This window comes from Podarcis bocagei (genome assembly GCF_964188305.1).
Source record: "Podarcis bocagei genome assembly, chromosome: 16".
NCBI lineage: Eukaryota > Metazoa > Chordata > Lepidosauria > Squamata > Lacertidae > Podarcis > Podarcis bocagei.
Genome location: NC_138142.1, coordinates 38,555,719 through 38,699,897, shown reverse-complemented (window position 1 = coordinate 38,699,897; position 144,179 = coordinate 38,555,719). Strand labels below are relative to the sequence as shown.

Sequence of the window (144,179 nt, the reverse complement as noted above, 5' to 3'; positions counted from 1 at the left end):
TTCTGTAGGATGCAAACTCTCACTTAAAATTAAGTTTCTTTTTTAAATGATATTTAAAAAGTTTGCTGCTTTTGTTCATTGCTGACATCTAACAAGAATGGAATCAGTTGGGAGATTTCCTATTTCTCTTGCAGAAATCCATTAAGGGATTTCATTAATTTAATTGTATCTCAATTTGCTTTTGTCCTCAATTTAGATATACCAACCCTATATTTTAACTCTGTTCATGTTGAAAATGGTGAGCTTTGGGTCTTGTAATTGGTTTTTGATGCACCTGTGGCCAACTGATAAAGTGTGTTGTTGTTCACGATACCACATTGATTGTGAATTGATAACCATTGATAGAACGTAAGATGGTTGGTAGAAAGTGAGAAAAGACTTGAGACTTTTGCATCATTACATCGCAGGGAGAAGAACATCAGTGAGGGTGTTGGGGTTCCCTCCCTGGCACTTTTCATGTGAAAACCTACTTTTTGTGGCTGAATCAGAGCAAATGGCAATCTGCAGAAAACCCAAATTCCCATTTGTTCCGATTCAGCATTAAAATAGTGGGCTTTCCTGGGAAAGGTGGGAGGGGGCAAAACAAAGGTTTTTGGACACAGACAAGGAAAGCGTGGAATGGTACCTTGAAAGCGCAGAGCAAAAATTAAGTGTGGGATGAGTCCTCCAACTTTACCCTCCCATTTTGAGAACTGTTCATTCCTATTTTCTTGTTTTTCTTACAAAAGTGTCTCCGGTACAAAGTCCTTCTGAATGAAAGTGAATTTCTGAACTTCTCCATGTAGTTTCTGAATGGTGAAATGTCCAGTGTGTGTTTCAGCCCTACTCAGAGAAGACCTATTTAAATAAATGTCCTTAAGTTAGCTGTGGTCATTTATTTTCGTGGGTCTATTCTGAGCAAAGCCACTGTTGGATTCCTACAACCCATTCTGTGCATGTGTGGAATTCTCAGCCACTGAAAATCCACCCTTAGTTTGTTGTGATGGATGAGGGAACCAGGGGGCTAAGACCCAGAGACCAAACTAGGAAGGGGCCAAGCCTATTGCTTCTGCTAAGAATGGTAAAAATGACCATCAGAAGCTGAGAAAAGTGTGGAATGAAGAAGTAACGAGTGAGAATAGGTATAAAAACCCCCCACAAGCAAATCTGGATGAATTCAAGATGATTGTGCATTGTTGTATAACCAACTGCAAACAAAGCAGACTGGACACAAAATCTTTATTGGTTTTTTAAAATGGTAAATTACAACATTAAACTGCAGATGCACGTTTTGAGCACATTTGAAACACAATTTAAAGCACACGACTTCCCCCAAATAATACAGGAAACTTTGATTTCCCCCTCACAGTGCTACAACTCTCAGCACCCTTAGTGAACTATAGTTCCCAGGATTCCTTGAAGGAAGCTATGTGCTCTGAATGTGTTTATGGTGTGGATCTGCCCTAGATGAGCAGTGGGTCCAAAACTGCACCCCAAATCACCCACCCTAGCAAAAATGGGGAGGCCACATCACCATATATTCTCCAGAAAAGGACTCAGATTCTCCTACGGTTCAGGAGAAGATTGAAAAAGAATTTACAAAATGGTCAGCAAACTTCCTTTCTGAGACTACTTCAGATGAGCCATAGTTAAATGCATCAAATTGGTAGGACCTTTGCTTGGTAGCAAAGGAGATCTACAATGGTGGGGAATTTGACCATAGAAGGCAACTTCCCATGACCAAACAACCCCTGTGTGAATTTTGGGCACATCCATTTTGTTAACAGTATTGAGTAGTCTCATTATAACAGGAGGGGGGTTGGAAAAATGAAAGCACCAAACATCACATCCGACAAGATTGTTCAGGATCCTGGTAGGATACAGCTGATCACCAAAAACATACATTTAAATTATACTATGATGCTGGTGATGCTGTGGTCTAAGCCACCGAGCCTCTTGGGCTTGCCAATCAGAAGGTTGGTGGTTTGAATCCCCACGACGGGGTGAGCTCCCGTTGCTCTCTCCCAGCTCCTGCCAACCTAGCAGTTCGAAAGCATGCCAGTGCAAGTAGATAAATAGGTACTGCTGCGGCGGGAAGGTAAATGGCATTTCCGTGTGCTCAGGTTTCCGTGATGGGTGTCCCATTGTGCCAGAAGCAGTATAGTCTTCCTGGCCACATGACCCAGAAAGCTGTCTGTGGACACATGCCGGCTCCCGCGGCCTGAAAGCGAGATGAGCGCCACAACCCCATAGTCGCCTTTGACTGGACTTAACCGTCCAGGGGTCTTTATCTTTACCTTTTATTTATTTTACTACCAATAGAACAGAATTTTAAAAATTATTATAGCAATATGTTTTGGTTTCCACTTTCATCAATTGCTCTAAAAAAAAAATAGGTGGCAGTTATAGAGCACTGAGGATGGGGTGAAGAATCTGTAGCCAGATATTGCGGAACTACAACTCCCATCAGCCCCAGCCAGCATGACGAGTGGCCAGGATTATGGGAGTTGTGGTCTGACAATATCTGGAAGCCACTGGCTCCCCACCCTTGCCCTAAATTATAAATGCCACCAGTAGAGTGGTTATGTTGGTTGGGGAAAAATATTGCTAGCAATTTACTGTGCATTCCACTTCACTAGGGGGTATACCTTATACTTACTTAATGATAAAACGCTCGTCTTTGAGTATGCCAACAATACCATGGTAGTCTGAGTATGCCTTGCAAACCAGTCCTGCAAAGCTACTGAAACATGACTGCTCGTGACACATCAAAGGTTTCAAATATGTAGCCTGCCCACTAGAAAAAGATTGCTACTGCAGGTGAAGAAAGATGCAGAAGAAAGGTGAAGCTTGCTTGTTTTTTGCAAGCTTGAGCTGGAATGCGAAGCATGTTTTAATGAAAAGAATGGGGGGGAACCCTGCTAAACTCTCCCTTTCAGTTTCACAATAACTTGGGGACCTGAAAAATGTGGCAAAAAAACCTAATTGTTCTTCTTTGGCCTTTCTTCAAAATGAAAAGGTTTGTATTGCCATTGTGTTGCCCATATGATCCCTGATTGGCTGGACTGTGTGTAAGTCAATAAGAATCTCCATTCCATTTCTTTAAAATATAAACAAATGCCAAAGATGGAGCAGTAAGAGGAACGAAAAAAAGCAAATTGTGTTGGGTATGTGTGGGGGTCTTGGAGAGTATTTGCAGCACCCTGGGAAAACCATGCAAGAAATGGTTATCCAGCAAAAAAAACAGAGAGCTTGCCCCTAATATATGCAATGCCTTTTTTTATTCCATTTCAGCTTCACCTCCACTCCGTAAAACATGGGCTGTAATGATTGCTGTGCTGTGCCCTGCTGTGGCCAGTCCTGCTGTGGCCAGTCCTGCTGCTCCCCCTGCTGTTGCCAGACCTGTTGCTCCCCCTGCTGTTGCGTCCCTTGCTGCTCTCAATCCTGCTGCACCCCTTGCTGCAGTCAGTCCTGCTGTGGCCAGTCCTGCTGTGGCAGTTCCAAGGGCTGCGGTCAGTCTTGCTGTGGCAGTTCCAAGGGCTGTGGCCAGTCCTGCTGTGGCAGTTCCAAGGGCTGCGGTCAGTCTTGCTGTGGCAGTTCCAAGGGCTGCGGTCAGTCTTGCTGTGGCAGTTCCAAGGGCTGCTGTCAGTCCTCCTGTGGCAGTTCCAAGGGCTGCGGCCAGTCCTGTTGTAGCATCCCTTGCTGCCAAACCTGCTGCGCCCCCTGCTGTCCTCCATGCTGCAGTACCAAAGGATGTTGCTCCAAGAAATGCTAAGGAATAAGGAATGCAGTCTCAACAGAAGCTGCCAGGTGGAATTTACATCTTTGACAGAGTCGCCCTGCTGAATTAAGCACCTAAAGCTTTGAACCTCCCCCCTTCTCTCTCTCTATATCTCTCCTTCTTCCCCTCCCTTTAATCTTTTCTGTGAAAGGGGGAGCCTTTTTAAGGTCAGACGCGGTGTTCCCATTTTCTTCTTGGTGCCTGGCGTCCTTTCAATCATAGTTCAATAAACTTATATGATGACTTGATATTCTTGTAGCCTGTCATTTGTGAGTCTCTCTCCTTTCTCCCCCACCCCGCCCCAATGGTTTCCTAAGAATATTCTCATTCCTATTATTCTTGCAATAAATTTATTAATCATCTTCTAAACCACTGACACAGGGCGATTTACACGTAAGGTGATTAGAAATGCAAAACAACAAGCGTATTTAAAAAGAAGACCATACAAAGTCATGGCGGAGACCCATTTATCCAGCTGGGAGAACCTGTTGGAACAAAAGCATCTTTAACCGTTTCCAGGAAGTACAGGAAAGGGGTGCCTGTTGTGTCTTGCCAGGAATGCTGTTCTACAGAAGCCACTCTCAAAGCCCTGCTCCAGGTTACTGCTGAGAGGGCTTTTGAGGTGTTTGCAACTTGCAGGAAAGACTCTCCCACATATCACAGCGATCTACTGGGTGTATAATGGGAAAGGCTGTCTCTCAAGTTACCTGGTCTTGAGCTGTATAGGAACATAAGAAATACTTTGATGGATTAGGCCAATAGTCTACCCAGTCCAGCATCCTGTTCTCACAGTGGCCAACTAGGGGAAATATGCAAGCAGAACTTATGCTCAAGAGAACTCTCCCCTCCTGATACTTCCAGCTACTGGTTTTCAGAACCATGTTGCTTCTGACAGTGAAGGTAGTTTCAGCTAGGGGTGTGGGGAAGATCACCTAAGCCATGGGTAGGCAAACTAAGGCCCGGGGGCCGGATCCGGCCCAATCACCTTCTAAATCCGGCCCGCAGATGGTCTGGGAATCAGCATATTTTTGCGTGAGTAGAATGTGTTATTTTATTTAAAATGCATCTCTGGGTTATTTGTGGGGCAAAGGAATTCATTCATTCCCCCCCACACACAAAATACAGTGGTACCTCGGGTTACATACGCTTCAGGTTTCATACGCTTCAGGTTACAGACTCCGCTAACCCAGAAATAGTACCTCGGGTTAAGAACTTTGCTTCAGGATGAGAACAGAAATCATGCTCCGGCGGTGCGGCGGCAGCTGGATGCCCCATTAGCTAAAGTGGTGCTTCAGGTTAAGAACAGTTTCAGGTTAAGAACGGACCCCTGGAACGAATTAAGTACTTAACCCGAGGTACCACTGTATAGTATGCCCCCCCCACAAGGTCTGAGAGACAGTGGACCAGCCCCCTGCTGAAAAGGTTTGCTGACCCTGACCTAAGCCCTTATATTCCAGCTTGATCATTGAGATTGCCATTCCATAAGGTGATGGGCCTCATTTGACAACAAGAAGAAATCCAAGCCTTTAGTTTTATCCACCAGTTCCTGTGTGATGCACTACCATAGATATTCAGCAGGTGCCTTCTGTGCCAACTTTAAACACAAGCTGAAAACTTTACTATTGCGTGGATAGGCAGAGTCTCCCCAACCCCCAGGTGACCTCCGAGCAGAATAAAGACTCAAGACAACATGCTATGGGATTAAAATTGGCCACAACTTTATTAAATTTCAGATATAGGGAGACCTTGGCTCAGGCCGTGAGCGTTTATCCTTCCCAGTTGCCAGCTGGCGATCAGGGAGACATCAGGGTTATCCAGAATGTGTGGGGATTGGGCTGGGTCTGGAGAACATATGTTCAAGCAGAGAGCCCACCCCCCCCCCGTTTCACCGCCATTGGAGGGGAGAGCAATGACAACCTCTTGGCCTATGGCCAATGCCTCCCCTCAAGACCCCTTTAACAGGGAACCCTGGGATGACCGCCGCAAGGGGGGTATGGGTTACTGCTCCCTCCCCCCATTTAAGAAGATAGATTAAAGGATTCCGCCCAAGGCCTGAAAACCACCAAAGTTGTGACGTTTTGCTACGGGAAAGGCAAAACCTGCCAATGCAGGAAAATTCCTTTCCGGCCTTTCAACAGCGACCCTGACGTAGCAGCGCCTGCGTACCTGTGGAGAAGAGGTTAACCTGCAGGAGAAGTCTTAACTGAGGGAGGAGAGGGTGGGAGAAGCTCTGGAGCCAACTGATGCTTTGCAGGTAAGATTCACCTTCTGTTGTGTGGGCAGGGTGGTCCCTCCCCTTACCTGGCCGATCCCCTGGCAACGCCTCCCCAGGCAGGATTGGGCGATTGGCTAAGGTAGGCGGAGACCTCCAGGTATCCAGCCCGGGGAGGATGAAGCCAGCCTGAATGACCAGGAGCCGCACTGGGATCCGGGGTGTGTGTGTGTGTGTGCAACCACGCAAAAGGCACCCCCCATTTGATGTGGGGAGCGGTCATTACACCAGGCAATTTAGGAAACATCCTTCCACAATGGTTCATGGGTGTCAGTTTTTAATCTTTATGCGGTTTTTATGGCAGTGTTTTATGTTTCATTGCTATAGAAAGCTTTGATATATATTTTTATGACATAGTGGTATATAAATATATCTTAAAACTAAATATGGAGAGGCCTGGGGGTTGCATCTGGCCTCCAAGCCTGAAGTTCCCCACTCTTGGACTAAGCAACAAAGGTTTGGCTGTCAAACCTGAACCTTCCCTTTCAAACAGTTGCACAGTCTGAGCAAACATATTAAATGTTTTGCGATGCTATGGTGTTCCTCCTTGTTAGGTTGATAATGAGGTTGTTGACATCGCTCAAATTTCCTGGAACACCAAACCCTGATGCTTATCTTCTCAACTGTATATCTCTAGTCTTCTTTAAATCTAAACAATAATGAGCCCTTTCTCTCCACCCTTCTCCAAAAAAGTATTAAAGGGGAAGAAGTAGTATTGGAAATTTCTGCAAAAAGATAAAATTCACTGGACTATATGGAATTGGCGGAAATGACTGGCAGAATCCGAGACCAGGGAGAAGAGTCGGTGGAAGAAGATTGGAGGAAATTTAAAATTTATTTACAGAAATATTGTAAAATTTTTGAATGTTGATGACGTTGAAATGAATTCAAGGGGTTCTAGCAACAAGGTAAAATGTAAGATGGGATTGATAATAGATAAACTAAATTGATTATGAATTTGCTGAACCAATTTTAAAAAAGGGATAAAAAAGGGAGGCGTGAGGAAGTCAGGAAAATAAGTTAACTAAAGAGGAGTTTAAAAAGAGGGAGGTTTTTTTTCCTTTTTTATGTGTTTTTCATTTTTCTCCTTTTTTGTGTTTAATGTTTGTATTTTTGTATTTTGACTTTGTATTTTTCTGTTTTTGTACTTTTTTCTTCTGTTTTGTATTCTTTTTGAACTTCTTTACTGAGAAAATTTAATAAAATATTAATAAAAAAAGAAAGATAAAATTCACCCCCCCCCCAATTCGTAATTAAATAACCAACTGGGTTTCCCCCTCCTGTCCTTCTGTGATAACCTAAGTCTGATGCCTGTGGTGGCTACTTCATTCTCACTTTGCCTCCAAAGCCTCACCTTCACTCGCCACTCCCTACCACCCACCACCCGATGCCAGCCCTGTGTACAGTCTAGACACCGATATGTGGCAATGAATCCATCAGGGCAAATGGGGCACTGCCTCACCAACCTTTCTCAGCCCTCAGCAACTCTGAAAATATTTTTGTTGCCTTACCATCACACAGAGCGTGACACTTCCTGTCATTCCCTCTGGCTCCTCCCACTCCTGGTGGCCTCTCTGTCCTACCTGTCCCAATGGGCAGCACCAGGTGCCACTGGCTTTCTGCTATGCCTCCCATCAGAAGAGAACGCCCGAGCTGTGCCACTGCTATGACTCTGTCTGGGACCAGGAGTCGGATTCCTCTTGATCAGGTTGCTGTGAAATCCGCTCCACTTCCCAGCCGTGTACCGTGTGGTCCCCCACTCCCCACCGGGGGCAGGGGGACTTTGTCCCCCATTGCCTGGGGGATCCCGGCCACGTCAGAGCCCGACCAGCCAATCCGCTGGCCGGGGGGGGGGGCGTGGCCGCTTAAAGTGAGGAGCGAGCCAGAGGACTTCCTCTTTGGCTCGCTTCCTCAATCACCTGCCCTCCCTCCCTATTTTGCAGGTTAGGCAATGGCCTTGCTATGGACTTCGGTTGGTCAACTTGGTTGTCCGAGGGGCCTGGTAGGAATTTTTCCACTTGGCAAATTGGCACTGGCCACTTGGTTTTCACCTACCTCATAGCAATCGTCACAACTATGTTAGGGTTGCGGTTAGGCATTGTTTGATCTTGTGTGGGGGAGGGGAGGTGTGGCCATCACCTGCCCCTCCATGCTTAAGGGTATTCCGGTAAAGGAATCAGGGGGTGTTGATCTTGTCCAAAGCCTGGTTGAGGGCTAGAGCCTTGACACGACCCCAATGGGAACACCAAGGGGAGCTTGAGTTGGGCTTCCCCCACCAGTGGTTTACCCTTACCTGACTTCCTGCACAGGCGCAGGAGTCAGATATAGTCGGGTCCAACCAATGCCTAAGCCAATACCGCTCACATTCTATAATTCAATAAAGTTTGCCCAATAACATAAACCTAATATCTGTGTCCTTGTGTGAATTATTTCCAACAAGGGGGTGGCTGCGGGGTCTTGACCCGCAAGCCAGTGTTCCCTGCAAGCCCAGCTCAAGAATGTGGCACTAACATGGTGATTCTGAGGACTCCATTTCAGAAGACCCTGGAAGATCTGGACCACCCTCAATCTGTCGCAGTAGGAGGCTTTGCCCCTTTAAGTAGAGCAGAATGCCACACCATGTGTGGTGGTGCTCACAATTCATCTGTACCTAATGAGCAAGGGCTCAGTTTCAGCTTATTCTTCAGTGGAACGACTTCAGAACTCTGTGTTTCCCTTTGCACAAGCTTGCATCCAGGCTGACCTTTATCCTGCCTTGCCTTGTGTCCAGCCTGAACGCCACCTTGTTTTGCAACCTGTTTGCCACACTGCAAAGTAGTACACTCTCATCCCTCTCGGCTAGAAGTGCAATGGATCTGGAGGCTGGTGAGTTGCGTTTTAACAACTTCTCTAGAGCAGGGGTCAGCAAACTTACCGTGCCTCAGCCAGTGTCTCCAGCGCCGATCACATGGCGGGCCGGAGGGTGGGGGAGCGTGTGCCCATACGCGTGCGCACATGCGTGCACACACGCTATTTCCACTGCATTTCTGGGTTGGAGGAGCACTGGAAATAGCTTGTGCGCATGTGCACGGGCCTCCTTCGACCCGAATGTGCACCGGAAATAATGCCTGCACATGTGCAAATAACGGCTGTGCATGCGCAAATAACACTTTGCATGCGCACAAGCTATTTCCGGTGCTCCTCCAACCCGGAAGTGGGCAGCCATGGGCAGCGCAATGCCTGTAAGAGTGGGCTGTGGCAGTGGGCAGTGGGGGTCACTGCGGGCCAGATAAACAAGTCCCTTGGGCCTTCTCTGACACACAGGCCTTAGTTTGGGGACCCCTGCTCTAGAGCATAAAAATGTGTGCTTGGAGATGGAATTCCATTTGTCAGGATAAGAGAAGTAGCCACCCATCCACCCAATTCTACCTGCAGAAGCTGACAAATGTCAGGTGGGATGTCTGCCCACCTCACACACCTTCACCCTCTGTTGTCTGAGGCAGCTTCCTCACTGCCTAATGGCAGGGACAGTCCTGACAAAGCCAAAGGAAACTTCCAGAAGGCCTATGGCCAAGCCCAAGAGACTATGTGTATTGTAGCATCTAGGAACTCTGATGGAAACAAGAGATTCAGGGGAAATAAAACAGAAGACAAGTGGAACATACATAATTTCAGAAGTTTTATTGTTGCTGCATTAGGAGATTGAAACACTGAGTATGTCTGTAGCCAGCTTAATGCCGATCAGATGTGGCTGGATCTGGTGCACACCAGAAGTTGTTGCTCTCATTAGTCCCATCCAGCATGGTTAAAGGATGATGGGTGTTGTAGTCCAACACGAACTGTATGGTGCCATTTTGGCTATGCTATGAGCCTCTGCTGGTTTTATACTATGAGGTTCTATGGATAATGTTGGGAAGTGGAGTTTGTTGAGGTTGCTGAGGTTTCTCTGGTGAAGAAAGCTAGGGCCCTCTTGCAAAAGAACTACAGTTTCCTATGGAATGACAGTTTTAGCCTTTAAGTGTAGAATACATGCAAAGAAAGGAATCACTAAAGAACTGTAAGTCAGGCTAACAACGACACCAAGAAAAACAATGACCTGCAATTATATAACACGAGAAGGGAAGAACATAATGCAATTAGAGTGTGGAGGCGGGGAAAAGGCTTCAGGCATCTAATGTGGTACAGCAGATAATCCAGAAAGTAGTCAAACTGGGACTGCAAATTATGCCCTTCTCCTCTCAGCTGCTGAGACTGAGACATACAGGACTGCTGATGGAGTTCCTTTAGCATTTCTTCACTGGTGGGCAACACTGCTGGATGGGGAGCTGAGCCCTAGGAGCGCAGCAGGAAGAATAGGAATACCGGGTGACCCAACAGCATTGGTTGGGTCTGCTGACATAATAGACCAGTCTTGGACTGGGCCTCCGGCAACAGCAGCAACCACGACCTCTGCAGCAGCGACAACAGCTCATCTTTAGAGAGGAGAAGGGTAAACCTGGAAAGAAAGATTGGGAAGGAGAGTTACAGAGAGTTGAATTAGGCCAAGCAGGGTGCTATTAGGTAAAGCTTGTCCCAAGAGATAAGAAAAGTTTGTTCCTGTTTCAAAGCAACTACCCTTTCTTCTTCCAAGTTACATGGAACCAGGCAGAGGGCCTTCTCGGTAGTGGCACCCACCCTGTGGAACGCCCTCCCACCAGATGTCAAAGAGAAGAACAACTACCAGACTTATAGAAGACATCTGAAGGCATCCCTGTTTATGGAAGCTTTTAATGTTTAACAGATCACTGTATTTTAATACTTTGTTGGAAGCTGCCCAGAGTGGCTGGGGAAACCCGGCCAAATGGGTGAGGTATAAATAATAAAAAATATAATAATAATAATAATAATAATAATAATAATAATAATAATAATAATAATTATTATTATTCCAAGAGCCAGTGGGGTGGAGTGGGTAGAGTGTTGGACTAAGACCTAGGAGACTACTGTTCTTGTCCCCACTCAGTCATGAAGCTGGTCTAGACACTGTATCAGTGTGGATAAAATGGGGAGAGGGAAAACCATGTATGTCAACTTGGGCTACTTGGACGAAAGGTGAGATATGAATGTAATAAAAATAAAATCCCAGGGTTATACCCAACTCAGTCCACTGAAACAAATGGACCCAAGTTAGACATGTCTGTAACTCTGGATGAGTCTACTATGAGTAGCAAAAGCATTGGCTACAGCCCCTATATTCCAATGCTCTCAGGGATGGTGGGAATCTAATAGTACCTGGAGGGACACAGGTTCCCCATACTTGACCTATTCTTTCAACAAGATAATTTTTGGCCCTGGTATGGGACAAAATGGAACTGAGACAGAGCTGAGGGACAGCCTCTCTCTCCACAACAAATAGTGAACACTGAAAAATCACTTGCTTTCCCAGAGAAGACAACATGAATTTAAGAATTTGCAAAAAGAACTGACAATGAAGGAATGTATGAAGGAATGAAGGGATGGCCAAATTCCATCAAACATATATTTTCCCTGCATCAAAAGAGATCAGCAAAATCAGCTTACCTTGGCCAACTTTGGAAGTGCTCAAGAAGTTCTAACAAATGAGTGAAGAGCCTGTGGACCAGGGACCTTTTATATGGCACAGCAAACACTTCCTAGAGGAAGTGAAGTAGCTCCAAAAAGCCACTAATTCTTGATGAAAGGCTCATATCCTCTCTGGTTTGCCACCTTCCAGTTTAAGATACTTGGCTTGATCAATATATCTCATTAAATATCTCTCATTAATTAAAAATGTGGGTGATTAATGCTATCCCGGTTTAATACACTGATGATTTTGACATCGAAGTGGAACACACTTAGAGAAGTATGTAAGAATGATGCAGTATAACATCAGGTGAGTTGCTCAATGGTGCCCATCAACTGAAGTCTCTTGCGGATGACGCAGTGCTTGGAATAAACAACGTAGTTGAGTTCACTGAATTAGTTCACAAAACCTGTGGACTACAGTGGTACCTTGGTTTGCAACTGTTTTGGATTACAACCACATCAAACCCTGAAGTGTGTGTCCCGTTTTTGGGATTACAATCTATTCCCCCCCCCAGAGGGTTGGAGGAGCACCAGAAATAGCTTGTGTGCATGTCCACGGGCCTCCTCTGACCCGAATGTGCACTGGAAATAACACTTGCGCATGTGAAAATAATGCTTATGCATATGCACAAGCAATTTCCAGTGCTTCTCCGATCCAGAAGTGTGCAGCCATGCAGTGCAGGACGGGTAAGAGCGGGTGGAGGCAGCGGGTGGCGGGGGTTGCCGCGGGCCAGATAAAGTAGTCCCTCGGACCTTGTCCGGCCCACGGGCCTTCAGTTTGGGGACCCCTGGTCCATTCCATGCACATATGCATTCATTCAAATCGGATGAACACTTGGAAAAGGCTGGGGCCACGTATGAGATGCAGCAGTGATTCATGTGGAATCTGAGCAACCTATCTTCTGCCTCATCATTTGGAGCATCATGAAATGCCATCTCACCTTCTGAAGGCTGGTAGTAGGCGTGATGAGATGGACATATTGCAAAACGAGTGCATGATCTGACCATTGGGAAATGCCATCTTAAAGAATAACAGCAATTAGGATGCAAGGGAGAGCAGAATCCATATTAGAACTCCTTCCCGGTGACGTGGCAATGGCAACTGAACTAGCTGGTGAAAAATAAAGGGAGAAAAATTAATGGAGGTGCAAACATCTATCAATATCTATTAGTGAGATCTGAAAGGAACTGCCAAGTTCAAAGGCAGTATAAGAACATTAGAAGAGCCAAAATATGCAGGGATTTATGATATGTAAAAAGAACTAAGGAAAGAGAAGATGGGAAGTCATTGATATCTTAAGGATGTAAAAATGAGTACAGTGGTACCTCGGTTTAAGAACAGCCCTGTTTACAAACTATTTGGTATATGAACTCTGCAAAACCAGAAGAAGTGTTCCGGTTACCAAACTTTACCTCGGTCTACGAATGGAAGCTGAACGGTGGAACGACACTGGTGGTGGGAGGCCTCATTAGGGAAAGTGCGCCTCAGTTTAAGAACGGCTTTGGTTTAAGAACGGACTTCCAGAACAAATCGAGTTCGTAAACTGAGGTACCACTGTACTTTAAATTGTAAAACAGATTATCAAGAATGCATAAAAATTTGGCAAATGCTTGTTGGAGATGTGGAGGAAATAACGGTGACACGATCCACATGTGGTGGACGTGTGAAAGGATTAAGATTTTTTTGGGGGGGGGATATACGATGAATTTAAAAAGTTGATGAGGATAACTTTTACTAAAAAACAGGAGGCATTTCTATTAAGTATTTTAGATAAAGAGATTCCAAAAAATCTAAGAGAGGTATTCTTGTATGCAACCGCAGCGGCTCGAATACTTGTGGCCAAGGGATGGAAAGATCACGAGGCTTCAAAAATAACAGATAGGCAAATCAAATTACAGGATTTGGTGGAGACGGCTCAATTGACTAGCAAACTCAGAAGGAACTGAAAGCAAAAATTTGTGGGAAAATGGGATGGTTATAGTAGATATGTTAAAAAATACAATAATAGCTTTGACTCCGTGCTAGCATTTGAGTGATAAAGGAACTAAAAGGAGGTGGACAACAATTAAGGATTTATTATGTTTTCAGAATATATTGGAAAATTTATATAGAAAGGTTTATTGTTTTGTGTACATTCGATTGTAAGATAAAACATATGCGAAGGGACTTGACAGGAAGTCAAAGTTGAAGAAAAGATTTTGTAAGATAAAAGGGGAAAATATTTACTTTCATTATTATCATTTTGTGTGTGTGTGTCTGTGTGTGTCTGTACATATGTGTGTTTTTGTATGGGATGTTTGGGAGGAAATAAGACGGTAAATAACAAATAACAAACTAAATATTGATGTAGGTAATTTTTATTTCTCAATTATATTTAGTGCTAGTATGGTTGTAATGTTTTTTGTAACATAAAATCATTCAATAAAAATTATTTTTTAAAAAAATTGTAAAACAGAAAATTTAATAAAAACTATCAAAAGACATTAGAATAGCCCTGTCTTCAGTAAAGTGTCGACCTCAGATTGTGCTGATAAGCAGGGATGTGATCCTCAAACGCTGTTGGACTCCAACTCCCATCTTTCTTGGATATTGAAGAAGAAGAAGAAGAAGAAGAAGAAGAAGAAGAAGAAGAAGAAGAAGAAGAGAAGAGTTTGGATTGATATCCCGCTTTATCACTACCTGAAGGAGTCTCAAAGCGGCTAACAATCTCCTTTCCCTTCCTCCCCCACAACAAACACCCTGTGAGGTGAGTGGGGCTGAAAGACTTCAAAGAAGTGTGACTGGCCCAAGGTCACCCAGCAGCTGCATGTGGAGGAGCAGGGAATCGAACCCGGTTCCCCAGATTACGAGACTACCGCTCTTAACCACTACACCACACTGGCTCTCGACATTTGACATATTGGTCATGTTGGCTGGATCTGCAGGGAATTGGAGTCCAACAACATCTGTCCACAGGTTCCCCACATAAGAAGAGGCTGTTGGATCAGAACAATGACCCATCTAGTCCAGCCTCCTGTTCTCACAGTGGCCAATCCAGATGCCCCAATAGGAAGCTCACAAGCAGGATTTTAGCAGAAGTGACTCTCCCCTCCTGTAATTTCCAGCAACTGGCACTTAGAAGCACTGCTGCCTTCTGTGGGAGCACAGCATAGCTATCATGCCTAGAAGTCATCAGTAGCCTTATCCTCCACATTTCTTTCAAATCCTCTGTTAAAGCCACCCAAGTTGGTGGCCATCACTGTATCCTGTGGGAACGAGTTCCATAGTTTAACTATGTGTGGTTGGAAGAAATGCTTGAATCTCTCGTAAGTCATCCGACATTCATTACTGAATGTCCACGAGTTCTAGTATGATGAAAGAGGTAGGAAAACTTTATTGGCTTTCTTTGCGCAATGCATGGTTTTATAAACTGGATGGACTTTGATTACACGAAGCCAAGCCTGATTTAATTAATTGCTCATCTACGCAAATACTGTCATCAGTACTATCTCAAACACTCTGGCTGAGATCCAATGATGTGCTTGTGATGCAATATCTAATGCTTACAACATCCAACACCTATGACCAGAAAAACACTCCAAGTGATATTGCGGCAGATAAATATAGTATTTATGCAGCATGATTTCGGATTGTAGCAATAAGATGTGGCCTTTCAGCCAGTGTTTTCATTGTTCTGGCTAAAACCTTCGCACCTTGAGCCTTAACCTGGTGAAAAAACAACTCTTTTTCTGACTACCTTTGAAATGTTTGAAACATGCAATAAATGCCACCGCCATTTGTCATGTGTAGGGGACCTGTGGTCCTCCAGATGTTGCTGGACTCTAATTCCCATCATTACCAGTCGTTTTGCTTTTTCTGGGGGGTTTATGTATATTTTCAGGGGGTTTTCCCAACCTGTGGAGCAGATTTGAGGATGGTGCAGGTCACACACAGGGGTAGAGAGGTAGAAGTTTCATTGCCCAAATTGAAGTAATTATGCGTACGCAATTATTTAGTTGAATACTGGTGCTTGCTCCTAACCTACTTAAAACAGTTATAGCCGGGCCACTTTAGTCCACGTGTTTGTAACCTCAAAGCTGGTCTACTACTCTATGTGGGGCAGCCCTTTTGGCCTGATTTGGAAGCTTAAACTGGTGCAGAATGTGCTGGCCTGATGCCTGATGGGAGCATGTGGCTGATGGAGGCATCTGACTAACATGTGATACCATTGCTAAAGCATATTCACTGGCTGCCCGTCTACCAGTGAGCCAGGTTCAAGGTCCTCACATTAAAATACAAAGTCCTGAACACCTGGGGTATATGGAGTGTTAGGGAAGGGTGCATACCTTTGGTCCCCCACCCTGTACTTAGCTCTCACCTGTGGCTCCTAGAAACTCTTTAGCATGTGACAGCAACCCAGGCATGGCTTTGACTGGCCGGCTCAACCAGGTGAGAGTAGCCATTAAGTCTCAAACCCTCAGTGAGTTAGGGGCTTCCCCTGCATGTGAAGACAGGCTCCAGCAGATTGAGCAGATGAGACAAATAGTGGGTCCAAGGGTCAAGAAGTTGGTTTCTGCATGTGTTGTAGAAAGAAGTGGGGGCAGATGGATCTCATCAACCTGGGAAGGTAGCTTATGTAGGAGAAGGAAAACTCTGATCCTGATCCTCTACTGCTTTCTGGGATATCTTTTGCAGAAGAAAAGGCTAAAAAGTAAACCCTACACAAATCCAGAGTGAGTCCGTAAGAGGCTGGATGGCATTCTCTACAGCTCCTTCTGGGAAGTCCTGAAGCCAAGCTGATGCCAAACATATGGATAGACTCTGGTGACATGAAACCAAGCCTAATTTCAGTAATTGCTCGTGTAGGCAACTAGTGTCATCAGTACTACCTCAAACACTCTGCCTGAGATCCAATGACGGGTTTGTGATGCAATATCTCATGCTTATCACATCTAACACCCATGCTCAGAAGGTGAGCTGGTATATGATGACCTGAAAAGCACTCCAAGTGATACTGCAGCGGATAAATATATTATTTACGCAACATGACTTTGGAAGTTATGTGTGAAATCTAGGAACCCGTGACTTTATATGTGAAAAGAATTGGATTGTAGCAATAAGATGGGGCCTTTCAGCCAGCCTTTTCATTGTTCTGGCTAAAACCTTCACTCCTTGAGCCTTAACCTGGTGAACAAACAACTCTTTTCCTGACTACCTTTGAAATGTTTGAAACAGGCAATAAATCCCACCCACCCCCATTTGTCATGTGTAGGGGACCTGTGGTCCTCCAGATATTGCTGGACTCTAACTCCCATCACTACTAGTCATTTTGTTTTGCTTTTGCAGAAGAAAAGGCTAAAGAGTAAACCCTACGCAAATCCAGAGTCCATAAGAGGTTGGATGGAAATCTCTACAGCTCCTTCTGGGAACTCCTGAAGCTAAGCTGATGCCAAACACATTGATGTGCTTTGGACCACATCAGCGAGGCTAGTTGTCTGGGCAGCTCTGGATATCCACACAAACTGCCCAGGCTTGCACCCCAGAGAGGTCACATCAGTGCTGCTAAAATAGTGGTTTGACTTCAGCCCAAGAGCCACACTCCACTGTTTTCAAGACAGATGAATGCCAACAAGAACAGCTGAGCTGCCTTAGGGACCACCTGAACCCTTATATCTCGGCTCAGTCACTGAATTCATCTGCAGGAGCACTGTTGGTCATTTCCTGAGTTGGCGAGACTCGGATGACAACAAAGAGGAGAACCACTGAAACTGAATAAATGACAATATCTCTTTAACCAGATCTTTGATTGATTAACCGTCTATGGCTTTTAAAATGTGTGTGTGTCGGGTGTGTGTGTTATCACTTTGCTTTGCTTTTGGCTTTGTTTTATTGTGTTTTTTTGCGTTTTCAAATTGTGTTTTTATGTTGTGAACACCCTTGTGATCTTTGAATGAAGGGCAGTATACAAATTTAATAAATGATGGTGGTGGTGAATGGATGGATGGATGGTGATTACAAGGAAGACAGACCAGATCAACAGAACAAGGCATTGCCATGAATTCAGATTTATTCATTCATATCCCAGACACCATGGGGAAAATGAAAGCATCATCCATTTCAAGAAAAAGACTCTTTCATCTGGATTTTTGAGACTGATTGAAGAGAAGAATTCCAGTTTTCTGAAGGTTGCAGGAATGAAGCTAGAAGCATCAACCTCAATGAGGTTAACTCAGGAAGGCAACAAGCAGGCATTAAATATATATATTTTTTGACATTGATCTCAATGTCTCAGGTTTTGAGCTGGCAAACAGCAAGCTGGCATTCGCTTCTGGGTATTAGGATTGCTATCAATCTTCAGATCCAGAGCCCAGGTAACAATTTCTAAAGTGCTCAGAACTTGTACTGCTGGCAAGTATAGCGAGACTGGTTGCAATAGCCACGGCTAGAGCAACAACATGGGGAGCAGCCGCATCTGGAACAGCAGCTGCGCCTGTGGCAGCAGCAGGGGGAGCAGCCACATCTGGAACAGCAGCTACGCCTGTGGCAGCAGCAGGGGGAGCAGCCACATCTGGAACAGCAGCTATGCCTGTGGCAGCAGCAGGGAGAACAGCCACATCTGGAACAGACTTGACGGCTTTGGCAGCAGCAGGGAGAGCAGCCACATCTGGAACAGCAGCTACGCCTGTGGCAGCAGCAGGGAGAGCAGCCACATCTGGAACAGACTTGACGGCTTTGGCAGCAGCAGGGGGAGCAGCCACATTTAGAACAGCGAGAACTCTGGCCTCCACAACAGGACATTTTGAAGTAATGAAGCTAAAAGAAACAAATAAGGCTTTGGTGTAATCAAACCACGGTATGTTCAATATACACTGTTCAATGTGCGTCTTGGAAGTCATGATTTTCCTAAAGTGCTTTTCTGTTCAGCGTTATTTATGTCTATATTATATTTTAGCTTCTTCAGATGAATGTCAAATTGGAATGTATAATTCATTCTTATTCCGTATCCTCAAATCTCACCACTTAAGATTTTAATATGCAATCAAAATCCATCATTTGAATGTGATTCCCTCCCCACTCCCTTTGAATCTGAAATCTGGGCAACTTAACACTTTCAGTCTGTTCCATATTATTTAAGCAGCCTTCAGATATGTCCACTTGCTTTCAGATGCATTTAAATAATGTTGCACACCAACCATCTAATGTCTTGAGGCATGCAATGCCCTTTCCCATTATTTACCAACATGAATAAATAAATACGCAGTGCATGTGAGCTCAGTAACTTTTTCTCATAAAATGTAAGATTGTTTGTCAACTGTCGTCTATAGAAACCATCTCTAGAAAGGAGGGTCACAGAGGTGGCCCTCGTGTCTTTCTCTACATGCTGCCCATCCTTCTCTCCTCTCCCCGCTTTTCAGCTCTAGATCGCTCTAGGTGGACCCAATTGCATATGGAGCAATCCAAGGATGCTTTGATCCAATCTGGACAAGTCCAGTATCAACTTTAATCTGCTCATTTAAGCTCAAAATCTGACTAGGTCCAGAACAAAGCCCTCAGAACGATCCCATGGATTTCACACTTCCTTGAGTTTGTCTATCCAGTATTAGGTCAATATTCAGAAATTATCTGAACAGTCTCAGAAGATTTAAATGGTTGCCACTGGAAATGTATGGTTCTCGACCACAGCAAAGAGCACATCAAAAATCAAGCAGTAAAGCAGACAGCCTGATGGATCTGATCCTTCAAGTATTATTAGTGGATCCATCCAATAACAGAAATTTCAGGACTGGGGTTCTGGAAGACATCTTATGCTACCTAAATTATCAGCTTCCCAGCAGTTGAATTGAACTTACCTTGCCCAGCAGTCAGAACTTGTCTGCTCAATGGAGATTCAAGTCAACGAGTGAAGAGCTCAGAGACAGATGTTCCTTTTGTAGAGCTCCAAGAGCCCTGCCTCCTTGAAAATGAAGCACCACCAATGAATGGACTCATGCTTCATTGCTACTCAAAGCACATGTCTATGTGTTGCATCCACCAACCACATATTCGTTGAGTTTATCCACATCTTCCACTATGACAGCATTTCCCCAAGGTCTGTAATTAGGCAGCATTTGATGCTTATCACACTATAATCCTCACATCGCACACACTCTGCAGAGGTAACTTCAGAAGTGTGGTTTCTTGAATACCAACACTGGCAAGAATGGAATGGACCTTCTCATTGGATCCATCCCCATGACTCAACAGCGCAGGATTGCTCAGTAGTTTGTTATTCCACCAGAGCTTCATTGCTTAGACTCAGAAATTCATTTTAACCTATTTGCTGCGGTTAGCTACATGTGTCCATTCTGAAAGGTCAAAAGGGAAAGATGAGATCAACATCTCAAAGACGTCAGGGTATTTTTTCCTCCTCTGTTGTGAGCCATCCCCTCACCCCCCGAAATGATACCATAAGAACATAAACAGAGTCTACTGGATCAACTCAATGGCTCATCTAGTCCACTATCCTGTTCTCAAAGTGGTCAACCAGATGTTCATGGGAAACGTGGAAGCAGGATTCAATCACAATAATACTCTCCGCTCCTGTGGGCTCCAGCAACAGAATTTTGTGTTTCTCACTGTCTCATTAGCGGACCTGTGTCATGTTCCGCATCATACAAGAAAAAGCCAACCATTAACAAAAGACTCATTTCTTTATCTGCCTTCACAATTCTACCTGGCATTTTTAATCGCTTCTCTCTGGGTAAGGATGGAGAGCATGTCAATGTTGGCTTTGCTGTGTTGGTTATATGTCCAATGCTTTGGTTACATGAGTACGCATAGGATTGTAGCCAGTTAAGTTATATAGAGTATAGACCTATGCAAATCAAAGAATCTAAGTCCAGCGCTGAATTTAGTGCTGTGCTGGTGATTTAGTGCTGTGGCGGTCCACAAAGATAGAAGATAAGTGTCAGGGACTGGGCAGAGGAGGAATGGTGGAAACCCCCTCCCTAGCCTGACCATTCCAGTGAAGAGGAAGATTTTACAACAGAGGTGTGAGGGAGGTCATAGCTCATAGGCAGATAAGGCAAAAAGTTGGGGAATAATGAGAGAGGAGGAGGAAGAAGAAGAAGAGGAAGCACCAAGGAATAACACCTGACAGACACAGTGTCCTTAGAAAGCATTCCAGACCCCGCTCTTCCAGAACCCAGCAAGCCTTGAAAGTAGGAGAGCAGAGAGCTCAAAGACAGAGGGCTCTCATCAGCACCAGTAGAAGAAGTGATGAAGATGATGAATGAGGAAGTGGGAAGACGGGGGTAGGGCGGGAGAATCACTTTGGACAACACCATAATTCAAGAGGCTGGGTTCTAAAGCCTCTCTCTCTCTCTCTCTCTCTCTCTCTCGCTCTCTCTCTCTCGCTCTCTCTCTGTGTGTGTAATACTGAATAAAAAGCAGGTGGTGAGAACATTCATTGTCTTTGTACATTCCTCGGCAACCAGCCATGAAAGCTGCTGACAGCAGCCTGACAGTAGGTTGCTCAGATTGCACATGAATCAGTCCTGCATTTCACACATGGCCCCAGCCTTTTCCAAATTTTCATTCAACATGAATGAATACATTAATGTGTATTGTGTGGACAAGGGAAGTCCTTCTGGCTGGAGCTGTGGGGAACTGAAGCCCAACAATAGCTGTCCACAGGTTCTCCCCATCAGAAGAGGCTACTGGAGCAGGACAATGGCTCATCCAGTCCAGCTTCCTGTTCTCACAATAACCAACCAAATCTCCCAATTGGTAGCTCACCATCAGGATTTGAACACCTGGGTGACTCAACCCTCCTGTCGTGTTCAGAACCTGGCATTCAGAAGCACTGTTGCCTTGAATTGTGGAGGCACGGCAATGCCATCATGGCTACTGGCCAATCCTCTCTTAAAGCCACCCAAGTTGGTGGCCATCATTGCCTCCTGTGCGAAGGAATTCCATAGTTTAACTATGTGTGGTTTGAAGAAATGCTTGTATCTGTCCTGAATCTTCCAACTTTCAGCCTTATTGGATGTCCACAAGTAGTAGAATTATGAGAGTAGGAGAAAATCATTTCCCCTATTGGCTTTCTCCATGCAATGTATAATTTTATAAAAAAAAATTCCTTCCAGTAGCACCTTAAAGACCAACTTAGTTCTTGGTATGAGCTTTCGTGTGCATGCACACTTCTTCAGATACACTGAAACAGAAGTTGCCAGATCCTTCTATATAGTGAGAAGGTGGGGAGGGGTATTACTCAGAAGGCTGGTGGGAATGGGAGATTGGCAGATAGCTGAGATGAGCCTGTTGACGACTCTTAATGACTGTAATAGGTCTTACAGGAAAAGGCAAGGGGTGAGAAGGTGAGAAATGGCTTAGTCATGTATAATGAGATAAGAATCCAATGTCTTTGTTCAGACCAGGTCTCTCCATGGTTTTAAGTTTGGTAATGAGTTGCAATTCAGCAGCTTCTCTTTCCAGTCTATTTCTGAAATTCCTTTGTAGTAAAACAGCTACTTTGAGATCTTGTATAGAATGTCCTGGGAGATTGAAGTGTTCTCCTACTGGTTTCTCTGTTTTGTGATTCTTGATGTCAGATTTATGTCCGTTTATTCTTTGGCGTAAGGTTTGGCCTGTTTGTCCAATATAGAGAGCTGAAGGACACTGTTGGCATTTGATGGCATACACAATGTTAGACGATGAGCAATTAAATAGTCCCGAGATGGTATGTGTGATGTTGTTGGGGCCAGTAATGGTGTTGTCCAGGAGTATGTGGCAGCAAAGTTGGCATCTGGGTTTGTTGCAGGCTCTGGTGCCAGTGTCCGTGTTAAGTCTGGTTGTAGTATTATTGTGGGTTAGGAGTTGTTTAAGATTTTTTTATTTTGACTATGGCAGACCAACACGGCTACCTATCTGTATAATTTTATAAACTTGTAATGCCATGTCACCTCTATCGCAGCTTTCCTCTACACTAAACTGTCCCAAATGTTGTGTATCTCTGAGAAGAAGGATGGGCAAACAAGAAGAAAGGGTGTGTGTCTTTCATGTTCTGCTTATTTGCACCTTGCTGTCCTCTATTGAAAACAGAACTCTGTACCGGATGGACACTGGTTAGATGAAGCCAAGCCTGATCTTAGTAATTGCTCTTCTACGCAAGTACTGTCATCAGTACTACCTCAAAGCCTCTGGCTAAGATCCAATGATGTGCTTGTGATGCAAGACCTCATGGTTATCACACCTAACACCCATGCTCAGAAGAAGAGCTGGAAGTTATGTGTGAAATCTAGGAACTCATGACTTTATATGTGAAAAGAATTGGATTGTAACAATATGATGTAGCCTTTCAGCAAGCGTTTTCATTGTTCTGGTTAAAACCTTCACTCCTGGAGCCTTAGCAGCATAGTAAGCAAGCAATTCTTTTTCTGACTACCTTTGAAATGTTTGAAATATGTAGAAGACGCCCCCCACCCCCTGTTTATCATGCTTAGGTGACCTGTGGTCCTCTAGGTGTTGCTGGACTCTCCCATCATTATCAGTCATTTTGCTTTTTCTGGTGGTTTATGTATATTTCAGGGGTTTTCCCCAACCTGTGGAGCCGATTTGAGGATGGTGTGGGTCACACACAGGGGTGGTTAGGGGGAAAGTTTCATTGCCCAAGTGGAAGTCATTATACTTATGCAATTATTTAGTTGAATACTGCCATTTGTTCCCAACTAACCGAAAGCATGACCACATGTGTATAACCTCAAGGCTGGAAAACAGCAATGTGCTGTATGTGGTGCTGTCCTTTTGGCCTGGGTTGGAAACTTCAACTGGTGCAGAATGTGCCAGCTACATTGCCGATGGAGGCATCTGGCTGATGGAGGCATCTCGTAATACCATTGTTACAGCATATTCACTGACTGCCCATCTACCAAAGCATATTCACTGGCTGCCCTGAGGCAAGTTCAAGGTCCTTGTGTTACTTTACAAAGTCCTGTACAGCTGAGGTCCAGAGACCACCTGAACCCTGGTATCTCAGCTCAGTCACCAAGATCATCTGTAGGAAGAGCATTGCTGCTCTTTTCCTGAGTTGGTAAGACATACTTGACAACAGGAAACCAAACCTTTAGTGCTATCTGTCCAGTTCAGCAGGAACCTTCTGTTTCAACTTTTATACACCTCCTGAAGTCTTCTCTATTCTGTCAGGCTGAGGCTGGCACTTAGGAATACATCTTTCCTCAAGAGTTTGCTGATCTCTCAGTTTGACTTTTTATATGGCTTTTTTGTATGGTATTATGTACATTTGTGAACTGCTGTGATTTCTTTTATGAATAGTGGTGTATATACATAACTTTATAAAACTATAAAGTTATTAATACGTAAGTGTTTTATCTTGGTTCAGAAGTGTTTGTCACAGTTTCTTCTCTGCAAGGAGGAAAGTTGTGTGGCCTCCCTTTATTCCGGTTCTCTCTCCCTCCTCCTCCTTTGTTGAGAAGTTTTGCCATAGCCAAAGCATTGGAATGGAACTGGCTGATGAGTGCAAATAATTGATTGGCCAGATTATGGGGGAATTTAGAAAAAATTTCTCCCATTTTCTTTCCAAGCTGAAATATCAGAATATGAGTATGGGGTTTTTTTGTTTTTTTTTAAGTTTTCTGTTTAATGTTCTTATTGGAGTTTTGCCCCAACTTACGCTGGAATGGCAGAGTTGCATTAGCAGGGACCTATGCACACAGAAGGGCATCAGAGCTGTGTTTTATTAATTGCCCAGGTTGGAATGCAGCCATTGGGGTGGAGAAGGTTTCTCCACCCATTCATAAAACAACCCTGACATCCAATGTCATCCCATTTCACAGGTCCAGCAAGACCTTTGTATCGTATTTAACCAAGGCCACATTCAAACCATATTTTTCAAGTACTGTGATACATCTTTAGCAATCATAGGTTCCCCCGAGAATTCTGGGAGTTGTCGTCTCTTAAGGGTGCTGGGAGTTGTCATGGGACAGCCTATTCCCCTCCAGGAGCTACAATTCCTTGAGTTCCCCAGGAAAAAGAATCGTTAAGCTTCCCTGGGATTTGAAGCTCTGCGAGGGGAACAGAGGTCTCTTGACATCTCTCAGCACCCATAACAAGTGACAGCTTTCAGGTTTCTTTGAGGGAAGCAATGACTATCAAAATAGCACCAGAGTGTTTCAGACATATTGCATGAATATGATCTAAGTTGTTCCCCAAAGGCACCCACTGAAATTTAACAAATGACAATATCTGTTTAGGGAAGTTTTTAATGTTTAATAGGTTATTGTATTTTAGTGTTTTGTTGGAAGCTGCCCAGAGTGGATGGGGAAACCCAACCAGATGGGCGGGGTGTATATAATAAATGATGATGATGATGATCTCTTTAACCAGGCGTTTGGCTGATTAACATTCTATGTAATTTTAAATGTGTTTGTCAGAGGCAAGTATCAGTTTCTTTTGCTTTTGTCTTTGTTTTATTGTGTATTTTGTGTTTCATTTTGTGTTTTTATGTTGTGAATTGGATGAACGGCAGTATACAAATCTATTAATTGATGATGGTGATGATGATGAATAGGTGGTGATTTCATGGGAAACAGACCAGACCAACAGTACAAGGAGCAATGTTGTTCATTTCCTGAGTTGGCAAAACTCAGTTGACAACATAGAGGAGACCCACTGAAATTTAAAAAATGATAATATCTCTTTTACCAGATGTTTCGTTGATTAACATTCTATGGCCTTTTAAATCTCTCTCTCTCTCTCTCTCTCTCTCTCTCTCTCTCTCTCTCTCTCTGTGTGTGTGTGTGTGTGTTATCACATTGTTTTACTCTTCTTTGCTTTATTATGTATTTTGTGTTTTCAGTTTGTGTTTTTATGTTGTGAACTACCTTGTGATCTTTGAATGAAGGGCAGTATACAAATTTAATAAATGGTGGTGGTGGTGAATGGATGGATGGATGGTGATTACAAGGAAGACAGACCAGATCAACAGAACAAGGCATTGCCATGAATTCAGATTTATTCATTCATATCCCAGACACCATGGGGAAAATGAAAGCATCATCCATTTCAAGAAAAAAGACTCTTTCATCTGGATTTTTGAGACTGATTGAAGAGAAGAATTCCGGTTTCCTGAAGGTTGCGGGAATGAAGCTAGAAGCATCAACCTCAATGAGGTTAACTCAGGAAGCCAACAAGCAGGCATTAAATACATATTTTTTGACATTGATCTCAATGTCTCAGGTTTTGAGCTGGCAAACAGCAAGCTGGCATTTGCTTCTGGGTGTTAGGATTGCTATAAATCTTCAGATCTAGAGCCCAGGTAACAATTTCTAAAGTGCTCAGTACTTGTACTGCTGGCAAGTATAGCGAGATTGGTTGCAATAGCCACGGCTAGAGCAACAACATGGGGAGCAGCCACATCTGGAACAGCAGCTACGCCCGTGGCAGCAGCAGGGAGAGCAGCCACATCTGGAACAGACTTGACGGCTTTGGCAGCAGCAGGGAGAGCGACCACATCTGGAACAGCAGCTACGCCTGTGGCAGCAGCAGGGAGAACAGCCACATCTGGAACAGCAGCTACGCTTGTGGCAGCAGCAGGGAGAACAGCCACATCTGGAACAGACTTGACGGCTTTGGCAGCAGCAGGGAGAGCAGCCACACTTAGAACAGCGGGAACTCTGGCCTCCGCAACAGGACATTTTGAGGTAGTGAAGCTGAAAGAAACAAATAAGGCTTTGGTGTAATCAAACCACAGTATGTTCAATATGCATTTTTCAATGTGCATCTTGGAAGTCATGATTTTCCTAAAGTGCTTTTCTGTTCAGCGTTATTTATGTCTATATTATATTTTAGCTTCTTCAGATGAATGTCAAATTGGAATGTATAATTCATTCTTATTCCGTATCCTCAAATCTCACCGCTTAAGATTTTAATATGCAATCAAAATCCATCACTTGAATGTGATTCCCTCCCCACTCCCTTTGAATCTGAAATCTGGGCAACTTAACACTTTCAGTCTGTTCCATATTATTTAAGCAGCCTTCAGATATGTCCACTTGCTTTCAGATGCATTTAAATAATGTTGCACACCAACCATCTAATGTCTAGAGGCATGCAATGCCCTTTCCCATTATTTACCAAAATGAATAAATAAATAAGCAGTGCATGTGAGCTCAGTAACTTTTTCTCATAAAATGTAAGATTGTTTGTCAACTGTCGTCTATAGAAACCATCTCTAGAAAGGAGGGTCACAGAGGTGGCCCTCGTGTCTTTCTCTACATGCTGCCCATCCTTCTCTCCTTTCCTCGCTTTTCAGCTCTAGATTGCTCTGGGTGGACCCAATTGCATATGGAGCAATCCAAGGATACTTCAACCCAATTAGGACAAGTCCAGTATCAACTTTAATCTGTTCATTTAAGCCCAAAATCTGACTAGGTCCAGAACAAAGCCCTCAGAACGATCCCATGGATTTCACACTTCCTTGAGTTTGTCTATCCAGTATTAGGTCAATATTCAGAAATTATCTGAACATTCTCAGAAGATTTAAATGGTTGCCACTGGAAATGTATGGTTCTCGACCACAGCAAAGAGCACATCAAAAATCAAGCAGTAAAGCAGACAGCCTGATGGATCTGATCCTTCAAGTATTATTAGTGGATCCATCCAATAACACAAATTTCAGGACTGGGGTTCTGGAAGACATCTTATGCTACCTAAATTATCAGCTTCCCAGCAGTTGAATTGAACTTACCTTGCCCAGCAGTCAGAACTTGTCTGCTCAATGGAGATTCAAGTCAACGAGTGAAGAGCTCAGAGACAGATGTTCCTTTTGTAGAGCTCCAAGAGCCCTGCCTCCTTGAAAATGAAGCACCACCAATGAATGGACTCATGCTTCATTGCTACTCAAAGCACATGTCTATGTGTTGCATCCACCAACCACATATTCGTTGAGTTTATCCACATCTTCCACTATGACAGCATTTCCCCAAGGTCTGTAATTAGGCAGCATTTGATGCTTATCACACTATAATCCTCACATCGCACACACTCTGCGGAGGTAACTTCAGAAGTGTGGTTTCTTGAATACCAACACTGGCAAGAATGGAATGGACCTTCTCATTGGATCCATCGCCATGACTCAACAGCGCAGGATTGCTCAGTAGTTTGTTATTCCGCCTGAGCTTCATTGCTTAGACTCATAAATTCATTTTAATCTATTTGCTGCGGTTAGCTAGATGTGTCCATTCTGAAAGGTCAAAAGACAAAGATGAGATCAACATCTCAAAGACGACAGGGTATTTTTTCCTCCTCTGTTGTGAGCCATCCCCTCACCCCCCAAATGATACCATAAGAACATAAACAGAGTCTACTGGATCAACTCAATGGCTCATCTAGTCCACTATCCTGTTCTCAAAGTGGTCAACCAGATGTCCATGGGAAACGTGGAAGCAGGATTCAATCACAATAATACTCTCCGCTCCTGTGGGCTCCAGCAACAGAATTTTGTGTTTCTCACTGTCTCATTAGCGGACCTGTGTCATGTTTCGCATCATACAAGAAAAAGCCAACCATTAACAAAAGACTTGTTTCTTTATCTGCCTTCACAATTCTACCTGGCATTTTTAATCGCTTCTCTCTGGGTAAGGATGGAGAGCATGTCAATGTTGGCTTTGCTGTATAGGTTATATGTCCAATGCTTTGGTTACATGAGTACGCATAGCATTGTAGCCAATTAAGTTATATAGAGTATAGACCTATGCAAATCAAAGAATCTAAGTCCAGCACTGAATTTAGTGCTGTGCTGGTGATTTAGTGCTGTGGCGGCCCACAAAGATAGAAGATACGTGTCAGGGACTGGGCAGAGGAGGACCGGTGGAGACCCCCTCCCCAACATGACCGTTCCAGAGAAGAGGAAGATTTTACAACAGAGGTGTGAGGGAGGTCATAGCTCATAGGCAGATGAGGCGAAAAGTTGGGGAATAATGAGAGAGGAGGAGGAAGAAGAAGTAGACAAAGCACCAAGGAATGACACCTGACAGACACAGTGTCCTTAGAAAGCATTCCAGACCCCGCTCTTCCAGAACCCAGCAAGCCTTGAAAGTAGGAGAGCAGAGAGCTCAAAGACAGAGGGCTCTCATCAGCACCAGTAGAAGAAGTGATGAAGATGATGAATGAGGAAGTGGGAAGACGGGGGTAGGGCGGGAGAATCACTTCGGACAACACCATAATTCAAGAGGCTGGGTTCTAAAGCCTCTCTCTCTCTCTCTCTCTCTCTCTCTCTCTCTCTCTCTCTCTCTCTCTCTCTCTCTGTAATACTGAATAAAAAGCAGGTGGTGAGAACATTCATTGTCTTTGTACATTCCTCGGCAACCAGCCATGAAAGCTGCTGACAGCAGCCTGACAGTAGGTTGCTCAGATTGCACATGAATCAGTCCTGAATTTCACACACAGCCCTGAGCCTTTTCCAAATTTTCACTCAACTTGAATGAATACATTAATGCAAGGAGTGGACAAGAGAAGTCATTCCGGCTGGACTTGTGGGGAATTGAAGCCCAACAGTAGCTGTCCACAGGTTCTCCCCATCAGAAGAGGCTACTGAAGCAGGACAATGGCTCATCCAGTCCAACATTCTGTTCTCACACTAACCAACCAGATCTCCCAACTGGTAGCTCACCATCAGGATTTGAACACCTGAGTGACTCTCCCCTCCTGTCATGTCAAGAATCTGGCATTCAGAAGCACTGTTGCCTTGAATTGTGGAGGCACGGCAACGCCATCATGGCTACTGGCCAATCCTCTCTTAAAGCCACCCAAGTTGGTGGCCATCACTGACACCTGTGCGAATGAATTCCATAGTTTAACTATGTGTGGTTTGAAGAAATGCTTGTATCTGTCCTGAATCTTCCAACATTCAGCCTTATTGGATGTCCACAAGTAGTAGAATTAGGAGAGTAGGAGAAAATGATTTTCCCTATTGGCTTTCTCCATGCAATGTATAATTTTATAAACTTGTAATGCCATGTCACCTCTATCGCAGCTTTCCTCTGCACTAAACTGTCCCAAATGTTGTGTATATCTGAGAAAGAGGAGGATGGGCAAACAAGAAGAAAGGGTGTGTGTCTTTCATGTTCTGCTTATTTGCACCTTGTTGTCCTTTATTGAAAACAGAACTCTGTACCAGATGGACTTTGGTTAGATGAAGCCAAGCCTGATTTTAGTAATTGCTCTTCTACGCAAGTACTGTCATCAGTACTACCTCAAAGCCTCTGGCTAAGATCCAATGATGTGCTTGTGATGCAAGACCTCATGGTTATCACACCTAACACCCATGCTCAGAAGATGAGCTGGAAGTTATGTGTGAAATCTAGGAACTCATGACTTTATATGTGAAAAGAATTGGATTGTAACAATATGATGTAGCCTTTCAGCAAGCGTTTTCATTGTTCTGGTTAAAACCTTCACTCCTGGAGCCTTAGCAGCATAGTAAGCAAGCAATTCTTTTTCTGACTACCTTTGAAATGTTTGAAATATGTAGAAGACGTCCCCCACCCCCTGTCTGTCATGCTTAGTGGACCTGTGGTCCTCTAGGTTTTGCTGGACTCTCCCATCATTATCAGTAATTTTGCTTTTTCTGGGAGTTTATGTATATTTCAGGGGTTTTCCCCAACCTGTGGAGCCGATTTGAGGATGGTGTGGGTCAGACACAGGGGTGGTTAGGGGAAAATTTCATTGCCCAAGTGGAAGTCATTATAATTATGCAATTATTTAGTTGAATACTGCCATGTGTTCCCAACTAACCGAAAACATGACCACATGTGTATAACCTCAAGGCTGGAAAACAGCAATGTGCTGTATGTGGTGCTGTCCTTTTGGCCTGGGTTGGAAACTTCAACTGGTGCAGAATGTGCCAGCTACATTGCTGATGGAGGCATCTGGCTGATGGAGGCATCTCGTAATACCATTGTTAAAGCATATTCACTGGCTGCCCATCTATCCCTGGGGCAAGTTCAAGGTCCTTGTGTTACTTTACAAAGCATGAACAGCTGAGGTCCAGAGACCACCTGAACCCTGGTATCTCAGCTCAGTCACCAAGATCATCTGTAGGAAGAGCATTGTTGCTCATTTCCTGAGTTGGCAAGACTTACTTGACAACAGGAAACCAAACCTTTAGTGTTATCTGCCCAGTTCAGCAGGAACCTTCTGTTTTAACTTATAAACACCTCCTGAAGCCTTCTCTATTCTGTCAGGCTGAGGCTGGCACTTAGGAATACATCTTTCCTCAAGAGTTTGCTGATCTCTCAGTTTGACTTTCTATATGGTTTTTTTGTATGGTATTATGTACATTTGTGAACTGCTGTGGTTTCTTTTATGAATAGTGGTGTATATACATAACTTTATAAAAATATAAAGTTATTAATACGCAACTGTTTTATCTTGGTTCAGAAGTGTTTGTGACAGTTGCTTCTCTACAAGGAGGAAAGTTGTGTGGCCTCCCTTTACTCCAGTTCTCTCTCCCTCCTCCTCCTTTGTTGAGAAGTTTTGCCATAGCCAAAGCATTGGAATGGAATAGGCTGATGAGTACAAAGAACTGATTGTCCAGAGTATGGGGGGATTTAGAAAAATATCTCCCATTGTCTCTCCGTTGAAATATCAGAATATGAGTATGAGGGGGATGTGATTATTATTTTTTTAAAAAAAGTTTTCTGTTTAATGTTTTTATTGGAGTTTTGCCCCAACTTCCACTGGAATGGCAGAGTTGCATTAGCAGGGACCTATGTACACAGAAGGGCACCAGAGCTGTGTTTTATTAATTGCCCAGGCTGGAATGCAGCCATTGGGCTGGAGAAGGCTTCTCCACCGATTCATAAACCAACCCTGACATCCAGTGTCATCCCATTTCACAGTCATGGCAAGATCTTCGTATCGTATTCAACCAAGGCCACATTCAAACCATATTTTTCAAGTACTGTTATACATCTTTAGCAGTCATGGGTTCCCCCGAGAATTCTGGGAGCTGTCGTCGCTTAAGGGATCTGGGAGTTGTCATGGGACAGCCTATTCCCCTCCAGGAGCTACAATTCCTTGAGTTCCCCAGGAAAATGAATTGTTAAGCTTCCCTGGGAATTGAAGCTCTGAGAGTGGAACAGAGGTCTCTTGACATCTCTCAGCACCCATAACAAGTGGCAGCTCCCAGGTTTCTTTGAGGGAAGCAATGACTATCAAAATAGCACCAGAGTGTTTCAGACATATTGCATGAATATGGTCAAAGTTGTTCCCCAAAGGCACCCACTGAAATTTAACAAATGACAATATCTGTTTAGAGAAGTTTTTAATGTTTAATAGGTTATTGTATTTTAGTGTTTTGTTGGAAGCTGCCCAGAGTGGATGGGGAAACCCAACCAGATGGGCAGGGTGTATATAATAAATGATGATGATGATGATGATGATCTCTTTAACCAGGCGTTTGGCTGATTAACATTCGATGTCCTTTTAAATGTGTTTGTCAGAGGCAAGTATCAGTTTCTTTTGCTTTTGTCTTTGTTTTATTGTTTATTTTGTGCTTCATTTTGTGTTTTTATGTTGTGAATTGGATGAACGGCAGTATACAAATTTATTAATTGATGATGATGATGATGATGATGATGATGATGAATAGGTGGTGATTTCATGGGAAACAGACCAGAGCAACAGTACAAGGAGCATTGCTGGTTATTTCCTGAGTTGGTGAGACTCAGTTGACAACAAAGAGGAGACCCACTGAAATTTAAAAAATGATAATATCTCTTTAACCAGATGTTTGGTTGATTAAAATTCTATGGCCTTTTAAATCTCTCTCTCTCTCTCTCTCTCTCTCTCTCTCTCTCTCTCTCTCTCTCTCTCTGAGTGTGTGTGTGTTATCACATTGTTTTACTCTTCTTTGTTTTATTAAGTATTTTGTGTTTTCAGTTTGTGTTTTTATGTTGTGAAGTACCCTTTGATCTTTGAATGAAGCGCAATATACAAATTTAATAAATGACGATGGTGGTGAATGGATGGATGGATGGTGATTACAAGGAAGACAGACCAGATCAACAGCACAAGGCATTACCACGAATTCAGATTTATTCATTCATATCCCAGACACCATGGAGAAAATGAAAGCACCATTCATTTCAAGAAAAAGACTCTTTCATCTGGATTTTTCAGACTGATTGAAGAGAAGAATTCCAGTTTCCTGAAGGTTGCAGGAATGAAGCTAGAAGCATCAACCTCAATGAGGTTAACTCAGGAAGCCAACAAGCAGGCATTGAATACATATTTTTTGACATTGATCTCAATGTCTCAGGTTTTGAGCTGGCAAACAGCAAGCTGGCATTCGCTTCTGGGTATTAGGATTGCTATAAAGCTTCAGATCCAGAGCCCAGGTAACAATTTCTAAAGTCCTCAGAACTTGTACTGCTGGCAAGTATAGCGAGACTGGTTGCAATAGCCACGGCTAGAGCAACAACATGGGGAGCAGCCACATCTGGAACAGCAGCTACGCCCGTGGCAGCAGCAGGGAGAGCAGCCACATCTGGAACAGGCTTGACGGCTTTGGCAGCAGCAGGGAGAGCGGCCACATCTGGAACAGCAGCCGCGCTTGTGGCAGCAGCAGGGAGAACAGCCACATCTGGAACAGACTTGACGGCTTTGGCAGCAGCAGGGAGAGCAGCCACATCTAGAACAGCAGCTGCGCTTGTGGCAGCAGCAGGGAGAACAGCCACATCTGGAACAGACTTGACGGCTTTGGCAGCAGCAGGGGGAGCAGCCACACTTAGAACAGCGGGAACTCTGGCCTCCACAACAGGACATTTTGAGGGAGTGAAGCTGAAAGAAACAAAAAGGATTTATTGTAATCAAACCTTGATATGTTCTCATCCATGCATTGTTCAGTATGTGTACAACTTGGTAGTCATGATTTACCTAGAGTGCTTCTCTGTTCAGGATCCTTTCATTATGGTTCACCCTTATTTTTATTATTTTATAATTGTTCATTCTATTATTCAATAATTTATAATTAAATTAATTATGTCCGTATAATATTTTAGCTTTTTCAACTGAAGGTAGAAATGGAATACATAATTCATCTTTATTGAACATTCCCAAAGTTTATCACTTGAGTTTTTAATATGCAATCAAAATCAATAGTTTGAATGTGATTCCCTCCCCACTCCCTCTGAATTTGAAACCCAAGCAACTTAACACTTTCAATGTGTTCCATATTATTTAAGTAGCCTTCAGATATGGATAGTTGCTGTCAAATCCATTCAGATAATATTGCATACCAACCATCATATGTTTTCAGGCTTGAAATACCCTTTTCATCAGTTAACTAACTAACTAACTAACTAACTAACTAACTAACTAACTAAGCCACACCATTATATGTGAGCTCTGTAACTTTTTCTCATAAAATATAAGATTGTTTGCCAACTATCATCTATAGAAAGCATCTGGCCTATCCAGTATTAGGTCAATATTCAGAAACTATCTGAACAGTCTCAGAAGATTTAAATAGTTACCATCAGAAATGTATGGTTCTCAATCACAGCAAAGAACATTCCCAGCTGAAGGAATAACCCATATTCTATCAGTAAAGTAGACAACCTAATGAATCTGATCCCTCAAGTATTTCTGGTAGATCCACCCAATAGCAAAAATTTCAGAACTGGGGTTCTGGAAGACATTATATGCTACTCAAATTATCAGTCTCCCAGCAATTGACTTGAACTTACCTTGTACAGCAGTCAGAACTTGTCAGCTCAATGGAGAGTCAAGTAAACGAGTAAAGAGCTCAGAGACAGAGGATCCTTTTATAGAGCTCCAAGAGCCCTGCCTCCTTGAAAATGAAGCACCACCAATGAATGGACTCATGCTTCATTGCTACTCAAAGCACATGTCTATGTGTTGCATGCACTATCTCCCAATCACATATTCGTAGAGTTTATTCACATCTTCCACGATGACAGCAATTTCCCAAGGTCTGTAATTAGGCAGCGTTTGAAGCTTATCACGCTATAATCCTCACATCGCACACACTCTGTTGAGGTTACTTCAAAAGGGTGAATAGCAACACTGGCAAGAATGGAATGGACCTTCTCATTGGATCCATGTGGCTGAACATCCCCATGACACAACAGCGCAGGATTGCTCAGTACTTTGTTATTCCATCTGAGTTTCATTGCTTGAGCTCATAAATTCCTTTTAATCTAGGTGCTGTGATTCGCAATACGTGTTCAGGTTTGTAAGTCAAAAGGCGAAGGTGAGATCAACATCTCAAAGACGTCAGGGTATTTTTTCACTCCTCTTCTGTGCCCTCCTCCCTGATGGGATGCTTCCAAGGGAGTGGGGGCATTTGGCAGTCCCCCAGCTCGCTCCAGCCCACCGGCTGGTTGCCAGGCAATCTCCAGTCCTTGGATCAGCATGTAACTGCGACTCGAGCTTCAGAAGCCTTCAGAAGCTGAGCGTGCAAGCCAGCAGAGCAAAAAACTCTTCGCAACAGAAGGGCAGATAGAGGCTGTGTAAAGCATATTTACAAGCAGTTTATTCAGCATCAGGACAAAGGAAAAACATGTCTTCTCCCTTTCGTGTCCAAGAGCAAGCAGCATAAGCAAAAGCTATACACAAACGGAAGTTCCCAGCAAGCTGTGCTGGAGTGTAAACAGGCATCTGACACACAACAGCCTGTTCCTCTTAAGGTGGAATGGAATATCGTAACACCCCAACCCCCAAATAATATCATAAAAATGTAAGAAGAATACACTGGATCAACTCAATGGCTCATCTAGCCCACCATGCTGTTCTCACAGTAGTCAACCAGATCTGCCCATGGGAAACGTGCAAGCAGGATTTAAGCACAATAATACCCTCCAATCCTGTGATTTCCAGCAGCAGAATTTTGTGTTTCTCGCTGTACCATCAGAGGGCCTGTGTCACGTTCTGCATCATACAAGAAAATGTCAGCTGCTACCAAAAGACTCATGTCCTCATCTGCTTTCAGAAATCTATGTGGCATTTTTAATCTCTCCCCTCTGGGTAAGCATGGAGAGCATGTAGATCCACCCAACAAAACAAATTTCAGGACATTTAATGCAACAGAATTTTGTTTTTTCCTGCTGTCTCATCTCTTCCCTCTGGATAAGAGCGAAGAGTATGTTCAATGTAGGTTTAAGAAGCTACTGTAGGGGTTATGTTCCTGAACCTTTGGTTACGTGATGAACACACAGGATTGTAGACAACTAAGTTATATAGAGAGCAGAACTGTGGAAATCAAAGAATCTAAGTCCAGTGCTGAATCTAGTGCTGTCTAGGTGGCTCCTCTGCATTGTTGTGAAAAGAAGAAATATTTAGAAGCGGGCGCCAGATTTTGTCCTTGCTCATGGTGCCACATAAAGCAACTACTCTAACCAGATCAACAAGAGATCAAATTTTGGAGTTCTGAATTAGTGGGCAGTATCCAATGTTACTCCCACTTCGAGCAGACATGCTGAAATTAATCAATATTGCTAATTTAAGTCAATTCATTTCAATGGGTTTACTCTGAGTGAGCCTTTGTCAGCAGCAGTCCACTGGGTTATAGTCTGTGTAAGTCCTACTCAGAGTATTCCCGTTGAAATTAATAGACATGAATAACTTAGAACGATTAAAGTCAATGGGTCTAATCTGAAAAAGACTACTTTTGGACAGCCAATGTCTGTCACCCAAATGTTTTGCAATGCCACTACCGAACTTCAGGAGGAGGGGGGGTTGCGGGCTCACGACCCCGCCCATACTCACTCCCGCGAGGCTGGCGCCAGCCTCGCGGGAAGCAGGGATTCCCTTAATTTGCATCCCCTGCAGCGCCAGCCAATCGGCTGGCAGCAGGGGCAGGCCTTCCAGAGGCCACTTAAGGTCGGGGCAGCCCTTGGCTTGCCCCTTTTCGGCTGGTCGCCGCAAGGGGCCTGGTAGGAGTTTTTCCATTTGGCTAATTGGCTGGTTTTCGGAGCCACTTGGTTTTTTCGCCTACCTCGTAGCAAATCGTCACAACTCCCTCGGTTTTGGCGGTAGGCATTGGCCGGGGTATTGTCATGCAAATGAGGTTGGGGGGGAGGAACGCCATCACCTCCCCCAATGCTTGAAGGGTAGTTCGTTAAAGGACTCCGAGGGGCGACGCCTCGTCCGAAACCTACGGAGGCTAGGGCCTAAAGCGCGCCCCCGAGCGGTAACCCCTCGGGGAGCGCCTAGGGATATGCATCTTGGGTGGCTCCCCCTGTTGGTGTTTAACCCTTCCTGGTTAGACCGGATAGTCGGTTAGGGGCCAATGCCTAAAGCCAATACCCTTCTTACCTGTAATCAATAAAGTTGTGGCCATTTTCGCCCATTAACCTAAATCTTTGTGTCCAGTGTCTTTATTTATTCCACCTGTGCGGGGGGGGGGGGAATAGCCACGCAATGCACCCTGCTTGGTATCTACTGAAACTTTCCCTTCCTTCCACCCAGTTGCATCTGTTTCTCCCTGACCACTTCATAAAAATGTATATGACCAACTCTTTGATTATGTGGTGGTGAACACATAACCCAGGCACTACCACAGACTTGAATGGGCAATGCTTTAGTTATTTGAGCAACACATCTAAGAACCTATTCCAGAGTTATATTGCCAGCCCATAAACCAAATTCCACCGAAGGATTATGAGGTGAACACATTGGTTACATGGCCAACACTTGATTCTCAGCCTACAGTACAGTTGAATGACAAATACCTGGGGTATGTTGGTCAGCTACAGCACGATAATGAGTCATGGCCATAACTGGGATCATGGAGTGCTGTAGAACAGATTCTTCACTGGAAAGCTCAAAACTGAAGCTTATAGCTACTGAGGAAGTTGGTAAGAAAGGGTGGTAAGGACAAGAAGGCCTGGGATGAAGGGGAAATAGAAGGCTTTTGTTAAAAAAACAGAAGCTTTTTTACTGGGTATAGTGTGTAAAGAGATACCGAGACAAGATAAAAAAATTGTTCTTATATGCAACAACTGCAGCAAGAATTTTGTTAGCCCCAAAATGGAAAGTACAAACAAAAGAAGAGTGGCAGATGAAATTATGGACTTTATAGAATTGGCAAAACTGACGGGAAGAATCCAGAACCAGCAAGATCGAACATTCCAAAAAGACTGGAATAAATTGATATTATATTTGAAAGACAACTGTAAGCAGTTAACATCACTAGCAGGGTTATCTGAAGATTTGTAAGATGAAATTGTTACTTATTCAGGTGGAGTAATTTAATGATATAACAAGAATATGAGAGGAAGTGAAATGCAAGGATGCAAAATATAATTTTGTAAACCATTAGGTGGGAGGGAGGGAAGTTGGCAGGCTGAGTTGAGCCAAAGAGTTATAAGAAGAGGATATAATGTTACGTAATGTGATTATATGTAAAACTAATAATATATTTTTTAAAAAGTAATAGAAGGCAGGTGTGGTGGAACAGTCTCTGTTGGCAAACCAAGGGACAGTTGGTGGTGGAAACCACCCAGTAAGCTGCAAAGATGGCTGGAGAGACTGCTGGAACAGCAAACTGGTGCTTTCAAACAAGGTTTCAGAATAGCAAGGAGGGAGTTGGGCAAAGCTCCATTGTACAAGATTTTTTGTTAACATATATTGTGCTCATCTCTGTTATTTCTTCTTGTAATTTTTTTTTATTTTTAAAAACAACAACAACAACTGTCCCTTTCCAACCCTGTTCCAAATACTCCGAATACTTTCCTATCTCATTACCCAATAATCCATGGGTAGGCAGACTTAGGCCCGGGGCCCGTATCCAGCCCAATCGCCTTCTAAATCCAGCCCACAGATGGTCCAGGAATCAGCGTGTTTTTACATGAGTAGAATGTGTTCTTTTATTGAAAATGCATCTCTGGGTTATTTGTGGGGCATAGGAATTCGTTCATTTTTTCCCTTCAAAATATAGACCGCCCCCCACCCATGAGGTCTGAGGGACAGTGGACTGGACCCCTGCTGGAAAAGTTTGCTGACCCCTGCAATAGCCCCAGTATTGTGGATTGAGCTGTTGCGCAACCTGCCTTCATTTTTGCTCCCTTATCCAACCCTGATATCAGGCAAATCCAGCACTACAAATCTTCCAATGGATGGTGTGTGATGATACCTTTACACACCCACACACGGATGTATATTTTATGTTGTAAAGACCTTAGGGGTGTATTAATATCTAGAATATTTACCATAAACTGGGGAAACCCGTATTCAAAGATCACCTTGATTTCTCTACCACAGATAAAATGAGGAATCCTGTACATTATCATGAGATAGTTAGATGAATAAAGGGTAAAATAAAGTAATAATCATCAAACTGAGAGGCGCATTGAGTATGCAGGATTGGAACTTCCTGCATCTGGACTCCTGCTAAATGCATGATCTTCTAGCAACCGCGAGGGAATGTTGCACTGAATGTAGAAAACTCTCAGATCAGGAAGATGGCTTTAAAACCAGACGATAAGAAGAGCTGGTTGGGTTAGGCCAATGATCAACAACACAAGACACTGCCAGGAATTCAGAATTTTATTAGTGGACATAAGGAAGAGCTAGAGAGAGAAAATACACCCAATACACCGAAAGGAAAACGGAGAACCCCATATATATTTCATGAACATATCAAGGCACTTTTAGAGGTTTTCAACATGTTCTGAAGAGAAGAATCTTAAATTTCATGAAGGAGGCAGGGACAAAGGTTGAGGGATCTCACTCAATAGGAAGGTAACCAGCATGTCTTTAAGTATTATGTTTATGATGACGTTCATCCCTATATTCTGAGTGTTGAGCTAGCAACCAGAATGCTGGGTTTTCCTGCCAAGATCTGGGCTGACATGTTGTTGTTGTTGTTGTTGTTGTTGTTGTTGTTGTTGTTGTTGTTGTTGTTGTTGTTGTTGTTGTTGTTTAAACCCAGGGCCCCGTTAGCAGTTTCTAAAGAGTTCAGCACTTGTACTGGTAAGTAGAGCAGCAGGTCTGGCGGCAGCAGCAGGGGACACAGCAACTCTGGTTGCAACAGCAGCAGGGGGAACAGCCACACTGATTGCAGCAGCAGCAGGGGCTGCGATGACAACGGGAACAGCAGCACGGAGAGCAGTAGGACTGGTTGCAGCAGCGGGGGCAGCAGCAGCGGGACTGGGAAGAGCAACAGCAGGGGGAGCAGCCACACCTGGAGCAGCAGGTCAACTTGCGACAACAGCAGGGAGAGCAGCCACATCTAGAACAGCAAGACTGGGAACAGCAGCATGGAGAGCAGCCACACTTGGAACAGCAGGAGGACTTTTGACAACAGCAGGGGGAGCAGCCACACTTTGAACAGCATTTAGGCTTGTGGCAGCAGCAAGGGGAACAGCCACACTTGGAACAGCAGGAGGACTTTTGGCAGCAACAGGGGGAGCAGCCACACTTGGAACAGCAGGAGGACTTTTGGCAGCAGCAGGGGGAGCAGCCACACTTGGAACAGCAGGAGGACTTTTGGCAGCAGCAGGGGGAGCAGCCACACTTGGAACAGCAGGAGGACTTTTGACAACAGCAGGGGGAGCAGCCACACTTGGAACAGCATTTAGCCTTGTGGCAGCAGCAGGGGGAACAGCCACATTTGGAACAGCATTTAGCCTTGTGGCAGCAGCAGGGGGAACAGCCACATTTGGAACAGCTCTGACCCTGTGAACAGCAGCAAGGGGAGCAGCCACACTTGGAACAGCATTGAGACTTGTTTTGACAACAGGCCATTTTGATGGAGTGGAGCTGGAAAAAAAAGTGAAGAGTTGGTTTCAGTAATCAAACCATGCAGTCCTCACATCCATACATGCATAGAGAAACACACAATACATTTTTCTCTTCTTGTTATGCCTCCAGTATGTTCCAAATTCCTGGCAATTATCAGTTACAGGAACCATACTTGACTGTCTCCATGGTAATTTCAGCCATGGCCTGAGAGCCCAAAGCATATCAACATGGTAAGACAGAACTCAGTAGATTATAGAAACTTGAAGTCTATTAGTCTGGGATGCCAACCATAGATATCCAGCATTAGGTGACCATTTTGCCAAAAAAGCTAAATGAAATAATATCTGAAGAACAATTGACAATAAGGAACAAAATTCTGAAAAGGGATTTCCCCCCCCCCCTTTGCAAATTAATTCCTTCTACTGCAAAAAAAATATCTCTCTAAGGAATGAAGTGGAATATAGCAGTAAAGAAGAGAACCTGATGGATCTTGTCCTGCAGGTAGTTCCCGTAAATCTACCCAATAACTCTAATTATGTATATGGTTTCTGTAAGAGGTTTAATGCTATCTAAATAACCAGCAATTAAATTCGAACTTACCTTGTACTGCAGTCGGAACTTGGAAGCACAATGGAGATTCAAGCGAATGAGTGAAGAGCTTGGGGATGGAAGACCTTTTTATACAGGACTAAGCACCCAGCCCCTAGGAAATGAGGCACCGCCAATGAATGGAGACGTTCTTCATTACTACCCAAAGCACATGTCTATGTGCTGCGCTTTCCATCTCCCAATCCCATGTTCGTTGTGTTGGTTCACATCTTCTACTTCAAGAGACTTTTCCCAAGGTCTATAATTAGAGGCATTTGAGGCTCATCACATTGTAAACCTCATGTCAAGCACACACCAGAGGGCACCTGAGAAGGACGGCTTCATGAATTCAAATGCTCGAAAGAAGGGAATGGACCGTTTCGTTGGACCCATGCAGCTGAACGTCACCATTGTGACTCAACAGCGCATGATTGCTCGCTAGTTGGTTACACCATCTGAGCTCTCTAGCTAGAGGTCATTCCTTTTAATCTAAGTGTTCCAATTAGCAGTGTGTGTACGTTTTTATAAGTCAATAGGAAAAGATGAGATCAACACCTCAAAGACTTCAGGGCACCTTTCTTCCTCTTTTTGAGTTTTTCCTTTGGAATCTCACATTCCTCCAGCATCCGTAGGCTTGGGAAGATGTTCACAGGTTCACTGTATCATCAGAGCACCTGTGTGTGATGTTCTCACTCCACCTGAGGTCAAGTCAGCTGTCACCAAAAAGAGCTTGTCACCTGCTTTTTTATGTGCAGTGGTACCTCGGGTTACAGACGCTTCAGGCTACAGACGCTTCAGGTTACAGATTCTGCTAATCCAGAAATAGTACCTTGGGTTAAGAATTTTGCTTCAGGATGAGAACAGAAATCATGCGCTGGTGGTGCAGTGGCAGTGGGAGGCCCCATTAGCTAAAGTGGTACCTCAACTTAAGAACAGTTTCAGGTTAAGAACGGACCTCCGGAATGAATTAAGTTCTGAACCTGAGGGACCACTGTATTTATATACAAAGGACGGTTTTAAGGCAATGGATGTTGAATACTTCAGTGATTCCCCCCCCACACACACCAAATAGATAAAATCCTCTGCTAACAACTGGAAAATGTATCACCTACTATGTGTGAATGATTTGGAGAAGAAGAAAAAAACCCCTCTGGTTATAGCAGTAATGATTACATTTACCTATTACAAAATAATACATAGAAAGCAATGTATTGTAATAGGTTCATAAAAAATGGGTCTTTTCATTACATTTTGTAACACTGTGCTTAAGTATAATGTCCAGTGTTATGAAGCTTTCAGTCTTTTGTAATCTGCCCAAATATTACTTTTTTTGGATCTAATTAGCCTGTGTGTTGAGAAGGTTAGACTAGGACCAGGGAGTCGAGGGTTCAAATCCCTATTTGGCCATGATGCTTTCTTGGTTACCTTGTGCTAGTCACTGCCTCTCAGCCTAGCCTACCTCATAAGGCTGTTGTGGGGATTAGTTAATGAGCGTGGGATATAAATGCAATAAAATAAATAAACAAATAATGAACATAATAATAATAATAATAATAATAATAATAATAATAATAATAATAATAAATCAGATACATTTAAACAGTTTTAAATACAAATAAACAACATTAAGTCAATATATTTTTAAAAATAAAGTGTATGTGTGTGTGTGTGTGTGTGTGTGTATATATATATATATATATATATATATATATATATATATATTAAAGATACATGTGAGATTTGAAGTACTCATTATCTTTTCAGGCTAATATTAGGGACTGAGCTCAATGGATATTTTGCATTTCCTTCTTTTGTAATTTTCACATACTCATTTTTTCAGTGTGTACTCTATTAGCTGCCTGACTCAACCTAAACTTGCTCACTGCAAACTTTAAGCTCTTCGGATTCGTGGTGCAGGTTTCCTGTTGAGAACTGGTTTCGCAACTAGTAGCAGAACTAAAGTTCTGCTTCTGTAAATCATTGGGAAACATGTTCAGGGATGGTATTGTGCCCCCCCCCCAGGGTCTTGTAGCATCAGTGTTCTCAGAAAAATAAATATTTTTATTTCTTTATTTTGAGTTCATTCTTTCATAAAACGTATATACCATTTGATTTTAAAGAACCCTTGCCACCTCATCTTGCACTTTCAAAAGCAATCAGACCTTCCTGCAATTTGTTTTCTCCTTTGCAAAATGTCCGGCTCCTTTTACACGTGCCACTCATTTTTGTGGTCTTTGGACAGTTTTGATTCACTCATCCATTTTTGCAGTCGATGGTGCTTGTGTTTGTTCCATCTTCTTTAAATCAGGTTGGGAGATTTTCTTTTTTTAAAAAAATAATATTTATTAGTTTTTTCAACAAATTAAACACAACACTACAAAACACCAAAAAAGAAAAAAAAACATACAATACAATACAAAGAAAAAAGAAACAAAAACAAAACAAAACAAAACAAAAACCATTTAAAACACAATCCAGTTTCAACATCTTATCTTTCTTTCCCTTACAGTGGTGCCTCGCAAGACGAAAATAATCTGTTCCGCGAGTCTCTTCGTCTAGCGGTTTTTTCGTCTTGCGAAGCAACCCTATTAGCGGCTTAGTGGATTAGCGCTATTAGCGGTTTAGCGGCTATTAAAGGCTTAGCGGCTTAGCGACTAAAAGGCTATTAGCAGCTTAGCGGCTTAGAAAAAGGGGGGGAGCAAAAAAAATGGCAAGACTCGCAAGACTTTTTCGTCTTGCGAAGCAAGCCCATAGGGAAATTCGTCTAGCGAAGCAACGCAAAAACGGAAAACCCTTTCGTCTAGCGGGTTTTTCGTCTTGCGAGGCATTCGTCTTGCGGGGCACCAGTGTATTTCCTCGACCTCCTCACACCTCCCCTTTTGTATTCCACTTCTGTTAATTGTTTCAGCAATTCCTTTACATCTTCCTCCGTTTTCTATCCTATAATTGTCTTAACACATTCTAACCATATTTTTCTCTTTAAAGCTCTATTAATCTATTTATACTTAATTCCTTGTAACATTTCTACTAAAGCCATATAGTTTCATTCCAACATTTTTCTAACATTCATTAATTTTACAGTATTTCTATAAATAGTCTTTAAACTTTTTCCAGTCTTCTTCCACCGACTCTTCCCCCTGGTCTCGGATTCTGCCAGTCATTTCCGCCAATTCCATGTAGTCCATCAACTTCATCTGCCATTCTTCCCTGGTGGGTAAATCTTGTGTCTTCCAATATTTCGCGATGAGTATTCTTGCTGCTGTTGTTGCATACATAAAAAAAGTTCTATCTTTCTTTAGCACCAATTGGCCGACCATGCCCAGGAGAAAGGCCTCTGGTTTCTTAAGGAATGTTATTTAAATACCTTTTTCATTTCATTATATATCATCTCCCAGAATGTCTTAATCCTTGGGCACGTCCACCAAAGGTGAAAGAATGTACCTTCAATCTCATTACATTTCCAACATTTATTATCGGGCAAATGATAGATTTTTTCAAGCTTAACTGGTGTCATGTACCACCTGTAAATCATTTTCATTAAATTTTCTCTTAGGGCATTACATGCCGTAAATTTCATACCTGTGGTCCATAACCATTCCCGGTCAGCCATCATTATGTTATGTCCAACATCTTGTGCCCATTTAATCATAGCTGATTTCACCGTTTCATCCTGAGTGTTCCATTTCACCAGCAAGTTATACATTCTCGACAAATTCTTGGTTTTTGGATCTAACAATTCTGTTTCCAATTTTGATTTTTCCACCTGGAAACCAACTTTTTTGTCCAATTTGTATGCCTCCATTATTTGACAATAATGGAGCCAATCTCGCACTTTGTTTTTCAACTTTTCAAAGCTCTGCAATTTTATTCTCTCTCCATCTTGTTCCAGAATTTCCCAATATTTCGGTCATTTGGCCTCCATTCCCTTCTGCAGATCTTCTTCGTATTTAGTCAAAAACTTTACATTATCTTCTACTGATCTTATTTTTATTTTCCTTCCTTTGAAACTGAAAGATAGGCCTTGGGGGAACTCCCACCTGAAGATGATTTTATTCCTTCTCAGCAGAGCAACAATATCTCCGTAGTTGGGTCTAAGATCCAAAAGATATTTTGGAACGTCTTAAAAAAATTCCACTCTTGACTGATGTATTTCTAGATTCTTCTGGTAGTGCCAACCCAAAATTTTGTCTCTCTCTTCTTTGGTCTGGAGGGAAATCAAACAGTCTCTTGTTCTATTCTTCTCTTTCTTCCCTCCTCTTCCAAGTCTAAATGCCCTCACAATTCTAAACTCTTCTTGACCCAAGTCCAATTCCCAAAAATCAGCAAATTCCTGTGTAAGAAAATCTATCAAGTTATCCTTCTCCAATTCCGGTATGGCTCTAATCCTCAAATTTGTCTGTTTTTCTTTAAGTTCAATCATAGCAAGCGTCACCTTGTGTTTGTCAAGTTGCCTCTGTAGGGTTGGAACTATCTCTTTCTCCAATTGAGTTACTTTGCATTCAGCTGCAGGTGCCTTCTCCCTGGCTTCCTCCGCAGTCTGCCGTGTCAAAGTAGATTCCTGTATCAATTTCTGGATGGATTCTGTATTGGTGTTCACCTTTTGTCCCAAGTTATTTATACTTTCTGTATTTAAAACAATTTTATTAGTTGCAGTATCCACTTTCTTATTAAGCTGTTCCAGTGAATTATTTATCTTACTTAATGCAACTGCTAGAGCCTCTTCTGTCGACATTCCTTTTGATTTTAAATGTACTGATGCAGAAACAGCAGCCGCAGAAGAGGCAGAGGGGCCTGATGTTGAAGCTCTCCTGGGTTGCTGCCAAGTCTTGCCGGATCTCAATGTTCCCCCAGCTGCTGGCTGTTCTGTTTTTCCCTTTTCATTTGCCATAACACTTAACAAATTCAAGGTCATTCTCAAAGTCTCACGATTTCTTATCTTGTGACTGGAAATTCCCCTAGCCCAGCTCTTATAAAACAACCAATTTTAAAGACTTCCACTAGGGGAAAACAGTTTCTATTTGTAATAGTCAATTAGTATCCTCTTTCAAACACAAATCCGGAGTTAGTTTCAATTTTTCTTTTTTTTAATATTTTTTTTATTAATTTTTCACAATTTATATAAACACAAACAATACACAAAACATACATACAAACACATAAACAAACATGTATAATTTCAAATCCTTTTTTCTTAAACCTTACTTCCCCGACTTCCCCATACCTCCCCTTTCTGCATCCCAATTTCCAAAGTTTGGAAATTTGGAAATTTTGTTTCAATTTTTCAGTTACTTTTACTCCTTTTTAGTAACAGCCGGAGACAATAGAAACAATGTATTTCTCTTATATTGCTAGCTGTCAAAGAACGTTCTAAGCGCTGTCAATGAACATTCCAAAACGTGGCACTCATCTCGCTTTACTGGCCGAGGGAGCCGGCGTTTGTCCGCAGACAGTTTTTCCGGGTCATTTCATTATATATCATCTTCCAGAAAGCTTTTATTACCTTACAGTACAAGTCCATCACATATGATAAAAGGTACCTTCTTTTTCTTTACATTTCCAGCAGATATTTGTACTTGCCCTATACATTTTTGCTAACTTAAAGTTAAAGGTAAAGGGCCCTTGACAGTTAAGTCCAGTCATGAATGACTCTGGGGTTGCAGCACTCATCTCGTTTACTGGCCGAGGGAGCTAGCGTTTGTCTGCAGACAGTTTTTCCAGCTCATGTCACCAGCATGACTAAGCCACTTCTGGCGAACCAGAGCAGTGCACGAAAATGCTGTTTACCACCAGGTTAATGCGCTAGATTGATGAGATAGAAAGGACTGACAAAACCCAGGACCAGGAGGAAGAGACGCTGGATGAAGATTGGAAGGGGGAAAAATTATTAGGATTGCCCTATAAAATTGATGAATGTTAGAAAACTGTTGGAATGAAATTATTTGGCTTTAGCAAAAATGTTAAAAGAATTATGTAAGAACATCTTATGGCTATGAGAAATTGGTATAAATAAGATCTAAGTTTTAAGTTTTAGGGTCTTTTATAGTAAGATAAGGTTAAAATAGATTAAGGTAATGTAATGACAGAATATTATGAAAAACGGAAAGGATTTGCTGTGACTATTAACAATTAGGATACAAAAAAAGGGAGGAGTGAGGAGGTCAAAGAAAGAAGGTAATGACAGATAAGGATTTGAGAATATTGGATTTGTTTTAAATTTTTTGTGGCTTATTTTTGCCTTTTGATTGTGTTGTGTTACGTGTTTTGTTTTTATCTTTTGATTTTGATTTCTATCAATTTGTATTGTTTGATTGTGGATTGTTTCTCTTTTGTTTTTTCTCTTTCTTTTTCTTCTCTGTTTTTTCTGTAATTCTAAAACTCTTAATAAATATCATTTTTTTAAAAAAAGGAAATGCTGTTTACCTTCTCACCGGAGCGCTACCTATTTATCTACTTGCACTTTGACGTGCTTTTGAACTGCTAGGTTGGCAGGAGCAGGGACCGAACAACGGGAGCTCACTCCGTCACGGGGATTCGAACCGCCAACCTTCCGATCGGCAAGCCAAAAGCTCAGTGGTTTTCACCACAGTGCCACCCACGTCCCAGAGTTAGGCAGAGACAATCACACACCAAACACCAAGAGGATAATAAGAGCACCATTTATTCCATGAAAAAGTCAGGACTGCTTCACTGAAAATTTAGAATAAGTTTTGAAAAGAATTAATCAACAGTTTCACAAAGGAGGAAGAGACACTGAACTCAGCAATGAGGCATTGAACTCAGCGAGATAAGCCTGGGAAGAAAACCAGGCGGTTTAAAGATATATATTCCTGACTTTCCGGGTGTTGAGCTGGCAAGCAGCCAGTGGAATGTTGCTTCCGGGTGCTGGGCTTCCAAGTTGGTTTTTACATCCGCAGTGCCATTAGCAATTTCTAAGGAGCTCAGCATTTGGTCTGGAAAAAAATTGTGACCAGAAGAGCAACAGGAGTTGGAGCCACAGCAGCAAAGAGAGCAGCAACCCTGGTTGCAACAGCAGCAAGGGGAACAACCACACTGGTTCCAGCAGCATGGGGTGCAATGAGAAGAGGAGCAACAGTTGCTCCGTCTGAAGTTCATTACTTGTGCTCATTCATTCTAATGCAGTGATGGAAAAACTTGGCCCTCTAGCTGTTTTGGGACTATAACTCCCATCATCGCTAGCTAATAGGACCAGTAGTCAGGGATGATGATGATGGGAATTCTAGTCCCAAAACAGCTGGAGGGCCAAGGTTGGCCATCACTGTTCTAATGCATGTGCTGCAATTAGAATAAGTGTACATATTTTTTATAAGTCAATAGAAAAAGATGGGGTCAACATCTCAACAACTTCAGGGAATTTTTTCCCTACTCTATTTTGAGACCCCCATTGCAAAAAAAATGATACCTTAAGAAAATAAGAAGAGTCTTCTGGATCTGGCCAATAGTTCATCTAATTTGCCATCCTGATCTCACAGTAGTCAGCCAAATGCCCATTGGATAATTGCAAGCAGGATTCAAACACAATAGCACCCTCCCTCCCTGTGGTTTCCAGCAACAGAAATGCATGTTTCCCGCATAATGTCCCAGCACAATATAAAGCAAAGCCAACTGTTACCCAAAGGCTCATACCTTCAGAATTCTAGGCATTATCCACAATGTAAGAGAAAGAAAATTCCAGAGACACCAACAAGCTTAACTCTAGTTTAAGCTCAGATTAAATCTTTGAATACCCAAACAACCTATAGGACTTTTATCACACATCTTTTTCCTGATTTCCCCCCTGTAGCCAATGCCTAGTAGGCTACTCTGTGTGTTATGAAGCAACTAATGTGTTTTAATTGTTGCTAGCCACCCTGGGACCTTAGGGGGAAGGGAAGCAAATAAATTGTACCGCTTCTACTATCACTACCAATGTATGAGCCTGAGGAAACCAGATCAACAAAAGATTAAAGTGATTTTGGAGTTCTGAATTAATGGGCCGTAGCCAATGTCACTCTCACTTAGAGCAGACCCATTGAAATGAATCAATATTACTCAGCGGCGTAGCGTGAGTTGTAAGCACCCGGGGCAACGCAAGTAATTTGCGCCCCCTAACCCGGGGCAAGGCAAGTAATTTGCGCCCCCCGCTGCCGCCCAAACGACGCCGCTTGCCCGGAGGAGGAGGGGGGCAGAGAGGCGAGGAAAATTCAACGGCCCAGCAGCTGCAGCAGCAGCGGCGGAGGCGGGGCTGTGAAGAGGGGCTGCCTGGCGGGTCCTCCGCGGCGAGGGCTGAGAGCCGCTGCCTGCCGGGCGCCTTCAGCCCGGATGCGCGCACAGCTCGTCGGTTCCGCGAGACATGCGGCTCCGCTACAGCCTGCGCCCGAGGCTCTTCGGCGACTCCGGAGGCAGCGAGCGCGCCCCCCCAGATGTTGCGCCCGGTGCGGCTGGCACCCCTGGCACCCCCACGCTACGCCACTGATATTACTAACTTTTCAGTGGGTTTACTCTGAGTGGGCCTTCATCAGCAGCAATTCACTGGTTTATACTCAGTGTCAGTCCTACTCAGAGAAGGCCCATAGTACTTAATACACATGAATACACATGGATAACTTAGGCCCATTAAAGCAATGGCTCTAATCTAAAGAATATTATTATTGGACAGCCAATGACTGTCACCCAAATTTTCTGCAATGCGCCCTGCTTGGTGTCCACTGAAGCATTTCCATTCTTCCATCCAGTTGCAACCGTTTCTCCCTGACCACTTCATTAAAGAGTATACTACCAACTCTTTGGTTATATGGTGGTGAAGACATAGTCTAACACTTTAGTTATGTGAGCAACACATCAAAGGACCGATTCGAGAGCTACAATGTCAACACATAACCCAGATGCCATTGAAGGATTTTAAGGTCAACACCTTGATTACATATGCAGCACATGATCCTGAGCCTACAGTAGAGTTGTGTAACAAATATCTGGAGTACGTTGGCCAACTAGAGCATCAGAATGAGCCATGGCAGTAACTGGGATCATTGAGACCAGTTCATTCACTATAAAGCTCAAAAGTGAAGGTTTGCAGCTACTGAGGAAGATGGTGACAAGGGCTGGAGAACATCAGAAGACCCAACAGTGAAGGGGCAACATTGCCATCAGTAGCATTGATGGCCTTAGCCTCCATGAACAAGCCTCATGTTCTTTTGGATAGGCACATAGAAAGTTGCCGTATACAGAATCAATCCATTGGTTTTGGAGCTGGAACATTCTCTGGTCCACTTGAACATGATGGGTTTTGAACCTGGGACCTTGTGCATATAAAGCAGACACTCTACCCTCCAGCTGAGCTAAAGATTTTCAGCCAACAATGCAAGACACTGCCAGGAATTCAGAATTTAATCAGTGGACATTAGGAAGAGCTACAGAGAGAAAAACACACCCAATACACCAAAAGGAAAACATAGAACACCATATACATTGCATGAACAAATCAAGGCCTTTTTAGGGGCTTTGAAGAGAAGAATTTCATGAAGGAGGCAGGGACAAAGTTTGAGGCATCTCGCTCAACAGGAAGGCAACCAGCATGCATTTAAATATTGCTTTGTGTTGATGTTGATTCCAATATTCTGAGTATTGAGCTTCTAAGCAGAAACCCGTATTCTGTTTCCAGGATCTGGGCTGACTTTCTAGTTTTTGCATTGAAGGCCCCATTAGCAGTCTCTAAAAGAGTTCAGCACTTGTACTGGTAAGTAGAGCAGCAGGTCTGGCCACAGCAGCAGGGGACACAGCAACTCTGGTTGCAACAGCAGCAGGGGGAACAGCCACACTGATTGCAGCAGCAGCAGGGGCTGCGACGACAACGGGAACAGCAGCACGGAGAGCAGTAGGACTGGTTGCAGCAGCGGGGGCAGCAGCAGCGGGACTGGGAACAGCAACAGCAGGGGGAGCAGCCACACCTGGAGCAGCAGGTCAACTTGCGACAACAGCAGGGAGAGCAGCCACATCTAGAACAGCAAGACTGGGAACAGCAGCAAGGGGAGCAGCCACACTTGGAACAGCAGGAGGACTTTTGACAACAGCAGGGGGAACAGCCACACTTGGAACAGCAGGAGGACTTTTGGCAGCAGCAGGGGGAACAGCCACACTTGGAACAGCAGGAGGACTTTTGGCAGCAGCAGGGAGAGCAGCCACACTTGGAACAGCAGGAGGACTTTTGACAACAGCAGGGGGAACAACCACACTTGGAACAGCATTTAGCCTTGTGGCAGCAGCAGGGGGAACAGCCGCACTTGGAACAGCAGGAGGACTTTTGACAACAGCAAGGGGAACAGCCACACTTGGAACAGCATTTAGCCTTGTGGCAGCAGCAAGGGGAACAGCCACACTTGGAACAGCAGGAGGACTTTTGACAACAGCAGGGGGAACAACCACACTTGGAACAGCATTTAGCCTTGTGGCAGCAGCAAGGGGAACAGCCACATTTGGAACAGCTCTGACCCTGTGAACAGCAGCAAGGGGAGCAACCACACTTGGAACAGCATTGAGACTTGTTTTGACAACAGGCCATTTTGATGGAGCGGAGCTGGAAAAAAGTGAAGAGTCTGTTTCAGTAATCAAACCATGCAGTACTCACATCCATACATGCATCGAGAAACACACAATGCATTTTTTCTTCTTCTTCTTATGCCTTCAGTATATTCCAATTCGCTGTCAATTATCAGAAACTATACTTGAGAAACCCCTTGTTATTTCAGCCATGGCCTGGGAGCCTGACACATATCAACATGGTAAGGCTGTTACTCAAAAGATTATTTAAAAAACCTTGAAGGCTAATATTCTGGAGTGCCAATGAGAGCCATACAGAATTAGGTGAAGGTTCAGCCAAAAAAATCTCACAGACTATTCACACTATCTGGAGAACATTTAAGAATAAGGAATGGAATTCTGACTGAAAATGGATTTGTTTGCAAATTCATTCCTTCTACTGAAAAAAAAAATCTCTGTACGGAATGAAGTGGAATAAAGTAGTAAAGAAGAGAACCTGATGGATCTTGTCCTGCAGGTAGTTCCCGTAAATCTACCCAATAACTCTAATTATGTATATGGTTTCTGTAAGAGGTTTAATGCTATCTAAATAACCAGCAATTAAATTCGAACTTACCTTGTACTGCAGTCGGAACTTGGAAGCACAATGGAGATTCAAGCGAATGAGTGAAGAGCTTGGGGATGGAAGATCTTTTTATACAGGACTAAGCACCCAGCCCCTAGGAAATGAGGCACCGCCAATGAATGGAGACGTTCTTCATTGCTACTCAAAGCACATGTCTATGTGCTGTGCTTTCCATTTCCAAATTCCATGTTGGTTGTGTTGGTTCACATCTTCCACCTCAAGAGACTTTTCCCAAGGTCTATAATTAGAGGCATTTGAGGCTCATCACATTGTAAACCTCATGTCATGCACACACCAGAGGGCACCTGAGAAGGACGGCTTCATGAATTCAAATGCTCGAAAGAAGGGAATGGACCGTTTCATTGGATCCATGCAGCTGAACGTCACCATTGTGACTCAACAGCGCATGATTGCTCCCTAGTTTGTTATAGCATTCGAGCTCTCTTGCTAGAGGTCATTCCTTTTAATCTAAGTGTTCCAATTAGCAATATGTGTACACTTTTATAAGTCAATAGGAAAAGATGAGATCAACACCTCAAAGACTTCAGGGCACCTTTCTTCCTCTTTTTGAGTTTTTCCTTTGGAATCTCACATTCCTCCAGCATCCGTAGGCTTGGGAAGATGTTCACAGGTTCACTGTATCATCAGAGCACCTGTGTGTGATGTTCTCGCTCCACCTGAGGTCAAGTCAGCTGTCACCAAAAGGAACATGTCACCTGCCTTTTTTGTATTTATATATATAAAGGACAATTTTTTTAAAGGACAATGGACACTGAGTTAAATCTGCCCCCCCCATGTATAAAATCATCTGCCAAAAAGTGGAAAAATGTTACCTACTATATGTGAATGATTTGAGAAAAGATCTGGTCTATAGAAGCAGTTATTAAATTAACTTACTATGAAATGATATATATAAAACAGTCTGAGAGGTTCATGGAAAATAGGTCTTTTTGTGTTAGGTTTTGTAATAATCAGTTTAACTATAGTGCTCAAGAACCCTGTTTAGGGAAGTTTTTAATGCCTGATGTTTTATTGTGTTTTTAATATTCTGTTGGGATGCACCCAGAGTGGCTGGGGAAACCCAGGCAGATGGGTGGGGTATAAATAATAAATTATTACTATCATATTATAACATTATGCTGCTTGCAACCTATTGTATTATTATGGGCATCTGTCCAAATATGAGTTTATTTACCTTCTTTGATCTAATTAGCCAGCATGGTGTAGTGGTTAGAGTGCCAAGACTAGAACCTGGGAGACTAGGATTCAAATCTCCACTTGGCCATGTGGGACAAGGCCAACTGTGACTTTAAGGAAGAATGGGAGCTCTTTACAAATTATCTAAAAAGACAACAAAATGAACTGGACTCCTTGGCAGGTTTTGAATAAACATACACAAATTTATTGGTTGATAACATGATAGATAGATAAGGTCAGGATATGTATAACTTTATGTATAACCAGTGTGGTGTAGTGGTTAAGAGTGGTAGTCTCGTAATCTGGGGAACCGGGTTCGCGTCTCCGCTCCTCCACCTGCAGCTGCTGGGTGACCTTGGGCCAGTCACACTTCTCTGAAGTCTCTCAGCCCCACTCACCTCACAGAGTGTTTGTTGTGGGGGAGGAAGGGAAAGGAGATTGTGAGCCGCTTTGAGACTCCTTAAAAGGGAGTGAAAGGCGGGATATCAAATCCAAACTCTTCTTCTTCTTCTTATAACATGCAGAGAATAATATGTGTAGAGAAATCAGAGAGAGGAGCTGAGGGAAGTTCCTGGTGGGAGGGGGGAGGGAGGGATGGAAGAGGAGTAGGAAAAAAGGGGGGATAATGTACAGTGGTACCTTGGGTTGCATATGCTTCAGGTTAAACACTCCGCTAACCCAGAAAGAGTGCTTCAGATTAAGAACTTTGTTCAGGATGAGAACAGAAATTGTGCAGCTGTGGCACGGCAGCAGCGGGAGGCCCCATTAGCTAAAGTGGTGCTTCAGGTTAAGAACAGTTTCAGGTTAAGAACGGACCTCCGGAACGAATTAAGTACTTAACCCGAGGTACCACTGTATGTGATATACGGTTTGATAATTTGTTATGTTGAAATTGCTTAATAAAAATATATATATATTTAAAAAATAATAAATCTCCACTTGGCCCTTCGACCAGTCACTGCCTCTCAGCCTAACAAATCTTATAGAACTGTTGTGGAGGGGGCTTGAGGAATTCTCTTCCTCCCCCAATGGCAACAAGAAGCAGGCATGAAACAAGAAATTCTTACTATGATTTATTCAGATGTTATGGTGAAAGACAAAGAAATACGGTCATTCCTCAATGGTGGTGTTGCTCGCACTGAGCTCCTCCCCCTTTCCCCTCAAGAACAACACCTTTTTCTATGGTCAGAAGATTGGAAAACTATTGCCTAACAGAAGGTAGATCAGTTGGGTGTCATTTTAGAGTGAATATTTTGTTTTATGTACAACCCATTGGAGAGGCAGGATGACCTATGGGGACACTAAGAGTGAAGTGGATGGTGGTGGTGGGGGACTGGAAAGGTAAATAACTATCAGATTTTGAAAAGTTAGTCCCTGGATCAAGTTCATCAATTCTGTTGAATTGCACAGTTATCTGAAATCCAAATAAAACTATTTAGTTTATTTAACTAAATAGTTTTAATTTGATTTCAAATAAATGTGCAATTAATTGTTAATGTTTTGAGTTTTATTGTGTTATCATCCCATTTCATGGGTTGAACAAACTGATTTTCTCAATAATGCTTTTGACTGGATAGTGTGGGGGACAATGAAAATGAGTTCATGAAACCAAGGAGGTGGTGGCCCCCAGAACTTTGAGATTGAATGCTTAGTATTTTCTCCACAGTAACCACTAGCAGTTCTCCAAGGTTTCAGACATAGATTTTTTTTCTCTGTCCTACCTGGACATGCCAGGGACCTTCTGTATGCTGAGCAGGGGCTCTTCCATTGAGCAATGAGCCTTTCCCCCCAGGAAAAGCTTTGTGAAGTACAGAATGAATCAACAACACCATGCACAGCCATGATTCCAGAATTTAATTGTAGGAGTTTTTACAGAGTTAGAAAGAGACAATCACACCCCAAACACCAGGGAGAAAATAAATGCACCATATATTTCATGAAAACGTCAAGTCTCCATCACTTAGAAGACGTACTGAAGAGAATTAATCTTCAGTTTCACAAAGGAGGGAGAAACATTGAACTCAGCATCGAGACACTCAGGGAGATGAGCCTAAGAAGGCAACCAGGTGGTTAAAAATATATATAATCCTGATACTATGAGTGTTGAGTTGGCAAGCAGCCAGTGGAATTTTGCTTCTAGGTTCTGGGCTAGCAGGCTGGTTTTTACATCTGCAGTGCCATTATCAATTTCTGAAGAGCTCAGCACTTGTTCTGGAAAGAATTGCATCCAGAAGAGCAGCAGGAGTTGGAGCCACAGCAACAAGGAGAGCAGCAACCCTGGTTGCAACAGCAGCAAGGGGAACAGCAGCATGGTCTGCACTGACAACAGGAGCAACAGCAGGGCTTGCAGCAGCACTGGTTGCAGCAGCAGGGGGAGGAGCAGCAGCAGGACTGGGAACAGCAACAGGGGGAGCAGCCACACTTGGAACAGCATTGAGACTTTTGACAACAGCAGGGGGAGCAGCCACACTTGGAACAGCATTGAGACTTTTGACAACAGCAGGGGGAGCAGCCACACTTGGAACAGCATTGAGACTTTTGACAACAGCAGGGGGAGCAGCCACACTTGGAACAGCAGGAGGACTTTTGACAACAGCAGGGGGAGCAGCCACACTTGGAACAGCAGGAAGACTTTTGACAACAGCAGGGGGAGCAGCCACACTTAGAACAGCAGAAGGACTTTTGACAACAACAGGGGGAGCAGTCACACTTGGAACAGCAGGAAGACTTTTGACAACAGCAGGGGGAGCAGCCACACTTGGAACAGCAGGAGGACTTTTGACAACAGCAGGGGGAACAGCCACACTTGGAACAGCATTGAGACTTTTGACAACAGCAGGGGGAACAGCCACACTTGGAACAGCAGGAAGACTTTTGACAACAGCAGGGGGAACAACCACAGCTCTGAGTCTGGGAGCAGCAGCAAGGACAGCAGCCACACTTGGAACAGCAGGTTGACTTCTTTTGACAACAGGCCATTTTGATGGAGTGCTGCTGAAAGAAGCAAAACATTTATTTCTGTAACTGAACCAGCTGATATTCACACGTATGTCATTGTTAATAAGCATGCATTTTTGTCATCTAAATGCTTGGGTGCCAGCTTGTGTTGGGTCCCCTCAGTATAATCTAAATCCTTGCCAACCATCAGGTACAGAAACCATCAACCATCAAAACTTATTTGAAATTCCCTTGTTGCTTATTTCACCTATGTTTTGCTAGCTGTTCATTGCAAGAGTGTTCAACAACGCCCTAAAGTATGGTGTTCTGAGGGGTCAGTACTCACCAATACAAAGGGGGCAGAAAAAAGTGACATGAAAGTATATGAGTTATATCCTAAGTTAGTCTTCTTCAGAGTAGACCCCCTTAGGCCCATTCATTTCAAAGGGTCTAAATAAACTTTAGTTGAATACCACCCTATAAAAGCTTGTAATATAATGTTCCACAACAGGAATAGTAAGATAGAAGTTGTGGTCCAACCACATCTAAAGGGCTACAGGTTCCCCATCCCTCTCCTAGAATGTTGACAAGAGCTGTCCAACATCAGTTGAATATTTAGCAAAGAAGAAGAATATTCACGTAATATCTGGAGAACATTCTGCCATAAAAATGTAGGAAGAGTCAGGTAGATCAGACTAATGGCCCATCTCATCCAGCATCCTATTCTCACAATGGCCAACCAGATGTCTGTGGGAAACCCATCAACAGGACATGTACACAAGAGCACTCTCCACCCTTGGGGGTTTCAGCAACTGGCCTTCAGAAGCATTACTAACTTCGACTGTGGAGGAAGAGCACACACACTATAGCTAGTAGCTGCCCATAGACTTCTCAGACATGAAATGGCCCAGTTCTCTTTGAAAGCCATCCAAGTTGGTGGCCAACATGGCCTCTAAGTAAGGATTCAAAGAAGGGAGCGGGTTGCAAATTAGTTCGTGCTCTTGCAAAGAGTGTCCTTGAAAGAATCAAAGCAGAATCAAGCAGCAAAGAGAAGAGAACCTGATGGATCTCATTCTGCAAGTAGTTTCAGCAGATCCACCCAGTAACTTCATTAGTAGGAACTTCAGTGCCTTCCTGGAATAACTATCACACTAATTTTGCTATTGCCCAGCAATTAGATCCAACTTACCTTGTTCAGCAGTTGTAACTTGTAAGCAGAGGTAATATGCAATTGAATGAATGGAGAGCTCAGGGATGGAGGATCTTTTTATACAGATCTGTGCACCATACCCCTAGGAAATGAGATGTGGCCAATGAACGGACACATTCTTCATAGCCCACCGAAGAACATATCCCAGTGCTGCGCCATTCATCTCCCAATCCCGTGCTCTTTGAGTTTATTCACATCATTCATTACAAGAATTTTCCTATGGTATATAATTAGAGGCATTTGATGCTCATCACACTGTGCTCCTTACATCATACACATGCACACCAGAGGGCACTTAGAGCGGATGGTTTGGTGAATATGAGCATGGCGTGAATGGAGCGGAACGTCTCATGTGGTTGAACATCATAATCATCACTCAAAAGCGCATGACTGTTCACTCTTTGGTTGGCTGGAGGTCATTCTTTTTAACATAATCACTGCAAAGAGCAAAAGCACATGCATGCCCCTATACCACAATGTGAAAGGTGAGGTCAACAGTTCAGAGTTCTTACAACAAGTACTACTACTAGCTAGTTTTTTGGGGGGGCGGGGGTTCCTCTCCACTAAATAACCTAAGAATGCCATGTTCCTCCAGCAAAAAATGGTGCCTCTGAAGTTGTTCTCATCGCTCAACCATAGGCCTGCCACCTAAATCCACCACTATCTAGGACAAGAGTGCAGAGCTTGTGGCCCTCCAAATATTCCTGGACTCCAGCTCCAACCACTCATGACAATCAGGCCTGCTTGTTGGAGTTGATGGGAGTCGGAGTTCAGCAACATCTTGAGGGTCACAGGTTTCACATCCCAGTCAATAATGCAGAAGTTGTGCTTTTTTCTTTTTCTTTTTTTGGTAAATTGTCCCCACTTATGGCAATTCCTCTCAAGGGGGACTCAGCTTGACCCCTTCCTCCTCTCCTTTTGAAGACTGGTTAGGAAGCTGCCTTGTAGTAAGTCAGACACATTGGTCCATCTGAGTACTGACTACATTGACTGGCAATGGCTCTCCAAGGTTTCAAGTAGGGAGTCTCTCCCAGCCCTATCTACAGATGCCATTGGGGACTGAACAGGGGATGTATGGTGTGCAAGGCAGATGTTCTACCGTGGCAAATATGACCACTTCTGCAACCTCATCCGTACCTATTTTGGCTACTTTGGAACTGGCCCTGTAGCTGATTTTCCTTACCCCAATGCAACAAAATCAAACTTTTACAAATGGGAATGAAATGCATATTTCTAATTTTGCAGCATTTTTTGGGAGACAGGCCAGTGGCACATACTAGACTGGTACATCACTACTAGTGATTTCCTATCTTGAACCAATCCCCTTATGTCTCCTATTAAAAAAACAAAACTCTTTAATTGGCCTTACATAAGCAATCCACCTTTATAGATTAGCTAAAACAAGTTGTGTTCACAGAGAATGCTATTTTGAACATTAATCCTATTAGTGTGCTCAAATGTGAGCCAAACACATTCTTGTATAACTTGTATAACTTAGGTTTTTGATAAGCTGTTTGTGTAACTTGCGTCCAGAAACTCCCTTTCAAAATATAAATGGTTTTATTAGATGTTTTCTTAAATCATTTTGCTTCGATGACAGTAAGCTATGTTTAATCAGAGGGTTGTTCTGATATCAACCTCTTTTATATTCTTTTCTGTAATGCTTGATTAAGTTCAACTAAGTAAAATAAATGAATTTGTTATGTGCCTGAAGAACAATATCTGAACACTAAATTTTCTGTCTGCTAATATGCCAGGTGGCTAGTGTTTCCCATCAATGTGGTGGTTGTTACAGAGGGAACTAACTTCACTGCAAAATTTGGTGTCTGCTACACAGAGATTTCCCTCTGAACAGAACTAAATTGTCACAGATGATGACCAATGTGTAAGGCTGAGTCTTTAGATCATAGTTCTGTTTTTAATAATGTATTGAAACCCTCTCAGCAGAATTTGTGTTGTAAATGCTTATATTAAAAGGGAAATGTACAAGGCCCAGAAATGGCTTAGAATATTATTGACAATTCATGGAATTGTATTCAACATTAAGTTTCTGTGCGCTGCTCTGCTTTTACTAGAAGCAGCTTAGTCATGCTGGCCACATGACCCAGAAAAACTGTATGCGGACAAACGCTGGCTCCCTCAGCCAGTAAAGTGAAATGAGTGCCGCAACCCCAGAGTCGTTGATGACTAGACTTAACTGTCAGGGGCCCTTTACCATTACCTTTAAGTTAGCAAAAATGTATAGGGCAAGTACAAATATCTGCTGGAAATGGAAACAAAAAGAAGGTACCTTTTATCATATGTGGTGGACTTGTATTGTAAGGTAATAAAAGCTTTCTGGGAGATGATATATAATGAAATGGAAAAAAAATGTTTAAAATAACCTTTGTTAAAAACCCCCAGAAACTTTCCTATTAGGAATTATAGGCACAGACATTCCAAAGGAGCAGAAAGGACTGTTTATGTATGGAACAGCCACCCAGATGTTTTTAGCCCAGAGATGGAAAGAAGACAAGGTCCTACCAGAGAGGAATGGCAAACCAAGCTGATGGACTATGCCAAAATGGCAAAACTGACTGGAAAACTCAGAAACCAAGAGGACAAAAACTTTATAAAAGAATGGGAAAAAATATAAATTATTTAGGAGACAACTGTAAGCAGATGGAAACAATGGCAGGATTTTGATTTCACTTGTAGTTTAACAAATGGTGGTGGGGGATGAGTGTTCAGACCCCTGGGCTCTCACTTGTGGGGTGCCTCAGGGTTCTGTCCTCTCCCCCATGCTTTTCAACATTTACATGCGGCCGCTGGGAGAGATCATCAGGAGGTTTGGGCTGGGTGTTCATCAGTATGCGGATGATACCCTGCTCTACCTCTCTTTTAAATCAGAACTAGTGAAGGCGGTGAAGGTCCTGTGTGAGTGTCTGGACGCGGTTGGAGGATGGATGGCGGCTAACAGATTGAGGTTGAATCCTGACAAGACAGAAGTACTGTTTTTGGGGGACAGGAGGCGGGCAGGTGTGGAGGATTCCCTGGTCCTGAATGGGGTAACTGTGCCCCTGAAGGACCAGGTGCGCAGCCTGGGAGTCATTTTGGACTCACAGCTGTCCATGGAGGCACAGGTCAAATCTGTGTCCAGGGCAGCTGTTTACCAGCTCCATCTGGTACGTAGGCTGAGACCCTATCTGCCTGCGGACTGTCTCGCCAGAGTGGTGCATGCTCTGGTTATCTCCCGCTTGGACTACTGCAATGCGCTCTACGTGGGGCTACCTTTGAAGGTGATGCGGAAACTACAACTAATCCAGAATGCAGCAGCTAGACTGGTGACTGGGAACGGCCACTGAGACCATATAACACCCATCTTGAAAGACCTACATTGGCTCCCAGTACATTTCCGAGCACAATTCAAAGTGTTGGTGCTGACCTTTAAAGCCCTAAACGGCCTCGGTCCAGTATACCTGAAGGAGCGTCTCCACCTCCATCGTTCTACCCGGACACTGAGGTCCAGCACCGAGGGCCTTCTGGCGGTTCCCTCACTGCGAGAAGCCAAGTTACAGGGAACCAGGCAGAGGGCCTTCTCGGTAGTGGTGTCCTCCCTGTGGAACACCCTCCCACCAGATGTCAAAGAGAACAACAACTACCAGACTTTTAGAAGACATCTGAAGGCAGCCCTGTTTAGGGAAGCTTTTAATGTTTGATGTATCATAGTATTTTAATATTCTTTTGGAAGCCGCCCAGAGTGGCTGGGGAAACCCAGCCAGATGGGCGGGGTATAAATTATTATTATTATTATTATTATTATTATTATTATTATTATTATTATTATTGAAATCAGCCCTGAGTGCTCACTGGAAGGACAGATCCTGAAGCTGAGGCTCCAAGACTTTGGCCACCTCATGAGAAGAGAAGACTCCCTGGAGAAGACCCTGATGTTGGGAAAGATTGAAGGCACAAGGAGAAAGGGACGACAGAGGAAGAGATGGTTGGACAATGTTCTCGAAGCTACCAGCATGAGTTTGACCAAACTGCGGGAGGCAATGGAAGACAGGAGTGCCTGGCGTGCTCTGGTCCATGGGGTCATGAAGAGTCAGACACGACTAAATGACTAAACAAACAACAAAATGTTTAAAATGGGACCCCATGGAGGGGGTGGGGGTAAGTCGTGAGATTCGGAGGAATCTCTGTGTATGGACTTATATTTGGATTTTTGTAACTTTGTATTTGAAAAATCAAATAAAAATGATTTTTTTAAAAAAAACAAAAAACATTGACTTGACTAATGTTGGTCCATTAATGTCAATGAGTCTGCTATGAGTAGAACATAGTTTGATACCACTCATGGTTTTGCTCCAGACACACTCAAGTGATTCTTATATCACACACATACTGTACCAGAGGGCACTTGGTTTTCTGAATATGAACGTTAGGGAGAATGGAACTGAACTTCTCATGTGATTGAACATCATAATTGTGAGTTAGGAGGTCTAATTATATGAAGTGGTGGGAAGATGGCCTCTGGTCTGAGAAACCAATTTGTCTGTGCATATTGCCAACGGCCAGAAGCCTCTGGGTGCTGGTAACAGCCTCTCTAGCCAACAATTCCCATTGACTTTCTTTTCTCGCAGACCTAAATCACAGACTCAGTCATCCCACACGGGTGTACCCCAGTGTGCTTATTTGAAGATTAATCCTCTAACAACCTTCTGATGAAGTCTGTCATTAGCTGAAGGTAGCCTTACAAATCCACAGTCTGAGGACATCTTCCAAATGAGGGGTGTGAACTGAGTCAAAAAACCCACGTGCCGTATGGCTCTTATTTCCCGTTCTATAGTGGTGCCTCACTTCCTATGAGAAGGGTTCGAGGAGCTGTATAAAAGACGCCTGGCTCTCCAGAGGTCTCCATTCACTTCGTTGGATTCAATCTTCCTTCCTCCTTCCATCACTTTGACAAGGTAAGATCGTGTTCCAGTAGAGTAAGCTGGGACAACAGCGGCAAAATTGTGGGATAGCTTTTGGGCTCTGTTTCCAACTGGATTCTTGCTTTAATAATTGAGTGGGTCACTGTACTTAAGAAGGCTTTTCCATTTTAAAACAGAAAATGTTTGATGCCTTTTATATATATATTCTAGAGATAAACAATTGTTTCTCTACTAAGTTTTTTTCATTTCAGTATTTTGGTGCATGGGTATATTTGAATTCTTCCAAAACAATTTCACTGGATTTTTTTGAGGGTGGGTTGGGATATCTCCAGTAGCCTCTTTCAGCATATATATATATATATTATTTTCTGTACAATGTACCAGAAGTAGCATCCTTCTTGGTGGTTTTGCGGGAAAATGTTGATGATCCTTTGTGGACATCTCCAGGCTTTCAGAAGAGCTAAGGTCTTGGGCTATTGCTTCAACTAAACAGTATTTGCACTGAACTAAGTTTGGGCTATGCTTCGACTAAAGTTTTGCAATGCATGTCTTAAGTTATTTTGCAGAGTAGCTGAGGTCTTGCAAAGAGCTGTGCTCTGAGTAACAGGCATAATAAAAATAATAACTTCATTATTTATACCCCACCCATCTGGCTGGGTTCTCCAGCCACTCTGGGCAGCTTACAGAATATAATAAATAATAATAAAGCATGTTGCAAAATTTGCCCATTCCACATTTGTAAGAACTTAATCCTTTCGTGTGGCAGCCGCTACAGTTTGGAGCTCCCTGCCTACTGATATCAGGCGGACACTCTTTGCAACATCTGCTAAAAACATTTTTGTTAGGCAAGCCTACCCTGGTTGGTTAGACAGCTGATGCGAGTTTTAATCTGTTTTTATTCTATTGCTATTTTAACTTTTTGGAAAGCCTTATTGCTTGCATTCTTCTTAATGATAATTTTATTGTTTTATCTTTTTTTGCAAACTGCTTTGAGGCGTGTGTGTGTGTGTGTTAACAATCTAGCCATGTATGCAAACTTTTCGAAATCACTTGCTGCATTATATTAATGAACATGGAGTGAATGTTATATTTGATAAGCTGCCAAATCCTGTTCTTCATAGATTCTATCTTCTGAGTTGCCAGTATAGGAAATATTGGTGAGAAACCTTAGGTATAACTTTATTTATATACAGTATATGGACACGGCACTCATTCAGACAAGCGATTTGGCTTTTACCAATGTCAGACACAAATAAAGCAGTATCAGATACTTTGGAGTGGTCCCACAAGATGTTTCTCTCTTTCCTATAGCTTTATCTCTACTCTGAAAGAATGAGCTGTTCTAACTGCTGTGGCCAAAGTAGCTCCTCCTCCTGCGGCTGTTCCCAGGGCTGCTGCACCCCCTGTTGCTGCAACCAGGGCTCTTGCAGCCAGGGCTGCGGCTGCTCCTGCTGCAACCAGTCTTGCTGTTCCAGGGGCTGCTGCTGCCCCTGCCAGTGCCAGCAGTGCTGCTGTCCCTCCTGCTGCTGTCCCAAGTGCTGCTCCTCTTGCTGTAACCAGTGTGGCTGTTCCAACTGTGGCTGCTCCTCCTGCGGCAGCCAGTGTGGTGGCTCCTCCTGCTGCTGCCAGAAGCCTTGCTGCTGTTCCAAGTGTGGCTGTAGCCCCTGCTGCTGTCAAAAGCCTTGCTGCTGTTCCAAGTGTGGCTGTTCCCCTTGTTGCTGCCAGAAGCCTTCCTGCTGTTCCAAGTGTGGCTGTTCCCCCTGTTGCTGCCAGAAGCCTTCCTGCTGTTCCAAGTGTGGCTGTTCCCCTTGCTGCTGTCAGAAGCCTTCTTGCTGTTCCAAGTGTGGCTGTAGCCCCTGCTGCTGCCAGAAGCCTTCTTGCTGTTCCAAGTGTGGTTGTAGCCCCTGCTGCTGCCAGAAGCCTTCCTGCTGCTCCAAGTGCGGCTGTTCCCCCTGTTGCTGCCAGAAGCCTTCCTGCTGTTCCAAGTGTGGCTGTTCCCCTTGTTGCTGCCAGAAGCCTTCTTGCTGTTCCAAGTGTGGCTGTTCCCCCTGCTGCTGCCAGAAGCCTTCTTGCTGTTCCAAGTGTGGCTGTTCCCCTTGCTGCTGCCAGAAGCCTTCTTGCTGTTCCAAGTGTGGCTGTTCCCCTTGCTGCTGTCAGAAGCCTTCTTGCTGTTCAAAGTGTGGTTGTAGCCCCTGCTGCTGCCAGAAGCCTTCTTGCTGTTCCAAGTGTGGCTGTTCCCCTTGCTGCTGCCAGAAGCCTTCCTGCTGTTCCAAGTGTGGTTGTAGCCCCTGCTGCTGCCAGAAACCTTCCTGCTGCTCCAAGTGTGGCTGTTCCCCTTGCTGCTGCCAGAAGCCTTCTTGCTGTTCCAAGTGTGGCTGTTCCCCCTGCTGCTGTTCCAAGAGCAGCTGCTCCGTACCCTGTTGCCAGCAGGTTTGCTGCAAGCCCTGCTGCCCCCCCTGTTGCAGCACCAAATCTCCCTGCTGTTCCAAGTGTGGCTGCTCTCCCTGCTGTTGCTCAAAAGGCTCTTCTCAGCAATCAAAGTCCTGCTAAAAGCTGAAGAGCAGATCAGTTTCCTCCATGCCATCTGCCTGCCAATCAACTCTATGTGACCTCACCAGCCCTACCAAAGCTGATTCCAAGTCCTCTTGATTAACCGCTTGCTTTCACAGCAACTCCTTCAATGCTTCATGATTTGCACCTCATTCGATCCTTAACATCAAAACTTTGGTTTTAAAAAATCTAATAGTTTGTATTTGTCCTCTTTTAAAGCTGAAACGATCCTTGCACAGCCTCTTGGGTGTGCAGGATGGTTTTTGCTTCAGATAATTGGCCAGTCTTCTGTTGTCCCTTTCCTTGATTGTCAACACAGGAGTCAATAAAATCTTGAAATCAAAGATGTTACTAAAGTCTTGGTGTGCTTTTTCTCCATTCATCATTGAACACTCAATTATCAACATTCTCCTATGTTCTATGGAAGCAGTGGGGAGCCCTTTTCAGCTCAGCTCAAGGGTCATATTGCCTTTGGGGTTTTCTTCTGGGGACCGCATTCTAGTGGGTGGCAGCACCAGAGGCCAATGGACGTGGTGCAAGGAAGGTGAATTTTACCTGTGTGCCATAGACTATTTTCTATGCACATTCACACACACCCTCTATATTCTCCACCTGGTGAATTAAGAGGCATGATCAGAGTTCAGAGGCATGGTAGAGCCGGGGGGGGGGGCGGGGACTGGGTGCCAAACAAGGCCAGGGTTGAGGACATTAGTTTAATGGCAAACGCATCAGTCGCTTCTTGATAGCCGCAGCCGCAAAGTGAGTTGGGGTGAGTCTTCAGGGCTGAATAGAGAGGGCCATATTCAACCCTGAGATTCCCATTCCCAATAAGTGCTTGGAGAATTTCACTTCACATAGAAAGGAGGAGGAGGAGGAAAGAGAGGGAAGAGGGTGGACACTTTTATATTCAACCTCACACACTGCAAGCAAGCAACCGCCAACAGATTATTCCCTAAGATCATGTGGCCATTAACAGGGGAGAAAATTGTAGTCCCATCCATCATTTAGCCCAAGGTCAGTGTGTGTGTGTGTGTGTGTGTGTGTGTGTGTGTGTGTGTGATGGAGAACAATCTGAAGTATTTTGCCTAAAGACCTTCTCATTCCACCAAAAAGTAGGAAACAATTTCTGCAGAAAATAAGCTCTTTGCACCAAAAATAATTGCTGGACAGTTGAAAGCCACACACATTTTTCTTCTTTTTCTTCAAGACACTACTACTAACCACAATGGCTTTGCTCAGCCTCCACAGCTGGAAACAGCTGGAAGCTACAGGAGGGGAGAGGGCTCTTGTGGTCAGGTCTTGTTTTTGGGCTTCCCACTTGTATCTGGTTGGCCACTGTGACAACAGGATGCTGGGCTGGATGAATCATTGGCCTCATCCAGAAGCCAAGCTCTCCTTATGTTCTTATGATTGTGTCTTAGAGGAATCATCAAATGCCAAGGTTTTGTTTTACAAAGGCACTAAACCTAGATTCCCGGCATCGCTGGCAGAGACACTCACCTTCAAACCATTACTGCTATTGTTGATCCTGCCCTGCCGGTGGAGTTTTCTGCCCTCTGGCTCCCGACATTTCTAATGTCTATTTCTGTAAACCACCAGGTCCTTCAAGTTTCCTGGGAATGGCCTTAGGATGGGAGGCTGCTTGATGAGAGACCTACCGTAATGGCAGTGATTAGGGAGATTCCATGGGATTCCATGAGATTCCTCATCAACAGTCATATTTGGCAAAAGGGTGTAGCTCTGTGGCAGATCACCTGCTTTTCATGCAGTAGGTCCCTGGCAACTCCGATTAAAGAGTCTAATGTCATGTCACGTTGCCGGCACTGGGATAGACCTAATTCTAAGACTCTGGAGAGCTTCTCCCAAACAGTATGGGTGCTACTGAATTAAATGGGCCAGTGTGAGACAAGAACATAAGAAAAGCCTGCTGGATCAGGCCAATGGCATCCTGTTCTCACAGTGGCCAACCAGATACCTAGGAGAAATACATCTGTGGTTTCCAGCAAGTGGTATTCAGAAGAATTGCAGCCTCTAACTGTGGAAGCAGAACACACCCATCATGGTTGTTGTTGTTGTTCAGTCGTTAGGCGTGTCTGACTCTTCGTGACCTCCTGGACCAGAGCATGCCAGGCACTCCTGTCTTCCATTGCCTCCCACAGTTTGGTCAAACTCATGCTGGTAGCTTCGACAACACTGTCCAACCATCTCGTCCTCTGTCGTCCCCTTCTCCTTGTGCCCTCCATCTTTCCCAACATCAGGGTCTTTTCCAGGGAGTCTTCTCTTCTCATGAGGTAGCCAAAGTATTGGAGCTTCAGCTTCACGATCTGTCCTTCCAGTGAGCACTCAGGGCTGATTTCCTTAAGAATGGAGAGGTTTGATCTTCTTGCAGTCCATGGGACTCTCAAGAGTCTCCTCCAGCACCATAATTCAAAATTCTTCATGGAGCACTGCCTTGCCATGGCGAAGGGGCTTGAATAACTCAGAGAAGCTATGAACTATGCTGAGCAGGGTACCCAAGATGAACAGGTCATAGTGGAGAGTTTTGACCAAACGTGATCCACCTGGAGGAGGAACCGGCAAGCCACTCCAGTATCCCTGCCAAGAAAACTCCATGGACAAAGACAACAGGCCATCATGGTTAGTAGCTGTCAATAGCCCTCTCCTCTCCTAATCTTAAAAAAAATGCCTGCTTCTTGGGAGAAAAGCGATGACAAACCTAGACAGCATCTTAAAAAGCAGAGACATCACCTTGCCAACAAAGGTCTATATAGTTAAAGCTATGGTTTTCCCAGTAGTGATGTCTGGAAGTGAGAGCTGGACTATAAAGAAGGCTGATCGCCGAAGAATTGATGCTTTTGAATTATAGTTGGGCTCCCTCTTTGCTATCCTTCTACCAGCAGGCTATCCTTCTACCTTCCTGTCCAAACAGGCCTTTGAAGTGCAGAAGATGTTAATCACTTGGCATGCTGTCAGGGCAAACTATTTTAATTGGTGGTTCTAGATGTGTTCTTATATATTTTGACTATCATTTTTAACTAGCTTGCTTTTATGACTTTGTACTTTATAATGATGTTTTAAAATGATGTTGGAAGCTGCCATAGGGGCCCAGGTCTAGGCTTGTCATACGTCCAGAAAATTTGGGACATATATGGAAATAAGATGTCTAAAATTGTGACCGGGGGGGGGGGGATTTTTTGAATTTTAACAGGATGTTGAGTGAGTCCTCCTTGGCTTCTTCCTCCCTGCCCAGCAGCTCTCAGTTCTGCTCCCCCATGTACATGCCCTCTCCAAGTACACTGGTACCTTGGTTCTCCAACACCTTGGTATTCAAACAACTTGGAACCCAAACATTGCAAACCCAGAAGTAAGTGTTCCGGTTTGCGAACTTTTATGGAAGCCAAACGTGCTCCGTTTTGAGTGTTACACTTCCGATTTAAGTGTTGTGCTTCCGATTTGAGTGTTATGCTTCCGATTTGAGTGCCACACTTCCGTTTTGAGTGTTACGCTGAGGTCTGTCTGTTTTTACTATTTATTTTGTGGTTTTGTTTTTGCGGCTTCCTTGTTTTGTTTTTGTGACTGTGTGCAACCCAGTTCAGCTACTGATTGACTGACTGTGTGACTGCAGTACATTGTTTATTGCTTTCATTTTATGGATCAATGGTCTCATTAGATAGTAAAATTCATGTTAAATTGCTGTTTTAGGGGTTGTTTTTAAAAGTCTGGAAAGGATTAATCCATTTTGCATTACTTTCTATGGGAAAGCGCACCTTGGTTTTGGAACACTGGTTTTGGAATGGACTTCCAGAATGGATTAAGTCTGAAAACTAAGTTACCACTGTATTCTGAATATGCTGGCGTGCCTTCCACCCCACTTCTAGCCCTTCCCTTGGGGGGGGGTGAGGTGTCCCCAGTTTTCCTTCATACAATTTTGGCTCAACAACTTTGGGGTTGTTGTTGTTATTTAAAGTTCAACAATTTCAGTAGATTCCATAGCTAGCTAGAGTGGTATCTCGGTTTACAGACGCTTCAGGTTACAGACACTTCAGGTTACAGACTCCGCTAACCCAGAAATAGTACCTCGGGTTAAGAACTTTGCTTCAGGATGAGAACAGAAATCATGTGGGGGCAGCAGGAGGCCCCATTAGCTAAAGTGGTGCTTCAAGTTAAGAACAGTTTCAGGTTAAAAACGGACCTCCAGAACGAATTAAGTTCTTAACCCGAGGTACCACTGTAGAAAGATAGATAGATGTTAGATATAGATAGATAGATAGATAGATAGATAGATAGATGATAGATAGATAGATGATAGATAGATATAGATAGATATAGATAGATAGATAGATAGATAGATAGATAGATAGATAGATAAATAATTTATTACGGTCAAAGTCCAGCTCGCATGACACAATAAAAACAGCGTTCAGAAAGATAAAATATATAATCAGAGCAGATTGCAGCAATAGCTCATGAGTTAAAATTGAGATATATACATACACCCGTGCAACTGAGATTTGGGCCACCATAAAAATTGACCCTGAGGCACCCCAAAGGGCAACTTCAGCATTTCCCTAGTAAGCTATTTTATTCTAGAGGATGATCTGTGCCTACGAATCTGTGCACAGAATCTGGCTACCAGCCAGGTTGTCTGGTGATCTTTGCCTAAGAGGAGAGAATTAAGTTTAGACTTGTCTGAAAGATCGGCGAGCCTCTTCAGCAAAGGATCGATCTGGATGCGAGGAAATAGAGATATGTTGCTGGAGCGGCTATGTATCTCCCGTTTACTATGATTTTATAATTGGGGATGCCTTGTACAGTCCTGTTGTCTCTCTATGTCCATGATTCAGTGGTTTCCTTAAAAAAAGCTCACTCAACATCTTTGAGGATGTCAGGAATTTAATTTTTTTAAAACATGGCAAGCCTACCCAGGTATTTTCAGCAACTCCTAATAAAATATTTGGGAGGGAGGGCCCCATGTTGAGAACAATCAGATGTGGAGGGGACCAATCACAGAACCAAGCATAGCCCAGCTTTGATGGCTGGCAACTCCTGCTACTGTGGAGACGCAGGAGGGGGAAGCAGCCCTGGGCCAGTGGCAGCAGCAGCAGGAAGAGGCTGAATGCCAGAGAGGAGGAGCTGCCAACCATTGAAGCCACACTGCCACCACATTCGACTCTACCCCCTGGCTACTCCCGGCACCATGTGCATGTCATGTGTGCATCATTGGGCCCCCCAATCTTCTGCTCAAGTTTGTACCTCTGGAAGCTGCCTGGAACCCTAATGTGGGAGGGAGGGAGGGAAGGAAGGAAGGAAGGAAGGAAGGAAGGAAGGAAGGAAGGAAGGAAGGAAGGAGATGACTCAAGCATGGTAGAGATAAGTAGTCCTGGAGTTCTAAACTGGATTTAAGACAGCCTAAGGGTGGCGCTGTGGGTTAAACCACCAGCGCCCAGGACTTGCCGATCAGAAGGTTGGCGGATCCTCGCGACGGGGTGAGCTCCCGTTGCTCGGTCCCTGCTCCTGCCAACCTAGCAGTTCGAAAGCACGTCAAAGTGCAAGTAGATAAATAGGTACCACTCCAGTGGGAAGATAAACAGCGTTTCTGTGTGCTGCTGTGGTTCACCAGAAGCAGCTTAGTCATGTTGGCCACATGACCCGGAAGCTGTACGCCGGCTCCCTTGGCCAATAAAGTGAGAAGAGTGCCGCAACCCCAGAGTCGGTCATGAATGGACCTAATGGTCAGGGTTCCCTTTACCTTTACTATTAAATGGTGATTATTAGACTACATAACTAGCGGTTAAATTTCTGAAGGTGAAGTATTTTCCTAATTTGTTCATCTGAGAAGTGGAAACCCTTTTGGATTTAAAATGTAATTGTGGAAAGGACAGCTTCAGGATCAAGGACACCAACACAGTGGATTGCTGCAGAAAAGTCTATTTTTTATTGCATTCTACATATACAATAAAAGCAAGTTAAGAGGAGTTTCAGAAGTTGGGATCTGGGGATTTGTTCCCCTCTACCAAGAAAGCATTTGAAAACAGTGCGATAGACTCAAAATGTGATCCTCTCAAATTCATCTCCCCCACCTCCTCTCAGAAGGATTCCAGCAGTTAAAGCAATAGGACAACTTGCGGTAAGATTACGGTAATCAGGTAGAGAGAGAGTTGGACATTTTGCTGAGCAGTATGTTGGAAGGGAAAACAAAAGAGCAGGCCTTGAATTGAGTGTTATTGGCAGCAATGGTGATTCTGCTGGGTGGATGCTCCTTTAGCAATTGCAGGTGAAGTGGGGGGACGGGCACACTCCCCTTAGCAGCATTTCTTGCTTGGGACACAACACTGCTGAATTTGAGCACAGCAGCCATGGGACTTGGGAGCACAGCAGGACTGCATGGATTGCATGGGTGAACGGCAAGAACAGCAGCAGGAGTGCATGGACTGGACACCGCTGTATGGCACGCAGCAGTAGACTACTCTGGTTCCTCCATGCCCATGGCAACCGCAAGAGTCAGAATGGCCACAGCAGCCCATCTTTGTGGAGTGGAAGCAAAGCTGGGGAAAAGAGGAAGAAGAATGGGGCATGTCAGTGAGCGGCAACAGCATCCACGTGAAATTAGAAGTGCACTGAGAATACAACTAGGGCTCTCCTGAATGAGACAGAATGTCAGAACATAGGAAGCTGTCTTAAATGGAGACAGCTCTCCAGTGTTTAAAACAGATGTCTTTCCCAGCCTCACCTGGAGATGTCGAGAATCAAACCTAAGACCTTCTGTGTGCAAAGCAGATGCTATCCTACTGAGCTATGGTCCTTGTCATATGAATAAAGTAAAATGCCTGCTATATACAGTGGTACCTCGGGTTACAGACACTTCAGGTTACAGATACTTCATGTTACAGACTCCCAGAAATAGTACCTCAGGTTAAGAACTTTGCTTCAGGATGAGAACAGAAATCGCACAGCAGCAGCACGTCGGCAGTGGGAGGCCCCATTAGCTAAAATGGTGCTTCAGGTTAAGAACAGTTTCAGGTTAAGGAAGGACCTCCAGAATGAATTAAGTTCTTAAGCCGAGTTACCACTGTAGTTGCATAGTTACTTATCTCCTTGACATCTGATGGGAGTGCATTCCCACTACCAAGAAGGCCCTCTACCTTGTTTCTTGTACCTTCACTTATTGCACTGAGGGAACTGCCAGAAGGCCCTTGGATCTGGACTTCAGTGTCTGAGCTGGACGATGGAGGTAGAGACGCTCCTTCAGGTATACAAGGCCAAGGCCATTGAGGGCTTTAAAGCTCAGCACCAGCACTTTGAATTGTGCTCGGAAATGTACTGGGAGCAAATGTAGATCCTTCAGGACTGGTGTTATATGGTCCTGGTGGCTGCTCCCAGCCTAGCTGCTGCATTCTGGATTAGTTGTAATTTCCGAGTCACCTTCAAAGTTAGCTAGCTCAGTACTAGTAGCGTCGCTCCAGGGTTTCAGGTTGGTGGTATCTCCCAGCCTTACCTGGACATGCTGGGGATTGAAGCTTTGTAAATCACGTACACTATCGCTGAGAAAGGTCAATCTACTCCAGGAGGCTGCTTGCTGTGTAGGGCAATTAGCTGCCTCTAAGGAGATAAGGAAAAACCTTCTGGATAAGGCCATTGAGTCCACAGAGAGGGCTTTTCAAAATGGCCAACCCAATTAATTATCCAAAGGGCAAGCCCAGAAGTCAATGAAATACAACTTAGGTTTCTTAGCTTTCTAGGGTGAGAAGGGGACCTTCAATCTCATCGATTCTGTCCCAAATCCCTCCGCAGTGCAGGATCTGTTCAACCAGGATGTGATGGCAGCATCCCTCATGATTCTAGCACCACCTCTGCTTAAATCTCTCCAGTAAAGGAGAAAATAATATTATAAGAAAATACTCCTGCTAGACCAGGCCAAGGCCTCATCCAGTCCAGCATCCTGTTCTCACAGCAACCAACTAAATGCCTCTGAGAGAGTCCACTCACCTTGTTCACAGGTGGGAGATGGTGATTCTGGTGAATCCAAGTGTATGACTAGAGATCGCTGGGACAAGGGGAGCTTTATATATGCTGCCCGGAACCCTTATCTCCTAGGAAGTGTGAGGCTCCACCCAAGCATCACAAACTCTTCATGAACCATGAGGGCACATGTCACATTGCCGTCACCACACCGTCTTCTGGTTTATGCTTCTTGTCTTTAATAGACATGAATTGTCTATTAAAAAATGATTGTAATCGCTGGCTTAATGACAACCTAATACACAGGCCAGCCCCAGAAAAGAGTTTATTGGAGTGTGTGGAATTTAATGGCGGGAAATCATGGGTCTTGCCTGGGGCGTTATGGAAGCTGGTTCAATCCTTCCTAGTCGAATTCCAATAAGTGTCTACCAGTGCCTCAAAGTTTCCATTGCTTGGTGCTTTAGGATTTATGTAACCTAAGTTTCCAGATCTCTCTGATGCATTTGTCCAGGGTAGCAAATATCAATTTGGTATAACTGTACAATTAAAAATCAAAGTAATAAAAAAACACATTTTTTTAAAAAAATCTAAAACATTTGAAAACATTCAGAATATCTAAAACCAAACCAAACCAAACCAAACCAAACCAAACCAAACCAAACCAAACCAAACCAAACCAAACCCATACCCTCATTGTTTCACAGTCGTCACCACTGGCACCTGTCAGCCACTCAATGGTTATGGCTACATCAGAAAGTTCTGACCAACATCTTGAGTTGAAGCACCTGTTTGGCCACTAAAAAGGTAAAGGTAAAGGGCCCCTGACAGTTAAGTCTAGTCGCGAACGACTCTGGGGAACAGAATTCTGAATCAAGGCTTCTTTGGTATTATCCAGCAGTACTCTCCTTATGCCATTCATGAATATGAGGACCAATGCAGTTGTAATATAGAGTGGAACCTCGATTTTCAAACTTAATCCATTCCAGAAGACTGTTTGACTTCCGAAACATTCAAAAACTGAAGCCTGCATTTCCGGAAGCATTTGTGTCTGGAAAACTCAGTACAGAAGCCATGTAGCATGTTCAGCTTCCGAAAAGCATTCAAAAACTGAAGCAATTAGATCCGGGTTCTTGAGTTCGAAAGACGAAACATTCGACTTCCGAGATGCTCAAAAACCGAGGTACCATTGTAGTTGGATATGTTGTTAATTTTGTTGAAGGAAGTGATGGGCTTAGAAACCTACTCTTAGTCCATTGCTTCCTTCACCCAATAACATGAACTAGCAATGTAGTCTCTTTCTGTGCTAAGGACATCCATAACTTTGCCATTATAGCAGTAGAATCTTAAGAGATGGCCAGAGCACTGTCTGGTCCTGTTTTGTTGGATGAATTCCAGTTGGTGTAGTTTGAGGATGTGGAAAAGGCACTTGGATCAGTTCAAGGAACTACCTGCACTCTGGGCCCTTGCCCTTCTTGGCTGATAAAACCTAGCAGGTTGTAAACAGCTGTCTGGGCCAGGAAGGTGGGCCATGCCTCTTTAACTGATTGAAAGAGGCAATGATAAGACTGCTCCTTAAGAAACCACCCCTAGATTCTGAGATCCTAAGAAACTACTGGTCACTTGCCAGCCTACCTTTTGGGGACAAGGTTCTTAAGTGGGTGGTCACTGACCAGATCCAGGCACTCTTGGAGGAGACTGATTTTCTAGATCCATTTCAGTCAGGGTTTTGGGTTGGTTTTCCCATACAAACTACCCTGGGGATAGGGGTAATATGTCCCTGTTAACCCCCTTTGACTTCTCAGCAGCTATTGATACCATTGACCATAGTATCCTCCTGGAGAGGCTATCCAAGTTGGAGGTGAGTGGCACCACTTTGCAGTGGTTCCAGTCATACTGGGATGGTTGTCTTCAATAGGTGATGCTTGGGGAAGAGTTATTCAGCACCATGGGGCCTTCATTGGGGGTTCCCCTCAAAGGTTCAAATCAGTTGCCCTGTGTTGTATATATATATATATATAGTCATCCAGAGGTTTTCTAGTGTGTTGTCAGCTGTATGCTGAACTCTGGGAATTATAGTTCTGAAAGGGGAATCAGGGACCTACGAACAACTCTCAGCCACCTTAGCAAAGTGCAGTTTCCTAAGATTATAGTTAACAAACTATAGTTCTGATCCACTTTCATTTCCCTTGTCTTTCAAGTTGTCTCAGATGGTATCAGGCATCTGCCAGCAACTCCCACAGCTGGTTGTCCAAGAATTTACAAAGACAAGGAAATGTTTCTTACCACCTGCTTTTTGTTCAGTATTTACAGAGAGAGGCTTTGGAACCCAGCCTCTTGGATAATGGCGTTGTCCTGAGTGAATCTGCCCCACCCCCGCCATCTCTCCCACATCCTCATTTGTCATCTCTACGAGTGCTGATAAGTGCCATCTGCCTTTGAGCTATTTGCTCTTCTATTTTCAAGGCTCACCAGGTTCTGGGGGGGGGGTCTGGAATGCTTTCTATGTGTCCATCAGCTGTCATCCTCCTGGTGCTTCTTTTTCCTTCTCCTTCTCTCCCATTATTTCCCAAGTTTCCCCCTCATCTGCCTCTGAGCTGTGATCTCCCTCAAACCCCTGTTGTGATTCTGAACTGTCTTCCTCTTCTCTGGAAAAATCAGGCTGGGAAGACAGTTTCCACCATTCCACCTCTGCCCTGTCCCTAACATCCAGTAGGGTCCTTTTTGTTTTGTGCTTCTCTTAAAACCATTGTGTCTTTTGATGGTGTTATCATTATGGTTCATAACCAAACTAAGACTGGGGAGTGTCAAACCTTGTTTCGTACTGTTTGAGCACAGACTAATCTCTCAGACTAATCTTATCTCTCAGACTCATCTACCTCAGATGATTGTTAGGAGAAAGGTGGGAGGCATTCCCGCTACCTTGAGGTCCTTAGAAGACTGGTGAATCATAAATTAAATAAGAAAAAATAGGGCTCTTCTATATTGGTCTAATCCAGCACTTAGGTGTGGCCCCAACCCCATGTGATCTGTAGCAGATCCAACCTGATTTGACAGCCCTTGATCTCTGTAAGTAGGCCTGATCCAATCTGGGTGAATCAGGATCACCTCAACTTGCTCTGGCTGAATCCCTGGTTGATCCAAATTGACCACAGACCTAATAAATATACACCAACCACATGTTTATTGATCATATCAATTGCATCCCAGACATGAACCCCGGAAGTCTTGTCATAGAATCATCTTCTGGTGTTATGGCTCTCTGACTCAGCTTTCAGGGAAGAAAGAATTAGTTTTGCCCTGTAGATGATTAAAAACTATGCGTGGAAAATAATAACGATGTCATTCTGACCCTATCCCCAAAGGCAGTTTAGAGGCCTGTTGTTAAAAGAAGATTGCTAGGTTGTTGTGACCTCAGGTGATTTGCTGACTAGGTTCAAGATGAATTATGATACCTGGGACCAACCTGCCTTGTATTTTCCTGCCACATTCCCCAACCATTCCACAGTAAAGATAGCACAACTTAATCCACACCATTTGTGTGAGTCATAGAAGTTGGGAGGACCAGCTGAACCATCTAGTTCAACCTACTTTCTTAAGGAATGTCTATAAAACACAAGAAGATGCTTTTGGCTGAGTCAAAGCATTGACCGACCTTACCTGGGCATTGTCTACTCAGGTAGCATAGCACCTTTTCAAGGTCTCAGTCATAGGGAGGACATTCATTTCCTTCTGGAAAGAAGCCGAAGTCCCAGCAAAGGAAGAATGGTTACAAATAACTTATGGAATATGCAGAAATGGCGAAACTTACCAGAAGAATAAGAAATCAAGATAACAAATTTTTCATGTAAGAATGGAAATGGTTTATTGAACATTTACAGATAAATTGTAAACAGATTAAAACATTGGTGGGATTATAGTACTAACCTGCAGTTTCATGAGTATATATTTAAAGGAGATAAACAAATGAGGAAATTAAGTTAATTTGGATAGGTAGAAGATATTAAAAATAAATTTAAGGAACTGTAGAAAGAGGGGGAAGGAAGTCAATTTTTGAAATGTCAAAATGGTTGTAAAATTAGTGAAATGTATAAACTTGAAAAGTATAAATATTATTATTATAAAGGAGGACATGATTACCTGTATGACACAAATATGGTGCCTTTTGGTTTCATGATGAAAGGAAGATGAGATATGAACGGTCCTTTTTGTGGGAGGGGGAAATACGGTTGATATCTATCTAATGTTAGCCCAACTAACAGTAGATCCACAGAAACCAATGGAACTCAGTTAACCATGGTCATTCATTTCAAAGGGTTCTACTCTGAGTAGGACATAGCTGGATACAACTTAAATGTCACAAAAAGGGGGTAAAACAAGTGGGAATTTCAAAAATCTTGAAATCCAGGGAGAAATGGTCTTGCTTTGTTTTCTGCACAATCACAAGACAGAAACATCACAAGACTAGACACACATCAGAGGTTGGCAGCCATGCTCACTCTGCTAGACATCCTTCTTACCTCTTTGCCATTCCCCCCACACCTGACCAACCCCACCACCCTTTACACACCACCCACCCCTCACTTTTCTCCCCACAGCTTACCCCAATCACCTCCCACTCCAAGTCCCACTCCTTTTTAAAAGAGGGGCAGGTACTTCACTGAGATGCTTGCTAAACCACTGTGTGAAGGCCCTCCCCTTTAGAAGAGACTAGGGCATGACAACAATACACCCCCCCCACCAATATTACCCCCCCATACACTTCAACTATCTTAACAAAACACTTCAATGTTTCTCGGATACTTCATGTAAGAAGGAATTCTTAAGTTTGCTTTGGGTTGATTTTTTTATAGCTCCCCTTTTCGCAACAGAAGCAGACAGAGGCTAGATTGGGATTCGGATAGATTTCTGAGTAATCTGATCACCAAGGATTTATAACTGCCAGCTGCTTAACCTGTTGAATTGTCTCTTTAAATCTGAAGGTTCATTATTGTTCCACAAGATGTGTATTTCTTTAAAGGCCAGAGCAAATAAAGTGACCTAGTTTTACAGCTGTGAAGCAGTATAGCAGGTGCTGTTAAGTTGTGGTAATTAAGCTGTTGGGTATAGTATATAAAGAACAGCATGAAGCTCTCTCAGTACCCTGGTGAATGGGTTACACTTACTGTAATTTAGTGTAAAAGGAGTTTGTGTTTGTTTTCGTTATTAAAACCTAGCAAAAGTTATTTTGCGTTTTTTGAATATGTGGTCTCCCCAGCACGCCTTCTGCAGCACAACTAATCAGCAAATAGCCAACATAACCATGTGCCCCCAGTCCCTATAAATTATACTGCAGAAAGGGGGGGGGGAGTAGGGGTGTGTAGAAGTAACCACCAGCAAGTTTCCCCCTGGAAGAGCTGTGAACTCAGTTCAGCTTTGATACTCAAAATTCCCAGGCTCAGGATCCTGTGTGTGTGTGTGACCTGACTCAAAGTCTGCCCATTCCCACTGGCGGAGGAAGAGGAGTGCGGGGGGAGCACACCGCCCCCGGCAGCACAATCCTGGTGGGGTGCCATCATGACTGCCCCCCCACGCTGGGCATCATACCCCTTCAGGCGGCATGCCTCACCCCCAGGACACACACACCACCCCTAGGATGCACGCCAGCCCCACCTCTGTCTGCTCTCCGCGCCCCAGTGTCGAAGCATGAAGGTCCACCACTGCCCATTCGTGCTTAATATTTGGAGTAGCAAACATGATGTCCTCCAGGAGCTGCTACACTTCCTAACCTTTGGCCATGTAGACTGGCACTGATGAGAGTTTGAATCCAGCGGCATCTACAGAGGACTGCACTGGACTCCAGTGCTTTAGATATCTCATGTAGGAAGGGGTGTTAAATTTCATAGTGCAATTTGCCTTGGTACATGAATGAAGATAGAGAACGCAGCCGGCTCCAAAGAAAAGATCGCTAGGGAGACTGAATCCCAAAAGGTATTACTTGCCCTTATGTCGATTTGAAGATTGAAAAACCAAAATATAAACCCAAAGAAATCAAGGGTGATCTCCAGGAGAGCAGAGAGGCGGTGTATTCCCTTTGCTCCTCAGAAGCTATTAGAGGAGATAGTCTTACTGTTCAATTAGAGGAGGAAGCAAAAAGCTTTAGGCCTTTAATTTTGCAAGATGAGCATGGGAAGGGCAGGCAGCAGGTGTTCAACTCTCTTTGAAGGACATTAACTCAGTTTAGGCTGCACAGCTGTAATTCTGTCCTGAGTTTCTCTTACCACTCCTTCATTCCACAGCAATTCAGTTTCATCACCCACCAGCAAGTGGATTGGATACAATTTGGCGAAACTACAGAATAGGATGCAAAAGGTTAAGCAGCAGCAGGATTAAGAAAGGCTGGAAGGAGGTGGGAAAGGAAGTCAGGTCTGGTTGTGATGGAATGGCAACGAGGAAGGAGAAGAGAAGACTTAAGAGGCTACAGGAGAGGCAGGTCTGGTGGTATCAATGTCTTCAACACCAACACACTAAGGGACAAGTACCTCTGGTCAATTATTGTATGGAAACTAAGGTGTGTGAAATGTTCATTACTGCAAAAAAGAGAGAGAAGAAAAGCTGCAAAACCCCCAAGAGGTCCAACTTCTATGAGTTTAGAACTTTATTGGAGAACTGCATAAGAATGGGCCCTAGACACCAAGGTAAATATGGGAACACCATTTACGCAAGCTTCACATATTTTGTCGAATGAAAGAAGAGGAAAATCTTTCAATAGCGTGACGCAGGGAAGTTGAAAGCTTTGCACTGCAAGATTAGGCACATCTACTCAGAAATAACTCCCACTGAGCTTAATGGGGATTGCACCCAGGTAAGTAAGCTGAGGGCTGCTGCTTTAGGTAGCTAATTCACAGTGGAAAGAGATTATGCAAAGAAAACATTGTGGCCATGAAATCAGTGCTGCTGCTGGAGATGTTCTTCTGTCTTCTTAAAAGTTCTAGGCTTGCTTGAACTTCCAGAGTTTTTTTAGCAGCATTTCTTGGAGCAAGGGTTCCTGCAGCATTTGGTCTGCGAGCAGCTGGGGAAGTGGTAAGACTTGGCACAGCCACAAGAGGGAGCACAACAGCGGGAGACGCAGTAACCCCAATACTGGCCACTGCAAAGGGGAGCGGCAGGGGGCAGAGCAGCTCATAACTGCAAGAAAAGGTGAATCAAAAGCAACCGAGGACAAGATCAATTTGAATGCTTTTAGAATTTTATTGGAGGCCTCCAAAAGGACCCTACACCCCAAGACAAACATGGGCACCATCTACCCAATATTTACTTTATATTTCATTTGTTAAGAGGTAAAAGGAAAGAAGGGAATGACCCAACACTGGAGTGAAAGAGGGAGGTTCAAAAGCTTTGCATTGCAAGATTATCATATTCACAGTGGTACCTCGGGTTACAGACGCTTCAGGTTACAGACACTTCAGGTTACAGACTCTGCTAACCCAGAAATAGTACGCCAGGTTAAGAACTTTGCTTCAGGATGAGAACAGAAACTGCGCAGCGACAACGGGAGGCTCCATTAGCTAAAGTGGTACCTCAGGTTAAGAACAGTTTCAGGTTAGGAACGGACCTCCAGAACGGATTAAGTTCTTCACCTGAGGTACCACTGTACTTGTAAGTAACTCCAGTTGAGCTGAATTGCTCTTAACCTGGATTAAGCGTGTAGTTTAGGTAGTTAATGTCCCTGATGGGGACATTGGATGGGCAGAGAAAACTTGTGGCCACAAGAGCATCGCAGCTGGCGGTGGAGATGTCGTTCCGGTTTCCATAACGTTCTGACCTAGACTTGCTTGTAATTCCGGGATTTCCTTAGCAGCATTTCTTGACTTGAGCGCAGCAGGGGGTGCAGCAAGACTTGGAGCAGCAGCAGGGGGCGCAGCAGCAGGCAGGCTTGGAGCAGCAGCAGGGGGCGCAGCAGCAGGCAGGCTTGCAGCAGCAGCAAGGGGCGCAGCAACAGCAGGGGGCGCAGCAGGGGGTGCAGCAGGGGGTGCAGCAGGAGTTGCTGCCACCGGATGGGACACAGCAAATGATGGTTCCTGAATTAGATGAAGAGCCACAGCAATCACAGCCCATCTTGGTTGGAGAGAAGGCAAGCACTGGAAAAAAAAGAAATAGTGGTGTGTGGTTTTTTGAGGATAGGTGACATGTGGTTCAGTCCCTTCTCTTCTTCTTTGTTCTTTGGCGATCCCTCGTAGCCGTGTAAGATTGTCTTCCATAAGCACGGTTTTCACAATGAGTCCGTAAGCGACTGTGGAGGCCAATTCTGGATCCACACGTCCTTCCACAATGGGGACATTGGTTCCCGGGCGGGAGTATACAAATAGGGATGGACAAAAGTGCTTATTTTGAATTTTTGCTTTCTCGTTTACCCCATTTTAATATGCTGTTAACTGCATTTCTACATCAGCTTACCCCCCCCCCCGGCTTTAAAATATAACCTACTTTAAAAAATATGGGACGCGGGTGGCGCTGTGGGTTAAAGCACAGAGCCTAGGACTTGCCAATCAGAAGGTTGGTGGTTTGAATCCCCATGACGGGGTGAGCTCCCGTTGCTCAGTCCCTGCTCCTGCCAACCTAGCAGTTTGAAAGCACGTCAAAGTGCAAGTAGATAAATAGGTACCACTCCGGTGGGAAGGTAAACGACGTTTCCATGCACTGCTCTGGTTTGCCAGAAGCGGCTTAGTCATGCTGGCCACATGACCCGGAAGCTGTATGCTGGCTCCCTCAGCCAATAAAGCGAGATGAGCGCCGCAACCCCAGAGTCGGTCACGACTGGACCTAATGGTCAGGGGTCCCTTTACCTTTACCTTACTTTAAAAATGTTTTTGTTTATTTTTCTCCTAATATACCTTTTTGGTTGTTTGCAACCCCCCCCCAACCCTACACTAAACACCCCATATAATGCATTTTTCATGATATTAGCATTTTAATGTGCATTTCCCATGATATTTCATACAAGTTTGCCCAACACAGAGATACAATATATGCTCTGAGATGTAAAAAGTGGAGCTATGTCATTTCTGACAGCAGGCTGATGTTTTGGATAGACATTGGGTTGCCTCCAACAAAATTATGCTCCACTGAAATTGATGGGCCTAAGTTAGTCGTGACATTTATTTTCAAGGGGTCAACTAACTTGGATCCATTTATCTCAGTAGATCTACTCTAAGTAGCATTTAGTTGCCGACCAGCCATTGTATATCTTCCATTTAGAACTAATCACAGCTCGTGCACCTAAGACACTTAAGAAGCTCCAATTTCAATTTTTTCTTGGCCATGAAGTCTATAAGTGGATGTAGAAAAAGCATAATATCTCAACCTCAATCCCTTATCCCCAACCTGCAAAACAACCTAGGGCTGTTAATGGGTGGCTAACCTGAAGGCAGGGAAGTTTTTGATGTTTGATGTTTTATCATGTTTTTAATATTCTGTTGGGAGCCGCCCAGAGTGGCTGAGGAAACTCAGCCAGATGGGCAGGGTATAAATCATCATCATCATCATCATCATTATTATTATTATTATTATTATGGTTCGCCATATGCTGTTGGGACTCAGCCATCATGGCCAATAGTCAGGGATGAGAGCTTTAGTCCAGCGACAACTGAATGGTCAAAGCTTAGCCACTCAGGGATTACAACAGGTGTGGGTACCTTTTGGCCTTTCAGATGCTGCTGAACTACAATTCCCATAATTGACTATTCCCGGTCATTGACTATGCAGGCTGGGACTGATGGGCGTTGTAGTTCAGCAACTGCTGGAAGGCCAAAAGTTCCCTATATTTGACGTGACACTTTTAATGGGAGACGTCAGGTATTGAACCTGGGACTTTCAACATGCAAAGCAATGCCCTCTACCTTTAAGTTAATGGTCCCTCCTGTAAGATTGATAGTTTGGTTGCAAGAAGAGTCCATAGACCAGATGTGGAGAACCTTCAGCCCTCCATCAGCTCCAGCAAGCATGGGCAATGGCCAGGGCTGGAATTTGTAGTTCAGCAACATCCATCAGGCCATTCCTGCCATAGACTCTACCAAAGGAAATTCCCCCCTCCGTAATGAACAATTCGTGAAATTCTCCTTACCTTCTTAAACAGAGAGACGTCGAGTGGAACAGAAGCCAATGGATCAAATGAATGAGGAGCCAATGTCCTGAGACCTTTTATACAGCTCCTTGCAACCTCCCCCTTAGGAAGTGAGGCACCATGGAGGAACAGCAAGTTCTCCAATAACCACCTGCGGACATGCCCTCTTTCGGTTTGATTCAATTCACATTCCTCATTACAAATTGTTTTATGGCGGTGTCTTCTTCCGTGGATCCCTTGCCACCGTCACAGGGTCAATCCCAGGCTAGAACTCATGCAGAAGTTTAATTTTAAAATAAGTATCATTGTAGGGTTTCCTTAAGCCATTGAGTGCCTTTGTCACCGTCATCCTATAGCTAAAGAGCATAATTATTACCCAAGGAGCCACTTGGGTATTATTATTTATTATTAAGTAACCATAGAGGGGACCTTTATTGCTAGAAGTCGATGTTGTCCTTTTGTGGCATGTAATTAGCAATAACGTGGTTATTTTGCAGAGACTGGGTAGGAGAAGCTCTTTTCACATGCAATCCCCGGTTTGGTATATTCTGGATTTGGCCCTCCTGACTTCAGTCTTATTAAGGAGGATTTAAGAAAATAAGAACAGGCCAATGGCCCATCTAATCCCTTGTCCTGTTCTCACAGTGGCCATTCAGATCCTTGTGGGAAACCCACATACAGAGCCCAAGCCCAAGAGGACCCTCCTGGTGTTCAGAAGAATTACTGACCATTGAGGCAGAGCACAACCATAGAAACTAGTAGCCATCATTAGCCTCATTCTTCCTGAATTTGTACAATCCTCTTTTACAGACATCCAAGCTGATGGCCATTGCTGCCTTTTGTTAGAGCAAGTTCAATACAGCCATACCTCATGTTATGTCTGCTTCATGTTACGTTCTTTCAGGTTACGTCCTGTGGTGACCCAGAAGTACCGGAAAGGGTTACTTCCAGGTTTCACTGCTCGCGCATGCGCAGAAGCTCAAAATGACGTCATGTGCATGTGCAGAAGCAGTGAGTTGCAACCTCCGCGTGTGCAGACGTGCCGCTGCAGGTTGCGCTCTTTTCATGTTTTGAGTGGGCCTCTGGAACGGATCCCATTTGCAACCAGGGGTGTGTGAAAAAACTGCTTTCTTTGTTTCTGTCCTGAATAATAATTTCTTCAAAACAATTCTGGTATTGGACTTGAAAAAGGGTAAAAGACTATTGGGAAATGATCCCATAATGAATTGGGGGGGAAATGTTTGAAAGTACTTCCCCCCCAAAAAAAAAAACCAGAGTCCTTTCCGTTGGGGATAATTCAGACTGAAATTTCCAGGTGTCAGAAAAGGTTATTTATATACACCACAACTGCAGCCCTTGTTTGGTTAGCCCAAAAATGGAAAACGAGTGAGGTCCCAACCAAACAAGAGTGGCAACAGAATATGTGCAGCTTGCAGACTTCACATATAGAATAAGAGAACAAGAAGAACATACATTCAGAGAAGATTGGAAAATGTTTATTGAATACAGCGGTACCTCAGGTTAAGTACTTAATTTGTTCTGGAGGTCTGTTCTTAACCTGAAACTGTTCTTAACCTGAAGCACCACTTTAGCTAATCCCGCCGCGCCACCAGAGCACAATTTCTGTTCTCATCCTGAAGCAAAGTTCTTAACCCGAGGTACTATTTCTGGGTTAGTGGAGTCTGTAACCTGAAGCGTATGTAGCCTGAAGTGTATGTAACCTGAGGTACCACTGTATAGAGGAAATAACTGTACGGCTGAAAACTCTGACAGCATTGAGATAAATTCAGCAGTGTAAATGAAGTTATGATGTGGATGTAATAATGGAATACTGAATGGTATAGTTTTTGTAAAATATGCAGGGATTTATGATATGTAAAATGAATCTTTACCTCACAACAGTGAACACGATGAACCAATTGATTGACTCTATGGAGGGCAGCTTCCTATGTGAACCTATTCAGAAGAACATCAGACAGGTTCAGGCCACCAACAAACCCTGATGGCTGTGTTCACGCACCTCTTTCACAGGCATTGAGGGAGTTACATTCCAGGGATCATGCCCAAAGCCAAAATCACATTGGATTTCTATTGCTCGATACTGGATTTAATTCAAATCACATTGTTCATTATGAAGTCTTTGAGGATGATGAAAGAGATCAGCATCCCCGCAGCAATGTAACCCATGCAGAAGATGCATTCTAAACTGTGGAAAGGTTGGAGTTCTTCAACCAATAAGAGCAACAGAAGCCCTATGTAATTATTATCCGAGTTGCTTGGATAATACCTTGCCCATCCTCTATCACCAGAGGACAGTATTTCCCCCCTTCATGCATATAATTAGCAATGCATCTGCCATGCATATTGTCCTGCATTTTTAATATGTTCAGCACATAATTATGGGAGTCTACATAGGATGTTGTTGTTGCTGCTGCTGCTGCTTTGCTTTTATTTGTTTATTCCATTTCAATCCCACTTTGCCCTCAAGGAGATCAAGGCGGGGTACGTGGTTCTCATCTTCCTCATTTTATCCCCACAACTAGCAGAAACCTTTGTGCGGGATTCCACTAGAGCAATGTTGGCCAAACTTGGTCTTCCAGCTGTTTTTGGACTACAACTTCCATCATCCCTAGCTAACAGGACCAGTGGTCAGGGATGATGGGAATTGTAGTCTCAAAACAGTTGGAGACCCAAGTTTGGCCAACACCGCACTAGAGGAACTCATTAGTTGAATTCGTCTCACTGTCATTATGTTAGGCCACCCAATTAATTACAATGCAAAGGAAATACAATCCAAGTGTAGGAGACATGTAACCAATTACATATCATTTGTGGGCTGAAAGCAAAACCTGCTTTCTATCTTCAGGTGTTGGTAGCGGTCGTGGCATGATATCGGGTCACCATATGGGGTCAAGGGCAAAAGGGAATAAATCTAAATCAAATAAGTGTTGGAAATGAAAATAAAAAGGAGGTTCTTTTTATCATATGTGGTGGTCTTGCAGTAAGGTTAATGCTTACTGGGAAATTATATACAGTGCTTCCTCGGGTTACAAATGCTTCGAGTTACAAACACTTTGGGTTACAGACTCCCCTCACCTGGAAGTAGTACCTCGGTTTGAGAACTTTGCCCCAGGATGAGAACGGAAATCGTGCGCCTGAAAACCCAGCTCACCCACTGAGATAATAGGCAGGAGAGATCCTGGTTGTTTCCTGAGTTGGCAAAACTCCTTTGATAATAAGAAACCAAGCCCTTAGCAACTTCTGTTTAAGCTTTTAAACACCCACTGAAAACTTTTCCATAATAGCTAGCTGACTTTGGATTTTATTTTTTTAATACGTGATTACATGCTTTTGTGTACAGTTGTAAACCACTCTGATTCTCCCCCCCCCCCATGAACAGCAGTATCTAAATATTTTTAAATAAATAAATAAAACCCATAATCGTTCACCTGGATTGGTGGGGCTGTTTTGTTCTGCATTCAAAGCAGGTACTCGACCTGTTGGACTGGCTGCAACATTTCCAAACAAAGCAAGAGGAAAATCCTTCAAGATTTTGTATTATGGTTTTGGGATTTTCTTATCTCCTGTTTGGTAGATTTATTGCTTTATTGTTCAGCGCCCAGCCACGCTTCCCCTGGGAGCCTCTGTAGCTTGTTTACGCAGTGTGGCTTTCGAGCGGTCGTAAAGCAATTGGCAGAATTACACAGCGGTGTGTGTCGAAAGAGCAGTAAAAAAGTCCCACACGTTTCTTCTGTCCTAATATCCCTTTATTTGCTCAAAAGTAGCATATTTATAATCAATAACAGCCATCAGATTCAAGCTGCATCTTCTCCCTCTGTTAGCAGCGACGCAACAAACTGCTTTCGCTTTCCACTCAGCTCACAGCATTCCAAGCTGCTTTCGTCATGTCCTGGCGTACTTCCCTTGTACGCGCCTCCTCTCAGGCTTGAGGCACAGAAGGTTACCGTAACCCTTCACTACACCCAACATCTCCCATACACATAGTTTGCACTGGGTCAACAGTGGAGTTACTCAAAGAGATGGAACAGAACTAGGGAAACCCAGTTTCGAAAACAGCCATGCCTCCTCCATGCAAAGCATGGAGTAGAATGTGAGAATATGAAAGGCGATCTACCAATTAGTAGAGGAGGCAGGTGCAAAAGCTTGAGGGAAGCAACTTGGAACACTGAACAAAACGAGACAAGCAGAAGGGCAAGTCTAGGTGGTGGTGGTTTCAGGTCCCCTACTTGCCCTCAAAGCTTCCCTTGAGGTTCTTCAGCAGCAGCTCTGCCTAGGATAGCAGCAACCAGAACTGCAGCTACAAGAAGAAGAAGAAGAGGAAGAGTTTGGATTTGATATCCCGCCTTTCACTCCCTTTAAGGAGTCTCAAAGCGGCTAACATTCTCCTTTCCCTTCCTCCCCCACAACAAACACTCTGTGAGGTGAGTGGGGCTGAGAGACTTCAAAGAAGTGTGACTGGCCCAAGGTCACCCAGCAGCTGCATGTGGAGTAGCGGAGACACGAACCCGGTTCCCCAGATTACAAGACTACTGCTCTTAACCACTACACCACACTGGCTAGAAGTACTGGGAGTAGCCAGAACTACTGGGACCACAGCAAGGGCGGCAGCAGCAGTTGCAGCAGCAGCAGCAGCAGGGAGAGCAGCGACAATTGGAACCATACAACATCTTTGAGATGAGGATGGAAAGAAGAGTTTTTTTTGTGAAATTGCCTCAAGAGACCCAAGGGAGCTTCTACTTGCAAAGGATGTGCTCTACCATTCAGCTATGGTTTTCCATATTCCAACACCACCTCCCAGCAGGGGCGGAGGAAGGGGGTGTGGTGGGGGTGGGTCACCCCGGGTGTCACCACTGAGGGGGGTGACAAAATGCCAGGCGGCACTCACCATGGGGCCTGCAGCGTGCCCGAGCCATGCGTCTTTCCTGGGAGAGACACGGTGGCTTATGTGCACAGGCTCCACGCTGCCCCAAACGGTCCACCCGCCGCCTCCCCCTCAGCTGTAGGGTGGCTGATTGGGAGGAGGCAGGCAGATTCCTTGGAGGCCCTGCAGAGTGTCCTGCCCCGGCTCTCCCTGCCCCTGGGCACAGGGAATGCACGGTGCCCAATTGGCTTGCTCCGCCGCTGCCTCCCAGGCCTTAGGTCATGGAAGGGGAAACTGCAGCTTCCCATATGTTGCTGGACTCCAGCAACCCATCAGCCACAGGCACTGGAGTTTGGGGGAATTGGGGCCCAACAGCATCAGGAGGGCCACAGCTTCCTTACCCCTGCTTTATATGAAGACGTCGGCTAATTCTATCACATTCTGTGTTAATCCCTTTACTGTGAACAAAGATCTGCTGAGCAAAACAGACCTTATTAAGCAGTTCACAAAGATTCCTCAAGCTAGACTTACCTTGTTAAGCAATGGGAAATGGCAAGGAGGGATGCATCCTATTGAGCAAATGAGGAGTTTTGCTGGGGGAGGGCAGCTTTTATACAGCTCTGTGACTCTCTCTTTGGAAGTGAGACACCACCACGAATTGGCAAGGTCTTCATTAAACATCAACACACATGGTCACCTGCCATGACGCCTAATGGTTCATGGCGCTTGACTCAACCCCCATACCCCATTCTTCTTTAGAAGTGTGTTTGTACTATGTATGATTAAAGCTTTGTTTAGATAATAGCACAGTGATTCTCGGGGTTTCCCAGGAGGCACAGAGAGGAGTGTTTTCCTTTTTAAAGGACACACTGTGGAGTTTATGGATGTTGTAGGGTCTGCTTATTGGGAACATGTGACTCTTGACTGTTGATTATTATCCAAGGTTTAATGAGGTCACACCTGACCCCTGGGCCAGAGGTTCCCACCACTGCTGTAAGGGGAAGAAACTTGGGTTTTGTTTGTTTTTAAGACTTGAATAGTAATTTGATCAATAACAATAGTCACATAGTCAAACAGGGTTATATCCAAACATGAACTGTTCATGGAAGAGTGGAGACAATTTTTGGACTATTTGAAGAACTGTTATAATCAAATGAAAACATGGACAGGTTGAAATTATGAGCAGTGGAATGAAAACAATAATAAGTGAAATAGATGATAATTGTATTAGATAAAAGTATGTTATATAAAGGTAAAGGTACCCCTGCCCGAACGGGCCAGTCTTGACAGACTCTGGGGTTTGTGCGCCCATCTCACTCTATAGGCCAGGGGCCAGCGCTGTCCGGAGACACTTCCGGGTCACGTGGCCAGCGTGACAAAGCTGCATCTGGCGAGCCAGCGCAGCACACGGAAACGCCGTTTACCTTCCCGCTAGTAAGCGGTCCCTATTTATCTACTTGCACCCGGGGGTGCTTTTGAACTGCTAGGTTGGCAGGCGATGTTATATAAAGCAGAGGGTATAAGGTGGAAATAAGAACATCACAGAGGTAAGGGTGGGAAGTCAAAATTTTAAGAAAAACATACACTGAAATTTAAGTAAATTTGTAAAACGTGTGAAAATCAATAAAAAATTATGAACCCCCCCCAAAAAAAAATTCAGTTGGTCTACTCTGAGTAGGGCTGATACTGGATACAACCAAGAAACAAAAAGCTAATGAAAACTTTAAAAGAGGAACATAATCCAGATAATTGCAAAGCATTCCTAAAGCTAAGGGATGCATCCAATGTAAATCCTACTCAGAGTAGATCCAGTGGAATAGCTGGGCATGACTAACTCAGGTTCATTGTTTTTAATCGGCTTACTGTAAGTGGATGTTAGTTGGCTGCAGTCCTTAATTTTGACTGCAGCTACAACCCCTAAGCAATGTCCCACCGTGATTATCCAGTTGGAGTCCAATAACATACGAGGGCACCATGTTTTCCCACCTGCTTTAGTCCTTACTGGTTGCATTCATTATGGAAGCAAGAACCTTTGCCCTCCAGATGTTGGTCACTGGCCATGCTTGTTGGGGTTGATGGAAGTTGTAGTTCAGCAACATCTGGAGGGCCAAGGCTCCCCACACCTGTGATAATCTGATGATACATCAAGAGGACGCAGGGTCAAAAGAATTTGGGGAATAATGGATATTTAGTCATATGGTCCCCACAAGGAGAGCATTGGAGCACTAATCTTCCTCCTTAGGTTTCATATTTTAAAATTATTCATGTGCCTCCTGGTCTTGGAATTACCACGTTGCTAACTCAAAATCCCTTTAATCACACAGCATGGGGAAGTGCTCTTTTAATGAGAAGTGGGCATTCCTTCGAGGAGCATGAATTGGATGATGGCATCAGGGAAGGAAATGTGTTTTGATGATGAATGAAGGCTCTGCCGTTCCATGGTGGTGCCTCACTTCCTACAGGAAGGTTTGGGGAAAATATATAAAAGCTGCCCCCATCCCCAAAGATCTTCATTATCTCACTTGGGTTCATTGTTGTTATACCAGCTTCAACCTCTCCGAACGGTAAGTTGCATTTGACAGGTCATTACTGCAATGGGAAATGGTTTACTTTTAGATCAGGGGACGTTAACCTGTGGCTGTCTGCATTTTGTTGAACTCCAGCTCCCATCCAGTATGGAAAATACTCAGGGATGATGGGAGCTGTGGTCCTTCAACATCTGCAGAGCCGCAGGCTTCTAATGCTCAAAGTCGACTATATTAAAGATTAAACAGTAGTGAATGTGTTGCTTTCAAAATATGATGCTTTTAAAAATTACTACATACTGAATGAGGGTAGATAAACTTAAACTCAATCCTGATAAGAAAACTGATTATGGTAGAGGTCTAAGTAAAATTGAGCAATGTATCAATAGGATCACATTCTCCTATAGGAACCAAATTAATTGCTAAGAGGGTACTATTGAAAGCATCCTTACTCCAGGAATCCTTGTTTGTATACTTGCTTGCTTGCCTTTTCATTTAGCCAGTGTGGTGTAGTGGTTAAGAGCGGTAGTCACGTAATCTGGGTAACCGGGTTCGCGTCTCCGCTCCTCCACATGCAGCTGCTGGGTGACCTTGGGCCAGTCACACTTCTTTGAAGTCTCTCAGCCCCACTCACCTCACAGAGTGTTTGTTGTGGGGGAGGAAGGGAAAGGAGATTGTTAGCCGCTTTGAGACTCCTGAAGGGGAGTGAAAGGCGGGATATCAAATCCAAACTCTTCTTCTTCTTCTTCTTCTTCTTCTTCTTCTTCTTCTTCTTCTTCTTCTTCTTCTTCTTCTTCTTCTATTTCATGCAATTTATATAATGCTTATTTGAAAACAAAGAAACAAACCTCAGAGTGGTTTACAAGAAGTTGGTGGCTAAAGTCCAGGATACTTTTATCAGCATTGGCTTATTTGTTGGCTATGCCCAGCACTGAATAACAGAAGCCAGGCCAGTGTCATTCATGCTTGTTGACTTCCAGGTTAGACTACTGCTGTGTGCCTTATGTGGGGCTGCCCTTCGAGGCTATGTAGAAAGTTCATTTAGTGCAGGCAGCTGTGGCTCTCTTGAGCCACCTATATAAAAACAGAGCCATAGATTTCAATTCCACCCCACCCCCCAGTTGTTTAAATTTTCAAACCCTTAAAAGTAGATTTATTTTATTGTCTTAGAGAAGCACCTCTAACATGATTGTTCCCCTACCTCCCCACCCCCCCAAAAAATGGCATTCCAGAAGGTTCCACCTTATGGACTTCAATAACATAAAATGACCTTTTCTGTTGAAGCCCCAGAGGTCTGGGATTCTTTATTGTAGGAAATTGGAGCCCGCTCTTGTAAGGAAGTACTATCACATCTAACCAGTCTTCCCAGTTTGCTTAGGAGACCAATTGAACCTTGGTGCTTCCAACATATATTCAGTGGTTCATGGTTAATGTGCTCCTGACTTCAGCCAGGGTTCTGCAAAAGGTGCTGTCTCAAAAGCTACCTTCTTAAAGGTAAAGGTAAAGGGACCCCTGACCATTAGGTCCAGTCATGACCAACTCTGGGGTTGTGGCGCTCATCTCGCTTTACTGGCTGAGGGAGCTGGTATTTGTCCGCAGACAGCTTCTGGGTCATGTGACCAGCATGACTAAGCCACTTCTGGTGAACCAGAGCAGTACACGGAAACACCATTTACCTTCCCGCCAGAGCGGTACCTATTTATCTGCTTGCACTTTGATGTGCTTTTGAACTGCTAGGTTGGCAGGAGCAGGGACCGAGCAACCGGAGCTCACCCCGTCATGGGGATTTGAACCGCTGAGCTTCTGATCAGCAAGCCCTAGGCTCTGTGGTTTAGCCCACAGTGCCACCCATGTCCCTACCTTCTTAAACATGGCTAAATTTCAAGAGTAGTTGTCCCAAAAGCTCAGAGTCGCCTGATCTGTTTATCCATTTTTTTAAAACCACATCGTTCATCTCCAAAACCTGGCTACCCTACTAAATATGGGCTGGATTTTAAAGAGTGCTTTTCTCAAAAGCTCAGAGTTTGCTAATCTAGTTTTTTAAACACACACACACACACACACACACACACACACACAAACAAACAAACAAACAAACCACAGACCGTTTTCTATCAATACCCCCCCCCCTTTGCTTTACAGAAATGGGAAACGGTGGTTCTTCCTGCTGCGATTGCGGTGGTAGCGGCTGCAACGATACCATGATTGTCTGCACACCCTCCTCGGGTTGCCAGCCTTGCTGCGCTCCCTGCTGCTGCGCCCCAATGTGCTGCGCACCTTGCTGCTCACCTTGCTGCTCTCCCTGCTGCTGCTGCCGCCCAGCTTGCTGCACGCCCTGCTGTTCTCAGATGTGCTGTAAAAAATGCTGAGCCCAGCCCACGGCTGCACCACGAGGTGCCTTCTAGTGGGTAGCCATCTCCTCTCCCCATTACTACTCTACAGGTAGCCATCCCTCCCACCAGCCTCCACCCTTGTTGCTTCCACTCCCCAGTTTCCATCTCAGGTTCCTCCACTCCCCCATTGCCAACCAAGGTGTGTCAACTCCCCCATTTCCATCCCAAGTGCAGCCACTTCCCCCCTGTTTTGACACCATGTGAAGCCTCTTGTCCTTCCAGATGCAGCTACTCCCCCCCCCCCGTTGCCATCTAGTGTAACAATTCCTCCTTGTTCCCACACCCTGGCTGCAGCAACTCCCCCCGTTGCTATGCTTAGGGTGACTACTCCCCATTCTGCCATACTGACTGCAGACATTCTCCCCCCACATTGCTGTCCTAGATGAAGCCACTGCCACCTCCAATTTCCATTCCTGGTGTTTACACTTCCCTTGCCCCTCGCTTCCATGGCCAATCTTCCCTGTCCCCTGTCCCTGTAACCAGCCATCCCCACTTTGAATATGGTTGCTCCCCGCTATCCCTAGTCTCGTCACTCTGCCTGTTCCTGCTGCTCCAGATGCTTCTCCAATGGCTGCAAATCCAAATGCTGAAATCCTCTTCAACTTGCAAGCCAACTTCAACAAAAGGGGAATCTGGCATGGAAGCTCAAGTCTGCCATCTGCCAGAATAACAGCGGGAATGAACTTCAGCAACACTACATTCCATGGTGATTTGAAGACTAGATGATTCACTTCCATGGCCTCCATCTTGCTAATTTGCCTGCCTGAAGCTCTTTCTTAAATTACAGATCCTTCTTTGGCCACAAAGACATCTTGGAATGATACACCCCCCCCCCATGATCTATTAGCTGTAATTTGAGAGGCTCAATACAATAAAATATTGGAATGATTGAACTCGTGTCTTGTCATAGAATTAAGGGGTCGTGTGGTGGTGAGGGTTGTTGGCAGTCAGATCCCACCAAAGCAACATTGGCTGGGCTTCCAAGGAGCTGGTGGCTGCTGTTGGATAAGCTCTTTTGATCCCCTAGGGTGGAGATAAGGGGCAAACAGAACGGCTTACAGCAGGGTTGGGAAACTTTTTTAAGATCAAGGGCCTTTATGACCAACCTTCTGAGGTTCACATGCCAGTGGTAGACAGGGTGGAATAATGATTGGAAAATTCCTCTTTGTCTAGTAGCCTACTTTCTACAAACACAGACACCCCTCACTAACCTTCATAAAGGCAAGCAAGAGGCATTACAAGAGTTCAAGTATACATTCTAGTCAGGCAGCCCCCCGCAATGCACACATAGACACTTGGGAGTGTGAATTAGGGCCAGTGATGGATGTGGCCTGAGGAGAGAGGGGGTGGCTGAGGAGAATTCCTAGATTCAGGTCACAAAGCCTGAGATTCCTAACCAATGGGTGTACATGGGTTGGAGAATCCACACAAGGTGAAAAGCCGGAGGCTGAAAATGGGAAGAAGCCTAGCAAGTGTAGTATGGAAGAGTATGAATAAAAGGATAGAATGTGGAGGAATGAAAGGCAAAGGGAAGGAAATCAGTTTCCTCCTGTTGCTGCATTTTTTCTCCAGAGGTATCCAAATCCACTTGCAAAAGGGCATTATCTATGGCTGTGTTCATCAACCTTGGGTCCTCTTATCTTGTTGGACTACATAAGAAGAACCTACTGCGTCAGGCCAATAGCCTATCTGGTCCAGGATCTTGTTCTCTCAGATGCATGTGGTAAACCTGAATCAGGACATGAGCTGAACAACACTGTGTCCACCTGTGATACTCAGAATCTGGAATTCAGAAACATTACTGCTTCCAAATCACTGAGTTCCGCTCCCATCACTTTCCCCCCACCCCCAGTTTAGCCAGTGTTCAAGTATAGTAGGAGTTGTAGTCCAACAACCTCTGTGGACCCAAAGTTGAAGAACACTGACCTGTGGAATGACTACGCTGTAGATTCAGCCTCCAGGATGCAACCTTGTTCTCAGTGAGGGATAAACTACCTTGGCTTTATGAGTTCAGATCCCAGGTACTTATGTTTGTGGGTGTTGGAAGGAGGAAAGAGGAAATGAGGAAGGAGGACATCTGAAGTACTGCAAAATAGCATTTATCTGAGCCTAAGGCCCAGAAACTCCTGTGCTCAGATATTTGAAAGGATGTTTCAGCAGGTTGTTGGGACAATGCTCCATTTGGGGAGCCCAAACCTGTCAGTTGTAGGACAATGCAAGAAGCAAATGGGAAAGGATATGTGTGCCCTTGTAAAAAGGCTCTCCTCTGCCCTGGAAAAGTGTTTGGCTTATAATAAAGGCCATTTTATTTTTAGCCTGCCAGTTGTGCTACCCCAGTTTTGTGGTTGGAGTGAAGGCATTCTTTGGATGGAAAGCTCCTACATTCATAATAAAACCCACTACACGGAATATAACCATATTATGGGACTGAAAGTTCATATCCTCCAACATTTCTCTAATAAAGCAGGGACATCCTATTCCATAATAATAACTTTATTATTTATATCCTGCTCATTTGACTATGTTGCCCCAGCCACTCTGGGAGACTTCCAACATAAACAAAAACATAATAAAACATTAAACATTAAAAAAAAACACCTTTCCTATACAGAGTTGCCTTCAGATGTCTTCTAAAGGTTGTATAGTTACTTATCTCCTTGGCTCGGGGTTGTGTAACTCCATACCCACCATCATTTCTCTGATGAAAACAGGGACACCCTAAGGAAAAGAGGGACATTCCGGGATCAAATAAGAAACTGGGATGGGTTCTGTAAATCCAGAACTGTCCCTGGGAAATAGGGACATTAGGAGGGTTTGAAAGTCCTCTTTCTGACATGTTCTACTGCGTCCAGGTGGAAATTGCTAAAATGTTCAGTAAAATCCAGACATATGGCATCCCATTTTGGAAGTGTAGATTTTGGCTGTTTTCTTTAAAAAATAGCTCAAAAACTCAAACAACAACAACAACAACCAAACTCTCAACAACTTTTGCTTCCAGATTTTCACTTTTTGAAACACGGCAACCGTATTTTAGGCTACAGGTAGCCAATGTCCGGCCTCCACTGTAAGAGGCAATATGCCTCTGAATACCAGTAGCTGGGAATCACGAGTGAGAGAGTGTTGTTGCAGTCAGGTCTTAATTTCTGGTTTCCCACAGGCATCTGGCTGGCCACTGTGAGAACAGGAAGGTGAACTAGATGGGCCATTGGCCTGATTCAGCAGGGCTGTTCTGGTGGGCAACTCCCCTTTGAGGAAAGAGTTGCAGCATTTGGAGTTTTCTCCAATCCAGAATGCGACAGCTAGACTGGTGACTGGGAGCAGCAGCCGAGACCACATAACACCAGTCTTGAAAGACCTACATTGGCTCCCAGTACGTTTCCGAGCACAATTCAAAGTGTTGGTGCTGACCTTTAAAGCCCTAAACGGCCTTGGTCCAGTATATCTGAAGGAGCGTCTCCACCCCCATCGTTCTGCCCGGACACTGAGGTCCAGCGCCGAGGGCCTTCTGGCTGTTCCCTCACTGCGAGAAGCCAAGTTACAGGGAACCAGGCAGAGGGCCTTCTCGGTAGTGGCACCCACCCTGTGGAACGCCCTCCCACCAGATCTCAAAGAGAAGAACTACCACCAGATTTTTAGAAGACATCTGAAGGCTGCCCTCTTTAGGGAAGCTTTTAATGTTTAACAGACTACTGTATTTTAATACTTTGTTGGAAGCCGCCCAGAGTGGCTGGGGAAACGCAGCCAGATGGGCGGGTTATAAATAATAAATTATTATTATTATTATTATTATTATTATTATTATTATTATTATTATTATTTTGGTTTAGAGAAAGGGCACTTAAGAGGTGACATGATGGAAGTTCATTAAACTATGCATAGAACAGAGAGTGGTTTTTCTTCTCCTCCCAAAACACTAGAACCTGTAACCATCCAAGGAAGCTGTGTGTGGGAAGATTCAAGACACATAAAAGAAAGTATTTCTTCACACCACGAAGTTCAGCTATGGAACTTGGTCCCACAGGAGGCAGTGATGGCCTACAACTTTGATGGCTTTAATTGGACAAATTAATGCAGGAGAAAGCGACAAACCATCACTATCCATTATGGTTATACTCTGTCCCCACAAACCAAGCCACCACTGCTTCTGAATTTCAGTTGCTGGTAACCACAGGAGGGAGTGATCCTGTTCTCAGGCCCTGTTTGTGAGTTTCCCACAGGTATCCAGTCAACCACTGGGAGAACAGGAAGCTAAACTTGATGGGCCATTGGCATGATTCAGCAGGTTCTTCTTATGAACAGAATTTGTTGAAAGCTCTTGTTGGCCTCCAATTCCCACCAGCTCCAGCCAATAGACAAGAAAGATGGTAGTTGGAGTCAAATAACATCTGGAGGGTCAACCCTCCCCCCCCCCATTTATTAGCAGATCCTATGCTGGCAATCTGGGGTCAAACCTTTGCTGAAGCCCTTCTAACTCTGTGGTCCATGAAATGCAAATAAGAGAAGACTTTATACTTAACAAGAAAGCTGGAAATATTGCAATGAAGGCCCAATGAAATCAAGCCACTCATAAGTCAGAATCACAAGCAACCTGAAGCATAGTCACCAAGACACTCAGAGTCAAAGCACCCCAATATTCACCTTTTAAACACAGGCCTGTGACTGCCTTTGGGGCTAGTCTAAGAATAATCCTGCTATTATCCAAAGATAGCTTAATTGCCTACCCTACCAAAACAAAAAGTAAATAAATATTTGCTTGGTGAGCTGTGAATTGAGTTAAAGAGCATGAACCGGAAGTTTGAGCTGAATTATCATGAATATAGGGCACAGGATTTTCCACCAGTTGTTTATATCTCTTTGGTTGTTTTATTTCTTGCTTAGCTTTGTTCTAACAATATAGTTGCGCATCGAGGTCCCCAAGACACCCCAATAAAACAAAATGACACTTGATTTTTGTTTAAGGTTTTTGGCATATTTTTTTGGCCACAACTTTATTAAATTACAGCAATGTGAGTGGTTGCTTAGGCATTGGTAGCAACTAACTGACCCCGCCCAGGGACAGTCTGACATTCACCCCCCCCCCATGAAGTCAGAAAGGGTAAGTCACCTGGGGAGAGAGACGGGACTGGGAACCATGCCTCACTTCTCCCCAGAATGCTCCCAGGGGCTCTTGCGTGACCCTAGCCCCTTGACAGGGGTTCGGACAAAAGCATGGCGAGCCCCTGGGTTCCTTTAACAGAAAACCCTTGCAGCAGCAGCAGCATGTTTGGAGGGGCAGGCACAGCCAATCAATGCCCCTCCACCAACCAATTCCCAAACCAATGCCTAACCACAACCTTACAAGTTGTGACGATTTGCTACGCAGTAGGCAAAAACCAAATGGCACCAGCCAATCAGCGAGATGGACAAAATTCCTACCAGGCCCCTGCCCCCAAAGCAGACGACCCCATGACAGGCATAGCAAGGTCAAGCAAATAGCCTAACATCAGGGAGAGAGGGCGAGTGATCCGATGCACGCAGCGAAAGAGAAAGCTCATCGCTGTGTGCAGAGTATTTAACAAATAGGGCTGTCAATCAATAAATGGCAACATATAAATCTCCCCAGTATCAGCCCACCCCTGCTTAAAGATGGCCCAATTCTTTTGCCCAGCAACAGTGATGTGTCTTGTCAGCCCCCACCACAACACGTGCTCTCCATGAGGGAGAACACGCTTTGTCCAATATTGCCTTGAAACATTTCATTCCACAATATTGTACACATGTAGCTCTTCACAACACATATTTAAAACACATGGACTTGTCCCAAAGACTCCTGGGACATGTAGCTCACCGCTCATTGAGCTACAATTCCTAGCATCCTTAACAGTTCCCAAGATTGTTTGGCTCAGTCATGCATTTTAGTTGTCCTTTGAACGTATTGTGTATCTACAACTTGCATAGGATCAGCCTGTAATATTTTGAGACCCACATCTGGACCTGGGGTAATCAAGAAGGGGCCTTGAAGGACAATGCCACCATTGAAAAGTTGCTGTAGCACTTCAAATGTCTATGAATTAACTCACCTCTCCTTTCCTTTTGAGGTGGTGAGGGTAGTACCTCCTCCCTCCCATTGAAAACTACTTACTGCTAAAGGAGGAAGTTGGGAAGGGAATGCTCTTCCATGCTTCCTGTTTCAGGGAATTAGGAACTGGATTAGACCAATAGTGGGTCCAATGGTCAAGAAGGCAGTTTCTGCCCATGCTGTTGAGGGAAGTGAGGGGCAGGTGGGGCTCAACCTAGGAAGGCAGTTGAAGGAAAACTTTGATCTTAAACCTCTGCTGCCTTGTGGGATATCTTTGGGAGAAGAAAAGACTAAGGAGGAAACCCTACACAAATCCAGAGTGGAGTCCCTAAGACAGTTGGATGGTGCCTTGTCTGCTTCTTTCCAGCCAAGCTGGTACCAAATGTATTGCTCTGCTTTCCTTTGGACCACATCAGTGAGGCAGACAGAAGAATCTTGTCATCTGGGCAGCCCAAGACCTCAATACAAACTGCGCGGGCTTGCACCCCAGGGAGGTCACTTTGGTGCTGCTAGAACAGCAGATTAACTTCACCCCCAGACGCGCACTCTATTGTCTCTCAAGGCAGACAGATGCCAACAACAACAAAGTCTGCCATTCACTGATCAGAAAATAAGGGTGCTTCGTTGTTCTTCCTGAATGAGCATATGGAGAGGAGACAACACAATCAGAAGAATACAAGCAGATTTCCCCATCTGCATTCTTACACAACCCTAGAATAATAATAATAATAATAATAATAATAATAATAATAATAATAATAATAATAATAATAATAATAATAATAATAATTTATTTATACCCCGCCCATCTGGCTGGGCCTCCCCAGCCACTCTGGGCGGCTTCCAAAAGAATATTAAAATACTATAATGCATCAAACATTAAAAGCTTCCTGAAACAGGGCTGCCTTCAGATGTCTTCTAAAAGCCTGGTAGTTGTTGTTCTCTTTGACATCTGGTGGGAGGATGTTCCACAGGGACGGTGCCACTACCGAGAAGGCACTCTGCCTGGCTCCCTGTAACTTGGCTTCTCGCAGTGAGGGAACCGCCAGAAGGCCCTCGGTGCTGGACCTCAGCGTCCGGGCAAAACGATGAGGGTGGAGATGCTCCTTCAGATATACTGGACCAAGGCCGTTTAGGGCTTTAAAGGTCAGCACCAACACTTTGAATTGTGCTCGGAAACGTACTGGGAGCCAATGTAGGTCTTTCAAGACCGGTGTTATGTGGTCTCTGCGGCCGCTCCCAGTCACCAGTCTAGCTGCCGTGTTCTGGATTAATTGTAGTTTCCGGGTCACCTTCAAAGGTAGCCCCACATAGAGTGCATTGCAGTAGTCCAAGCAGGAGATAACTAGAGCATGCACCACTCTGGCGAGACAGTCCACAGGCAGGTAGGGTCTCAGCCTGCGTACCAGATGGAGCTGGTAAACAGCTGCCCTGGACACAGATTTGACCTGTGCCTCCATGGACAGCTGTGAGTCCAAAATGACTCCCAGGCTGCGCACCTGGTCCTTCAGGGGCACAGTTACCCCATTCAGGACCAGGGAATCCTCCACACCTGCCCGCCTCCTGTCCCCCAAAAACAGTACTTCTGTCTTGTCAGGATTCAACCTCAATATAATTCTGTGGTGGTGAAACTTTTGCAAGCCTTAGAAAGCTATCACATAAATAGGGAAAACAACGGGCCATAGGAAAAAAAGCCAGCTATCCACTCAAATGGCAAATTTAAGAGAGAGTCTGTTTGATGGATTCTGTCCTAGATTTTGAGGTTATGCTTTGTCAAATATATTGCTGGCACCCATAAGCTTCATAGTATTCACCTATGGTGATCCTGATGAGCAAAGCCATCAGCAGACATTCACTCCAATATTCTGTAATTGAATTTTGGGCTAGTTTGAAAATTTTTATTTTTTAAAGATTTTTTATTAGTTTTTACAATTTAATATTCAACACATTCATCATATAAAACAAAAAAATCCAAATCCCCCCCTACCCCCACCCCATGACTTCCCTCAACTTCTCCTTCTGGTTCTTTAAATATTTGGTACTTCTCCTTAATTTGTTTTTCCTTAATTTTGTAATCTTTTAACTAAATGCTCTTATATTCTTATCATTTTATACCATGTTGTCTTTCAAATTACATCTTACACTTGACTAATTTCCAAATTATTATTTCTTAACCTTTACATTTGTTTTCTTAGTTGCATGTGTTTACTTAAACCCTGCTAGTGAGTCCATTTCTTTACAATGTTTCTGTAAATACAGCATGAACGGTTCCCAATCTTTTTTAAAGTCTCTATTGTCATTGTCTCTGAGTCATCCCGTAAGTTTCGCCATTTCTGCGTATTCTATAAGTCTAACTTGCCATTCTTCTTTCATTGGCATCTTGGCATCTTTCCATTTTTGGGCTAGTAGAATCCTAGCTGGGCTAGTTTGAAAATTACAATGTTAGCTGATGACCAGTCTCATCATCTGCACCATTAAAGGAGCATAATTTTTAATGGGAGTTGAATTGAGCCAGGAAATATAATCAGGAAGAAATAATGATGCCTTGGAGGTTGAAGAAGAATTTTCAACTTTTCAATGATGTGTCACTTCCTCGAGGAAGGGCGACTTGAGATGTATAAATAAGGTCCGCCATCCCGCAGAACTTCATCCAATCCACTTGGGTTCATCGTTACCGGTTGCTTCTGCTAACTAAGGTAGGAAATATTCCATTGATGTTCAACTTTGGGTGGACTTCTCATCAGTTATTTACTGATTGCATGGAAGGCTATTACCCTCGTGCCCTCCTTGCAGGCTCTGACTGCCATGGGAAACCTTTATGATGAGACTAGATGGCGCTTTAGTCTGATCCAGCAGGACTCTTCCTGTGTTCTAATGAAGGAGGGTGAGGTTAGGGAGGTGAGAGATTAAACCTTGCAAACCTCCCTCTCTCTGGTTGAAGAGCCATAGCTCACTGGAAAAGCACCGGCTTTGCATGCAGAAGGAACCAGGTTCAATTCACAACATCTCCAGCAAGTATTGGGGATTGCCCTCTGCTAGAAACCCCAGAGAGCCACTACCAGCCAGTATCATAGACAGTACTGAGCTAGATGGATCAATGGTCTGACTCAAAATGAGGTAACTTCATATGTTCCTAGGAGACCAAAGTGTGTGTTGGGGGGAGAGGGGTGTGTGGATTCCACCCTCTTCCTTCTCCTCCAAACCCACTTGATCCCAGTCTCCCCATTTAGTCCCGGAGACTTTTCCCAGCCACACCCCATCTTCCCACCACACTCCTCACCAGTCCTATTTTGAATCCTTCTTGAGTGTTTTTACCTGGCTGGAATGTGTCCTTGAACTCTGATCATGCCCCTTGTTTGCTTGGATAGAGGACAAAGAAGGGTTGTTGGAGTGTGTGAGCAGAAATGGCGCTGTGGGTTAAACCACAGAGCCTAGGGCCTGCCAATCAGAAGGTTGGCGGTTCAAATCCCCGCAATGGGGTGAGCTCCCGTTGCTCAGTCCCTGCTCCTGCCAACCTAGCAGTTCGAAAGCAAGTCAAAGTGCAAGTAGATAAATAGGTACTGCTCTGGCGGGAAGGTAAACGGCATTTCCGTGCGCTGCTCTGGTTCGCCAGAAGCGGCTTAGTCATGCTGGCACATGACCCAGAAGCTGTACGCCAGCTCCCTCGGCCAATAAAGCAAGATGAGCACCGCAACCCCAGAGTTGGTCACGACTGGACCTAATGGTCAGGGGTCCGTTTAAGTTACCTACAAAGCTAAAATTCACATGTGTTGCTCTATCCACTTTTCCCTTTCACCTACTGCCACGTGGCCCCCATAAGGTTTCTCAGAAGGGAATGTGGCCCTTGAAAAAAATTATTTCACTATCCCTGGACCAGAAGGATACCCATTTTGAACCAGCAAGTGTCTCTTTTTTGTTTCTTATGGTAACCATACCTAACTGAGGTGTTTTGATTTATCTTCCAGCTTTTCATTCACTCAACAAAGATGAGCTGTTGTGGCTGTTGTGGTGGCTGCTGCGGTGGCAGCGGAAGTGGGGCAACCATCATTTATTGCCCAATGCCCATGGCACCCCAGCCATGCTATGCACCCCAGTGTATCCCTGTCCAAAGCTACTATCCTTCCATGCAATCTTGTTGCCAGTCTCTGCAATCCGCTTGTGCCCCTGCGAAGGCCTGCTGCCAGTCTCTGCAATCCGCCTGTGCCCCCGTGAAGGCCTGCTGCCAATCTCTGCAATCTGCCTGTGCACCCGTGAAATCCAAGGGTGGCGCCATTCCCCTTCAGCAGAGCTTGGGTTCGGCCAAGATTTGTTAATGGAACATCTGTGGATATAAAACCTGGCCTCCAAGTTGCTCTATCATCAGATGGATTTGGAGTATCATCAGCTGAAGACTTCCTGGTGTATCTCCTGCCTGCAACTGGCAAAGGCTATCAGCTCTCTCACCCTCCTTTGCTGAACATCTCTTCTTATCTTTGCTGGAATCAGTACAATATTTATCACAGCTGTTATTAAGAAACAGAAGCTTCGCTGCTGAATAGTCTTCTTGATATTTTCCCTTGATAGGTGAGCTAAATTGCTTTCAAATCCCTCTCCTCTATAGCTTCCTTCTTGGTTGAGGTACCTAGAGTACAATAAAGCTTACATGCAATTTGCACAAGTTCCTGTTTGTTTTGGTGTTTTGTTGCAAATCACTTTGCTTGAAATGGTCTCACTTTCCTTCCAGATGAATTTCTGCTACTTGGGGGAATGGGTCAGGGTGGAGATAATTCTGGAGATAAAAGGCCCCTGCAAACTAGTGTTTTATTACAGTGTATTCTACAACATGCTCTTGACATAACAGCATACACACAGTCTCTAATCTTGTGGATACAGTGGTACCTCAGGTTAAGTACTTAATTCGTTTCGGAGGTCCGTACTTAACCTGAAACTGTCTTAACCTGAACCACCACTTTAGCTAGTGGGGCCTCCTGCTGCTGCTGTGCCGCCAGAGCACGATTTCTGTTCTCATTCTGAAGCTAAGTTCTTAGCCTGAGGTAATATTTCTGGGTTAGCGGAGTCTGTAACCTGAAGCGTATGTAACCTGAAGCGTATGTAACCCGAGGTACCACTGTATTCTAAATGCATTGTGATTTACCAATGATAATCATTTTTTTAAAATAACAATGGATGCTGAGAGACCCAGCAACACCTAGAAGGCCTTGAATTGGGCCTGGAACTGAACTTGCAGCAGAGAATCAGTCATGTATTTATTCAGCTTTAGTTTCTTCTGTGATGCTTCCCCAATGCTGTACCACATTATTGCTACCTGGAAAGTCTACAGTGCAACAAAAGCAAGTCGGAAATAAACCAGAGTATTTGTGGCATAAAAAGTCTCAACAGCCAGTGTGGTATAGTGGTTAGAGTGTCGGACTAGGACCTGAGAAAAACTAGAGTTCAAATCCCCACTTGTCTGTGAAGCTCACTGAGTCAGTCAATACTTCTCAGCCTGATCTACCTCACATGGTTATGGTGAGGATTACACGGGGAAGGGGAGAGCTATGCACATTACCTTGAACAATTTGAAGGGGAGGGGGACATAGGATGTAAATGCAATACAGTGGTACCTCAGGTTAAATACTTAATTCGTTCCGGAGGTCCGTTCTTAACCTGAAACTGTTCTTAACCTGAAGCACCACTTTAGCTAATGTGGCCTCCCACTGCTGCCCCACGATTTCTGTTCTCATCCTGAAGCAAAGTTCTTAACCCGAGGTACTATTTCTGGGTTAGCAGAGTCTGTAACCTGAAGCGTATGTAACCTGAAGTGTACATAACCCGAGGTACCACTGTAAATATGTAAAATAAATATATGGCTTTAGCTTGACATTTGTGTCTAGGAAAGAATAAGGATTCTATCTGAATAGTGCTTCTGTGATGGCTTGCACTTTCTGTGGGAGAAGAGCTAGAATTTCTAGTTGTCCAAATGATGTTCGTGTCCCTCAGGCCAGCTGGCTAATGGGCTCTTAATTTCCTCAAGCAATTACAACAATCAAAGGGGTGATCTAATTGGCTGAGGGTGTTCCTTGAACCCATTGGTCACAAATAAAATTATAAAGAATTATCCACCAAGAATCAGGGAAGGCCTACAGGAAGGGTGGGGATGCTGTAGTTCTCTCCATGTTGCTAGACTGAAACTCCCATCATCCCTGATCATTGGGGCTAGGTTGGGAGAGCTGAGAGGGGAGAAAGAAAGGCGTGACTGGGCCCGGAGGCTGCCTCCTCTCAGCACATGTTTGGCCACCCTAAGGCTTGCTTGGAAGGGCAGAGAGTTTAGGATGGTGTGGCCACCTGGGAAGGGCCATAGCTCAGTGGTAGAGCACTGGCTTTGCATGCAGGAAGTCCCACATTCAATCCCTGACATCTCCATGTGGGACTGGGTACGGTCCACTGCCTAAAACCCTGGAGAACTACTGACAGTGTGGACAATACTGAGCTAGATGCATCAATGACCTGACTCCGAATAAGGCAGCTTCCTACATTCCTGAGTCGTCTGGGATTGAAGGATGTTGGAATCTAGCAACATCTTAAGGGCTGCAAGTTCCCCATCCAAGACCAAAAAGGCCAATTGAAACATTTGTGAAAGTGTCTACCTTTAGTAGAGATGGAAAAATCTGTCAGTTTCACTTCTCTCAACCCCCCCCCCATTTTTGCAATCTTAATTTCAGCTCCCCACATTTCAGCCATAACTTGATTTTATGTTAAAAATGTCTCGTGGGAATTCATCAGCATATTAATGTAAATTTCTCATAATAAGCACATTCTGTATGCAGCTTGGACTAGTCCACTCACCCTCTCTGGTGGCCACCATTGCGTGGTGGCATCCTCCCGCACTCCGGGATCTGGTGTGGGAAGTCCCAGGGACTGTTTCCCAGACAGCAAAGGAAGCCTCTGGGCTCAGCTTGCTACCTGGGTAAATTGGTCCTACCTGCTCACCTAATCAGCAAATCACAAGCAGGCTGGCTTGGCCCACTCCTCCTGTATATAACATAAGCCTCTGCCTTGCTCTGCAGCCACTTTTCATTGGATCTCCCCCTCCCACCCTTTATATATTACTGCTACATGTTGTTCTCCTTGACCTTATTATGGTATAGTTGCTCAGTGTATTCAGGGCCAGGTTGGCACTTTCCCAGTTGACAAATTGGCTCCATCCCTCTGGTTTTCGTCATCCTCACAGCAATTGTTGCAACTTCAGCAGTTTAGGCATTGGATAGGCATAGTCTTGGTCAGAGGGTAGGTTGTAGCACATGCCTGGCCCATCCGAAATTGGGTATCTAGGGTTGATGCTTTTATCCAGATCCCCATGTGGAGGAATTACCTCTGGATGTAGGTCATTTCTGGTTGACCCCAAAATGCAAGTTCTTTGGACAGGTGGGCCAGAAGGGGTAGGGCCTATCCAATGCCCATGCCAAATCTCTTGCATCTGTAATCAATAAAGTTGTGGTCTGATTTCTCCCAAATATTGGATGTCATGTGTCTTATTCTTGGTATTGGGGGAGGGGAACTGAAGAGTAGAGGGGGTGCCTTGCCACACAAATGTCATTTTTTTCTATATTCAATTTTGACAGATGTGCATATTTTTAAAAGCCATTTCCTCTAATGGAATGCTTTTTGTAGCTTATTTTCACTGATATATTCATTTTTATGCACACTTTCCCTTGTTATATGCATTTTTTGTAAATACTGTTTTCTTGGGGGGGAGGGAGAAGTGCACCACAAAATTCAGATACGTGTGCATTTTGAAGGGTGTGTGTGTTTTGGTTCTAATATTGTTTTGGAAGGTGTGAATTTGACAGACTCACCTTTAAATGCAAACTGGGTTGAATTTTTCTCCCATCCCTAACCACTGGGCAAAGGTGGTATAACCAGTGTGAATGTAGACAGCAGAGAGCCAGCGTGGTGCAGTGGTTAAGAGCGGTAGACTTGTAATCTGGTGAACCGGGTTCGATTCCCCGCTCTTCCACATGCAGCTGCTGGGTGACCTTGGGCCAGTCACACTTCTTGAAGTCTCTCAGCCTCACTCACCTCAGAGTGTTTGTTGTGGGGAAGGAAGGGAAAGGAGAATGTTAACCGCTTTGAGATTCCTTCAGGTAGTGATAAAGCGAGATATCAAATCCAAACTCCCTCCTCCTCCTCCTCCTCCTCCTCCTCCTCCTCCTCCTCCTCCTCCTCCTTCTCCTCCTCCTCCTCCTCCTCCTCCTCCTCCTCCTTCTTCTCCTTCTTCTTCATTTACCAAATGGTGTCTTGCCCCACTATTCAGACATACTCACTTAATCCATTCTTCTACATTCTCCTGATCAGTGTTGCTAGAAATCCTATCCCTACACAATATCCAAATTAGATTTGTATAATTAGTTGCACACAGGAAAACAAATGAAAGGTGTTTAGAAATTCTGGCCGTATCTGCACCATACAGTAGCATAGCACTTCAAACTGACATGGCTTCCCCCAAAGAATCCTGGGAACTCTAGTTTGTTAAGGGTGTTGAGAGTTGTCAGGAGACTTCCCTATCCTTCTCAACAGAGCTGAATTTCCAGAGTTCTTTAACCATAGATCCCTCTTCATGAGGATCTCTGAAATGGATTCAGATTGGTGGATCCATGGGAGTTAATAATCGTTATAAGAGGTCTATTGGACGGCATTGGTGACAGAGGGGTGGAGGTATTGTGAACCATAAAATGTCCAGATATGACCCATGAGCTGCAGAGCTACCCTCATCCAATGTTGCTGCTAGGGCTACCAGGAGTTGCGGTCAAACAAGCATTGAGGACCACAGGCTTCCCATCCCTGCCTCAGATGCACACCATGGATGGGCAATATATGGTCCTCCCAGATGCTTCTAGGCTCTAGTTCCCATTATCCTTGACCCTTAGACCTGGAGGTTGAATCCCGACAAGTCAGAAGTACTGTTTTGGGGGGACAAGAGGTGGGCAGGTGTGGAGGACTCCCTGGTCCTGAATGGGATAACTGTGCCCCTGAAGGACCAGGTGTGCAGCCTGGGAGTCATTCTGGACTCACAGCTGTCCATGGAGGCACAGGTCTATTCTGTGTCCAGAGCAGCTGTCTACCAGCTCCATCTGGTACGCAGGCTGAGACCCTACCTGCCTGTGGACTGTCTCGCCAGAGTGGTGCATGCTCTAGTTATCTCCCGCTTGGACTACTGCAATGCACTCTATGTGGGGCTACCTTTGAAGGTGACCCGGAAACGACAACTAATCCAGAATGCAGCAGCTAGACTGGTGACTGGGAGCGGCCGCCGAGACCACGTAACACTGGTCTTGAAATACCTACATTGGTTCCGAGTACGTTTCTGAGCACAATTCAAAGTGTTGGTGCTGACCTTTAAAGCCCTAAATGGCCTCGGTCCAATATACCTGAAGGAGCATCTCCACCCCCAACGTTCTGCCCGGACACCGAGGTCCAGCACCAAGGACCTTCTGGCGGTTCTCTCACTACAAGAAGTGAGGTTGCAGGGAACCAGGCAGAGGGCCTTCTCGGTAGTGGCATCCGCCCTGTGTAATGCACCCTCCCATCAGATGTCAAAGGAAAAAACAACTACCAGACTTTTAGAAGACATCTGAAGGCAGCCTTGTTTAGGGAAGCTTTTAATATCTGAAGGACTATTGTATTTTAATATTTTGTTGGAAGCTGCCCAGAGTGGCTACTACTACTGGAGGCTGATGGGAGTTGGAGTCTGACAACATGTGGAGGACTGCAGATTCCCCCATCTTTCGCAGAGGTGGGATTCCCAGAGTTCCCTGGGAAGAGGGATTGATTGTTCAACCACTCCAAGAGGGTAATCGGAGTCAGTGTAAGACGATGCTAAGCCAGGCAATCCAATGAGCTGATTCAATAGAAGGTGGCTTCCTTCAGTGATGCCTAATTAGCTCGATTTGCACAGTGCATTGGCCATACCAGTTAAACACACACACACACACACACACACACGAGAGCATTTCACCACAAACCAAACCACATCAGCTAAATCAGCTCATTATCCATTCAGCTGTCATTTCAATGATAGCATTATTAACATTCACATCCATATTCTTACTATAATTATTGGTATTATTTCTGGCATTCCTGTTGATCTAATTGTTGTAATTTATTAGATTTATGTTCTGCCCTTTCTCCCAAAGGATCCGCTTGTGGTATTTCAATGGCTGAAAAATCCAGACCTTGACAGTCAACTTCAGACTTCATGACAAATGAGAAATTTAAAATTTGTGGCGTGCATGGTTTTTGTTATTTTTCGTTTTAACAGAAGATGTTAAATCCTGTTTTGAATTGAAGTCTTTGAATTTATGGTGTTGGGGTGCTGCAGTGCTTGAAATGGTAGTTTATTCAGCCTTTGGTATGAACAGATTCTGGGGAATACATGTCATGGTGTTTATAATGCATGGGTGCTGAAGGGTAAGGTTGAACAGGGTAATTCTGCCTTGCTGGAGAAGGTCCAGAATGCTCCAACTCATGGTGGGCAGGTCGTGGTTTGCAGCAGCAGCAGCAGCCACCACCACTATGATGGTCTCTGGGCTGCTTTGGCACACACGCTGCATGTCTACGAGTTTCATGCCATGTTCCTTCGTCATGCTTCCTCATACCACTTCCACAACAGCCCATCTTTCCTGTAGCTGCGGTGATGCTGAAAAGGGATTAAAAGCATTTGAGAAAGGAGCAGTTATGGCACTCAATATCTCCCACATGACTCTTTCCTGTCTCTGCAGAAGTTGTCATAAATTTCAAAACTGGCAAACAGAGGCTGGCTGGCCACTTTTGAGGGACCTTCCAACTCATGAGTAATGTAGATGCTTATCTGAATGCTTGAGCTGTTTCAGTTGGGTTTGCCACCCACAGCCTCACACATCTCCACTGGAGGTCAGTCTTGTCCACCTAAAGGCTTGAGATGTGGAAGGCTAATTGCAGCTTCCTCTTTCTCTGCCCTGTCTTGCTACTTCAGAGGTGAGGAATGGAGGTGCCTTACCTCCTCAGCCACCTCCTACTAATGACCATATCCGACATAGCCAACATGGTGCCCTTCAGAATTTGTTACAGACTATCAGCTCCCATCAGCCCCAGCCAGCATGGCCAAAGGTCAAAAATGGTGTGAGCTATAGTCCAATGACATCTGGAGTGCACCACAGTAGGTACTCCTGAGCTAGATGAAGGTAGTATGAATAGGCAAGCCAGAATCTTCCAGCCACTCAAGCCATCTTACAGAGCTGCTCAGGAGTTTAAAAGCCACTCATTCTTTTACAGAAATGCCATTTTGAAACAACAACAGCCATTGTTTCCTGATACAGTAACACACCAAAACAAGTTCAGAAATGAACCTAGTGTTACCAGTTAAAGTCTTACACCTATTACTTTGAGCATTTAGCATGATGGTCTCTCAGAACCAAGCCAAACCCCTTGACTTTTCATGGGGCTTTCTGTCTGGATATAAGCCCAAACACAAATTTGCATTCATGGCTGACAGATGGAATCCAGCGCTTCCTTTTTTCCCCAACAGAAGGTGCTATTCCATTAGAACACAGTCAGTGCTATTTTTCTAGAAAGAGAGGTACCGGAGCTCACCATGAAAGTCTCCCTTGTTCTCTTATATTGGCAATGGTGACCACCTAAGAGGTGCTAGAACTGAGTTCTGGTGAGTTTTGCCTTTAAAAAAGCCCTGGAACACACATAGGGGGAATTTCTGTCCTTCCAGATGTTGCTGAACTTGCATTTCCCTACTGTCACCATCACTTATCAGGCAGGGATGGGGAACCAGTGGCCCTCCAGACATTATTGGATTACAGTTCCTGTCATTCTTCATCACTGGCCATGCTGGCTAGGGCTGATGAGAGCTACAATTACATCTGGAATGACAAAGGTCCCTTGCCCTAGTGAATGGTCAGAGATGTCTGATGAGAGTTGGAGCCCAGCTGCATCTGCAAGGTACATCAGGTTCCCTGTCTCTGCATCAAAAGAAGACTCCTACAAGAAACAGAGAATATTTGGATCCAATCCAATGTACATTGGGTTGGATGCAAACACATGCAAGCGCGCGCACACACACATGGTAGGGGCTTCCACCCTTGCTTGGCAGACCATCTACCCCTCCCTTTACACCTCACCCAAACCCCATTTCCTCACAGCTTCTCCAAGCCTCTTACCCCCCCAACAGCAACTTTGAGCCTCCCCCACCCCGTATCTTCAAATATAACAAAATCCATTCATGCTCACCCTTTATGGCAGCTGTGCAGCAGAAGGCCAAAGTGCTCTGAGTGAATTATTTGGACCATAGGACAGACATCATTTTATACGGTGCCATGTCCCTCCCCCAGGACGTGAGGCATAGCCCCAAATTGGAAAAGACATCATGCGTTTTAACCCGAACCACAACAGTCTTTTTGTGCCTTCATCCAACATCTGATCTTGGGCTCATTATTTTAAATGGAATGACAATTTAGACCTTATTATGAACAAAGAGATGGTTTGTACTACCTAGCACTGAGAATATTCATACTTCATGCTACAGAATGCTACTGGTTTTGTTTGTTTGTTTGGGTGTCTGTGAAACTTGCGAGAAGATATGGAATAGAATATCCTGGAAGAAGGCATGGCTTGTTGGGATACTGCTGGGAAGATGGGGGCATTTGGCAGGCCCCCAGCTGGCTCCAGCCACTGGCCGGCAGCTGGGCGATCTCCGGTACAGCATCAATCAGCAACACAAGCCTCATAAACACTCAGAAGATGTGCACACTCTTATCAGCAGAGTGAATAAATCCTCACAATGGAAGTGGCGGACAGAGACATGTGTAAGCATTATTTACAGGTATTTATTCAGCATAGTTCAGGAACAGAGGAAAACATGTCTGCTTCCCTTCGTGTCTAGCAAAACTGCAGTAAAGCCAAAGCAATATACAAACGGAAGTTCCCAGCAGACTGTGCAGGAGGTAAACAGGCATGTGACACACAACAGTCATGCCTGTTCCTTTTAAGGTGGAACGGAACTATATCCTAACATGTCTGTAGTACTTAACACTCCATCCTGCAGCATCTATAGTTGGAGGCAGAATGCCTCTGAATGCCAGTTGTTGGAAATCACAATTTGGGAGAGTTGCTATTGACTTGCTATTGTTCCTGCTTGTAGTCTTCCCACTGGGACACTGGTTGGCCACTGTAAGAACAGAATCCTAGACTTGATAGGCCACCCTTGGTCTGATCCAGCAGACCTATGCTGAAAGCCCTATTTGTCTCAGATAATGCATCATTTGCAGGACTGTTGCCCAGAAGGGTTGGATTTGGGCAGGGCCGTCTTAAGCATACCCAGTGCTGTGGTGCAAAGATCCCTTTGGCGCCCACCCGGCAACTCTAAAACAAGGGAGGGGGTGGTGGAAAATGTCCTCTGCCTCCCCCACTGTCCCGATTCCTGATGTGGTGGTGGCAATCAAGCAGGAAAATGTGCTGGTGGACATGGTCTCAGGGGTTGGAGCGCCCGAGAAGACAGCCCGGTAAGGCTGTGCGCCACCTTTCGCCAGGAAGCAGGAGGAGGACAACAACCGTTTTTAGCAGACGCAGATGCTTGGGAGGCCTCTGCGGGGATCGCTCTCTTCCTGTGGAGGCTTGGGAAGGAAGCTGCATGCCCGCCAGCCATATAGTTGGCGGGGCACAGCTGGTGGGCGTGCAGGGAAAGGGGAGGCTGCTGGCAAAGCCGCGCAGCTCCCCAACTCGCTAGGGCACCCCTGAGAGGCCGGCACCCTGGCGCAACGAACCACTAACACTAATGGGAAAGACGGCTCTGGATTTGGGGGCAATCTCATCACATGTGGAGGTATGTGCCTGTAGAGGTGCAGTCTACCCAGCATTTTGGTGAGCTTCCTGGGCGTATCAGCACCAATTTTCACGGTGTTGGGTACCAACTATAGGTAAGTTTCAATACACCTTCCTCTGCCCTCCTCTCTCCCCACCTCTCTCTCCCCCCAACCTTATACAGTATACAACATCAGTGTCTCACACAGAATGTTAGTGATCTGTAGAAAAAAAACTCTGCAACCTTAAAATAGAGACAATGCATGTATGTTTAATAAAAACTATTTTGAAAAAAATAATAATACATTATTTGAAGAAGAAGAAAATAATTCATAGGTACAAATCACAAAAGGTCCCTGCTTCAGTTCCTGGCATCTCCAGATCAGGCAGGAAAGACCTCTGTCTAAAATCCAAGAGAATCATTTCAATTTAGTGTTGACAAGACTGAACCAGAAGGACCAGTGGTCTGACTTGGAATAAGGCAACTTCCTGTCTTTGTTATTAATAAGAACAAAGTCATTGTCCTGTTCACAAGCCCAGCAAACATTATATTGGAATTCAGGAATTTATCACATCCTTCTACTACCAGCTCACTTCTTGATCATGTTTGGATGAGTCCACATGTCTTCTAAAAATTTATAGAAAAGCACCTGAACTTCTTAAGTAATCACACACACATGGCAAACACACACACACCTGTTCTATTTTCTAATATTACATAATGAGATAAATGGTGTGAGAAAAGGAACATGACAGAACAGTCGGTTTACCACAAAGGCACAAGCCAGGAATGATTGGATTCTAAACATGGTCACCACATCATCACCCAGTCACGAGAGGTGGTTCTGAAACAGATGTGCCTCAAATTTGATCACCTCCAGTGCTAAACAAACATAGTTGCTCCCAGTATCACTGTGGAATAAAACAGACATAAAAAGACAATGTAGGTTAGCTCAGTTGTAAAACTCTGGTTTTTTTATGGTGCTCAGGTTGTCATTATGTAGGAATGGAAGCGGATTGAAAAAGTGTGAGTCAATGTGTTAAATTTTGTATCAAGGGAACATCAAATTACCAGGGCTGACATGTGGAATGAAAAGCCCATATACAGCAGAGTCTCTCATTATTGAGGATCTCCTGAGCTTTATAAAAAGGCCATGGGTCCCTCATACGTTCGCCCTTGCATCGCCTCACAGAGCCTTGACTATCCACAGGGTAAGTCAGACCACACCAAGAAAGCTTTAATCCAACGACAGGGAGTCTTTTTGGACTCCAACTTCCATTAGCTCCAGTCAGTTGTCAGGGATGATGGCATTTGGATGTTCCATAAATTCCCCACCCCTGTCCTAGAAGCATGTCCCAATCAATCAGGGAACACATTTAATGCACTTGCATAGTTTGGGAACCCATAGCTCTCCAGAAAGTCTGGCACACTAACCAAGCTGAGTTTCCTATGGGAACAACTGAAGTAAATGGTCAGGGATAGCAGTGGCTGTCTGGAGAAATGAGGAGAGATATTGAGAATCTCTGCAGTTTGCAGATTCTGGGTTTCCTGGACATGTGGCAGGATGTAAGATAGAGAAGGAAAGCTTGTGGCTCTTCAAGATATAGTCTGGAGGGTCCTTATACAGGAGCTCCATAACAAGATCGAGCATCTATGTAGGATCTTCCCTCCCAAATTCTCCAAGTCCTGACTCTAAATTTCATCTCATAACATGCAAACATGTCTTCCAGTGAGGTTTAAACTGCTTGGAGAGGTTCACAACAGAGAGTGGTTATAATCCAATGGGTGTGCAGAAATCCAAGTGGATTGTTTTGCCAGAGAAATAAGACAATGGCTTCTGAGTGTCAGAAAAAGCTCTTCCAGAAGGGAGAAGGTAGGGTTAACTTTCAGCTATGCTCAGAATGTTGGCGAATGGAAATCATTTTAAGACACTTCTTGAAAGTAGCATCACAATTAACTTTCCACACATCAAAGTGTTGCTGGTAATTATTCTAGCAGCTGTGAGTCATGTGCAGTTGTAACAATCCATGGGAGATGAGGATAGCTTGGACTTCATGATTCAGACATAAGGAAGCTTTTTCTCCCTTTCTCATAACTCTAGAAGTGCTTTCAGATTACCTGTTTATTGAGGAATATTGTTTAATGAGTCATTGCATTTTTTTAAAAAACGACACTATATATTATAGTTCGTTGATTTTATTGTTGGCATTTGTTGATCTCTCTGGCCATGGGATAGAAGATTTTTTTATCAATCATCTCTCTCTCTCTCTCTCTCTCTCTCTCTCTCTCTCTCTCTTCTCTCTCTCTTTCATCAAACTTGGCAGGTTGTGTCACCACCAATATGTGTTTCTTTCTTAACGGAGAGGGGAGAGCACATCACAGAACAGCTTAGCATGCCATTCTGTGAAGCACTCCTCCTCAATCAAGTGTTGCTGCAGCGAGGTTAAATGGAGGGAGGGAGACACTTCACACAGCGGTTTAGCAAGCCACTGTGAGAAGCATCTCCTCCCTCCTTGAAAAGGGGCTGGGAGTTGAAGTGAGCTGGTAGAGGAGGGGCAGAGGCTTGGGGGAACTGTGGGCGGAAGGGGTGGGACAAGGTGTAATGGGAGGAGGGCTGGTGTCAGGGAAGGGACATTGGCAAAAATGTTGGCAGGTAGAGAGGGTTGGCAAGTGAAGAGAGCAAGGGTAGTAGCTCCTAGTATGTGTACATATAGATATATGGTGTAGAAATATATGGTATTGAGTTTATTTATTTTTTTGCACTTACTGGTTCACCCTATCTTCAAGGTTCAGTGCGTCTATTGAGCACCCAACCAGATTTGTTTGAAAGGAGATTGGATGCTATGTCGGCTAGTTGGTGTTGGGACAAGGGATGATGGAGAAATTTGCTTCAGTTTGCATTGAAAAATCAACTTACCAAATTTGCACTTTCATAATTGATACATGAACTGAAGCACTGCCATACTTTGAAATTTGCAATTTTCTGAATTTTGTAATGCCATTCTCTATTCAAGTACAGTGGTACCTCGGTTTACATACACTTCAGGTTACAGACTCTGCTAACCCAGAAATAGTACCTCGGGTTAAGAACTTTGCTTCAGGATGAGAACAGAAATTGAGAACAGGCCCCATCAGCTAAAGTGGTGCTTCAGGTTAAGAACAGTTTCAGGTTAAGAACGGACCTCCGGAATGAATTAAGTATTTAACCTGAGGTACCACTGTAATGTGCACCAAAAAAGGGGGCATATGCTGGGGAAAGTGTTTCTATACCAGAGGTGCCAACTTGAATCAAATATTTTTTTGGGGGGGCAGGGAAGCCCCACCTAGCATAATTGGTCACATGATGCGGTGCAAGCACACCATTTGAATGGCAATGCCGATCAACTTTGCCCCCCCTCAAATATTTCATGGGGGGGCAAAGACCCCCTCAGCCCCCAGGGGTTGGATCTTATATTCTACACATTTATATATTAGTAAAAAAAAATTGTATATGGGGAAAATTGCTTTGCAAATATGTACGTATTAGGGGGAAATGCATTAAGAATGTGTAATTTAGCAGAAATTCGCACTAGAATGCTGATGAATTTTCAGGAGGATTCTTTTTTTTTTTTTAGAAAATGAAAATGGAGGTTACCAATTTACCCTAATAAAAAGTGTTTTGGTATGTTATTTTCACCAATACATGCATTTTTATGTACACTGCAGTTTATGCATTTTTACAAACTGCATTGCAAAGTTCAGAGTTGTGCAAATTTCAAAGGATCGCTGTCATTTGGTTTGCATATTGTTTCAGAAAATGCAGATTTGCAGCTTTGCCTTTAAAGACAAACTGAAATCAATTTATTTCCCATCCCTACATCAGCCACATGTCCACCAGTGCCTTGTGGGGGCAGAGGCATTGTAAAATATGAAGTGGAGGGAGGCATTGACCATGCAGTAAATATGTTGGCCACTCTGAGAACATGATGCTGGACTAGGTAGGACTCTGGCCTGATCCAGATCTTAGATATACAGTGATCTATCATTTAAATACTTCTGTGGTTTGTGGAAGCAAAGCTATGCTGGACTATCTTTTAGACCACTTGCCAATTTGTTTTCTATTCTTCCAGCCCCTCCTCCTCTTCTGGATACATAATGACCTGCTCTTCTGGGAGAGAGTCATACTTCAACTTGAACTCAGTATGGTACGACCCTGCAGGTTCTTGGCTGGATACCCGCCGCACGCCATTTTGCTATGGCAATAACACTTGTTGTATGACTTGTTGTGACAAAGATCTGCCCATCAGAGGAGGCCACAATTACCGCTGCTATGGCAGCCGATGTCTTTGCACTGGTACAGCCACAGAGTACTGCTGCCAAAGAGGGCCATGCTGTGTCCGCAGGCCTTCGGGAGGCTGTCGGGATAATTGGGGCCGTCCTGCTGGAGAATGTCAAAATGGCGGGGGATTGGCTTGTGCCGAGAGCTGCCATGGAGGAGGATGCAGCACTGAAGGACCAGTCTGCGAAGAAGAATGCAACAGTAGGGCATAAGAAGAGACCTTCCGAATCAGGCCAAAGGCTCAGCATAGTCCAATATGTCATGGAATTCTACTCAGTATTGATCCAGGGTAGATTCCAATGTGGAGTTACCAGAGTAACAACTCAAACACATTGCAAGATTCCTCAAAAATAGACCAGAGGCAATTAATATTTCACCAGGCAGAGCTTTACTGCTACTGAAGGCAAATGAGCATAATGGTCACAAATCCAATACATTCAGGACTGGCACTGTCCATAAGAAATCCATTTGCAGCAGACTTAAACTTACAAACACTTATAACAAGTCTAAACCTTAACACTAAGCATACTATGTACAGAACACCACGCCAGAAAGAAAAGACATAGACAGAGAGTGAAATCTAGGCTCCTTCTGGCCTGACTTTTATAGTCAGCATGACCTTGAAGAAGAGATAACAGAAACAGAACCAGTTTAAGCCAGCTGTACTCAGCTTCTCTGAAGGAATAACCCAAACATCATGAACCTTCTGCTTGTTTCTTTCACACAGAGAAGCTCCCAGAACCCTTTTGAATTAATTGGAATAGGAAAGATCTCTACACATCATATCAATACTTTCTGCACTCAGAAATGCAAACTGACATCTCATCCAGCTTCGTGTTCTCACAGAGGAACTGTGCGAGAACTATGGGAACTCTGCAAGCACAATCTGAACGCAACAGTCCTCTCCCCACATGTGATTCCCAATAACTGGCTTCACGTTCAGAGGCTTCTTGCTTCTGACAGTGGAACTAGAACGTGGCCATTGTGTCTTGTAGGAACTTATAGCTTTATATGCCATCTTTAAAGCCTCTTTAAAGCCAAGTTGGTGACCATTACTATCTTTCGTGGGAATAAATTCCATAGTTTCACTGTGTACTGCACAGTTTGTTATTTAAAGGGAAATCCTCTTTCTGCATATAACTGTTAGTTCTCCTTCTGCACAAAACTGCTCCATTATGGGGAAGCCTTGCTCCTCTTTTCTCTTGCATTCTGGGAAAGTCTTGCTTACAATCTGCTTCTGCACAAACTGTACAAAACTGTTCCAAACACCAGGACATTCTTTTCCTTGTTCAGTCATCCTAAGCGCATGGAAAACAACATGACCTGCTCTCCGTGCCTAGCTGACCACATCTACAGAACTTGATTGTTATATTGTTTCGTGCCATATTAATCTCTAGTTACAATTTAATTAGGAGGCTTCATGCCTGTCTAGTTCCAGCTTCGATTCCCAGCCTTTACTCCATCGATGATAAATGATCACATGTAATCCCCACCTCTCACATGTAATTCCCGCCTTAGTACTTATGTTAACCAATCACAAGTTTCTTTGTGTATGTATCAACCAATCAGCCACAGGCCCACCTGTGGCAATGCTTGTAATATTCAATAAAAGAGGCTCTCAGGGTCTGCCCAGGGAGACGCCTCATGTTGCACCTGCCTCTCTCGTCTCCCGTGATTTTTCATTCCTACAGTTATTGTTTGTTAATTTTTGTGTGTTTATATTGTAAGCCACCCTGTGATCCTCAGAAAAAGGGCAGTATAGAAACATTAGCAGCAGCAATAATAATAATCCATTCTTAATGGATGACTAATCCTGCTTAAAGATATCCAGCAAGGGAGAATCCTCTATAGGCCACTGATTGCATTGCCGAACTGCTGTGTCCTCCAATAGGTTTCCCTTAATATTCAAATGGAATCTACCCTCCTGTCCATTGTGCCAATCAGACCTAGTCTCCGCCCTCTGGGGGCAGTAGAAAATATATATTTGCCTTGTATTCACCATGTATTTCTATGGATTGAAAAAGTTTCACTGCCACTGAAGCATAGGGGATGCCGAAGAGGAAACCCACTTGTATTCTTCTTATTGTGTTTCCTCTTCTCCTTATACCATTCAGGAACAGAAGCAAAGGATTGTTCTTTCCTGATCAGTGAATGGCAGACTGCATATAGGCAGTGCTGCGAGTGACATGCAAATGCTGTCAATGCCTCAGGGTGACTGCAAGCAGCTCAGGGTTATTACAAGCAACCAAAGGTTATAGGCAACTTGCTATACAGGCTGGAGCCTGCAACACTTGGATATCAGCAGGCCAGGCCAGATCTCTGGCCCAGTTTCCAGTGGTGCTGATTTTACCACGCCTGGGTTCATGCTTGGCCCAGAAGGGAAATAGGACTCTATGTACAAGGTATGATTTTGCACCCCAAGAGATTATATCGAATAACCATGAGGCCCACTTAAATACGGATGGGGAAGACTATGTATGTCACCTTGGGCTCCTTGCAGAAAAGGTGGGATATAGATGATATACAGCGGTACCTCGGGTTACAGACGCTTCAGGTTACAGACTCCGCAAAGCCAGAAATAGTACCTCGGGTTAAGAACTTTGCTTCAGGATGAGAACAGAAATTGGGCTCCGGTGGCACGGCAGCAGCAGGAGGCCCCATTAGCTAAAGTGGTGCTTCAGGTTAAGAACAGTTTCAGGTTAAGAACGGAGCTCCAGAACGAATTAAGTTCTTAACCCGAGGTACCACTGTACTACTAATAATAATCACAATCACAATAATAAATAGAGAGAGAGGCCCACTCCAATTGTGTCTACGAATTGTTTTTAGCTGTTTTAATGCTGTATTTTATATGGCAGTGACCCACCCCAGGACTTTCTAGTTTTTACTAGGTAATAAATCAGAATCATCTCACCAGTATTATTTTTCTAGCATCTGAGAATGAAGTGTTGATTAGAGAAGATTTCTGGCAAACTTCCAGGAAACAGCATAAGCAAACATCAGGGGCACAGGAGTTGCAAGCTGGGAAATTCAGCATTGCTGGCATCCACAAATGCAATATATTGTAGGGGTTGAGTCCATCTATTCTTCTTGAGTATACTGGAGGTACAAACAGTCATCCTCACTACATTATTTTACAGTATATTCCTTCTCACCATAGGCAAGTGGCAATATGCAATATTCTAAAGCCACAGGGCTGTGGTGGACATACTTTGGTGACGTATGATGAGATGCGTGGCTAGATAGCACATCCTTCTTGCATGGCTTATGGCTCCCTCTCCTCCATACTTCATAGTGTTGCCCCCTCACTTTACATGACACCCATGCATATGGGTTGCTTTTTAATTATTCTGTATGAAATGGATTGGTTTATATGTTTTCTAATTTTCTTGGAAGCAATCTTGGCATTAAACAGAGCAACAACAAACAATGCCCTGTGAAAGGCTAAATTGCAGGGTTATTCTCCTTGAAATCCAACCACTTAAATAGTTCAACATTTCCTAGAGCAACAGTTCTCAACCTGTGGGTCCCCAGATGTTGTTGGACTACAACTCACATCATCCCTGAGCTCTGGCCTTGCTAGCTAGTGATGATGGGAGTTGTAGTCCAACATCTGGTGACGCACAGGTTGAGAACCGCTGTCCTAGAGTCCTCATGTGATGACTGACCCATCTTCAGGGTACAACCAAGGTTAACAGGTCCAGGAGCTCAAACAAAAAGCCATTACACTTACACACACACACCCACACCCTTTATTTCAAATAGCAAGGTTCATTAGAGAAAGAGAATTTCAAAGGACAACACAAGTTAAAGCAACTCAGAAGCAAAGAAAACAACAAAGCTGTCTTATCTAGCTAAAGACTAACAACACTTACACAAAATACTGGAAGTTGAGCAGGAAGGCAAGCAACTACACCTTCATGATGAACATTTAAGGGAACACTGGCCCAAGTCTCATATCCAGAGGCAGCCAGTCAGGAAGTGCAGTTGGTTAAGCCTTCGAGAAAATGGGCATCCAGTCCTTCTATCATAAAGGAGCGAACACCTGTTTGCACCACAAGTTCTTAATTAACTAATTTTCCTTAGAGCTGGCCTTGAGAGCCTAATAAAGAACACCTGCACTCAGATTCAATACGCTGGGATTTCTAGCAGCTTCTAACACAAACTAACAAATTAGGCTTGGGGGGGGTGGGACTGTTTCTCCACACTTCATTGGAATGTTCTCCCCATCTCTGAAAGTTGAGCTGGCCTGTTTCGCCTGTGGTGCAACAATTTGTGTTCACTGCATCTGTGATTGGGTTTAACAAGGCAAGGTAAATTTATTCATTTGTTTCCTTGCATTAGAAACTTCCAGACCAGGTTGAAAGCTGTTTGCAATCAAATACAACATTTTTAAACACACACACACACACACACACAGAGAGAGAGAGAGAGAGAGAGAGAGAGAGAGAGAGAGAGAGAGAGAGAGAGAAGCATTTATAATCTCCTATTATGCCTGCAAAATAGAAAAACTATTAAAGGCCAGGTGGCCTGCTGAACTCTACCGCATTATACCCAGCTGAATTCACCATTGGGGGGAGAACAAGGAACTGGAGTCAAATTCATTTGCAGGAGCATTCCGAGTTGGGGTGGCGGTCCGCCCTGGGTGTCATTCCAAAGGGGTGTGTGACAAAATGCCAACCCCCAATTGGTGGTACCCCTGGGGCACGCAGCGCACCCCCTGGATGTGTGCCAAGCCCCCCGGACACGTGCCAGGCCCCCAGGATGCGCACCATGCCCCCCATGGGTGGTGCGCCACACCCTTTGGGACGCACACCACACCCCACACCCCAGGACGAGTGCCGCTCCAGGTATCGGAGCAGGTTGCTTCGCCTCTGTCCATTTGCAAGAAAGGTATCTGGCTGAATGGTTAAATAAAGAAAAGAAAAATGAAATTGGGAAAAAAGGCTTACTGTAAATACTGAGAAGGCACCTCTGTGGCTGGAATCAACTGAATGGAGAGCACAGTGGTGGGATAGATTTATATACCACCTGCCAATCCCTGTTCTGCTTCTGATATCTAGTCACGGCCAGCATCTTTACAAAGAAATGCTTCCACTTAATGTTTTCATCACTCACAGCAATTATCTTCTGAGTCACCTCTTCTGATGTTTATCTCATCTTGTATGTCATTTGTCCTCTGCATGTTAGTCCAAAACTAATTAAAGGGCGGTCCCCACCTTTGACACTTTTAATAGCACTCTAAATGAATTTTCTGGAAATGGTAGCCTTGCACTGCAGAGCTTTCCGTCAATAGGGCATGGAAACAAGGGGCCCAGAGCAGCAAAGAGATAAAACGAAACAAAGGAGAATCATTCTAAAGCAGAATGAACCATCCTCAAAACAACCGCAAACATCTAAAAGCAGTTGCAGTTAAAATAATTTTAAGTGCAATTGCAATTAGAAACATGCTCCCATCCAGCGATCTTGAGGTTTGCCAGGAACAGCCCACCAAATGCCTGCTTAAACAGGAATATTTTAAAATTCTTCCTGAAAGGTAATAATCATGTGGACAGGAGCAGCTTACTGGAGAGGGCATTCCACAACAAGAAGGACTATATGACAATATAATTGCTGCATGATCGTATCAGCTTCATTGCTAATGAGAGCATTCCATTAGAATGAAGAAGCCGACTCTGAGTCTGTCTATTTGCTCCTCCCTCCCAGCCTGCTTTCCTTTTATGAGCCTGTCTGGATCCTGAGATCATAAGCACAGACCCTTCTCTTTATGCTTAACCTCCAGGGAAGGTCCAGGAGTTGGCAATGGGAGAATGGGCCATCTCTGCAGAAGCTCCCTGTCTGCATAATGCTCTCCCCAGGGAGACCCAACTGGCGCTACGCCTGTCATCAATTCAGTGCCAGGTGAATACCTATTTGTATTTAATAAATAATAATAATAATAATTTTTTATTTATATCCCGCCCTCCCCAGCCGAAGCCGGGCTCAGGGCGCCTAACAACAATAAAATAATACAACATGCTAAAATCATTTCATTATAAAATTAATTCAAAACAAATTGATGGCAACCATTGGGCTAGAGTTCTGTGAAGATTGCCAGAGGAGGGGGTCAGGCTGCGCCCTGGCCAAAGGCCTGGAGGAACAGCTCCGTCTTGCAGGCCCTGCGGAAAGATGTCAAGTCCCACAGGGCCCTAGTCTCTGTGACAGAGCATTCCACCAGATCGGAGCCACAGCCGAAAAAGCCCTGGCTCTGGTTGAGGCCAGCCTAACCTCTCTGTGACCCGGGACCTCCAAGATGTTTTTGTTTGAAGATCGTAAGTTCCTCCGTGGGACATACCAGGAGAGGTGGTCCCGTAGGTACGAGGGTCCTAGGCTGTATAGGGCTTTAAAGGTTAAAACCAGCACCTTAAACCTGATCCTGTACTCCACCGGGAGCCAGTGCAGCTGCTATAGTATCGGGTGAATGTGATCTCGTAGCAAGGAGTCTTGCTGCGGCATTCTGCACCCGCTGGAGTTTTTTTTTAATAACATTCACACAATTTCATTACAAATGACTATAAATCACTTTTTCTTTAGTGGGAAATGATGTATGGATTTAATAAACTAAACCTTTAAATTTTATTTACATTTTTAAAATTTTTTAAATGCTTTTATTTTGCTTTAAACAAATACAGATAAATATAAACAACCAAAATTAAAAAAGAAAAATCGTTAATAATAATAATGGAGAAAGCTAAAAAAACCTACAAAAATATTGAAGTACATGGCATAGAACATAAGCCATTATGGGAAAGAAAAAAGAAAAAAGGAAAATGAAAGAAGGAGGAGGAGGAGGGGGGGGGGAGAAAAAGAAAAAAAAGGGGGGGAGAAATAGATGAGCCTTCTTGTGTTTTGGCTCTTTTTCCTCTTTATTTACATTTTTATTGTTATTTTCCAGCGCTTTGAAAACTGTTTTTGCACACATTATTGTTTGAACACAAATAATCAACAACGAAATAATAACCCCACCAGGTGAGGTTCGGAAGACCCCTATAGGATTCCAGCAGCAATTCCCTTACAGCTGTAGCATATTACTTTACTTCCATGTTTGCTTATTTCATTTATATCCCACCTTTTTTTTAGTGAATTCATTTTAATAATAGAAAGGACTTCTGAGCAATGAGTTTAAAACAGTGCAGTGAGCATGCATGCCTGATATCAACTTGAGCTGCCTGACACCACTGCTACTTCCTTGCTTACCAGTCTGCTTGCTGTTCTGCCTTCACACTGGAGTTGCACGACAGCCTTGCATTTTTATCATGTAGTAAAATTTATTTGGCAGATTTGTAAACAGTTTTGCAGCTGGAAGCTATCAAAGGTGTTGAGCTTCGAGAGAAAATGCAATAAAATACAAATGCAGTTTTTAATTGTTCATTTGGAAGGTTTATATCCATTACCTGCCTCAAGGTGGTCTACAGCAGGTTGCAGTAACAAGCCCCCCCTTCCCAAACTCAAACATAGTACAGTGTGCAGGCACACGAAAGCTCATACCAATGACAAACTTAGTTGGTCTCTAAGGTGCTACTGGAAGGATTTTTTTTAATTTTGTTTCAACTACGGCAGACCAACACGGCTACTCACCTGTATACTCAGTACATTTTGTTAAATGTTTATTGGTTGTAGCCTGACTGGAGTCTATTTTTCTATTGTAAATAACAATTTTGATTTTTTTTTTAAAGGTATCTTAAAATGCAAACATTTCAGCAAATTGAGAGAGCACGAGGCTTCTGCTTGCAACTGTGTGCTTTATTTGGACTGAGAATATAACTTAGGAGGGCAATTTAAATTTTGTGAGATTTGCAGCTGCAATTTGAGGCTTGCTTGTTATAGGACTTCTTTGGCCTACCTAACCAGTCACACTACTGGCTCCCAGTACGTTCCCGAGCACAATTCAAAGTGTTGGTGCTAACCTTTAAAGTCCTAAATGGCCTCGGACCAGTATACCTGAAGGAGCGTCTCCACCCACATCGTCCAGCCCGGACACTGAGGTCCATCTCTGAGGGTCTTCTGCTGGTTCCCTCACTGCGAGAAGTGAGGTTGCAGGGAACCAGGCAGAGGGCCTTCTTGGTGGTCACACCCACCCTGTGGAACATCCTCCCAGCCTTCAGATATCTTCTAAAAGTCAGATGGTTGTTTGTCTCCTTGACGACAAACAACCATCTGACTTTTAGAAGATATCTGAAGGCAACCCTGTTTAGAGAAGAATACATCACAGGGTTGTCATAAGCCAGTGTAAAGCCATCTCCCCATCTCTCAGCCTCATCTCCTCCACCCTGCAATATGTGGATAATGAGCTCCATTAGCACTGGAATCCACAGACACACAGGGCTTTCTCAGCGCCTGAAGTGCAATCTCTAACGACAAAATCATATTGCATGCCAATGTAAATATTTCTGTTCCCGTCTCTCCAAATCCATTGCAGCACCAAGGAGGATATTGGCATACCACGAAGAGAGCCATCATTCCTGTTCTTCACAGAAAAGATAGATAGAAGCATGACATCATCCTCATGAGAGATTATTGGATGAGGAGACACCTCAGTTCATTTCCAGTTACAGACGCTTTTCGAATTTAGGTATTGGTCCCAATGTGCAGATACCATGATATTTTGTGGGCAGGTTGCCTTGCTCGATCTCCTTTATTTGTAAAAAGAGTAAAAAGAGTTTAGTTCTGGTTGTCTCTTGAATTTGGGGAGCAAGGCTCTCAGTTCTAGGGTTGCCATACGTCCGGAGTCATACCTTAACAGTGTCTGGGTGGAAATCAGCCAAATGTCCAGAAGAATCTGGACATATGGCAGCTCATGTTGGAAATGCCAATTTCCCCTTAAAATAGCTCAAAAACAGCTCCAAAAAATGCTCAGCAACTCCCCCCCCAAAAAAAAAACCTCAACAAATTTTCTGTCCAGATTTTCACTGTTCGAAATATGGTGACCCTATGCAGCTAGCCACTATGGATGGACTCTGCCTCTACTGTCAAAGGCAGTAGCCCTTTGAATGCCATTTGCTGGAAATTTGCTGGGCAGAATGCTCTGGTACCCATATCTTGCTTGTAGGCTCACCCCAAACATCAGGATGCTGGAGTAGATGGGCCATTGGCCTGATCCAGCAGGGGGCTTCTTATGTTCTTTTCACCGTGGATTAGCTTTCACCCCATCTGCATCTTACCTTTAAAGCAATCGTGATCCAACTTTAACCACTCGTGGTTCCCGTCAAAGAATCATGGGGACTTAAGTTTGTTAAGGCTCCTGAGAGTTGTTAGGGAATCCCTTGTTCCCCCTGTACAGAGTTGTATTTCCACACATCTCCACATACCAGGAGGTTCTGCTCATTCCTCTGGCACCCAGAGATGTCTTCAGACACTGTCTGCTGGTCTTCAAATACAAATCATAGCCACATTGACTAGACACTTGATTTTATCTCATTTTTAGGGTTCCCTCAAGATGCTAAGGGGTGCGGGTGGAACTGTGGGCTAAACCACAGAGCCTAGGACTTACTGATCAGAAGGTCGGCGGTTTGAATCCCCACAACGAGGTGAGCTCCCCTTGCTTGGTCCCTGCTCCTGCCAACCTAGCAGTTCAAAAGCACGTCAAAGTGCAAGTAGATAAATAGGTACCGCTCTGGCGGGAAGGTAAACAGCATTTCCATGTGCTGCTCTGGTTTGCCAGAAGCAGCTTAGTCCTGCTGGCCACATGACCAGGAAGCTGTACGCCGGCTCCCTTGGCCAATAAAGCGAGATGAGTGCCGCAACCCCAGAGTTGGCCACGACTGGACCTAATGGTTAGGGGTTCCTTTACCTTTACAAGATGCTAACATAGGTCTGGGGAAATGTTGGCCCTTGAGATGTTGCAGAATGACATGCCCCAGCATTCCTGGCCATGCTGCAAGGGGTTGATGGAATCTGTCATTCAGCAACATCTGGAGTGCCAATGGTTCCCCTTTAGCTCACAAATGCATGCACAAAGAAAATGTTGAGGTGCACCAGATGTAAAAAGGAACACCAGTCTAAAGAATAATTGAACTGCAGCATACAGTCTTAGCTTAGCATATGATTTTATTGATTACTGTTGTCCAAATAGGGACCAAAGCAGAAAAGGGATATATATATATATTTCTTTTTCAGATCACATTTCAGGATGAATGAAAGACGCTGGGATTTCCATTCCAGATGGAGAAAATATGTGATACATTTTTATGCAGGGAGTAAGACATGCAATAGGTTCGGGGGGGAGGGTGTTCCGCTTCTTTCAGCCAGAGGCGACTCAAGAGAACATGTTGACCCTTCAGACACCAAATAGGCCTTCCTTGGGAGACATGTCTCCTTTACTTCTGCTGGCCTGGCCACTGGGGAGTTTGCTTCGTCTGCTGCTGGCAAGGGGGTGGGATGACCACAGGAGGAATGCATGGAGGTGTGATGACTACGGGAGGTTGTTTTGGGCACCGTGGTGGGACAACCTGAGGAGGGTTGCATGGAGGTGGGGTGACCACAGGAGGTTGCTGTTGGCAGGAGTCCTGTGGTTTGTTGCAGCATCCTCTATCTCTGCGGGAGCACATCTTGATATTGGTCAAATTTGGGGTCCTGTGAGAAATGAAGAAATAGCCTTTCAACGAAGGTCAAGCACAAGCATATCTTTCTTAGTCTTCCACTCAAAGCAGCTCACAATATGGTGGCCTTCCCTCCCTGTAGGAGGCATCTATAATGTTCTGTTTGTGTTAGAAGCTGAAATAGATTTCTAAATGGAGCCAGTGTGGCTTAGTGGTTAGAGCACCAGACTAAGATCTAGGAGACTTGAGTTTAAATCCCTACCCAGCCACCAATCTTACTGGGTGACCTTGAGCCAGTCAAGTCCTCTCAGGCCAACCTACTGCACAGAGTTGTGAAGATAAAATGTATAGGAGGAAAACTGCGTATCTTGAGCTTCTTGAAGGAATGATGACGCGATTCAAGTACATAAGTACATAAGTAAATATTTTAACTGTTGTGGGTCTCACCCAGTGTACACCCAATGTACACTGGATATCTAATTTTGTAAAACAGGAATATATAAAGCTTCCTTTTTCTGAATCAAACCATTAGTCAATCTAGCATCTCCTGGTAGACTTGGGATTATCCCCTTTCTAATCCCTGGAAAACCACTGCCAATCAATGCTAACAATTCTAATCTAGACTAGTCAGTGGTACGTGACTCAGCATAAGGCAGCTTTCTGTGCTCCTAGTAGCTGAGGCCAACGTGTACCTATATTGAGGTTCAGAATGGAGGAAACCATCACCCTCTTTATTGCTCCTTGACTAAACATACAGTATGCTCATCTGGCAAAGCAAGTGATCCAGACTAAAGGAGCTCCTGCTCCCTAACCTCTTTAAGGGAGAAAATATGCCTTGGACTCTAGTGCCTTCAAGACTAGCCTATACATGAACGTAGGAAGTGGCCACATGCTGAGTCAGATCATTGATCACTGAGCCATTTCTACATTGTCTACACAGTGATTGCCAGTGGCTTTCCAGGGGGTGATTTCAGCCCTACCTGGAGATGTCAGGAGCTGAAACTAGGATCTTTTGTATGCAAAGTAGATGCTCTGCTACCAAGTTAAGAACATTGCCAGAGATTCTCTTGACTCCTTCATTCACGAATGCCTATAATCTGTCAATTACTTGCTAGCACATTTCACTTAAAATCTCTGCCCAGAGATAGTTTTCAAAGCCCATGCTAGTTTTACGCAGAGGATACCCACTGGAGACAATAGACATGGCTAACAAAGGTTCATTCATTTCATTGTGTCTATTCTAAGTAGAATGTAGTTAGATGCAACCCAAGGACACCTAATCTGGAAACAAGGTTATCCCCATACATTTTGAATATTCAAAGTTCAGACCTCCCACAAATACAATCAATAGAGCGGGTGGTATCTCCAGACTTACCCCAAATGCCAACTGGAAAAACTGCAGTAGTGAAGATCCGAAGTCTATGTCTGGATCCTTGGAGGGTGAGACCTTTTATACGGTCCCCTTGCCTTACTTCTGGAAATGAATTTCCCCTCTTGAGCAATATTGCCCTTCAAGCCATGAGCAAATCTTCGATGGATGGGCCCCACCCCTTAGAAAAGTGTCACCAGGAAATAATAGGATCATGTATGCAATACAGCAGGCGCCGGATCACGTTCCAGGGGGTGATTCCGTGCCGTGTAACTTAATTAATTGCCTTTCTCGGTAACCTGCAGATCAACAAACATTGGGCAACTTTTGGGATAAAGAAATACAATGCCTGGCAGGAGAAACCTATCACAGGACGTCTTCCTGGATTATTTGAAGACAGATCATGGGGAAGATAACAGTCACTGATAAAGAAAGGCAATATCCGGTAGGGCAATCACTTTGGGTGATGTTTTACTGTATGTTTAGAAGACACATCATGGAGATGATTGTTTCTTTCAATGTTTCCACACACTTTATGCCTTAGAACTATGTCTGATTAATGCAGTTTGCTAAAACAGCTAGTAAACCCACAGGCCTAAGTCTAGGGGGCACCTGCAACCTGCTACAGACCCTCCAAGTGTCCCTATTTTCTAGGGGCATTCCTGGATTTCCAGAAGCCATTCCAGTTTCTGATTTGAATGTCCTGCTTTTCCTTGGGATGTCCCTATTTTCATTGGAGAAATGTTGGAGGATATGCTACTAGAGTCTATGATGGTACAGGAGCCCCTCAATTCCCGGAATAGGGACACATCTGACACGAAAGAACACTAACACTTACAGGAGAGTTCGGTTGCTGTGACAATACAGCAGTGGGTTCTGGGTGTAAGAGTCAACAAAGTGTTTTTAGCCATTGTTTTTATTTCTGCTTCATTGCACATATATCAAAATGTGTATTTCAGCTTTTTGTTTCTGAAGCGAGACCCCACAATGCCTTTGGAATGATGGGTAGCTGGGGTTGGTGAGCAGCACAAGTGTAGGGAGTGGAGGCCCTAGTGCTTCCCTCAAAGTATCTTGGGAGATGTAGTTTCTTAAGGGAGCTGAGATCACGAGTCCTCTTAAACAGCAACAATTTTCAGAATAGTTGAACAATGGATCTATCTTCTCAGAGAAACCTAGGAACTGTAACACTGGAAGGGGAAGAGGGTATCCTTCTGATAACTCTCATCACCCTGAATGGACCACAGTGCCTATCTCTGTGGACACACAGAGTGTTGTCCTCGTGCAGTTAATGGCTCCTTGCCAGGAGTTCCTGGGTGTTCTGTCCACGTTGCAAGGTGGGCTGTCCTCCCCTTCTACACCAGGATCAAGACTCATTCTTCCTGGCAACAGCACAGTGATTAGGGTGTGTGGGGACAGGCTATCAATCACTCAAGAGCTCTCTGACTTTCCCATTCATGCCTTCCCCCCCCCCCATGGAGGAAAAGAAACTTGCCAGGATTCCCTCAGTCGGTGGCGATGGGTGGTGACGGGGGGAGAGTTTCAACTTTTGAAGAAGAAGAAGAAGAAGAAGAAGAAGAAGAAGAAGAAGAAGAAGAAGAAGAAGAAGAAGAAGTCTCAAAGCGGCTAACATTCTCCTTTCCCTTCCTCCCCCACAATAAACACTCTGTGAGGTGAGTGGGGCTGAGAGACTTCAGAGAAGTGTGACTGGCCCAAGGTCACTCAGCAGCTGCATGTGGAGGAGCGGAGAAGCGAACCCGGTTCACCAGATTACGAGTCCACCGCTCTTAACCATAATGGTTTAAGTGCATGGTGTGGCATTGGCCAGATCCTTATTAATTGATTAATTAATTTCATAATCTTTATACAACACTTGATGGTAAAAAACAAACAAGGCATTTTACGGAAAAGATAAAGTGATAAAATCATCAATACCCCCCCCAAAAAAATTAATAGTAATTTAAGACTGTCAAAAAGTGAAAATAACATTAGTCTAAAACAAGCATCCATAGGAGAACAATGGTCAGAGAGAGTGTGCTTAGCTGAACTGAAAGCAGGTTGGAAGCTGGAGGCACAGAGAGATGCTTGATCCAAAGCTACAACTACAGTGGTACCTCAGGTTAAATACTTAATTTATTCTGGAGGTCCGTTCTTAACCTGAAACTGTTCTTAACCTGAAGCACCACTTTAGCTAATGGGGCCTCCTGCTGCTGCCGTGCCGCCGGAGCACGATTTCTGTTCTCATCCTGAAGCAAATTTCTTAACCCGAGGCACTATTTCTGGGTTAGCGGAGTCTGTAACCTGAAGCATCTTTAACCTGAAGCGTATGTAACCCGAGGTACCACTGTAATGTGAAGCAAGCTTTTGTGGGGTGTTAATGTTATGAGCCCCTCCATCCTATGCTCCAGTTATGAACATGTGTAAACACCCCAGTCGCCACTGAATTTCATTCCAAGGAAACTGAACCTAGCTAAGCAGCTAGACCTATGGGATTCTCTCACCACTTGCCGACTGGGATGCTTTTTGACACTACATATCAAGTGAGAATGGCCATAGTCAAGAAGTGTTTCTTCAGCATATGATGAAAACTATACAATGAAGATGGAAGTGAGAGCTGGACCATAAAGAAGGCTGATCGCCAAAGAATTGATGCTTTTGAATTATGGTGCTGAAGGAGACTCTTGGGAGTCCCATGGACTGCAAGAAGATCAAACCTATCCATTCTTAAGGAAATCAGCCCTGAGTGCTCACTGGAAGGACATATTGTGAAGCTGAGGCTCCAATACTTTGGCCACCTCATGAGAAGAGAAGACTCCCTGGAAAAGACCCTGATGTTGGGAAAGATGGAGGGCACAAGGAGAAGGGGACGACAGAGGATGAGATGGTTGGATGGTGTTCTTGAAGCTACCAGCATGAGTTTGATCAAACTGCGGGAGGCAGTGGAGGACAGAAGTGCCTGGCGTGCTCTGGTCCAGGGGGTCACGAAGAGTCGGACACGACTAAACGACTAAACAACAACAACATACAATGAAGGCACCAGGGGCACCTCTGTGGGAAAGGAATTCCACAACTTAAAGGCTGCCACAGAGAATGCCCTTTCCTGGGTTACACATCCCCAACTTCTGAGGGTGGTAGAGCTACCACAACAGGCCCTCCTCTGCTGATCTGAACACCTGAGACTGTTTCTATGGAAGGGGGTGGTCTTTCTGGGGCCTAAGTCATTTGTGGCTTTAAACAAGAATGTGAGCTCTTTGAGTTGGACCTGGAAACAAGCTGGGAGCCAATGCAGCTGCTGTTCTTAAAACTACAAAAAGAGCATAGCGCCATTAAGATCTCCTGAAATGTCTTCTTGCTGGTGTTTATGTGGCAAATGCAGTGGAATTCTAAGAATGCAGTGTAATTCCTTTTGCATTAACAGAAGCTTCTTCACTGGGGATCATCTCACAGAGAACCTGAATCCCAACTGAGGGCATTCAGAGTGTGATACGCTTGTGGGTTAATTTTGCCCAGGGAAAACGCCTTGCATTTCATGCCAGTTCACAAGTCAGTGCATGAACTGTGTGCGAGTAGTTTGCATGGGGAAAGTAATGAAGGAAAATAGGAAACTGCCTTCTACCTAGTTTCCGCCTCACATAGGTACAATTCCGGGGACCCTTAACAAATTACAGTCTCCATTCTTCTTTAAGGAAAGTCATGTACTTTAAAGATACTATACTATACAGATACAATACTATACAGATACTATATCTCCCCACACTCAGACCAATTGATCCATCTAGTTCAGGACTGTACAGACTGACCGGCAGCCCTTACCCAGGATTTCAGACAGAAATTTATGGAGACCTGGAGATTCCTTTTTTAAATAATAATAATAATAATAATAATAATAATAATAATAATAATAATAATAATAATGATAATTTATTAGTTTTTACACATATTTTCCAGCACAACATCCTTTTAAACATCATTTCGAAATTTTTGGCTATCACAGCCTAAGACTTCCTTCAACCTCGACTGATGGTTTTCTAAAGTCTTTCTAATTATGCATTTTGTTACTATAATTCTTGCTATGAACTCAAATTTCCAATACACCTATTCTTAATTCTTTCCACAATAATTTATAAATTACTGAGACCTGGAGGTTCTAGGGCAGGAAATCATCTAAAACATGCAGAGCGTCTGTAAGCATCTAAACATCTGAAATGCCACCCAACCTCCTTTAAACACTGTTTAAGTGATGTTTAATCAAGCCATTGTGAAGCCATCTCTTTATCACTGAGCCGCATCTCCTCCATCCTGCAATAGATGGACAATGAAGTCCATTAGCATTGGAATCCACATACACTCAGCAGCAGCAGCAGAAGTAGTCCTGTGCAATCTCTAACGATAAAATCATATTTCCTGCCAATGCAAATTCTGTTTTGTTTATGTCTCCCCAAATCCCTTGCAGCAGCAAGGAGGATATTGGAATACAACGAAGAGAATCATCATTCATTCCCTTCACAGGTATAACAGGAAATACAGGTAGAGGCATGACATAATCCTTACAAGATATTATTGGTTGAGGAGACCTCAGTTCATTTTCATGCAGAGAGAATGTTGAGGTGAAACTGGAGGTGCTGGGTTTAACCCAACATCCTATGCCCTTTTAAAATGTGTCTGGGGGGGGGCTATTGGGAGTTGCTTTTATTTTTATTATGCATTTTGTGGTTTTATATCTTGATTTTATTCTGTGAACCGTGCTGAGACCCCCGGGTGTAGTGTGGTACAGTGGTACCTCAGGTTAAGTACTTAATTCGTTCCAGAGGTCTGTTCTTAACCTGAAACTGTTCTTAACCTGAAGCACCACTTTAGCTAATGGGGCCTCCTGCTGCTGCAGCAGCACCGCAGGAGCACAATTTCTGTTCTCATCCTGAAACAAAGTTCTTAACCTGAAGCACTATTTCTGGGTTAGCAGAGTCTTTAACCTGAAGCGTATGTAACATGAAGCATATGTAACCTGAGGTACCACTGTATATAAATTCAATAAATACACAAAATAACCACAAGTGTAAAAAGGAAACCAGTGTGTCCAGATAGCACAACTGAAATGTAAGTACTGTATATAATAGAACTGCAGCAAGCAGTTATTATTTCACACATTGCTTTACAAGGCAGCAGTATTTCATTGCCAATCAGAGAAGATGATTTTTGTCTGAGGAAGAAGATGCGCAATAAGATTTTCTTTCTTTCTTTTTGGTTAAAGGCAGCTAAGAAGTTGTCTTGCCAAAGGCAAGGTGGCTCTCTTAAAACGAGTTTCAGAAGCAATAGAAAATACTGAAAATGAGTGAGAAAATTAATGATTTTATTCTAAAACAGCCCTGAGTGCTCACTGGAAGGACAGATCGTGAAGCTGAGGCTCCAATACTTTGGCCAACTCATGAGAAGAGAAGACTCCCTGGAAAAGACCCTGATGCTGGGAAAGATGGAGGGCACAAGGAGAAGGGGACGACAGAGGATGAGATGGTTGGATAGTGTTCTCGAAGCTACCAGCATGAGTTTGACCAAACTGCAGGAGGAAGTGGAAGACAGGAGTGCCTGGCGTGCTCTGGTCCAGGGGGTCACAAAGAGTCAGACACGACTAAACAACTAAACAACAACATCCTAAAACAGCAAGCAATGCATTGAATTGAATTGAACTGAATTTATTACTGTCCCAGACCAGACTCACATACAGTACCAAACAAATCAGAAACACAATACAATTGGTGCCTCGCAAGACAAAAAGAATCCGTTCTGTGATTCTCTTCGTCTAGCGGTTTTTACGTCTTGCGAAGCAAGCCCATTGACGGATTAGCGGATTAGCGCTATTAGCGGCTTTTAGTGGCTTATCTGCTGATCAGATCAGCTGATAAGCGGCTTAGCGGCTTAGAAAAAGGGGGGGAAGGAAAAAAAAACCAGCAGGAACTCGCAAGACATTGTCGTCTTGCAAAGCAAGCCCATAGGAAATTCGTTTTGCGAAGCACCTCCAAAACGGAAAACTCTTTCGTCTAGCGAGTTTTCCGTCTTGCGAGGCATTCGTCTTGCGGGGCACCACTGTAAAATGAAGTTTGAATTAACAGTCAATATAACGATAAACCATACAGTTATGGCAGCAGTTGAAATATAGTTTAAGTCTTAATCTCTACAATATTATCTATAATTTGCTTCTAAGTCCTTAGTCTTTATAGTAGCACAGCTTGTGCTGCGAGCTCCAAAACCCATCCCCCATGGAAATAAAGAAACAGTGGAGACAGAATTCAGTTTAAATGTTAATGGGCAAATTTTGGCCTCAACTTTATTAAAATACACAAATGTGACTGGTATTGATGTAGGCATTGGTATCAAACTATATCTGGCTCCTGCCCCACCCTGCAGGAAGCCTGGAAGGGTAAACAACCAGCAGGGGGAATGCCATCAATGTATATAGACTGGTGCTCACCCATGGGGTTCCCAGGGGTCCTGGAATGGCCCTAGCCCCTCTCTGGGCTTCGGACGAGATCCAGACTCCTGGATTCCTTTAACGGAATACCCTGTTCATTGGAGGGGCAGGAGATGGCTGCAACTCCCCTCCCCACATTCCCCTAAACCAATGCCTAACCGCCAAACCTTACAAAGTTGTGACGATTAGACTCATAGAGTTGGAAGAGACCACAAGGGTCATCAAGTCCAACCCCCTGCCAAGCAGGAAACACCATCAGAGCACTCCTGACATATGGTTGTCAAGCCTCTGCTTAAAGACCTCCAAAGAAGGAGACTCCACCACACTCCTTGGCAGCAAATTCCACTGTCAAACAGCTCTTACTGTAAGGAAGTTCTTCCTAATGTTTAGGTGGAATCTTCTTTCTTGTAGTTTGCTAAGAGGTAGGCAAAAACCAAGTGGCCACATTGGAAAAAATTCCTACCCGGCCCCCATTCCAAAACAGGTTTCCAACTGAAGTCCAAAACAAGGCCAAACGCGACCTAATTAACGGGTGGGTGGGCGGGTGTTTGGAAGCGCAAAGCAAAAGAAGGTCCCTACGTCACACTGCCAAATAAATACCCCCAACCTTGCCATGCTGCTGATTGACTAAAGGCCATTGGCATATCTGTGGCACCCCACTTCTTTCAGCCATCTTTTAACCATGTATTCATCTACACACTTCCATTCCTGTTTGAGATTTTGGTTAGATTGCATTCTAATTGTTGCCGTCATTTTTGCTAATTCAATCATTTCAAAAACAATATGTTGACAATCTGCCACTGATGGTACTTCTTCTGATTCGCAGTTTTTAGCAACCAATAACCTAGCAGTGGCTGTTGCATGTAGGAAAATTCTCTTCATGTACCAAAGAGTTTTTAAATGATTTTTTTAAAGCCTGAATTTTAGTCTCTCCCAAACAAAGCCCTTTTGTTCTCTTATTCTGAGTTATAGGAAGAATTATCCTTCCTCCTTCCCATGCAGCCAGGCAATTTTTTTTTCTTCTGTTGGCGATTTCTGAGGTATTTTTCCTGCTATAACTTTGATCCTTTTTGGCATTTCAAAATTATTTTTACAATGGATATTCAAAATTCCATCGCTGCTCATAGCCCCAGACTGCATAGACTCACAGACAGTAACTTTAGCCAATGGAGTCATTTCTTGCACCAGACAGGAACAGCCTAGTGATGATGAAGCATTAATATGCAAATGGGAGCAGCAGGATGACTCAACTGCTATTATGGATAGACTTTCAGACTCTCAGCTACTTCAAACCAACAATTGTGAGACAGCTGCTCAGATGATTGACAGTTTACAGGAAGCCTTTGGATTTACAATTAAGTGTTTTCAGCGACTATTCAGAATAAAGCTTGAGTCCAAGAAAGACTGCAACCGTCGTGTGACACAGTTCCTAGCTATTATTGAGAATCTGGAACTAGCAAATTTTTCACTTGTTGATGAACTGAAAGTTTGCAATTTTGGGGGTCACTTGGACTGAAGTTTGAGACATTTGCCTCTCTCATGGCAACAGCCTATAGGCCCACATTTTACTTTGTTTCCTATTTTGTGATTTTACCGGTAAATTCCCCCTGAGTTTCTCTCACCAAAGAGTACATGCCCCAGACCTAGGGTTTGCCATATTTTGAAGTGCAAAAAAGAGGATGCTATAACAGCCATTCAAAGCAAATAAATGCAATTTGTCTCAAATTTTACACCTGAGAAAGAGGAAGTGTCCTCAAAAAAGAGGATGCATGTCAACCCTACACCTGACATCCTGGGAATTCTCCTTTTTTATATATTTTTGCACCTGGGAAAACCCTTTAAGCCACAAATGCACAAATAAAATGAAATGTTGAGGTAATGGAGATGCTGGATTTAAGCACAAATGTGAAAAGGGACACCAGTGTGCCCAGAAAACACATTTGGGTAGGTTTGCCATATATCTGGGTTTCCCCAGACATTAGTGGGATTTCAGTGGTGGAAGTGATGTCCTGGTGGAATTTCCCAAAAGCAGCAGTTTGTCCTGGATTTTTGGCAACAATACCAAAAAATTGAGGGTTTTGTGCATTTGGGGATCTTCTTTAAAAAGCTCGACAAACTTTTTTATATATAAAAAAAGTTCTACAATTTGTTTGTGTCTGGATTTTCATACCCTCCAACATTTCCCTGGTAAAAATAGAGATGTCCCATTCCATAATGCTAACTTTGCTATTTACACCCCACACATCTTACTGGGTTGCCCCAGCTACTCTGGGGGGCAGTTTTAACATATAATAAGAACATAAGAAAACATTATTGTTGTTGTTGTTGTTGTTGTTGTTGTTGTTGTTGTTGTTGTTGTTGTTGTTATTTCCAGAATTGCCTTCAGATAGCTCAGGGGATAATAACTCCATGCCCTCCAACATTTCTCCAATGAAAATAGGGATATCCTAAGGAAAAGTGGACATTCCAGGATCAAATTAGAAACTGGGATGGCTTCAGAGATGTCGCTGGAAAATAGGAACACTTGGAGGGTAACCCTGTAAAACTGTAGCAAACCGTTAATATTTTACACATTACATACTAAGGGGAGTAAAAGGCCAGAGTATTTCTGTGCCATTGAGAAAAGGTGATTTTTGTTTGAGGAAGATGTGTATCAATATTTTTCTTTCTTTTAACCAATCACAGCTAAGAAGCTAATATTGTCCTTTCACCCACTAAACACATTGTTTAAAGTCCTTATGGACTGGAAACATTACTTTCTCTTTAAAACAAAAAAGAGTTCAAGGTTATCAATAAGCTAGCTCATTAAGCCACAAATATACAAAAGAAACAGTGCATGGTGTCTTATTTTTGCATATGATTTTAATTATTACTGTTGCCCAAACAGAGGCCAAAACATAAAACAGTTAACTTTCCTCCCCAAATTATGTTTCTGGGTGGAGAAAAGACACTGGAATTTCAGTGCTAGACAGAGAAAATATTTGAAACAATTTTATGTAGAGAGAAAAGCATTCAATAAGCTATCCCTCATCCTTCATCCGCTTCTTTTAGCCAATGATGACTCAGAACAGAAGATGGTGACCCTTCAGCCAACAAACACATCTTCCTCAGGAGTCTCATGTTCTCTACTTCTGCTGGTGTGGCCACTGAGGGGTTTGCTTCGTCTGCTGTTGGCAAGAGGGTGGGATGACCACAGGAGGGATGCATGGAGGTGGGACGACCATGGGAGGTTGTTTGGGGCACTGGGCTGGGATGACCACAGGAGGAATGCATGGAGCTGGGATGACCACGGGAGGTTGTTGTTGGCAGCCTCTGTCCTCATGGCAGGAACTTCCACCCCTGTGGCAGGAGTCCTGTGGTTTGTTGTGGCAGGAGTCCTGTGGTTTGTTGTGGCAGGAGTCCTGTGGTTTGTTGTGGCATCCTCTGTCGTTGCGGGAGCACATCTTGATATCAGTCAAATCTGGAGTCCTGTGGGAAATGAAGAAACAGCCTTTCAGAGAAGGTCCAGCAGAAACATACCTTTCTTATTCTTCCACTCAGAGCAGCTCACATTATAGTGACCTTCCCTTCCTGTAGGAGGCATCTATAATGTTCTGTCTATGTTAGAAAATGATACCCATTCCTAAATGGAGCTGGTGTGGTATAGTGGTTAGAGTGCTGGACTAGGACCTGGGAGACTCAGATTTGAATACCTGCTCACCTATGGAGTCCCACACTCTCAGCCTACAGAGTGGTTGTGAAGATAAGACGGGGAGCAGAAATACGCACACCACCTTGAGCTCCTTGGAGGAAAAGTGGTGGGATACAAATGTTAAGTAAATAAATCAACATTTTAACTGTGTGGGGCTCACCCAACGTACCCCAGGTTTGTATCATTGTACTCATCCTGCAAAGCAAGTAATCCAGACTAAAGAAACTCCTGTCTTAGTTGACAATGCTCCCTAATATCTTTAAGGAAGAACATATACCTTGAACCCTAGTTCTTTCAGGGCTAGTTTCAGACAGGAGGCCATTTCATCTGTACCTTGAGTTGCTGGGAATTTACCTTGAGCTGCTCAAATTGTTTAATTCAGTTTTTGAATCATTGGCTCTGTTTTCAATTGGATTGTAGTTTGGTATTGTGACAATGCAGCTTTTATTGGATTTGTATTAAAATTAATAAAAATTATTATTAAAAAAGAGATGCTGGGAGTTGAGTGTGGGAACTTCTGCAGGCAAAGCAGATGTTCTACCACCGAGCTGTGACTCTTCATATGTCCCTGTGTGTGTCACTCCAACGGTTGGCTAGATGCATTCTCTTTATGATAACTCAGCTCTAACTTAGTCAAAGATTCTTTTGATTCCTTAGTTCACCAATGCCTACAGTTTGTTGGTTTTCAAATATTTGTACCCAATGCCAATCCTTCTCAATGTAGAGCCAGTGAAGTCAATAGATATGGCTAATAAAGGTTCGTTCATTTCATTGTGTCTATTCTAAGTCAAATGCATTTAGATGCAACCCAAAGAGACCTAATCTGGAAACTAGGTTATCCCCATGCATCTTGAATAATCAATGTTCAAACCTCCCACAAATACAATCAATAGTGCAGGTGTTATCTCCAGACTTACCTCAAATGCCAACTGGAAAAGCTGCAGTAGCGAAGATCAGAAGTGTATGTCTGGATCCTTGGAGGGTGAGACCTTTTATACGGTCCCCTTGCCTTACTTCTGGGAATGAAATCCCTCTCTTGAGCAAGTGTGAGCAATATCATCCTTCAAGCCATGAGCAACTCTTCGATGGGTGGGCCCCACCCTTTGGAAAAGTGTCACCAGGAAATAATGGGATCACTTTTGTAATACTGCAGGCACCTGACCATGTTCTGGGGCTGATTCTGTGCTGTGTAACGTAATTAATTGCCTTTGTTGGAAACCTGCAGATCAACAAACATTGGGCAACTTTTGGGAGAAAGAATGGCAGCGTCCAGTAGGACAGCCCTTTTGAACAATGTCTTTCTGGATGCCTTTAAGACACATCATGGGGAAGGTGATTCTATCCAACGTTTCCACACACCTTCCATTTTAGAACTATGTGTGATTAACCATTTGGCTACAACCCCTAGCAGGCCCACAGGCCTAAATCTAAAGCATGGGTGCTAGAGTCTTTGATGGTCCAGGAAATCCTAAAATCATGGAATATGGACCCTCCTGCTATCAGAATTAAGCAGCTCTGAAGGTACAGCAGTGCGGAGAGACTGTGTGTAAGAGTCAACAAAGGGATTTAACTTACCATTTTTATCTCTGCTTTATTGTTTATATCAGGGATTGTCAACCTGGCCCCTACCTCCTACTAGTGGAGGTTTCAGGATTCTTGGTGGGCAGTAGGGGGTTCTATGGCACAAGCTGAATCCTCCTTCCACCAAGCACTGGGGGCAGTAAGGAAATTTTACCATCAAGAAAGATGCATTAGTGGGCGGTAGGTATAAATAGGTTGACTACCGCTGGTGTATATGCTGAAATGTTGTATTTTAACTTACACAGTATGTTGTGTAGCAACACACTATGATGCCATTGGGATGATGGGCAGTTAAGAAATGTAATAAATAATTGAGAGTACTTAATGAGCAATAAGAGCCGGGGGGGGGGCAGCCCCTTGTACATTTAGAGCAATATATTGCCATTTTAAACAGCCATGGCTTTCCCCCAAAGAATTCTGGGAACTGTGGTTTGTTCAAGGTGCTGAGAGTTGTTAGGAGACTCCTATTCCCCTCACAGAGCTACTATTAACAGAGTGGTTTAACAATCAATCCGTCTTCGCAGGGAACCTGGACCTTTGTACAGAAAGGCTCTCAGACTGATAGGTCAGTGTGTCTGGCTATTAACGAGAAGGTTGGTGGTTCAAGTCCATCCAGGGATGGCTGTGAGATTCCTGCGTTGTAGGGGGTTGGACTAGATGACCCCCCAGGTCCATTCCAACTCTACAATTGTATGTTCAAGCACGAGTTCTTTAATTTACAGGGTTGCGTCCCACTAAAGCTACATTCACATTTGATAAGAATGTTGGGAATTGTAGCTCAGTGAGGGGGGAAATTCAGTTCCTTTGATTCTTTGGGGAAAGACATGTGCTTTAATAGGACTGCCATTAGCAGGATTTGGCTCCCCGCCCCTGAAAAAAGGTCAACAATTTGTTTGTGTCTGAATTTTCACTTCTTGAAATATGGCAACCCTAGCTTTAAAAACGTGTTGGATGAGCTTTCAATGTATGATGATCATTCCTTTATTTCCCTACAATCGACTATGGGGGAAGAGAGAGGGAGGGAGGGAGGGAGGGAGGGAGGGAGGGAGGGAGGGAGGGAGAGAACAAGCTTTTGGCAGAAGTGGGTGACATTTGCAAATTCTACTTTGGGACTATTCTCCATTCTCCATTCTTCTCCAAAAGATGACTTTTAAGAATCCAGTAAGAAGACCCTGAAAAGGATTGTTCTGTTGGACCACACCTTTCATTATCCCCCCAGATTGATCAATGTGTGTGATTGTTGATACATAGGAATTCTAAGGGCAATTACATTACGCAGTGCAGAATCAGACCCTGACTTGTCACGAGTCGCACGCTGCATTGCAAAAGTAATCTCATTATGTTCCGGTGATACCTTTTCCCTGGGGTGGAGCCCATCCAGTAACACATACAAATCATCGCATGAAAGTCCAGCTTGGCTCACTCTTGCCCAAGAGAGGAATTTCATTTCCGGAAGGCAGGTGAGGGACTGTATAAAAAGTATCTCACCTCAAGGATCCAGACAAGACTCCGGTGATCATTCCTATTCTAAGGATTCCAGTTTACATTTTCAGTAAGTTTGGGGATTCTACCTGTTCTGTGGATAGAATTGGAGGGCAGGGGTTGGAACTGATCTTCTGAAATTGATGGATGGGGTGATTTATGTCAAGGGAAGCCATCTTGGTGTCCCCCAGATGACAATGGACAACAACTCCCATCATTCCTGTTCATTAGATGAGCCGCCAGCTGGGGCTGGTGGGAGTTGTAGTCCAATGTTCCGGAAAGCACCACTTTGTCCATCCTTGGAGCTGTGCAACTCTGAGTCCCTTTAAAGGGGAACGTTGTGAACCTAAGCCAAGGGTAGCCAAGGTGGTATCTTCTAGATGTTTCAGACTACAAATTCCACCAGCCTCAGATAGTATAGCCACTGATCCAGGAAGATGAGTCTATAACAGCTAGAGGATATTTTTCAAACTGTGTTTTTGTTGAACCTTCTTGTGAGATATTTTTTCTAGTTCACTTGAATAATGTTCTTTGCCTAAAATGTCTAGAAGGTTTGAGAAGCCACCCTAATCTACTTAAAATGTGAAGACTTAAGAAACAGACATTTGCATTGGACCTTTGCTCCATAGGACTCCAGATCTGACCGACATCAATATGTGCTCCATTTAGGAATGGATTTCATTTTGTAACACAGACAGAACATGATAGCTGCCACTCACGGGAAACAAAGGCTGCTAAATAGTACACTGCTTAGAGTGAAGGAATACGGAAGGTATGCTCCTACTGGACCTTCTCTGAAAGGTTGTCTCTTCATTTCTCACAGGACTCCAGATTTGACCAATATCAAGATGTGCTCCCGCAACGATAGAGGATGCCACAACAAACCACAGGACTCCTGCCACAACAAACCACAGGACTCCTGCCACAGGGGTGGAAGTTCCTGCCATGAGGACAGAGGCTGCCAACAACAACCTCCCGTGGTCATCCCAGCTCCATGCATTCCTCCCGTGGTCATCCCAGCTCAATGCCCCAAACAACCTCCCGTGGTCGTCCCACCTCCATGCATACCTCCTGTGGTCATCCCACCCCCTTGCCAACAGCAGACGAAGCAAACCCCTCAGTGGCCACAGCAGCAAAAGTAGAGAACATGAGACTCCTGAGGAAGATGTGTTTGTTGGCTGAAGGGTCACCATCTTCTGTTCTGAGTCATCATTGGCCAAAAGAAGCGGATGAAGGATGGGGGATAGCTTATTGAATGCTTTTCTCTTTACATAAAATTGTTTCAAATATTTTCTCTGTCTAGCATTGAAATTCCAGTATCTTTTCCCCACCAAGAAACATAATTTGGGGAGGAAAGTTAACTGTTTTCTGTTTTGGCCTCTGTTTGGGCAACTGTAATAATTAAAATCATATACAAAAATAAGACATGGTGCACTGTTTTCTTTATATATCTGTAGCCTAAAGGGCAGGCCTTTTGAGATCCTTGAATTCTTCTTTGTTTTGATGAGAAAAACAGGTTTCCAGTCCACAAAGACATTAGGTGTTTGGTCATCAAAGGGCAAGATTGAAGGAAGGAAGTAAAAGAAACCTTGATGAACGTCTTCTTCCTTAAATAAAAACAATCTTCTCTGATTGGTACTGAGATACTGTTACCTTTTACTGACCTTGACATGTCATGTATAAAATATTAACTGTTTGCTGCAGTTATGTTACATACTTAACATTTCACATGCATTTTCTGGGCACATTGGAGTTTCTTTTTACAACTGTGGTTGTGAGGGTTGAATTTGGGGTAATAGGGAAAAAATCTGCCAAGGGGATTTAACTGGCTGCACCAGTCCTAACCAGCTACTGCAGCTGTAGACACAGCTGTTGGTGGAAGGAATAAGGTGCTTAACAAAGGCATCAAAGAGGTGAAGAGAGGCTTCATCGAAATCCAGGCTCAGGAGTTGGAGGGGAGATGGTCTGGGTGTGTCACATGAGGTTCCAGGACTTGGAGAAGATCATGTGTCACTTTGTCACATGAGATTCCTGGCAGACGCGCCAAAGGCTGTATCAAC

At 44.1% G+C, this 144,179-nt stretch overlaps 13 long non-coding RNA genes across 14 annotated transcripts; 3 read left to right on the top strand and 10 right to left on the bottom strand.

The window, feature by feature from the left end:
* Window positions 1-9,677: 9,677 nt before the first annotated feature.
* Window positions 9,678-11,765, bottom strand: LOC308575612. The gene is made up of 2 exons (XR_014002884.1): window positions 11,571-11,765; window positions 9,678-10,506 (listed from the first exon to the last, which is right to left on the bottom strand). It is a non-coding gene; the product is annotated as an uncharacterized lncRNA (long non-coding RNA).
* A 5,858-nt stretch (window positions 11,766-17,623) lies between these two features.
* Window positions 17,624-19,712, bottom strand: LOC308575711. The gene is made up of 2 exons (XR_014002922.1): window positions 19,425-19,712; window positions 17,624-18,387 (listed from the first exon to the last, which is right to left on the bottom strand). It is a non-coding gene; the product is annotated as an uncharacterized lncRNA (long non-coding RNA).
* Window positions 19,713-25,567: 5,855 nt separating this feature from the next.
* On the bottom strand, window positions 25,568-27,735 carry LOC308575308. Its single transcript, XR_014002757.1, has 2 exons — window positions 27,320-27,735; window positions 25,568-26,282 (listed from the first exon to the last, which is right to left on the bottom strand). It is a non-coding gene; the product is annotated as an uncharacterized lncRNA (long non-coding RNA).
* A 4,917-nt stretch (window positions 27,736-32,652) lies between these two features.
* LOC308575296 lies at window positions 32,653-34,823 on the bottom strand. The gene is made up of 2 exons (XR_014002739.1): window positions 34,323-34,823; window positions 32,653-33,414 (listed from the first exon to the last, which is right to left on the bottom strand). It is a non-coding gene; the product is annotated as an uncharacterized lncRNA (long non-coding RNA).
* A 15,472-nt stretch (window positions 34,824-50,295) lies between these two features.
* Window positions 50,296-52,775, bottom strand: LOC308575322. The gene is made up of 2 exons (XR_014002770.1): window positions 52,079-52,775; window positions 50,296-51,499 (listed from the first exon to the last, which is right to left on the bottom strand). It is a non-coding gene; the product is annotated as an uncharacterized lncRNA (long non-coding RNA).
* A 2,348-nt stretch (window positions 52,776-55,123) lies between these two features.
* On the bottom strand, window positions 55,124-57,569 carry LOC308575366. The gene is made up of 2 exons (XR_014002816.1): window positions 57,411-57,569; window positions 55,124-56,275 (listed from the first exon to the last, which is right to left on the bottom strand). It is a non-coding gene; the product is annotated as an uncharacterized lncRNA (long non-coding RNA).
* A 22,497-nt stretch (window positions 57,570-80,066) lies between these two features.
* Window positions 80,067-88,413, bottom strand: LOC308575346. Of its 2 annotated transcripts, none has more exons than XR_014002795.1 (3): window positions 88,372-88,413; window positions 82,959-83,229; window positions 80,067-80,976 (listed from the first exon to the last, which is right to left on the bottom strand). It is a non-coding gene; the product is annotated as an uncharacterized lncRNA (long non-coding RNA). The 2 variants fall into 2 exon arrangements; XR_014002796.1 differs by having other exon boundaries at window positions 82,959-83,223; window positions 88,372-88,412.
* A 944-nt stretch (window positions 88,414-89,357) lies between these two features.
* Window positions 89,358-93,651, top strand: LOC308575319. Its single transcript, XR_014002767.1, has 2 exons — window positions 89,358-90,404; window positions 92,508-93,651. It is a non-coding gene; the product is annotated as an uncharacterized lncRNA (long non-coding RNA).
* A 6,795-nt stretch (window positions 93,652-100,446) lies between these two features.
* LOC308575611 lies at window positions 100,447-103,473 on the top strand. Its single transcript, XR_014002883.1, has 2 exons — window positions 100,447-101,512; window positions 102,782-103,473. It is a non-coding gene; the product is annotated as an uncharacterized lncRNA (long non-coding RNA).
* Window positions 103,474-109,035: 5,562 nt separating this feature from the next.
* LOC308575329 lies at window positions 109,036-111,504 on the bottom strand. The gene is made up of 2 exons (XR_014002776.1): window positions 111,072-111,504; window positions 109,036-109,491 (listed from the first exon to the last, which is right to left on the bottom strand). It is a non-coding gene; the product is annotated as an uncharacterized lncRNA (long non-coding RNA).
* Window positions 111,505-127,027: 15,523 nt separating this feature from the next.
* On the bottom strand, window positions 127,028-129,469 carry LOC308575298. The gene is made up of 2 exons (XR_014002741.1): window positions 128,912-129,469; window positions 127,028-127,570 (listed from the first exon to the last, which is right to left on the bottom strand). It is a non-coding gene; the product is annotated as an uncharacterized lncRNA (long non-coding RNA).
* Window positions 129,470-138,209: 8,740 nt separating this feature from the next.
* LOC308575545 lies at window positions 138,210-140,785 on the bottom strand. Its single transcript, XR_014002875.1, has 2 exons — window positions 139,974-140,785; window positions 138,210-138,833 (listed from the first exon to the last, which is right to left on the bottom strand). It is a non-coding gene; the product is annotated as an uncharacterized lncRNA (long non-coding RNA).
* A 1,092-nt stretch (window positions 140,786-141,877) lies between these two features.
* LOC308575301 lies at window positions 141,878-143,542 on the top strand. The gene is made up of 2 exons (XR_014002745.1): window positions 141,878-142,189; window positions 142,943-143,542. It is a non-coding gene; the product is annotated as an uncharacterized lncRNA (long non-coding RNA).
* The last annotated feature ends 637 nt before the right edge of the window (window positions 143,543-144,179 follow it).